Raw genomic sequence first — 143,826 nt, 5'->3', positions numbered from 1 at the left:
ACTAAGATATATTTAAATACTTAAATTTTTTCAAAGGAGATGAAGTTCTACTGTTTGGAACTTGCCATCATTGCATAATTATGACACTGATTTCTAAGACTTTCATCATCAAAAGAGTCTGGTGACATCACCAGTACTAGAAGACTCACAGGACAGCAAGGTGGTACAAAATATTACATTTGATCTTGTTTGTTGTTTGCAGACTTACAAATACAATGCTTAGAAGTCATCTGTTCTAGCACTCAACTGAATCATCAAAACAAGGTAAAGTTCCTCTTAGGAAGGCATTATATGAAGTTGAGATGATGTTAGCAAAAATCCTAAGTAGGGATTCAAATTTTTTTTACCTAAAAGTGCATCATATAAAATATTAGGTGATATGTCAACATATTTTAAGAATGTCATTGAAGGCACATTGCCAGAAAGTAATCTGGCTAAATGGATCAGTCTTACCTCATTCATACAGTATTCCAAATGATCTTGAATTTAAAAGGTAGTCATGCACATTGCTGGAACAGTTAAAATGTACCAAACTGACTCCCAGGATGACATTATCCATAGGAGAACTTTTTAACAGAAATACAAGCCACACCTTTTCACTTTAAATATTACAGGAACTAATAGTACAAAGAAGTAAGAAGAAACAGATTTAAAAATTTTATAGGGGGCTGGGAATATGGCCTAGGGGTAAAGTGCTAGACTCGTATACATGAAGCCCTGGGTTCTATTCCTCAGTACCACATATATAGAAAAAGCCAGAAGTGGCGCTATGGCTCAAGCGGCCAAGTGCTAGCCTTGAGCAAAAAGAAGCCAGGGGGGCTGGGAATATGGCCTAGTGGCAAGAGTGCTTGCCTCCTACACATGAAGGTCTCGGTTCGATTCCCCAGCACCACATATATGGAAAGCGGCCAGAAGGGGTGCTGTGGCTCAGGTGGCAGAGTGCTAGCCTTGAGCAGGAATTAGCCAGGGACGGTGCTCAGGCCCTGACTCCAAGGCCCAGGACTGGCCAAAAAAAAAAAAAGAAAAAAAGAAGCCAGGGACAGTGCTCAGGCTCTGAGTTCAGGCCCCAGGACTGGCAAAAAAAAAAAAAAAAAAATATATATATATATATATAAATAGATAGATAGATATAAATATATAGATATACTGCTTCATTTAACTTACTACATCAAAATTTCATGTCAAGTATTCAGTATAGAAAAATTACTAAGTACCTTTAGTTTATTTTTTCATATTAAGTAAGTCTTCAGGCCTGACTGGACTAGAAATGTTTCACATACGCTAACTGGATGTGGCTAATGGCCATTGTATTATAAGGTACAGAACTAAAACACCTTACTCTTGAAATGAGTGTCCAAAAGTTAAGTATTGGGGGCTGGGGATGTGACTTAGTGGTAAAGTGCTTGCCTAGCAATGCATGAGGCCCTGGGTTCGATTCCTTAGTACCACATAAACAGAAAAATCTGGAAGTGGTGCTGTGGCTCAAGTGGTAGAGCACTAGCCTTGAGCACAGAGGGGCTCAGAGACAGAGTCCAGGCCCTGAGTTCAAGCCCCAGGACTGGCAAAAAAAAAAAAAAGTTAAGTATTGGAAACCTTTGTTTTACTCCAATGCATAACCCCAAAGCAATACTTGCTCTTGAATGTTGCTCACCAAAACCAGTTTGTGCTTGTAGCTACAGAATATCTCTACCCTAAGCTCAAGCATCGACTGGGGCCAAGATTTCACTACAGAGCGTAATATCTTTAGACTTTAAATCATAACTATATACCTTTGAGAGAGTTCATATGTTTTGAATTTTTTAGTTCTGCTATCTTTGAATAAATTATTTGTATTATTGTCTTTGTTGAAAAAATATATCAATATTAAGGTAGAATAAGTCCAAGCACCTAATAACATCTTCATAGATAACTTAATTTTATTTTCACAAAAGCTCTAGTAAAATAGGACAGTCTTATCAAATATCTTCTATGAAATCAGGATATACTTTGATAATTTAATGAAAAAAGAACATGAGGGCTGGGAATGAGGCTTAGCAGTAGAATGCTTGTCTAGCATGCATGAAGCCCTGGGTTCGATTTCTCAGCACCACATAAACAGAAAAAGCCAGAAGTGGCGCTGTGGCTCAAGTGGTAGAGTGCTAGCCTTGAGCAAAAAGAAGCCAGGGACACTGCTCAGGCCCTGAGTTCAAGCCCCAGAGCTGGCAAAAAAAAAAAAAAAGAACATAGGTATTTTGCACCTAATCTAAAAAGATTCAGTTGGCATCCTAAGGGGGATTTCTGGTCACTTCAAACAGAAAGATGGTTTCCCTCACTCACCTTCATCCTAAAGCTGAGCAATCTAGAATCAGATATTGGAGTTGACAGTCAAACTTACATAAGTTCATTTGCTAAGATGGTAAAGAAGCAGCTATTTTTTTTAACCGACCTTTTTCTGCCTCCTTTTCTAGGAGGAAATGAATTATAAAAGAAAAATGCAGATGTTGATTTTACTTTCTTTATTGCTGATGTTGATTGAGCATCATTTCAGGTAAATACGCAGTCTGATGAATCATTATTTTTAATAATTGGCAGAGTTGACAGAAAATGCTGAGTTCTATCCAAAAAGAAATTAAACTAGTTCCTAAATTAGCCAGAAATCTTGTCTTCTTTGGTGATATAAGTATTAATTCTTTCAGTCTTTTTCAACATTTAGGAAATATTTATTTGTCACCTTCTTAGTGTAGGCCCTGTTCTAGACAGTAGAAAGCAAAAATGACTCTTAGGCCACCTCTCTCTCAAAGCTTTACATTCTAGGTGGAGGTCAATAAACACAACATAGCAGTATATCATATAATGTTAGGCGTGCAAGTTTTTTGTAATAAAATTATGGAGGAATAAATAAAGCAAGTTAAGAGAATAGCTTTGGCCTATTTTAGATAAAAATTTTAACTTACATCAAAGTTTCATCTCATATGAATGAGATTAAAAGCAACCTGCTAGGCAGATATGGCTAGGATAAAAATTTGTTATACTTGCCAAAATTTTCTCACACTAAAGATTCAAAATCATGGGGCTGGGGATATAGCCTAGTGGCAAGAATGCCTGCCTCGGATACACGAGGCCCTAGGTTCGATTCCCCAGCACCACATATACAGAAAACGGCCAGAAGCGGCGCTGTGGCTCAAGTGGTGGAGTGCTAGCCTTGAGCGGGAAGAAGCCAGGGACAGTGCTCAGGCCCTGAGTCCAAGGCCCAGGACTGGCCAAAAAAAACAAAACAAAACAAAACAAAGATTCAAAATCAAATATACATGTACGTACATATATGAATACATATATACATATATATGAACAATGAAAAGGGTGACATTGATCAAGATGCATTGTACTCAAAAATAGTTATGCCAAATTAAAACCCCTTCGTACAACTAAAGATAATGAGAATTCAAATTCTTACCTAATCCATGCCTTATTTTTATGATTGTTTTCCCTCCCTCCCTTCCTTCTTGCCTTCCTTCCTTCTTTCCTTTCTTTCGTTCTCCTGAAACAAGTTCTCACTATGAAGGTCAGGCTGGCCTCAACCTGTGAGTTTTCTATCTTAGCCTTTCACATGCTGGAATTACAGGTGTGAGTCACCATGCCCAGCTTCTTTTGCCCTTGGTAAGGAACACAATGTTATAGAATGCCATTTGAGAAGCAGCCATATTGTGGGAGCTAATATCTTTTCAAATTAACCTTATTGCTTTGATATAGTCTCTGTGGATTTTGTCCTCCAGGGGTATTGTATATTAATGAAAAAAGATTAATGGCTGGATCTAATAGTATTAAAATCATATTTTGAAGATAATAAAGGTCTAACTTATTTTTTTAAGTAATAGACTATAAACATAACAAGCATGGATTTTGTCATATATTCCATAACTGTAGCATTATTCCAGGCAAAATAGTGTTTAGTTTGATATGGCTAATAAATTGAATTTGAGTTCTAGATTTTTGTTAGCCTAACTGAAATAGACATATTTTCCAAATTTAAAACTAAAATAACTTTTTTCATTTATCCAAAGTATAAAGAGTCACCTACAGAAGATGTATGCCTGCTGGTAAGAGTCTGTTCTATAAATATTCTAAAAACTGTTAGAGGAAAAATGGCTGGAACCAATTGGGTTCTCATAGTGTTGATGTCAAATATTGTTCTGGAATTTGCTATGATTTAAGTATTCCTGTCCAGGATGTTTTTCTTTTGGTTATGATAGCTCCCGGTAGCCTACTAATTCATTTTGTGTAGGATCTCAAGATTCATGAAAGCAACCCTCAAAAGAATAATTTTTTTAAAATGTCAGCATTCATCACTATTTTTAAGTCAAGTTAGACATGGGAAGTTTGGATTCCCCAGTGCTTTCCTGAGGAATCTCATAATGAAATATCTTTGGTGAAGACCCATCTGAAAATATAAAAGAATGCACTTTTGATTTTTTTCCATGTTATTTCAAAAGAAAATTACAGATCACAGGAAACTGCAAAGAGCTCATGTATACCTTTTAACCAACTTTTGACCATTTCCCCTCCAATTTACATCTTACATGATTTTAATAGTGATAATCAAAACCAGGAAACTGACACTAAGTCAAGATTTTTTACATTTAGTCAAGCCCTGGCCTAGAAAGTATTAAGGCTCTGAGCCAAATCCACAGAACTGCCAAAAATAAAAATAAAGTACTTTTTCAGTTACATTATTCTTCTCTTCTTGAGAATTAAATAATTGTTCATTTTTTAAATAGTCTCACATGTCCTTGAAGCTGGCTTTTACAATTCATTTTCTTTTTCTCAAAATGATTTCTATCATCCTATCTCCAGGTTAACTGATCTTCCTCTGTCTTCTCCATTTTGCTGTTGAGCCTGTTCACTGAGTTATTTATTTATTTCAAATTTTATTTTCTAAAATTTTGTATCTTCTAAAACTATGGTCAGGTTTTCTGTTTCTTTGATGAGGTTTTCTATTTGTTTCATATGTTCCAAGAGTGTTTATAGTTACTCACTGAAAAATTTTTACAATGATTTCTTTAAAGTACTAGTGAGATCATCCTAATACATGTGTTATATTTTGCATGTGCACAATTTACCTTTCTTCATCTAAGTTGAGATGTTGCTGGTCATTAGTATGATAAATGATATTTTTGTTGAAACTTGGACATTGGGGTGTGAGGTTGTGCCATTATAGATTTTATTGAAATCCTGTGTTTTCTCAGGTACTTTCTGACACAGCTGCCGTCATGTGAAATCTCTATCCTGCCTCTATCAAAATCAAGAATGGAGGGGGATTTGGGAGATTTGGGATTTGTTACTGAAGAGTAGAGATCAGAAGTCAGAATCCCCACAGAGGACTGACCTAAATTTCTGAGTAGTGGTTAAAGTTCTAATTTCCTCTGGACAGAGGAGAGTGAAGGCCACAGTTTTTCTGTCATATTAGACTGCAGTGGAATGAATGGTTAGGGTCTAAAAGTCTTTTGCTTTGCCAGGTTGCATAGAAAAAGCCAGAAGTGGCACTGTGACTCAAGTGGTAGAGTGCTAGCCTTGAGAAAAAAGAAGACAGGGATAGTGCTCAGGCCCTGAGTCTAAGCCCCAGGACTGGAAAAAACAAAAACAAAATAAAGAGAAAGGAAGGAAGGAAGGAAAGGAAGAAAAAGGAAGAAATAAATCACCGTTGCAATAAAAAAAAAGAAATTGAAAAAAGAAGGAAAAGAAAAAATCTTAGGTAGAGTCTACCTTAAAATGAATATCAAAGACAAAAATCTGTATTTTTACTCCCACCGTATTATTTCAACACAAAAAAGAGTACCTCTCACATAGCAAGCCATTGATGACTAGTAGGAGTTAATGAAATCCTTACCTTGTCTGAATATAGAGCTTTCTGTCTGCTCTGTTACTTTAAAATTATATCTGCCCCACCATCACCCCTAAGAACCAACTTTTTCCTAGCTTCTGGCCTTTGGCCATGACCTCTTTATCATGTTGTCCTTTCTGGACTAGTTTTTATGCTCTCAAGTTTAGTTTAAATATTTCTTCTCTAAGAGGTTTCCTTGAACCTCAAATTTATGTTGGGTAACTCATGTATATGCTCCCACAAAACTCAATGTAGCATTTCACTCTATACTGCAATTGTCTCTTTTGTTTTTCCTGCTGTTCTACAAGCTTCTTGTTCATAGTAATAAAATCAGCATTTAACTGTTCCTGTTGTACTACAGAAGTTCAACAGATATTTATTTGAGTGAGTGGATTGTTCCTAATGGATTTTTCTCTTTGTACCTAGGAATGATGAAGTGGAAGAACCTCAGCTCTCAGCCTGGTTTAATTCTAAGTAAGAATAAAGAATTCTGTTCACAAATAATATAACTCTATTTGAAGAAGGTGTTTTTTTCTGTCACCAAATTTTAGATACATGAGATACCTAGGACTAAGAGGTTCCTAGGACTAATAGTTTTTATTTTTAAGGCTTTTACATATAGTCTTAGACTCTGCTCATTAAGACTCAGGCAGTTAAGAGTTGTGATAAGAAATCTCTCACACTCTATCTCGTTTAATAGTCTCATTATCATTAATCAGAAAAAAATGTCACTAGCAACAGCCTGAAGATACCATTGACTCCTGATTAAAAGAAAATTGTTGGGCTAGGAATATGGCCTAGTGGTATAGTGCTTGCCTTGCATACATGAAGCCCTGGGTTCAATTCCTCAGCACCACACATAGAAAAAGCCAGTAGTGGCGCTGTGGCTCAAGTGGTAGAGTGCTAGCCTTGAGCAAAAAAGAAGCCAGGTACAGTGCTCAGGCCCTGAGTTCCAGCCCCAGAACTGGCAAAAAAAATTGTTATAATGCATATTTTGATTGTACAAATAGATGAGTTTCATTGTGTCACTTCCATGAATGTATATCTGAAATATCCTCAATTAACAGCAACATTCAGGGGAGAAGTTTATTATTTTCAATGGCTATGTAATAATCCACATTATGTTTATGTACTAATTTATTTATTTAATTTTCTATTGTTTTATGTTATTAACAATTGGGGACTATTGTAAGTAGTGCTAAAACGAAAATCTCTGTATGTAGATTTCACATAAGTGTGCAGAATTACTGTAGGATTAATTCCTAGAATGGAATCATCAGTTAAAAAGGAAAATGTCTTTAGGCATGATGGCTCATGCTTGTAATCCTAGAGAGGGAGGGAGGGAGAGGGGGAGGGAAGGATTGAGGGAGGGAGGGGGGAAGAAATGGAAGCAAGAGAAGAGTATGAAAAAAATAATTTTTTTCAGATTATTCAATTGCCCTTAATTATACTACTTATTTTCTAATTTACTGTGGAAAATGTTAGCAATATTATATTTATTTTGTTATTTTACTCATTGCTATTAGTCCAGTAATTTCAAATTCTACAGTTGGCAAAACTACCGGTTAAAATATTTCAATTATTTTTTCATTCCCCAAACTGAGTTTGAGCATCATTTTATATTTATTATTCACCTATACGTAATCTCTGGATATTTCATCCAACTTAGGGGAGGATTTTTGGTGGTACTAGGGCTTGAATTCAGGTGAGCCACACCTTCAGCTATTTTTGTGCATATTTATTTGTTTGTTTGTTTGTTTATTGCTTGCCAGTCCTGGGGCCTGAACACAGAGCCTGAGCACTGTCCCTGGCTTCTTTTTGCTCAAGGCTAGCACTCTACCACCTGAGCCACAGCGCCACTTCTGGCTTTTTCTATATATGTGGTGCTGAGGAATCAAACCCAGGGCTTCATGTATACAAGGTGAGCACTTTTACCACTAGGCCATATTCCCAGCCCGCACTGTTATTTTTAAGATTACTTGCTTCCTGCCCAGGCATGTGTTTGAACTATAATCTGCCTATTTTTGGCTTCCATAACTGGAATGATAGGCATGTGACACCACACCCAGCTTCTTTTTATCAAATGCAGTCTTGTGGATTTTTCTGCTTGGACTGGCTTTAAACCACCATCCTCCCCATTCTGTCTTCTATATAGTTTAGGATGACAAGCATGCACCCAGTATACCCAACTACAGGTTGAGAAGGGGTCTCAAGAACTTTTCTGTCCAGGCTGATGTCAAACCACAAACCTCCAATTCTCAGCCTCCCTCATAGGTAGGATTATAGGTATGAACCACTGTTTCCTGGCTATATTTATGTTTTTAATGGACTTTGGGTATACGAGATTAGATAATCATCAACCTGTGTCTTTGCTTTCTTATATGAAAAACAAGATAATAGCAACACTTCCCTTATAAGACACTGCAAGGATTAAATGGATTATGTAAATGAACACTGAACCTGACACTTAGTAAGTTCTCTATAATCATTAGCTATTATCATTTGCACAATTTCTACTGCCATAATAAAACATCTACTCAATTTGTTTCTTCTTTGCTCAACAGAATACGTCCTGATGTTATAACAACAACTGACTGGCTTGCTCCAGTCATATGGGAAGGAACTTACAATAGACAAGTCCTAGAAAACTACTACAAGAAGCTGAACATTACAATAGGCTTGGTTGTATTTGCTTCTGGACAGTAGGTGCTTCTAATAATTGTCTTTTTAAATTTTGGTGAGAATTTATGGACTTTCTATACCAAAAGAATGATTCACAATTAACCCTAATAATGATTTTTAGCTATCATGGAGTGGCTATTCACTTCGGCCTTAGTTCAGTCCTTAACACTACCTAGAAATAATTTGATTAATATACATTTAGCTTTCATGCTTTACAACAAATGCTATGGCACTTTTCAGTTCCCCAGACATACTACATTCTCCTATACTAGCCAAAATAGTCATCTATAAACCCAGCTTTTCTATCCTCACTTTCTTTACCATCATTGACACATATATTAATCATCATGTTAATGACATATACTCTAATGATGAATTTTATCAAAGTATTTTTTCTGTTTTTTTCATATTTCAGATTTGTAGATCACATGAAAAAGTTTCTACAATCTGCTGATAAGCACTTTATGGTTGGATTTAATGTTATCTTTTACATCTTTTTTGATGGCAAAACCACGCTTCCTTATATAGAATTGAGTCCTCTTCGAACACTCAAGATATTTCCTCTAGTCAAAGAAAACATAGAGCAAGACATTAGTATCAGAACCATGAGGAACTTGGGTAAACATCTTGTGGACATAATTCAGCATGAAGTTGACTTTCTCTTCATTATGGATGTAAACCAGATCTTCAAGAATGACTTTGGAGTTGAAACCCTGGGCAGGTCTGTAGCTCAACTCCATGCATGGTGGTATTTTAGAACCATTATTGAATTTCCTTATGAGAGAAGACATAAATCAGCAGCTTTTATCCCCTTTGGACAGGGAGATTTCTATTACCATCGGGCCATTTTTGGTGGCACACCCAAAGAAATTTTAATCTTCATTAAACACTGTCTACGAGGAATAAAAAATGACACCACACATAAAATTAACAGCCTGTATGAAAGCCATCTAAACAAATACTTTTTTGTCAACAAACCCACTAAGCTGTTATCACCAGAATATAATTGGGACCCCAAATTTAAAACTCCTCCACAAATTAAACATATTAATATAGCATGGCAGTCAGAAATTATTTGATGATTATACCATTAGGCTTATGGGTTAACAAGTAAATTACAGTAATTTCTTGAATGCAAAAACATGGGAAACTTCTCAGTTTTTAGAAACTTACAAAAGTGTATAATCTTCTAAAATAAATTGTTTTATTGCAATCTGGGGCTATTTAATCTTACCTAGTTTGTATAAAAAAATAAATGAATGGGAAGTCTTTAACTTCCATTTCTTGCACAGGAAGCAGGAAATGTTTCTCTCTTATTTTTTATTCCTTCTGACTTTAATCCTGTTATAGTAAATAAATCCTTGCTAAATTTTAATAAATAAATAAATGTATAAAATTTAATGTGATGTTATTACTTGTATAATGTAATGACATGTGTATTTAAAATAATGTGGAGGTACTTCATAAAATAATTTTTTTGAAAAAATATGCACATACATACTAATGGAAAACACATGTGCACACACATATATAGATGTAACATTAGTACACATATATCATATGAAAGGGATATGTGAAAGGGAAAATAATATTCAGCAAACTGTTCATCAGATATTTATCATATTTTTAGTGTTGGGATATATATTACTTGTGATTAATTTCAATAATATTTAATCTCTCTGGTATGTAATTGAACTTAGATGAACTAAGACATTCCATCAAACATGTATCTTGTATGTTTACAAAGAGAGATATTGAGTTCATATTTTTAAGTGGTACATAGGAGTCATTTTTCAAACAAACATTTATTGAACTCTTGGAGGCTCTCTATGCTCTTCTGGGTGCAATCACAGGTAGGAAAGTGTTAAAACACTATTTTTCTCTCAAGGACATACAGTCTATCAAGGAAGATAAAACTATGTATAAATATTTATTTGGCAAATTTTAAAGTCCCCAGATTAAAAGGAGAAAAGACCTGGCTAAAGTGTTATAGTGATCCAGGAAGGAGAGAAATCACTTCTGTAAGAATGTGTGAGGCATTATAGCATAGTTATGAGAACTAAAGGTTCTAAAGCCAGAGAAAATTGTTTTTATTTACTTTTATGGGGGGAAATCTGAGATTTAGTAAGCATTCTTTAAAAGATGTTACTGGCAATTAAATCTAAAATTTTAAGGAATATTGATGATGACTATGGCAGGAAGATCTACAAGGACCTACACTGACCACCTCTCCTAGTATTCATGCTTTTGTATATTATGACTTTCTCACCCTCTCACCTTGAAAGTCAGCTCAAAATATTGATCTACTTCCAATCAAAAGCATGCCAGATGCCATTTAACTAGAATATGATCTTATATACAAGATCTATCTGAGCCATGTGCCAGTGGCTCATGCCTGTTATCCTAGCTAGTCAGTAGGCTGAGATCTGAGGATCACCACTGAATCACCACTGGGATCACCAGCCCAGGCAGGAAAGTCTGTGAGACTATTCAGAAAAAGCTGGAAGTGGCACTGTGGCTCAAATGGTAGAGCATTAGCCTTGAGCACAAAAAGACTCAGGGACAGCACCCAGGCCCTAAGTTGAAGTTCCATGACCAGCAAAACACAACACCAACAACAAAAACTATCTACCTCTTATATCCTATTTACGTATGATCTTATAAGATCCTATCCTAGTATAAAATGGCATCTGATATGCTTTTTTCTTACTACTAGACTTTCTTTCCCTCAGTAGCTGGTAGAGATTAGGTAAGATGCCATCAGCACCCCATAAGCAATTGCTTGGAAACACCCTCTATCCATATGCCCTCCCCTCCATCCCCCGCCCCCCCCCCCATCACCTAGCAGCCCTGGGAGCCCAAGAAGGCACTTCCCATCCCTACAAACAACACAAGCAGTAATCAACAGGAGGCCCACTGGCACTAGCCAGCCCAGATGGGAAGATCAGAGAAGCACTCACTGACACAAATACTAGCACCTCCCTCATTCCACCTAGCAGAAACCAGGCCTGAGGAAGCGAAATCCATCCCTACAAGCAGGATCAGCAAGATCAAGCAGGAATTTTAGTGGCACCAAATAGTTTTATATAGGCTCTGAAACCTATATGGAAACTTTATTGTCCACTCCCCCCAATTGCAAGGTACTAGTCAGTGTTTTCCAATGAAAGCCAAAGATGAACACACATATGCACAAGCACACACACACACACACACACCAAAAACTATTTGAAAACAAAAAGCTTAAGAATTTTTAAAAAATTAGCTCTTAGTTCACACAAAATATGCAGATTGCTGACTCTAGAGATTTGCCTACCTCTAGCCAAGGCAGTAAGATCCAACTCTTTTACTAATTGAAGAAACATCAGAGTAAACAAAATAATGTAGAATTAATTCCCAAGCCAGGATCCAAGCCTGCCAAGCCAGCCAGCAGCGAAAAGGGGATCCTGACTGAGGGGGCGAGGACTAAAGAAAAAGATAGATAGATGAGAGAAAAAAAGAAGACAAGAGACAAAAGATGGGGTTCAGGAGGTCTGCACCTTGAGATTGTAACTCAAGACTGCAGCCAAGTTTATTCTCAGCTCCCAGTTTATATGCAGTTTTGGAACCAGGGAATAGCATGGGGTTGTTAAAATTCCAGAACACAAAGAGGCTTAGAAGTTTGCAACATTTGATTACAGTAAACACAAGGTAACAAAGCAATTCCGGATAGTGGCAGTGGACACATATCTTTGCATTTAGCACGTCCTGGTGATAATAGCACAGCCAGAGGTGATAATGAACCTAGCTGCAAGTTTGGCTCCCAACATCTTGGCGACATCGGCACAGCCAGAGGTCAGGATGAGCTTAGCTGGGAGCTCGGCTCCCAACATCCAAGAAGATAGAAAGTCAGGGAACAAGTTTGTCTCATATTTACATCCTTACCTATAGTCCGTCCTGAATCCTCATTAAAATGATAAGGAAAAAAGTAAAAGTACCTTCAATACCAGTGATAACATTAAATATAAAAAGTCACAATTTTGGGGAAATATTCTAAGTAATATGTCTTAATGCTGAGGACTACAAAGCTAGGGAAAAGGGTTTTGTTGTTGTTTTGTGTGTGTGTGTGTGTGCTGGCTGATCCTGGGTTTGGACTCAAGGCCTGGGCACTCTCCTTGAGCTTTTTTTTTTTTTTTTTTTTTTTGGCCAGTTCTGGGCCTTGGACTCAGGGCCTGAGCACTGTCCCTGGCTTCTTCCCGCTCAAGGCTAGCACTCTGCCACTTGAGCCACAGCGCCGCTTCTGGCCGTTTTCTGTATATGTGGTGCTGGGGAATCGAACCTAGGGCCTCGTGTATCCGAGGCAGGCACTCTTGCCACTAGGCTATATCCCCAGCCCTCCTTGAGCTTTTTTGAAGAAGGTTAGCACTCAACCATTTGAGCCACAGTTTCACTTTTCCAGCTTTTTGATGGTTAATTAGAGATTAGAGTCTCATGGACTTCCCTGCCTGAGCTAGCTTTGAACCATGACCCTCAGATCTCAGCCTCCTGAGTATCTAGGGTTACAGGAGTGAGCCACCGACACCCACTGTGGGAAAGTATTTTTTTTTAATTTTCTTGATGACATCAGAGACCTATTATACAATTTCTCAACAGGAGGGTCCAGAAAGATAGAGGCTTAGGAGGATAAGTTTGATACTTAATTTTTTCTGTGGGTCATTTCCTATTCAAGAAAAGTTCATTAAAGAGATGATTTTTTTTTTTTTCTTGCCAGTCCTGGGGCTTGAGCTCAGGGCCTGAGCACTGTCACTGGCTTCTTTTTGCTCAAGGCTAGCACTCTGCCTCTTGAGCCACAGCGCCCCTTCTGGCTTTTTCTGTATATGTGGTGCTGAGGAATCAAACTTAGGGCTTTATGTATATGAGGCACGCATTCTACCACTAGGCCATATTCCCAGCCCAAGAGATGATGTTTAAAAAAGACAAAACCTTGAGTAGCTAAGTCTTGTAGAACAGATCATGGGAACCACACTGAGACCCTCAAGTGATAACAGTTATAACCACTTCCCTGGAATTCAAGAGAACCAGAACTGAGAACCAGTCAGTCCACACCTGTACAAGGCGAGCATTTTACCACTAGGCCATATTCCCAAACCAGTCTTGGGACTCCTAAACTATATATCCTTTGCTTCCTGCCCCTAATTCTTTATTTAAACTTACATTCATGTCTGTATTCAAAGATGGCTGAAGAGGAGCTGTAGTGCCATCTTCCGGAAGCATCATGCCACATAAAAATCTGTCTTGGGCTCAGTGTTGAGGATTTGTTGGTGATAGCCTTATGACTTCAAAAATGTACCCAGTCACCTACTCCACAATGCTTCAGGGTTGTAGTAAAGCACAACAAAAACTCAAGGCAGAGGGCAGACTGTTCTATTTCTTGGAGTGAGTATGGACTTAAAGAAATACCACTGGGTGTTGTTTCACATTCAGAGAAGTCTAAAATGTTTTTTGCACAAATAGGCCTCTTTCACAATCACTTACCTTAGTTTAATGATAACAGATATAATGGTAGAAGTTGAGGTTGGTTTTTTTCACTTTTTATTTTTTTTTATTCTTTTTTTAAAAATGCTTTTATTTATTTATTTATTTATTTTTATTGTCAAACTGATATACAGAGTGGTTACAGTTTCATACTTTAGGCATTGGATACAATTTTGTACTGTTTGTTACCTCCTCCCTCATTCCCCCCTCCCCCTCCCCCTTTACCTTTCCCCCCATGAGTTGTTCAGTAGATTTACACTAAACAGTTTTGCAAGTATTGCTTTTATAATTGTTTGTCTTTTTTACCCTGTGTCTTTTGATTTTGGTATTCCCTTACAGTTTCCTAGTTCTAATACCTGTATATACGGTTTCCAATGTACTCAGATAAGATACAGAGATAGTGAAGGTACGACCACAGGAAGGGCATACAAGAGGATTATCAATAATAGAAGCTACGGTTTCACATCGCATATTTAAAGTAGTTACAACAGTGATATAACAGTCATTTCCATAACATGGGAGTTCATTTTACTTAGCATCATTTTTTGTGTTCATAAGGGTATAGCTATTGGGCTCTTGTGATCCTCTGCTGTGACTAGCCTAAACCTGTGCTAATTATTCCCTATGAGGGAGACCATAGAGTCCATGTTTCTTTGGGTCTGGCTCACTTCACTTAGTATAATTTTTTCCAAGTCCTTCCATTTCCTTACAAATGGGGCAATGTCATTCTTTCTGATAGAGGCATAAAATTCCATTGTGTATATGTACCACATTTTCCTGATCCATTCGTCTACTGAGGGGCATCTGGGCTGGTTCCAAATTCTAGCTATGACAAATTGTGCTGCAATGAACATTGTTGTGCTGGTGCCTTTAGTGTGCTCTTGTTTGTGGTCTTTTGGGTAGATGCCCAAAACTGGGGCTGCTGGGTCATAGGGGGGCTCTATGTTTAGCCTTCTGAGGAATCTCCATACAGCTTTCCAGAGTGGCTGAACCAGTTTACATTCCCACCAACAATGAAGTAGGGTTCCCTTTTGGCCACATCCCCTCCAACATTTGTCATTGTTAGTTTTTTTTTTTGGCCAGTCCTGGGCCGTGGACTCAGGGCCTGAGCACTGTCCCTGGCTTCTTCCCGCTCAAGGCTAGCACTCTGCCACTTGAGCCACAGCGCCACTTCTGGCCGTTTTCTGTATATGTGGTGCTGGGGAATCGAACCTAGGGCCTCGTGTATCCGAGGCAGGCACTCTTGCCACTAGGCTATATCCCCAGCCCATTGTTAGTTTTCTTGATATAGGACATTCTTACTGGGGTGAGATGGAATCTCAATGTTTTGATTTGCATTTCTTTTATGGCCAGTGATGTAGAGCACTTTTCCATATGTCTCTTGGCCATTCTCATTTCCTCATCAGAGAAGTCTCTTTTTAAGTCTTTAGCCCACTTAATGAGGGGGCTATTGGTTCTTTGCGGTTTTGTTTTGGAGGAATGTAATTTTTTTAGTTCTGCATATATTTTAGATATGAGGCCTTTGTCTGTTGTATGGCCAGTAAAGATCTTTTCCCAATCTGTGGGCTTTCTGTTTATCTTGTGAGCTATGTCCTTTGCCCTGCAGAAGCTCTTCAGTTTGATGCAGTCCCATTTGTCCATCCTTTCTTTGATTTGTCGCATTTCTGGGTCTTTGTTAAGGAAGTTCCGTCCTGTGCCAAGGAGCCCAAGTGTTTCTCCTACTCCTTCCTTTAGTGTTTTCAGGGTATCTGTTTTAATTTTGAGGTCTTTGATCCATTTGGAATTGATTTTGGTGCAGGGTGATATATAAGGATCTAGTTTTAGTTTTTGCATGTGTTGAACCAGTTTTGCCAGCACCATTTGTTAAAGAGGCTGTCTGTCTTCCTTCCTATTTTTTTTAGCTCCTTTATCAAAGATTAAGTAGGCATAGTTCTGTGGGTTCATTTCTGGGTCTTCAATTCTGTTCCATTGGTCTTCAGGCCTGTTCTGGTGCCAATACCAAGCTGTTTTTGTTACTATAGCTTTATAATACAGCTTGAAGTTGGGTATTGTAATTCCTCCAACACTGTTCTTTCTGCTTAGGTTGTTTTTGCTGTTTTGGGTCTTTTATTATTCCATATAAATTTCTGGATTGCTTCCTCTATTTCATTAAAAAATTGTGTTGGGATATTAATGGGTATTGCATTGAATTTGTAGATAGCCTTTGGCAATATTGCCATTTTGATTCTATTAATCCTCCCAATCCAGGAGCATGGGAGGTTTTTCCATTTCCTTAGTTCTGCCTTAATTTCGTTTTTCATGGTGTGTTTTTTTTTTAAAGTTCTCATCATAGAGGCCTTTCACTTCTTTCATTAAAGTTATTCCAAGATATTTTATGTGTTTCGAGGCTATTGCAAAAGGAGTTGCTTTCCTGATTTCAGCCTTGGCATTCGGGTCATTAGCATATAGAAATGCCATTGATTTTTGAGGGTTTATTTTATATCCTGCAACTTTGCCAACGTTTTGGATCAGCTCTAGTAGCTTGGGAGTAGAGTCAATGGGGTTCTTTAGGTATAGGATCATGTCATCTGTGAAGAGAGAAAGTTTAACTTCATCTTTTCCTATTTGGATCCCCTTTATATTTTCTTCTTGCCTAATTGCTCTGGCTAGGAATTCTAGTACTATGTTGAAGAGAAGGGGAGAGAGTGGACATCCCTGTCTTGCTCCTGATTTTAAAGGGAATGGCTTTAGTTTTTCACCATTTAGAATTATACTTGCTGTTGGTTTGTCATAGGCTGCCTTTATTATATTCAGGAGTGTTCCCTGGAATCCCAGTTTTTCCAGGGATTTTAACATAAATGGGTGCTGGATTGAGGTTGTTTTTTTTTAAAAGATATTACACAGAATAACTCTAAACTTATGAGGATGCCAGCAGCCTGTAGTGGCCATGGCAATGTGCTATGAACATTTCACATTAGAAACCTCAACCATAGAATCAGAAAGCTGAATAATTATGAGCAGTTAAAAGTATGTACTAAGCCACATAAAAACTAATGTTCAATTTGCTTAGCACCACTTTCATCTCATTTAATAGCACAGAGAACTCTGATGCTCTATTTGTAAATTGTCTTTCCATGTTTTTTTCTTTTTCTCCCTTTAAAATTCCTTACCAAGTACTTTATGATATGTTACCAATGTGCTGAACAATGCTCTGTACAAATGTCAGCTTCTGGGGAAGAAGTAAATTTTTAGTGCTAGACAGATCTGAACAGACTTTAGTGCTAATTGGTGTATGTGAACAAAAGAGAGCTATCTACGGAGACATGCAAAGCATAGGAGAAGAAAAAGCAAGGAACTTCTGCTGTTTTTATTTTGTTAGGCAAAAAGTATTTATTATAGGGGGTGTATGTGCTTTCTTTGTCTTCATATTTCCTTTCAAAAATCTTTTGTGAATTACAAAACTGTCAAATGAATTGCAAAAAACTGTTATCCTTTGTTAGATGCCTGGAATAGGGTAAATTCTCTCTTGTACCCTATCACCATCTGCTCCTCTCCCACCCCTCAAGAGTGAGGATCCAATCCAATGATATAATAATCAGACTCTTGCACTAAAGAGCCTTCCAAACAAACAAACAAAAGAACTCTACCATATTTCTTTCGTAATAAATTTCCTATCACTTTTACTATGTGATACATCTTGCGTGAATCAATTTTTCTCTCACTAGACATAAGGCCCAATGTATAGATCTGTGCAAATTTTCCGATAACAAAAATCAACTGCATTTCCAAACTACCACTTGGTACAAATCATTGGCAAATATTTTTAAAGATGACTTTTTACAATACAATAGCATAAAAATCAAGTATCTACCAATGGATCTACAAGCATTTGTAAAACCTCAGTGTCCATTGAAAGGTATTAAAGAAAATTAGATTAGATGGTTAACTGGAAGACTCAAAAAGATAGAAATGTCAATCCATTAAAAATGATGGATAGTTTTTTTTGTGGTTTTTTTTTTTTTTTTGGCCAGTCCTGGGGCTTGGACTCAGGGCCTGAGCCCTGTCCCTGGCTTCTTTTTGCTCAAGGCTAGCACTCTGCCACTTGAGCCACAGCGCCCCTTCTGGCCATTTTCTGTATATGTGGTGCTGGGGAATCGAACCCAGGGCCTCATGTATAGGAGGCAAGCGCTCTTGCCACTAGGCCATATCCCAGCCCCAATGATGGATAGTTTTATCTCAGTTAAAATTTTCAGGATGCTTTTAAACATATATAAATAGATTGCTATCTATTTTATAATTGCTTTTAATCTCTATGCAATTTTTTTGTGCCAGTCCTGGGACTTAAACACAGGTACTAGAAGCTCTCCTGAGTTCTTTGCTTCAAGCTAGTGCTCTGCTACGTGTGCCACAGCTCTGCTTCTGGATTTTTTTTTTTTTTTTTTGGCCAGTCCCGGGCCTTGGACTCAGGGCCTGAGCACTGTCCCTGGCTTCTTCCCGCTCAAGGCTGGCTAGCACTCTGCCACTTGAGCCACAGCGCCGCTTCTAGCCGTTTTCTGTATATGTGGTGCTGGGGAATCGAACCTAGGGCCTCATGTATCCGAGGCAGGCACTCTTGCCACTAGGCTATATCCCCAGCCCTGCTTCTAGATTTTTGCTGGCTAACTGGAGATAAGATTCTCATGAACTTTCCTGCCTAGGCTAGCTTCAATCTTTATGGAATGTTTAAAGGCCAAAAATATTCAAAACAAGCTAAATGATAAAACAGGATAATGTGTGCATACAGTGTGTGCGCATATGCGCACATGTGTACTAATACTAGGACCTGAACTCAGGGCCTGGCACTCTTAGTTAGCTTTTTTTGGCTCAAGGCTAGTGTTTTAATGCTTCCACTTCTTGCTTTTTTTTTTTTTTTTCTAATTAATTGGAAATAAGATTCTCTCAGATTTGTCTGCCTGGGCTGGCTTCAAACATCATTCATCAGATCACAGCCTCCTGAGTAGCTAAGATTATAGGAGTGAACTACTAGTGCTCAACTAAGGCAAGAGTTCTTATTCCACAAAATATTAAGATTGATTATAAGGTAAGATAATACAATAAAATTATCATAGAAACTGGCAAATTGACATAACCAACATGTGCAATGACTCACATACAAATGGAGATATCATATATTACAATAATGGCACGGCAGAGTACTAAAGAAAACAAAGTCAAATTTTAGCAAATGGTACTGGGTTCATAGGAAAAATATGGAAAAAATAAAAATGTAGCTTTTTCTCATCAGGGTACCCTTCAATGACTTTTGAGTTTTTTGTTTTTTTAAAATTTGATCCCTGCTATAGTTCTAAAACCTGGGAAAGTAACTGGTGTAAAAGAAAGTTGTCATACTCAGTCATGTTTCAGACAAGTAAATAAAGGAAGGAATGAGTAAATGAATGACAAGTTAGGAAATAGGAAATGGTCCTCACATTCTTGATTCATCTGTTTTTGCTTAATCCTAACATGGGAACATGAAATGTATAAAAATTAACAGTAGAGGGCACAACATAATAAAAAGTAATAACATTTTTTCTGAAGAATTGCTTCAAGGAAAGCCTGCTAATGTCAATATTATTTTATATTTTACTTTTTTAATCTCCTTTCCTGGAACCTCAGACAGACTGGATCCATGGGTGTATGTGGGGTGTGTGTATGTGGGGGGGGGAGGGGGAGAGAAACGGGTAGTGGAATCTGAATGGCAGTACCATGTAACATTAAGAACTCAAAAGGTAGAGATAGAAGAATTACAGTCCAAGGCCAGCTGAGCAAAAGTGCAAGAGTCTTTAAGAAAAAAAAAAAACAATAAAAAAAAGGTCTGGGGAACATGGCGTAATGATAGAACATTTGCTTAGTAAGTATAAGACCTTGACTTCAAACCCCAATCCCCTCCCCACCCCCAACAAACACACAAAAACACAGATCCTACTATTTCCTTTTTATCACTAAACACTATCTTACTAGGTCATAATTATTTTATAGGCTTCTCCATGCTTATGGCAATAAACTCCTGTCACTAACCTGCCCATCAGTCATATTAGGAGAGAGAGATAATCTTGTCTCATCTTTGGTGCTAGAAATCTCAAATTTCAGGAAATCACTTTGGGGTGAGCAAAAACACTTGGTGGCTCTTCATCAGGCTCAGCAGGTCCAGATCTATTTGAACCTCATTCAAACCAAAACCAGAATAGTACCACATTAGCATAAATTTTTTTTTATCACATATATAAGTTCTTTCCTCTAAATCTATGTATAATCACTTACCACATCTTAATTCCATCTCATGTATATTTTCACCTCCATACTTGCAGTCTTTTTTCAGTCTTCATTACTTTACCTTAGCTTTCATAAATAATCTCAAATAATGACTTCCTGCAGTAATGCCCATCTCCAATCTTCTGTTCTCATTGTATGGAATATTTTTTATACCAACTGAAATGTACCATGACATTGTAGCAAACTCTCACTACCTTCTCTCAGGCCACAGGATGCTATCTACATTTTAGTATGGTACATAAATCTCATAGTTATAGCTCTATCCAAATCTTTACAGTTTTGTCTCTCATCTTTCCCAAATCTCTTCACCCAAAGTGCTACTTCTACTTATATTGAATAACTGCTTCTACTAGAACCTATAGGCCTATGGGCTCTTGCCTCTGTGGTACTCATTTTATATCTGGTAACTTCTACTCATCAGAACTACCTAAATTGGAAAGTAAAGTTTCCCTTAGAGCAAAGACTGCTATGTAGATGGAAGGAAGAAATGAGGGAAGGAGGAAGGAAGAAAGGACTGGTTCCCTGAATTCTACCCACTGCTGGCATATAACCTTCATAGCATAATAGAAGTTTTAAAAAGTTCCTATGTAACAAGCATAATGTGCTATTTCAAGTTCAATCTCATAGAAAAATAAAACAGCCAGTCACATCCTGTCATTATATCAATTTTTTTTTTTTTTTTTTTTTGCCAGTCCTGGGCCTTGGACTCAGGGCCTGAGCACTGTCCCTGGCTTCTTTTTGCTCAAGGCTAGCACTCTGTCACTTGAGTCACAGCGCCACTTCTGGCCATTTTCTGTATATGTGGTGCTGGGGAATTGAACCCAGGGCTTCATGTATACGAGGCAAGCGCTCTTGCCACTAGGCTATATCCCCAGCCCCTATATCAATATTTTTTATGTGCCATTCTGGGGCTTGAACTCAGAGTCTCACACTCCCAATCAACTTTCTTGCTCACAGATGGCACTCTACCCCTTGAGTCATACTTTCTGTCCATTTTTTTTTTGGTAGTTAACCAGAGATGAAGTCTTATAGACTTTTCTGCACAGACTGGCTTCTAACCTTGACGCTCCAGGTCTTAGCCTCCTGAGTATAGAACTCCCTAAATTGGGAGTTAGCAGTGTCCAGCTCAATAGGTAACAACGAAGTCCTTGCTTTCCAAGTTTGGGATCAATAGTGTGGCAGTCCTGATCCTCTTCTGATGATGTACACACACAAAATACTCTTGGATACACTGTTGACTCATTTTTACTGGGCATCTTATTATGTCAGCTGTTTCTGAGAAGTGCTTAGGGCAGGAAAAGGCTTGCATCAAGTCAGGCAGTAATGTGAGTCACACTACCCAATCATGTTCAAAGTGTCAGTGGATCCTTTTGTAAGCCCCAACAAGAAATTACAGATGAGATAGCTAGGGTTGGGGAACAGAATCATGCTCTTTTGCTGATAATTTTCTTCTTTAGTGAAGAAATTAAGTCATTAATATGGTATTCTAAATGATTATATGACTTTGCTACCCACTATGAACAAGAATTGTCTTGGAAAGACATTAAATACCAAAATCTAGGTATGTAAAGCAGTAATCATAAAATGGAGATTGTATGCAGATGTTCAAACTCAAACTAAGTCTTCAGTAAGACACAAGTCACAAGTTGTTGCATGAATATTTAGCTCAGACCCATAGAAAACCTACTTTTTTTTTTTTGCCAGTCATGGGGCTTGAACTCAGGGCCTGGACTCTGTCCCTGAGCTGGTCTGTGCTCAAGACTAGCGCTCTACCACTTGAGCCACAGGGCCACTTCCAGCTCTTTCTAAGTAGTTTATTGGAGACGAGTCTCACAGACTTTCCTGCCTGTTCTGGCTTTGAACTGTGATCTTCAGGTCTCACCCTCCTGACTAGTAGTAGGATTATAGGAGTGAGTCACCGGCAGCCAGTGAAAACCTCTACTTCTTATGCCCTACAGTCCCTTCTTCAGCCTACACTTAGGGTTTTTTAGGGAAGTCCCATATCAACTGTTCAAGGAGTAAGAAAAAACCCTACGTGTAGGCCAAATTTACAAAATTTGGGGCCAAATTTACAAAAAAAGGTAATATGCTAGTGCTGTAAGGCCGACCCCAGGGAGGGCTCCATGGAGATGCCCCCACCACCTGCGTTTTTGGCCAGTCTGTTCTCATTTCAGGGATGCCTGAATCAAGAATTTGACTCTACATCTTTGTGGACCCCTCCACCAGTCTACATCCTTGTGGACCCCCATCTATATTCTTATTGGACTCCTATGTCCTCACCAGACTACTCCATGAAGTCAAAACATCTCATAGTTAGTAAATCAGTCACAATGGCCCAACCTTTTGGATTATGCTGAGTGTGATGCAGGCTGGGTTCCAGAGATCCTCTTCTAGGTTCTGTCCCAAAGGCTAGCCATTGTTTGGTCTACTCCACAAGCCAAAGGAAAAAGCAGACAGTTTTAGAGAAATAACTATGACAGGCTGGGAATATGGCCCAGTGGCAAGAGTGCTTGCCTTGTATACATGAAGCCCTGGGTTCAATTCCCCAGTACCACATATACGGAAAAGGGCCAGAAGTGGCGCTGTAGCTCAAGTGGCAGAGTGCTAGCCTTGAGCAAAAAGGAAGCCAGGGACAGTGCTCAGGCCCTGAGCCCAAGGCCCAGGACTGGCAAAAAAAAAAAAAAAAAAAAAAAAAGAAAGAAAGAAAGAACTATGACAAGTATTTGTGGTCAATTCCGAATGAGCTACAGCCCCTGCCTCATTCAAGGACTGGCATCTATCACCAAGGGCCAGCTGCTGCTTGTCTTCTCCTGGAGGGGCCCTATCTCTGCCTTTTGCCCCTAATGTCGATGCTCCTTGCCATGGGGAAGTAGCCAGAGAGAGAGAGTGGGTGCCCTTTTTCATAATTATTAAAAGGCCAGGATGTAAGGCCCACCCCAGGGAGGGCTCCATGAAGATGCCCCCTACCTGTTTAAGTCTGTGCCCAGTACCTGAGTTACCTAGGTAACTGGCACACCTGGAGGCAGTTACCTCCTGCTTCTCTGAAGTCAGAGCCAATCCACTTGACCAAATCCCCCACCTTTCCCTATATAATCTGGCTCAACATGAGTTCCCATTCTTTCCTTTTCTCTCTTGCTCTTTTTCTGTTTTTCCCTTCTTCCTTTCTGGTGAACCTTACAAGTACCAGTGTACTTACTCGGGGATACCATAAAGGAGACCAGTGAAGGAAATCCTCTCAGAGAGCAGACATTTTGGTAGTATATCTTGTAGTCTCCTTGGCCAGGAGGAGAGGTAGCCTGTAATAGAAAATGACAAGCCTGAAAGACTGGAAGAAAAGTGAAAAAGAGATACATGTACAGGTCTTTCAGAAATGAGAACAAAATATAAAGGAATTAGTATATTTAGAAAAAGACCACTACTACAGAGGCTTCAACAATAAGGGTGAAAAAGATGACATGTCTGGTGTTGAGCAGTCAATATGTTTCCTCACTCTAGTATGCAAGGGACATATGCACAAAGTGACTATAGTGGCAGGGATGGAACCACAGACTCAACAATCTGTACTTTCCCTCACTGAGCTGATCTGTCTACTACCACTTTCAAGTGGTGGAATTTCTAAGAGCAGAATCTAAATGGAATACCCAATATCACACAGTTTCCTGAGCTAACCATTTCCATCACACATAGAAAAACCATTTGTTTGTACTAGAATAGACATATATTCCGGGTATGGGCATGCCTTTTCTATTGTGTTTTGTCTGTCTACAACATAATCCCTTGCACACTATCATGGTATCCTCCTTCACACAGCTTGAGACCAAGGAACATATCTGACAAGAGGTGTGTGAGTAACATTTACATTCTATGAATCACTAATCTTATCACATACTCTTTTGTCCAAGGACAGCTAGTCTGCCAGAGATATCACTCAACCTATCATTTCTGCAGGATCTGAAAAATCAATGGTCTTGTCTTTTGGTAGTTTTCCATTAACTTTTTTATTGTATCATCTTTTTAAAACTTACTTTATTGTTATTATGGAGTTTATACACAGAGGGATTACAATTATGTGACTCAGGTAATGAGTACATTTCCTTTTCTATAGTGTCATGTTTCCTCATTCTCTCTCAGTCCCTCCATCCCATCTCCATCCACAAGTTGTATAGTTCACTTTCATCAATGTCCAGTGAGCTCCACTGCTGTGCTTTTTCGCCCTTTTACTCTTGAGTTCTGTGCCTTCCTCCCATCTTCCTGAAGATATACACATGAATCCATCATATGTAAGGTAAAGAAGACAGAATCATCAAAAACTTAAAAAGAAAAAGGTCTTTTGTTTCCATATCTTGGATTTCATTTCAGTATGTATATTATTTTACATAAATATGAACAGGAACTTAGGCATTGTGCCTTTGTGACTCTCTCCTAAGAGTATCCTCTTTTGGTCTCACTGTATGTGAGGATCTACAATCCTGTACAATTTGTCATATCCCAGTGTGCTTTAGATCTTACTTCCACATATCAGAAACAACATGCACCACTTGTCTCCCTGAGCTTGGCTTACTTCACTTAACATGATTTGTTCTATTTCCATCCATTTCCCTGTTTTATTTTATTCTTTCTAATTGCTGTGTAAAATTCCTTTGTATATAGGCACAACATATTTTGGATCCACTCATCTATTGTGGGGCAGCTGGGCCATTTCTATATCTTGACTATTTTGGATAGTGCAGCAATGACCATGGATGTGCAGGTGTCTATCATATTCTGGTTCATGATGTTCAGGGTAGATGCCTCAGAGTAATATGACTGGGTCATAGGAAGGTCTATGTTTAGTTTTTTGAAGAATCTTCAGACTGCTTTCCAGAATGGTTCTATTAACTTATAATATCAAAAATGGAAATATTAAGAAGTGTCCCCTCAGATACTTGTTGTAGCAACAATCCAATTTGTCTTTAACAATTAGGATCAATAACCCCAGATAATACAGTAATCCCTTCTTTGCCCATTGGTCCAGTTGGATAGATACTTTTCTTTTCCTTTTCTATTGTAACTTCAAGAATTTCTGTTTACCTAAATGGAGGAATAATTAATACAACCCAGAGATTAATTTAATGACATTTGGAATCTTTTCTTTTAGGGGGAAGGGTTTGAGCATTTATTTCAATAAAGAGTAATTGTATCTTGTTGAAGAGACTTATTATTTGGGAAGTTTCAATATATGTAGAATTTGTATATGCATATCAAGTAGGCAAAGTAATGAGCTGTCTCAGTTGTAATGCTATTTTATCTCTGTCCAAACTCATGCTCCTATTATTTGGGATACCAGAGCCAGGAGAATTATATCTTTATTTTGCCAAATGGCAGCTGTAAAATTCAAGGGAGGCAAAAGAAGGGATGTATTCCTTCCTCACAAATGCCTATCAATAAGAATACCCATAGCTTTTGGGGACATTCCTAGCTCAAAGATGCAGCAGCAGTTAGGCAATGGCCTCTCCTCAGAGATCTAAGATGCTGCTCATCAAGCCTCATTTAATTCAAGCTTTTCTTTTTTTTTAACCTTCCCAGCACTAGGAGTGGTAGTTCTTCGTATGATTGCAATTTCCGTGTTAGTTCAGTATTCCTTTTATTTTTTTTTCACTTTCCAATTTTAACTAGATTATTATAATTAAATTCTTGCTGTTGAAATACCAAGTGATATTTCTGTTGTTTCAACTGCTTTCTGACAAATACAGTCACCTTACCAAGTGAAGAACCTTAACCTTTTGTGGTACCAGTGACTACAAAAACAAAGTGGACATAGAATAAGAAGATAGTGATAAAAAGTACCACTTCTGGGAGCTGGTGCCTCATGCCTGTAATCCTAGCTATTTAGGAGGCTGAGATCTGAGGACTACTCCATGAGATTCTATCTCCAATAAGCTAATCAAAAAAGCTGGAAGTGGTGCGGTGGCTCAAGTGGTAGAGTGCTAGCCTTGAGCAAAAGAAGCTCAGGGACAGTGCCCAAGCCCAGAGTTCAAGCCCCAGGCACAGCAAAAACAAACAAAAAACAAAACAAAACAAAAAAAAACACCAGTAGCCTGGTGACACCTTGTGACCTTGTCACACCTGATGACCTTTTACAAAAAATAAGAACACTGTGTGTGTGTGTGTGTGTGTGTGTGTGTGCCTATTTTTTTCTTCCTCTTCCCCTATAGTTTTTGTTTCTTTTGTTTGTTTGGTGGGCTCCACTTGAGTCATGTGGCAATGTACCAGCCTTGAGCAAAAAAGCCACATAATGGCTTAGAACCCCTGAACTCACATCCCAGTATCAGCATGTGTGTGCACACATGCACATACATGCGTGCGCACACATACACACACAAAGTAACCAAAAGGGCTGGAGGTGTAGCTCAGTGGAAGAATGCTTGCCTAATATCCAGAAGGCCCTAACTTCCATTCTCAGAGCTGAAAAATGTTAAAAATGAAAAGGATTAAAAATAAATATAAAGCAAGAAAATTTAAAAAAATTTAAGAAAAAAATCAAGAACATTTAATTTTTTTCTTTAGAAAGTACCAGGATGACCCTGACTGTTAAAACAGATTAGATAGCTAATCCCACTCTAGAAATATTACAATATTAAGTCAATATTCTACAACTTTCCTACTTCTGGAAATTTACATACAAATATACCTACATAGGCAAATAAAGTTTTTACAAGGTTTTTCATTACAATATTGTTTATAAATAAAAATGAGAAACATGCTGTTTTCTATAGAGAACAAGTTAAATAAATACTGATATACCACATAGCTATATAAAAAAAGAAAACATATTCTTCAATAAGGAAAGCATAAAGAAGGGTAATGGGTAGGAAGGGGAAAATAATAACATAAGTTCATATTTGCATAAAGAAATATCAAAAAATACACACAAAAAAAACAATATGGTTATACATGCAGGAAAGAGTAAGAGGGAAGAAGGCACAAAAGAATAGGAGGGAGAATTTTAATATATGCCTTTCATGTTTTTTTTTTTGCCAGTCCTGGGCCTTGGACTCAGGGCCTGAGCACTGTCCCTGGCTTCTTCCCGCTCAAGGCTAGCACTCTGCCACTTGAGCCACAGCGCCGCTTCTGGCCGTTTTCTGTATATGTGGTGCTGGGGAATCGAACCTAGGGCCTCGTGTATCCGAGGCAGGCACTCTTGCCACTAGGCTATATCCCCAGCCCATGTTTTGGTTTTTAACCACACAGACATATTACCTATTGAAAATATTTAACAATATATTAAAGGGGGAAAATCTAGAAATCTAGTCATTAAATGATAAAAAGAAATTACATCAAATAACCATAAACTATAGGAAACCTAAAGATGAAAGAGAAGGAAGGGAGACCATAGTGGGTAAAGAAACCATAGTGGATATTTTTTAACTGTCTCCTATACCCAATTAAAGTTTTAGTGGCTAGGATAAACTGGCTAGGTACGGTTCCTTTGCCTGGTGAGCTGAATAAGCACTGATTCTTGAGGTATCCAAACCTATCTTTTTAAAAAATTTAGATATCTGAGTGTGGTAGTTACAGGCAACACTCCAGACTCCTCACTGAAGTACCAGACTTTGAAGTCAGGCCCCACTTTACCACGTGAACCCCATTTTACCACGTGAGCCCCATTTTAGAATCGAACCCTGAGCCAATCAGATTTGTACCTGTGTCCTAATCTTGATTGCTTGAACACCTGATTGTTGTAACCTTGTTCTTTGCCTTTATAAGCCCTGTGTAATCACAGCTCGAGGCTCCCTCCTAACCTCCGCTGTGTCGGTGGGTAGGATGAGGCCCGAGTTGCAGCTCGCTTAAATAAAGCCTTGCCTTGCTTTTGCATTTCGGAATGTCTGGTGGTGGTCTTACGACTTGGCACAACACCCACAAACCCTACTTCATAGTAGTAACCATAATCCCTTAGAAAATCAGGACCCATCCATCAAGAAACAATAGAAGACTTGCTTTCTTAGCTGTGAATCCAGTTTCAGACACATCACAATGATCTATAAAATATAACAATGGTACAAAACAAAATCATGACGCACCTGTGGATTATACCCATGGCAGAATCATGAGATGAAGAATGAATGACAAATTCAAACATAGATTAAAAATCAACTGGGTGATTAAGAATGTTTTCCCTAGAATTTCCAGATAAAAATGGCAGATTGAAAATAATAGTACAATTTCATTCCCTCTGAAAGTCCACTAAAGCAATAATAGAGGGGTTTTGTTTAAACCCATATCCCTATAAATACAGCAACAAAATTTTAGAATCTGGACTGCAGAAAAAATGACTTAGGATACAGTAGAGGAAAAAGTCTAAACTGAAACATACCACAAAATCTTGTAAAGACTGAGAAGCAAGTGCTAGGCAAGCACTCTACTGCTAAGCTACATTCCCAGCCCTTAGTTCCATCTTTGAAATAAAGGTTTTAGATTTATAAGCATTGGGGCTGGGAATATGGCCTAGTAGTAGGGTGCTTGCCTTGTAAACATGAAGCCCTGGGTTTGATTCCTCAGCATCACATATATAGTAAAAGCCAGAAGTGGCGCTGTGGCTCAAGTAGTAGAGTGCTAGCCTTTAGCAAAAAGAAGCCAGGGACAGTGCTCAGGCCCTGAGTCCAAGCCCCAGGACTGGCAAAAAAAAAAAATTAAGATTTATAGGCAAGATAAAAGATTAGAAGTGTTCTCTGTTTTGACTGAGCAGAGATGTGTAACAGAAGAAATTATATTTTGGAGAGGGAGAAAGAGCATCATGAAAGAGGTGGCAGGACAAGTGCAAAGCACAGAGAAACAGAAAGGCAAAAGAGAAAGACAGGAAACAGTTTCCAGGCCCCATTCCCAGATCCCCAAGGGGGAATCTAGAGACACATTCTCAAGGCAAGTCAGATGACCTTGGCAACAAACCAATAATAATTTTTTTTTCAGCTGTGGGTATTGAACTCTGAACCTGGTCACTGTCCCTGAGCTCTTCAGCTCAAGGTTAGCACTCTACCACTTGAGCCACAGCACCATTTCCAATTTTCTGGTGGTTAATTGGAGATAAGAATCTCATGGACTTTCCCGCCTAAGCTGGCTTTGAACTGCAATTCTCAGATCTCAAGCTTCCTTAGTAGCTAGGATTACAGGTGTGAGCCAACAGTGCCTCAGCTCAAACTGGTAATTCTAGTTGAAGTATAATCATTTCCCTCAGGCCATAAACCAGGGTGGAATTTGGTAAGACAAATCTGATTACTCTTGATATAGAAGCCAGTAATCCCCAGGAACATCTCCAGTAGGAAGGAACATTTCCAACTCTAGAGGCCTTGTTTACATCACATCAAAATTTCAGTTCCATGTGTGTACCTACCCTCAAATCGCCATCTTGGTTCTGAGGATAACTTATTAAACTGCTCCCTATTCCCTGGTTCTTGGAAAGGCCCTCCCATTTCTTAGGAAACTTCACAACTATGAACATATCCTTAGCACAGTCTTTAAATCCTAGCCATAACAGTGCCTAAGTTAAGCTCAATCTACTAACTGCTCAGTCAACTCGCCTACCCTCAGTTTCCTTTTGGGGTGTACTTTGCAATCATTTCTGTTTCAATAAAATGAAGCTTATACTTAAATAAATCTTTCCAATTAAAAAATACAAAACCCTGTGTGTTAGACTATCAGTACACATCTATAAACCCAGCTACCCAGGAAACAGAGATAGGAGGATAGTGTTTTGAGGCTAGTCAGGGCTATATCTCAAAAACAGCATAGCAAGACACATATATACATACATATATATATATATATATTTTTTTTTTTTTTGGCCAGTCCTGGGCCTTGAACTCAGGGCCTGAGCACTGTCCCTGGCTTCTTTTTGCTCAAAGCTAGCACTCTGCCACTTGAACCACAACACCTCTTCTGGCCGTTTTTTATATATGTGGTGCTGAGGAATCGAACCCTGGGCTTCATGTAAACAAGGCGAGCACTCTTGCCACTAAGCCATATTCCTAGCCCCAAGACCATATCTTATAAGAAGCCTGGTGGCACACACCTGCAATTCCAACTACTCCGTAGGTTGATTACAAGGCTCAATTTGAGACCAACTGGGGCAAAAAAGAAACCTCCATCTCAACAAATAAACTGATGTGTGGTGGTACACATGTGTAATTCTAGCTATATAGGAGGCATAGGTAGAAGAATAGTGCCAGCCCCAAGCAAAAAGTCTGGGTGTGTATGTAGGGAGCCAACAGCAAAGTTCATCCTGACCTCTGGCTGTGTTGTTATCTCAAGGATTTTCAAAGACATGGTTTACTTGAAGGACAGCACTAATTGGAGGTGTTTTATTATGTCCACAAGAGTCTGTTTTATGTTAACCATTCAACCTAATCTTGTTTTACTGTCTTTTGTTATTTACCAACTTCAGGGCCTTCTTGTTTTCTTAAACTTTAGTTAATCCTATGCCATTCCCTGATTCCTAAACTGTATATAAGCTGGAAGTTAAGAATAAATGGGGCTGCAGTCTTGAGCTACAGTCTTGAGCTGCAGACCTCCTGAACCCCATCTTTTGTTTTTTGTCTCTTGTCTTATATCTTTCTTTTTCTTTAATCCTCGCCCCCTTACGCAGGATTCCCTTTCAGTGTTGGCTGGCTCCGGCATGTGTATACATGTATATTTTTGTGCATATATATATGTGTACATATATATATATATTTCACACACACACACCAAAAGGTCCCTAGAGGTATGACTTAAGTATGAGTATTTAGCAAGTAAGTATGAGGCCCTGAGTTCAAACCTCAATATCGCAAATAACCACACACACAAAAAATCCTCTGTGTGTCATCCCCTTTCATCAGCAATACCAAGAACCTGACACTTGTCTTCCCTGAAACTTAAGAGGAAATTTTGTCTTTTTTGCTCTTCATTGATGTATCTTAAACAGTATGACACCTGGGACATAATAAATGTTCAATAAATATGTGTGAGTGGACATATAAATCAAGCAAATTAATAATCTTCCCTTAGGTTTATAGTCAATATCACAGTAATGCTTTTTATTTTCATAAGATCTAAGCACCTGGACTTCCAGGGTCTTACTGGTAATGTACTAGTAGTGTACTGGTAGTGCTGCCACACACCCCCAATGTACTAAATGCTCTGCTGAAACTTATGATGACTCAACTCCTGAATAACTTCCTGAAGAAGAGATAAAACTTTACTGTAATTTAATAAAAGCAAACTAATCCATCTAGAAAAGGACATCTGATTTGTTAGTGCTCTCATGGACAAAATGGGATAAACATATATAATTTGATATTGCTATTCTCGCAAAGTATATGACTAGCTGACTTCATTAAAGGCAGCAAGAACAGCCCAGATTAAAATTTAAAGGAGGGCTGGGGATATGGCCTAGTGGCAAGAGTGCTTGCCTCGTATACATGAGGCCCTGGGTTCAATTCCCCAGCACTACATATACAGAAAATGGCCAGAAGTGGCGCTGTGGCTCAAGTGGCAGAGTGCTAGCCTTGAGCAAAAAGAAGCCAGGGACATTGCTCAGGCCCTGAGTCCAAGCCCCAGGACTGGACAAAAAAATAAAAAATAAAGGAAAATCGGCTGGGAATATGGCCTAGTGGTAGAGTGCTTTCCTTGTATACATGAAGCCCTGGATTCAATTCCCCAGCACCATATAAATAGAAAAAGCCAGAAGTGGTGCTGTGGCTCAAGTGGTAGAGTGCTAGCCTTGAGCAAAAAGAAGCCAGGGACAGTGCTCAGGCCCCCGCCACCAGGCAAAAAACAAAACAAATATAATTTAAGGGAAAAGAAAATAAGGACTTTCTTGTTCTTATTCAAGCATTTCTTGTGAGCACAGGAATAAGATTAATTAAATTTATTTCTGATTTATTCAATTATGGATTCATTTCAATTCAATTATGGTTTATCTTTTCAACCTCATTTCTCCATTTCAATGTCATCACTGTTGTCCTTAGTCTAATTTGGCAAATAACAGAAAAAATAAAACATGAAAGCAATAATAGAACATATATTCTAATTTTAACCACATACAAATATACTTTAAATAATATCTAGAAAGTTCACCAAAATTGTAATCATTTTGTTAGAGGTGATAAGATTATTAGCAATTTCCTTTCCAATTTATTCATAATTTTGTGTTTCCATTTTTAAAGCATGAAGTACTTTTAGAAAATTCTAACTTTTAATCATTACTAGGAAAGTTAGATATCTCCCAAAGGAATATATATGTTAATATTTAATTTAAAAGTACATTTGATCTATAAATTCATACAGAGTATGTGTGAGACAGCCAAAACATAGCAGTCTCATAGGCAAGTAAAAGTCAACATATTTAAATGTTGGAAACTCTCAGCTGTTCTGCAAGTAGTCTGAAGGTAAGTCAAAGCTTGTTCTTAGTTTAAGGCCAGGAATTATCTCTAGAACTGATGCAATCTAACACCAGAGCCAAGTGTTTACTGAAGTCTCCGTCCCAAAAGGGACACTTCTGCAGTGATGTTGTTGGGATTGCCTTGAGACTTGAGCTATCATAGCAGGTGGAAGTACAGACATTAAATACATTTTGAAATAGCATTTTCCCCTCCAGTAAAAGTTTAAGCTCAATACCTTTTCACCCTATGCAATTTGTAATCTAGTCTTCCTCCTTCATTTACTGGAAAAGGTCATTAGTTTCGTATGCTATTGCTTCTCTTTCCTAGGAACCACAGCATAAACAGGAAGTTCACGCCTCTGGAGCTTGTTCATGGCAGAATGGAAAAAATGAGGCTGTGGACTTCCTCAAGAATGACTTAAAGAGGAGGGATCCTTAAATAACTGTGCTCACCACCTTATCTTCTCCAGAAGTCTAATAATCATGCACATAAACTATATATAACACCCCTCCCAGGGATATATAAGGCTCCTTGCTTGCATTTGCTAGGAAGTCAGTTGAGAAATGCAAATCAGGCTTTCATCAGATTCAAGAGCCTTTGCACTAGAGAAAGGATCTCTGTAGCACCTCTCGGTTGATTCTATGAGTCAAGGTTCTAGAGCTATAAGATCAAAGAAAGTCTACCATGTCATGTGCCAGAAGCACAAGGTATCTGATGTTACATAGCTAACTTCAGATGCTAAGAGATAAAGGTGTTTCTCATGAAGGAGATATTTGTGCTAGTGAAATAGCTCTTATCTGCATCATCATGGTTATGGGAATCTACACCATAATGATAAAATGTATACATTGGTCAATTTCCTAGTTTTGAGATGTTAGAAAAGATGTAGATATAGGAGAAAACTAGGTAAGAGGATACATGTGACTTCTGTCTGTAATGTCTGAAAGGAAAATTATCCCAGAAGAACCACAGACCATAGGTGAAGTCATGTAAGCAAAGAGTTTATTGCCAGCAGGGCCAGCAAGGCCAAGTTCTCACAGAGGAAAGGAAAATGGCGCCTGAACTCTCTCTCTGGGGGGGTCTTTATACCTTCATGCAACTAAGCTGGGAGGTGCTCCGCCTGCCCCTCAGGTATCATCAGCCAAGGGCCGAGTCGCATTGCCAAGGGCAGACCTTATGTATGGGGGCAGGGGGTACATTCTATAAGCTTAATGCCATTGCAACTTCTTGTGACTGTATTTACTTTGAAATAAAATATTGTTTACAAAGTGTACCTTCTTATGTTTCTGAGTATGGTGGGAACAGTTTGCATTAGGATAAATTAGGGAGAATTAAAACACCACAGTTCTTTTTTTAAGGTGAAGTTTTTCAGCCACAACCCTCCAAGGAAGAAGGTTTGAGACTGGGAACACCCGGACATAACCTTTCCCCAGACCTGGATTCCCTTTGTCCTCCAGAACCACCAATGATATCCCAAGGTCACCTCCTTATATAAAGATGCCTTCCCTTATCCCCTCTCCCCTGCACTCCAACTCCTCCCCCCCCCCCCCAAGAGCGGGGGAAACCTCTTTTGTTTTCTTCCAAACACCATTTGGATGCTCAAAACATCCAAACGAAATTGTCAACTCAGACAGATGGGGGTGGAGAGGAAGTGGCCAAAGGGATGGACAGGTGTCTGTCCTGTCAGGTACCAAACGCCTTCACCCGCGGTGCCCTGGGCTACTCCCTTCTTCACCTGGGGTGCTCAAGGCTGCCTTCTCCGCGCTAGCGCACAACTGTCACCACGCCTATCCCCATCCAGAGCACCCTCAAGCGCACATCCCGCCGGCCACAGGCCGGGGGCTCCACAGGGATTCTGTGGGGACACAGCACAGGCACCTCCTCAACTGGAATTGGTTCGTTTCAGGTGTTAGGGTGGTCACCGCCGCCCCTTTCCCCGTCTCCTCTCCACACTGCGCCCCCGCCCTCTCCCCTAGGCCTCGGCGCCCTCCCCGGGGCCGTGTCTGTGCCACCCCGTCACGAGAGGGCGCCATTTTCTCCCCGCTAACTCCTCCGCCCCGAGGAAGAAGGGGAAGACGCCTTGCATTAATACTGCCACCCCGTAGGACGCCTTTCCCCCGTTCGCACCTTTTCCTCCTGCCATCCCGCCGGCTGCTACCCCCTAAAACCGGCTCCCGCCCCCCAGCTTCAAGTTCCGAGGAGGCCAACGGGGGTCTTTCTCCTGGCTGCCGCCTCAGTGGCGTCCTTCCCGCCCCGGACCCTCAGGCCACGCCCCTCCGCGCGGGAACCTAGGGCGTGGCTGGGCGGAGCGAAGGGGGCGTTGCCTCATAGATGCTGGGCGTCTATTGGCTGTCTTGCCGTGAGGGCGGGCCCCAGGAGAGCCGCTCTGGGGCAGCCGGGGTCTCCCGCCCATTCGATCACAACACTCGGCGAGACTCGAGCTTCTGTTGCGCGCTGCGAAGTGAGGCTCCAGCTCCCACGGCATGGCTGAGAAGCGGCACGGAGAGGACACCCAGGCCCGACGGCTCCCCGATTCCTTCAATGGTGAGTCTTGAGCCCGCTGTAAACGCCTGAAGGTGCGTCCTGGGTGGGTCCGTCCCACCCAGGGAACCTTCCGATTGGGGACTGACGGGGGCCCCCCCGCCTGCGGCTCCAGGTGTGCGGTAGGAACACTGTGTTCCGGACGCGGCGTCCTCGCGGCTTCGCGCTGCCCAGTCGTAGGTCGTCTTCTCGTTTACTCCCTGTTTCGCAGGCCGAGGGTTACGACTTCAGGGTGCTGGGGTGCGGTGGGCGCCAATGGCAGGGGCGTGTCCAATGCCCAGCATTCTGGCGGGGCTCGCGTGGTTCCGCGGTCCACAGGTCCCCGCAAGGGCCCGGTGCCAGCGCTTCCGTAGCTTGTGACATCCACGAGGACGCGGAAACGCAGCGGTAACTGGTGGGGTCGCCATGTCCGACGTCAGAACCCCGTCAGTTTCACCTAGTAAGAAGTTAGACTCCGACCCTGGACGCAGAGCAGACGGTATGTGTGGAAAAACAATCAATCAACAACAAAAACCGTAGAGCGTCACTGGCTGTCCTCCCTCCTTTCTTTCTGTCCGCTTCAGTCCCCATCCTTTGGGACTTTTTTTTTGTTTGGTTGTGCCAGCCCTTTGGGGCTTTGTTTTGTTTGGTTGTGCCAGCCCTAGGGCTTGAACTCTAGGCCTGGGCACGGACCCTGAGCTTTTGTGCGCAAAGCTAGCGCCCTACCACTTTGAGCCATAGCTCCATTTCCAGCGTTTTGGTTAGATTATTGGAGACAAGAGACTCACAGACTTTTCTGCCCAGACTGACTTTGAACCATGCTGTTTAGATCTCAGCCTCCTGATGAGTAGCGAGGTTTACAGGTGTAGCTGGCTCGTAGCTATTTCTATTACATACATGATGAAGAAACTGAGGTATTGAGAAGTTAATTAGCCCACCAGCTCCAGTTGAAAACTCTACATTCCCCTACCATCATCACCCCATGAGGGCCTTCCCAGCAGCCCTGGAGGCAGGAGCTGTGTGAGTAGTACCATCATATCCACTTTTGAAGAAACCCATGCCATCAAGAGAGCTGCCACTCTGAACCTTTTTTTTTTTTTTTTTTTTTTTTTTTTTTGCTAACTCCTTGTGGGAAGAGGGGAAAGAATGCCCAATAAAGAGGCCACAAATCAGGAATACTGAGGTCTTCTTAGGAGCCCTTACTAATCTTAAGGAATTATATCTAAAGATGGAATTTCAGAATGGACAACAGTGAAACAGAGGCAAGATGAGCTTTTCCTGTACCCCACAACAAACACTGCAGTTGAAAGAATCTATTCTGATCATTTGCTTTGGTTTGGAGAAAGTCTCAGTTTTGCCCAGGCTAGCCACTAATTCACTTATTCTTCCCCTCTCTCTTTCTCCCAATTGGCTGAGATTATAGGCACACTCCAGCAGAATTATCGATAAATAAATAACTTCCAAACATTTGTGAGCAGCCTATTTTTCACCCATCTGAATATAAGTTCCTCTGCCCAGAGATGCATGTCTTGAATTCCTTGCACCAAAATTTCTTGCACCAAACGAATTTTAGAGTGCTGAGACCGTAGCTCCGTGGTAGAGTGCAAGGCAGGAAAGCCCTGGATTCCATCCCTCCCACTAGCGCGCGCACACACACACACGAGAAAGAAAATGATTCTACTAAGGATCATAATGGAGAATTAGCTCCCCAAATTGGGTTAGTTTTTTTTTTTTTTTTGCCAGTCCTGGGCCTTGGACTCAGGGCCTGAGCACTGTCCCTGGCTTCTTTTTGCTCAAGGCTAGCACTCTGCCACTTGAGCCGCAGCACCACTTCTGGCCGTTTTCCATATATGTGGTACTGGGAAATTGAACCCAGGGCTTCATGTATATGAGGCAGGCTCTCTTGCCACTAGGCCATATTCCCAGCCCTAGCTCCCCAAATTGGGAATATAAAATGAGAGTCTAATAGCAAGACATTGATGGGCATAATGGCAAAAAAAGGAAAACCTTGAACAATAAATAGGAAAGATCCAGTGCCACGTATTATATCCATCTTACTGGATCTGCTGGATCCTCATGACTGGTGTGTTCCTGTCCCTATCCATGCTTTATACTTTAAGAAACTGATACTCACAGAGGTTAAATTCCTTAAAGCCACACAGTTAGGTTTACTGGAATCATATTTAATACCTGTATATAACTGATTCTAAAACTTGAACAAGGAAAAAAAAAGCCCACTACCGCCTCTTTAATAGTTGTCATTTCCTAGATAAAAAAAAAAAGGTGGGTTGAATAACCTTGACCCTGTTATTGGTACAGCTATTACCTTGTACATTTATGTACTTTTTGTTTCTGGACCTAGGGCTTGAACTCAGGACCAGGCCCTGAGCCTCTTTGTGCTCAAGGCTAACACTCTACCACTTGAGCCGCAGCACCACTTCCAGCTTTTCTGAGTAGTTTATTGGAGTCTCATGGATTTTCCTACCCAAGGTGGCTTCAAAATGTAATCCCCAGGTCTCAGCCTCCTGAATAGCTAGGATTACAGGTGTGAGCCATAGGTGCCCAGCTATTTACTTATTTTTGTTTAAATTAATTGCACAAAAGGTGTCATTGTGATATTTCCATATATGCATATAATGTAAATTCACCCCCCTCTGTTATATTTCCTTAGTTCACTTTCCTCTTGTACCCTGACCTAGGAGAAAACTACAGTAAGGATTTACTTTGGGAGAATTGTTTGGTAGTTAAGGGACATTTAGATTTTTTCATGGTCAAAGTCCAGCTGTTTTCTGTTGCATTGTTGTTTGAGGTAAAGTTACTATAAGTAGCCTAGACTGGCCTGGAACTCACTGTTATAGCCTCGGCTAGCCCCAAACCCCTTCAGCTTTTGTTTCCTAATTGCTAGGATTATAGACAAACACCACAGTGCTCAGCCACCAAACAACTTTTTACTTTAAGGTCTTTTAGTTGGTTCTACACTAAACCTCTTTCTTTTAAGAAACTAATAAAAATGAATGCATCCACTCCCCAGATACATTCATACAAATGAAATTCTGCTTGTTCCGTGTCTTTAAAAAAAAAAAAAAGGTAATCCTGAAAGATTTGACAGTGGGAGAAATTTTACTGCTGGAATGTCTTTGTTTATTTGTTTTGTTTTTGTTGCCAGTCCTGGAGCATGGACTCAGGGCCTGAGCACTGTCCCTGGCTTCTTTTTGCACAAGGCTAGCAACTCTACCTCTTGAGCCACAGTGCCACTTCCGGCTTTTTTCTATATATATGGTGTCGAGGAATTGAACCCAGGGCTTCATGGGCGAGCACTTTACCACTAGGCCATATTCCCAGCCCCACTGCTGGAATGTCTTAAATCGAATTTCTTAAATGCTTGGCATGTGCCAGAGACCACCTAAGTAGTAAACAAGCATTATCTCTTGGGTGCTTGTCATGTGACAAAAGCAACCTAAATGTTTACAGACATCTAATTGCAATTGTGCAACAAGTAAAGTACCATTTTCCATTTTACAGTAAGAAAACTGAGGGCCAGAGTGACACAAATCACATACGGTTCATAAGACTCAGAATCAGGTTTCACACTTAGGCTCTCTGGTTTTCCAAACTATTTTCTCTGTCGTATAGCTACCACCAACATGCACACCAAAGTGTAGGGATCTTAGCCAACTTCAGTACTTCATTGAAGGTGAGACAGTAAACAAGCAAAGCTTCTAAGGGAAGCAGTAGAATTACAAAAGCCCAACTCTGCCTCTTAGTGTATCTACTGAGGATTAATCCTAGAAGGTAAATATGACCCAAACTAAAACATGTCTACTTTGTCCTAAAGCCAGTGCTCTAGCTTTGTAATGAAATAATGCAGATGGATTGCAAAGAAATGTATCATTATAATTAAGAGCCATGTCAACAGGATAAATCCCTCTGGGAGAGTCTCAGAAAGTAAGCAGAATCTTGGGACTGATTTGTTTATTTCAGTTGTTACAGTGTCAGATTGGGGAGATTGTAACTTAATAATCAGTCTGAGTTAAACTATTCATGGTCATAAGTTAACTCAATTAACTTATAGATCAAGACTGCAGAAGCTGTTATGTATAGATACTTAAATAAATTTTTGTGCCATCTAAATAGTAAATTTTACACTGTAAAAGATACCACCATTGGCTGCTGAGTTAGCTTTGCAAAAGAGCTTTGTAAGATCTTAAAGAAAGTGTGGAGTCTAGAGGGGTGGCTTAAGCACTAAGAGCACCTGTCTAGCAAGAATGAAGCCTTGGATTCAACCTTGAAAAAGTGATACGGTTGAGATTCAAAATCAGCCAGGTGCTGGTGGCTCATGCCTGTAATCTTAACTACTCAGGAGACTACAACCTGAGGATCATAGTTTGAAGCCAAAGCCAGCCTGGGCAGAAAAGTCCATGAGACTCTTTTTATTTTTATTTTTTTGAAAAGGATGCACTGATCTTTCCTTAACATGCATAAGTCTCAAAAACACTGTTAAGCAAAGAAAGCAAATTTGAGAACAATTCCAAAGTAGCATTTAAATTATACACAATACTTCAGAGAAGTATTCTAGATTAAAGTACAATAAACAGGTGTTTAAAGTGAAAGAACAGGTGAGAATGGTAAGCAGTCAAATTATCTCCAATAAACTACTCCAAAATGCCAGGAGTGGCACTGTGGCTCAAGTAGTAGAGTACTAGCTTTGAGCACAAGGTGGCTCAGGGACAGCACTTAGGCCCTGAGTTCAAGCCCTAGGACGGGCAAAAAAAAAAAAAAAAAAAAAGTGTTTCAGAGGAAGGAAAAACAGTTTCCTGAAAACTATTTTTAATTAATTTATTTATTGTCAAAGTTCTGTATAGAGGGGTTACAGTTTCATATGTAAGGCAGTGAATATAGTTCTTACCAAGCTTCTTACCTCCTCCCCATTTTTCTCCCACACTGAAAACTATTGTAATGACAGAAAAGTGAACAAAGAAAGTGGATGTGGAGTAAATCACCTTATGAAATACTGACCGCTTACTTTATTTTTCATTGTAACACAAAATTGATTTTAGGGTGTGATCATCATGTTCTTTATCATGTATTCTTAGTATAGATAGGCTGCTTATCTGGGTTAATATTATAAATAAACGGTCTATAATTACCAAGATAATACGTTGTCCTAGTAAGGAGCCTCATTTGTGAAAAATTGGAAATAGAGAAGTTAGGCATCCCTGTTATAGAAAGAAGAAAGAAGGAAATGCGAATCAGTAGAGAATTGATTCCTCAGTCCTTTTTTCCATCTTTGTCCAAGTCCTGGGACCATTAGAGAAACTTACACCCCAAGCTTTGACTTTGCTATTAGTAGATTCTCCTTGAAAATACAACCAAGAAAATGCCTGTCTTAAAGGATTAGATAATAAAAATGATACAAATTTGTGGTTCACTAGAGTGAGTCCTTAGGGGAAGTTAACGTAGTGTCGAAAAAGAAAACAGACATTGGAATGGGAAGATCTGGGTTAAGATCTAAGTTCTCTCAACTTACTACTTGGTCATCTTATCATCGACATCAGTTTCTCCTGTATACTGTGGCTATAATTTTTCTGCCCTCTAGCTCAAGATTTCAAGTATGAGACATGGATATATATGTATATATATATGTATCCATCTACACACACACACACACACACATATATATATATATCCTCTTGAAACTTTAAAATGAAAACATTAATATATATTATTTAATGGAGAAAACAGTGAAAAACAAAGATTCACAAGGACTAGAACTTTTGAACAGGAAAGCTACATTTTCCTATGCTATGTCCAGAAAGCCTTCAGAAAGCCTAGACACGTCCCGGCAAGTTCAGGTTTAAAGGCTAACTTGGAAAGATGTATGAAGTTCCTCCTCCAGAGACAGAGTCCCCAAGCAGATTGTTAGTCTTCTTTTTTTCCCTCCATTGTGCGTAGGTCCCAGAAGGCAATTCACTTACTAAAAGGTTTATTCCTATAAACTGTGATCAATAATGACCTTAATGTTGAGAGCATAAAAATAATAATAGCTATTTTTATTGAACACTTCTAAGTGTCAAACACATTATATAGTTATTTTATCTTCATAAAGCTTTGAAGTAAGTAATGTTCCTTTCTTCCCTTTTACTGATAAGAAAATGCAATGGTGGATTTCAAATCAGTCAGGAAATACTCAGTTACACTTTAGCTATTTGGCCTCAAGAAAGAATTGGGAACGTAATGACAATTTCCTTATGCTCTCGTTTGGTTTTGTTTTTCCCTAAATTTTAGTTTACTGATGTTGCTCTCCTATTTCCTCTTCCCCCCCTCCTGTTTTATTATGGCTTTGAAACATATACATGAAGGAATACTTGGGGAATAAAATATATAGCTATTTAATTGCTCCATTCTTTTGGTACCAAGCAAAGGATTTTCTTGGTTTCAACTTTAGGATAATCTTTTTTTTTTTGGCCAGTCCTGGGCCTTGGACTCAGGGCCTGAGTACTGTCCCTGGCTTCTCTTTGCTCAAGGCTAGCACTCTGCCACTTGAGTCACAGCGCCACTTCTGGCCATTTTCTGTATATGTGGTGCTGGGGAATCGAACCCAGGGCTTCATGTATACGAGGCAAGCGCTCTTGCCACTAGACTATATCCCCAGGCCTAGGATAATCTTTAATAGAACCAGTCCCTCTCTTTCCCTGGAGATTGTGGGGTGAACGTATTTTAACATCTACCATACTCATCGGATAATACTTCATCAATATCAATTCCTTGGGTCTAGCTGCAGATGGTCATGAATGGGAGGAAAGGTGCAGTTTTCACCAAGGGTCATTTTTTCTTCCCATAGTACTAGGATTTGAACTCAGGGTCTGTGCTTGCTAGGTAGATGCTCTACTACCTGAACCATACCCCCTCCCCAGCCCAGTTAAGAAGAGTTCTTGTTTGGCCTGTAGTCACTCTAGCCCAGAGAATAATCACGTCCCTAGAGATTTTAGGATAAAGACATTTTAACTATAAACACTGCCTAATTAATCATCTGGAAGACTGGTTATAAAGTATATGCTTATTGGCTTTGAAATTCTTAGACTCAATGAACTGCAGGTTTTGATCTACAAGTAAATGCTATTTTCTCAAAGTATCTTGAGACTCAAGCAGTATGTTTTCTTTGTAGAATTCTGCTTTCATTTTTGTTTTTCTTTACTCCTTTGTTTCTTACATTTTATTTCCTATTGTTTTCTTTATCTCTTGTAAAATGCCATTTGAAAATGTCCCTTTTGCATATTTTACCTTAAGTTTTTGTTTACTAGGCCTTATAAAGACCTTGTTTCAGACAAGCAAAGGAAAGAGAAAATGGAAAACTAGAAATTATATCTATATGAGTATCTGGAAGAAAGTTCGAGTGCATTGTTAAATTCCTTACAAGTCTTTTTCCTCAAAGGTATATGATATAGAACAAAAACAGGCATTTATAGCACAGTCCATGGGCCAAATCTGGCTGACCTCTTGTTTTTGTATGGTCCACAAGTTCTGTATAGTTTTTAAATTTTTAAATCCCTACAATACTCCCTAGGCTAGCTTCGAACTATGATCCTAAGATCTTAGCCTCCTGAATTGCTAAGATTACAGGTGTGAGCCAACTGTGCCAGGCCCAATTTGTCTATTTTTAAGTGGCTAAAAAAAGTTGAGTATTTCCTTATATGTGAAAATTAGATGAAAGTCAGACTTCTGTGTCCATAAATTAACCCAGCCTGCTCATTTGTATATGTTATGAATGCATTTATTGGCATAGTAATGCAGAGATGTGCTTGTCACAGACTTTATGGCGTGCAAAGCCTGAAGTATTACCCTCTGACCCTTTAAAGGGAAGGTTTGCCAAATCCTGACAAAATCTGGTGTGGAATAATGAAAAAAAAAAACCAAAAACCCACCAAAAACCTATCTCACCACACACTGGGTAGCTTACATAGGAGGCTGAGATCTGAGGATCCTGGTTCAAAGCCAGTTCAGACAGGAAAGTGTGAGACTCTTATTTCCAATGAATTACTCAGAAAAAGCCACAAGTGGTGCTGTGGCTCAAGTGGTAGAGCACTAGCCTTGAGCACAAAGAGGCTCAGGGACAGTGGCCAAGCCCTGAGTTGAAGCCCTAGGACCAGGAAAAAAAAATGCTGTGAGAACTGATCATATGTATTTTTTTTTTGCCAGTCCTGGGGCTTGGACTCAGGGCCTGAGCACTGTCCCTGGATTCTTTTTTTTGCTCAAGGCTAACACTCTGCCACTTGAGCCGCAGCGCCACTTCTGGCCATTTTCTGTATATGTGGTGCTGGGGAATGGAATCCAGGGCTTCATATATAGGAGGCAAGCACTCTTGCCTCTAGGCCATATTCCCAGCCCTGATCATATGTATTCTTGAGATAAAATTCTCCGTCAACCTATCTTTCTCCACCCAGAAAACAGCATTTCTGGCAGTTAACACTATCAAATATTTTTACTATGGTTCTGTTAAAGGGGAAGGAAAAGATTCCTTTAACTGGTGCAACTTAGTTTATTTCAGTGACTCTTTAGCCTAACCTCCGTGTGCGTGTGCATGCGTGCATGCATGCGTGCACACGCGCAGACAAATCATATTTTTAGAAGACATGCTTCTGGCTTTTGTCAGCAGAGGAAAGCCATTATCTTTTGAACTTTAGAGTAATTAAGTTTCAGGGAAGAACAGATTTATGACTGCATATGACTTCCAGTCATGCCAAGTTCAATAGATCTTAAAGTAGACCAGATGCTGCGATGGGTATGTTGCTCTCAATGTGGCCAGGAGGTTATCGTCCTGGAAAGAATGTGGTACTGTTCTTTCTGAAACCAATCCATTGAAAATTGCTCTGTAACTTGCCTGTTTTCATGTTTTATGGTTTGATTTTCCTTTATTTCTTTCTTTTTTTTTTTTTTTTGCCAGTCCTGGGCCTTGGACTCAGGGCCTGAGCACTGTCCCTGGCTTCTTTTTGCTCAAGGCTAGCACTCTGCCACTTGAGCCACAGGGCCCCTTCTGGCCGTTTTCCGTATATGTGGTGCTGGGGAATTGAACCCAGGGCTTCATGTATGGGAGGCAAGCTCTCTTGCCACTAGGCCATATCCCCAGCCCCTCCTTTATTTCTTTTTAGAATGTGTTTTTCTTTATTACTCTGGATCTGCAGGAGGAATATTTTCCAGCTATATAAACTTTACAGATTTTTATAAACATTAGAAATGGTGTATGTAAGGAGCTTAACATGACTAGATGTGCAATAAGTAATAATGATTAGCAGTAATAAGAGATAACAGAATGACATTTAAAGTTCTATATTTTATCAGAATTAATTTTCAAGACATGTAAATGAGGATGACAAGTTATGCTAAAAGTACATTAAATGCAGCAGGTATTTTGTTTTGGTATGTCAGTACAGGGATTAAACTCAAGGCTTTATGTTCTTGCTTAGCTTTTGTACTCATGACTAGCACTCCACCACTTGAACCATGCCTGCAGCCTAGCTGTTTTTGCTGGTTAATTAGAGATAGAGTCTCTCAGACTTTCCTTCTCATTCTGGTTTCAAACAGATTTCAGTTTCCTGAGTAGCTGGAATTATAGGCATGAGCCACCAGTGCCTGCTCTTTCCTTTCCTTCCTTCCTTCCTTTCTTCCTTCCTTTCTCTCTCTCTCTCTCTTTTTCTTTTTTAATAACCTGTATATACCAGACTGGCCTTGCAATCAGGATCCTCCAGCCTCTATCAAGTGCTGGGATTATAGGCCTACACTACCATACCTTGTTTGCAGCAGAGTTTCTCATTGAAAAATTCAAACACAACCTAAATGTTCATTATATAACACAGCAATCTACCACCATTAGTCATAATATAGAACATATACTGACATGAAAGATGTTCATAATATGAAAGAAGGAAAAGATTTTAAATCATTTTGTATTCTATTATTTTACTTCTGAAAAAAACTAGAACACAAAGGATTTAATAGACATGTTACAAGGCAAAAAAATAATCATCCAGAGATAGAGACAACTTTTCTATTTGTTGAACTGTAATTTCCTAGATATTAGTGATTATGTTTCTTTTCTATAAAAATGATTTTTTTAATTTATATTAGTATTTGGCAGTAAGCTCAATTTGAATAGTTAATGCCAAAATTTAAATATATGGGCTCATATCCATTTTCAGACCTTGTCTTTGATTGCTTAAGAATGTATTCTAATGCAGTTTCCAGGAAAAAGTTCAGTGGTAAAAGAAGAAAATGAACTAAAACATGGCAAAGCAGTGTTTACACCGAATGTTGGGAATCCCTAATCTTCAGGAGAGAGAGTTTCTCCTACCCAGTAAAACATTGACAAGCTAATTCATCCCAGGAATTCTGTTTACCCATTATTTGTCATTTACCTTCTCTATTGGTAGAAAAGTAATGAATAGGAAATCTGAAAAAGTAATGAATGGGAAATATGAAGAAAATGAATTACATGAAATGTGAGTGAGTAGCTAAGATTGCTTATCTGCTTTTTCCCAGAAGTGGTAAATGACTGAAGTTTTATTTATAAGCCAAGTGGAGTCTAGGCCTCTTTTCCTTGAGGAATGTAGTTTATGTAGCTTTTCAAGCTGTGAAGTGTGAGGGTTGAGAATGGAATCTTATAATTGCAAAGTTATTAGGAAACTTAAGTGTGAACACAACCTTGATTATTTCTAGCTGAGCATTTGATGTAGTAAAGACTAAGCTGGATTTTTGAAGTATCTATTGAACTTCCTTGTTTCTCTTGACTTGCAGTCCCACTTACTTACAAGGGTTTGAAGATACACTGTTTGACAATGGAAAGTGAATGCAGACATGATCTGGGCAGAGCTTTCTGGCTTGTCCACATGTGCCTCTTTGTAAATATATTTCCTAAGAATCTCTGAATATCCAAGCCTTGACTGGCAGTTTATATGTATGAGGGGAAGAAGGAAGGTAACATCAAGGCCCTAACTAGGTCTTCTAAGAAACTTTTATCAGAAAGAGCAAATGTATGGATTTCTCTCATGGAAATTTGAATATTCAAGTAGAATAAAAGAGTTGCAGAAAACTATCATCTATATTTATAGAGCATTAATTCAACTCTATAAGCTGAATTAGTAATAATCCTTACTTTATACTGGTGAAGAAACTAAGGGCCATATATCCGTTCTATGTAGGATGCTATGCTAGACATTGGGAATATGAAACTGAGTAAGAGGGGCTGGAGGTGTAGCTCATTGGTATAGTGTTTGCCTAGCATATGTGAGGCCCTGGGTTTTATCCCTAGCACTACAAAAAAAAAAAAAAAAAAAAAAGGAAGGAAAGAAAGAGAGAAAAGTAAAAAGATGCCTCAACCCTTAGGGAGTTTATAGCGTAGTACAGAGCTGTGTGCTTTGGAGTATGAGAGTATGGGACAGTATTTTAGAAAGCACCAAATGCTGTCAGGTGTAAGTATCTGTAATCCATCTGTTCTTGTTTCGAATCTGTTGCATTCAAAATCCAGACCCTTAAGCCTGGCACAGAGCCCTGAAACTGTCTTTTGCTATAAATAGGCACAGCTGGAATTAAGGAGGCTTCCTTCCTCTGTAAGAATATCAGATTTCACTTTCAAAACTTCTGTGTGCTGTACTTTCCCAATATAGATATTGTCTCAAGAAAGTGCCCAAACATGAAAACAAATATTCTTAAATAGTTAAGGGGTCAAAGAGACTTAGAACAGGGGCTTTGGAGTAAGTGACTTGTATTTGGATCCCATTGTGACCATGGAAAAATTATGTCGCCTCAATTACCTCATTCTTAAAATGAGATTAAAAATACTTAGCTTTTAGATCTAAAATACACTGGGACATAATAAATTACACAGGACTCTAGGCACTTTCACACAGTGAGACCAAAGGAGGATACTCTTAGGAGAGGAACAGAAAAGCACAATGTGCATCTGATCACACAAAATAATATTTATTGAAATGAACTCCAGGAAATGTAAACAAGAGGTTTGTTTCTGTTTCACTCTTTTTGTTTTCTGTCCTGTTTGTTCTGTTTCTTCATTTATCTGTCATTGGAACTGTAAGGGGAGGCACAGAAATGGAGGGACAGAGGGTGAACAAATGCAGTAGTGATAATCACTGGACACTGTTGAAAATGAACTAGACAACTTGTGGATGATGGGGACAGGAAGGAAAAACTAGTGGAGAGTGAAGGAAGGGGTGACATTGTCCAAAAAGAAATGTACTCACCACCTGACTTACATAACTGTAATCCCTCTGCACATCACCTTTATAATAACAATAAAAATTACTTAATTAGTTTTTAAAAAGTACTTAGCTTTACTAGGCAAGATGACACATACCTCTAATCCGAACACTTGCTTGAGGCAGGACAGCCATGCACTTGGCTGCATAGTGAGTTTGAGGCTACCCTGGGCTATATACTGAGACGCTATCTCACAAATCAAATAAAAAATACTTAGACTCTCAGGACTGTTGTGAGAGTTCAGTAATACACCTGAGAATATGGCCTAGTGGCAAGAGTGCTTGCCTTGTATACGAAGCCCTGGGTTCGATTCCCCAGCACCACATATACAGAAAACAGCCAGCTGTTGACCACAGCTTGGGCCAGCTGTGGCCCAAGTTGGCAGAGTGCTAGCATTGAGCAAAAAGAAGCCAGGGGCAGTGCTCAGGCCCTGAGTCCAAGCACCAGGACTGGCAAAAAAAATAAAAGAAAAGAAAGAATAGTGTGTTGCATAGATTGGACAATAAAGTACCTACACTCCAGGGCTGTATGAGGATTAGATGGTTAAAGTAAATGCCTAGCACAAAGCTCTGAAGAACTAGTGGGGATATAAAAATGGGTATGATATAAGCAGTGGCCATGCTAATTCCAGTGATTCAAGCTATTTGGTTTTGTTTTCAACAGATAGCCCGAATAAAGGCCTTGGACCTTGTGGATGGATTTTAGTGGTTGCATCATTCTTATTCACACTTATAACTTTCCCAATATCGGTATGGATGTGCATAAAGGTAAAGACCATTTCATTCACATCTGGATGGGGTTTGTTTCAGCTTACGAAGCCTACTATTATATGTGTAAGAGATGTCAATGGTCTGGCCTATAATTTTTTTCCCTCTTTTGGAAAACTGATTCTATTCATCAATTATACTGGAATCGTAAAGGGTTTTTTTTTTCTTCTTTTAATTCCCCAATCAATCCTTTCCTTCTGTTTAAGAATCACCATCAAATATTTTCTAGGTCAGGGATATGAGAGGTCCTTTGACAGCAAGTTCTTAAGAATTAGAAATGATGAGGTTCAACTGCTGGCTCCATTGTTTACTATGTGACCTTTGTCGTGGGTCTTCACTTATAAAATGGAACTAAATAGTGACACCTCCATCTTCTGGGGACTGGTGACGGTGAAATGACTTGATGAGCCTGAGTGTATTTATTGCGGTGTCTGCCACATCGTAAAGGAAAAGGCCCTTTCTCCTACAAAATTATTAATATTTAGATAAGTGACTATCATTTACATATTCTTAGAAACCTAAAATAAGCTCCAAGTTTTTTTCAGACACATTTATTGTAAGAAAAAACCTTTGGGGACAGCATCCAGGACCTAAATTCAAGCCCCAGGACCAGCATAAAGACAGAAAAAGAAAAACCTTAAGCTTTCTTTTTTCTGAATAAATAATACACGAACAATTGATTAGAAATGGTAACAGGAATGAGATTATAGATGTATTTCTGTATGCTGTTCTATACTTTGCAAATTTATATAGCCGTATGAAAATAGCAAATATCGTGCTTGCAAAGGGTAAAGACTAGACATGTTGTTTGTAGATATTGTATAGATACAGAGAAAAAGGTAGGAGGTAGCTAACCAGTTAAGAACATAAGTATGTATTTAAGAATCTCTGTATGTAAATGTCTGCACTCCTTGTTAAATAATTATTTATGTTTTTTTTATTCTAGATTATAAAAGAATATGAAAGAGCCATCATCTTTAGATTGGGTCGCATTTTACAAGGAGGAGCCAAAGGACCTGGTCAGTACTGGGATGCTAGGAGGATTATCTGAAGAAGTACTTTAAAAAACAATTATAATAGGGGGCTGAGGATATGGCCTAGTGGCAAGAGTGCTTGCCTCGTATACATGAGGCCCTGGGTTTGATTCCCCAGCACCACATATACAGAAAATGGCCAGAAGTGGCACTTTGGCTCAAGTGGCAGAGTGCTAGCCTTGAGCAAAAGGAAGCCAAGGACAGTGCTCAGGCCCTGAGTCCAAGGCCCAGGACTGGCAAAAAAAACCACAAAACAACAACAAAAAAAACAATTATAATAATAATAAAGATCTTGCCTTTTTGCCTAGGGCCAGCCTCATACTACAGTCTTTCTAATTGTGGCTGCTCTTAACAGTTTGGACCACAGACTCATGCTACTATACCCTGCTTATTGATTGAGATGGGGCCTTGCAAACTTCTTCGCCCAAGCTGATCTTGAACCTCCTAAGTTTTGCTTTCCAAATAGCTGGAATTACAGGGTGTTGTTGTTGTTTTTTCCATTTGTTTTTGTTTTTGTGGAAGAGGGTGTTTCATTTTGGTTTTATGCTGGTACTAAAGCTGGAACTCAGGACCTAGCACTCTCACTTGGTTTGGTACTCTGCTACCTGAGACACAGCTCCACTTTTGTATTTTTTGGTAATTATTTAGAGATAAGAATCTCACAGGTGTTTTTTTTTCTGCCCAGAATTACTTTAAACTGTGATCCTCAGATCCAGCCTCCTGAGTAGCTAAGATTATTGGTGTGAGCCACCAGTGCCTGACTTGTTTAGTTTTTTGAGACAGAGTCCTCAATATATAGCATAGGCTGGCCTAATACTTGTTACATAGACTAAGTGGGCTTTGAACTCCTAATCCTTGTGCGTTGACCTCCCAAGTACTGGGATTGCAGACATAAGCCATCAATCACACCCTAGCTTGAGACAGGAGCACTCTGAAGAGATTTCCCTGTGAGGGCCTTGTGGGAGCAGACGTTGTAGAACAATAGCTGTGGTTCTAGCCATTCTCAGTATTCTCCATCCCTGTACACCCTTCTCTTCCCCTTCCCTTTGAGCCCAGAAGATTATCGCTGGACAAGAATAGTTATAGCTTTAGAAGTCAGGTCATGGGAATCCCTACTAAAGAAAGCCCTTTAGTTATTCATCTGGTACACTTCAGTGAAGTTCCTACTGTGTTCCCAAAGCCTGAGAATTCAAGGAAGACTAGAATACAGTCCCTTCCCTCAAGGCTCTGTCTATTGCCAGGACACTAACAAGGAAATAGCTACATCCCATGTGCTAAGTAGTACGAACAAGTGACTCCCAGAGCAGCGTACCTAACCTCAAATAGCAGTAGATGAGAAAGACAGGGTGTGTGTGTGTGTGTGTGTGTGTGTGTGTGTGTGTGTGTGTTTTATTGGGGCTTGAACTCAGGGCCTGTACACTGTTCCTTAGCTTTTACCCTTAAGGCTGACGCTCTACCATGTGAGCCACAGCTCTGCTTCAGGATTTTTGGTGCTTAACTGTAGATAAGAGTCTCACAGACTTTCTCCTACCCAGACTGGCTTCAAACCACAAACTTTAGACCTCAGTCTCCTGAGTAGCTAGAATTATAGGCATAAGCCACCATCATGCATCTTCCTGAGGGAGACATCCTGGCTAAGACTTGCGACAGGGGAAGGTGTTGACCATTGAGAAGGAAGGATTCCTAGCAGACAGAGCACCACATAGAAAGCAATGGAAGGGAGACTATTACAGGGAATATCTTCAGAATCACCAAAGGTCTGGTGAGCACAGGACGTGCAGACATGGCAGAAAAGGCAAGTTGCAGTGGTCATGCAGGATCACACCCAGGGCAGGCTTGGTATCTTAGGATAGGCAATAGATTGTCGAAGAAAAACTACCAGAAACAAAAAGATGGCTTGAGAAGAGGTTTGCATTGAAAGAAAAAGTAAGCGCGACAGTGGAGTAAGGAAATGAACCCCACAGGCCTTCGTGGGGAAAGTTCAGGGTGGGAAGTGAGCAAAGGGAATCGAGGACCACATTCTGGGCTTCTGGTTCTTCACAAAGAAAAAATGGTGACTTGTGTTGAGTAGGTCGAGTCCACCAGTGTCAATAGAGATTTGGGCTGCTCAGGTCCCTCTGTGCACTCTGATGCCGTGTGTGTCTTTGTTACAGGTTTGTTTTTCATCCTGCCCTGCACTGACAGCTTCATCAAGGTGGACATGAGGACCATCTCGTTTGACATTCCTCCTCAGGAGGTGAGCTCCTCCTTCACCTTGACTAACAGGAATTACTGGGTGTAAAAGTGGTCATGACAGACCATAGTGTAGCTAATGGGAGTGTAGAGTTACTACTGCCCTCATCCTCTGCAGAAACTCCTATGTAGCCCAATATTCTTTCCTTGTATGACAATTTCATTCTAGAGACATTGGTTAGAAGTCAAAGAATTAGAATTTCTCCTTTGGAAGTTTAGCTGTATTAGAAGTCACACTGCACTTTTTCAAGCTACTTCACAAAGTTGTCATGGGTGATACAGCCAAGTACCAGAAGAATACAGACAAAGGTTCATTCCTCAGACTACAGCGGCAAAACCAGGACTAAATCTAGCTCGTTGGAGTCCCTATTTAGGGCTTTTTCCTTAGCTCAGTATTAGTTGGCATTCTACATTAGTTCTGTCATGCCCTTTATGCAGTGGCCATCCTGGTACTGTGTCATAGGAATCATAATCATCATGGCAGATAGAAAACCTGCCAGGCAGGCTGATGGGGCCGGGGGCTGGGAGAATCCTGTCTTGTTTTCTGGCCTCTGGAACTCTGCACAATGTTGGAATCTGGCCATGTTGCCATTTCTAATCACAAAAATCCAGAAAGCAGCTTAGACATGACCTTGCTGATACTGATCTAAATAGTTGTTTACGGTCAGACGTTTTAGTCCACACAAGCATGGTAATACCAGAAATAATCAAAACCTCTATTTCGGGCTGGGAATATGGCCTAGTGAAAAGAGTGCTTGCCTCATATACATGAAGCCCTAGGTTCGATTCCTCAGTACCACATATATAGAAAAGGCCAGAAGTGGCACTGTGGCTTAAGTTGGCAGTGCTAGCCTTGAGCAAAAAGAAGCCAGGGACAGTGCTCAGGCCCTGAGTTTAAGCCCCAGGGCTGGCAAACAAACAAAAAACAAAACAAAACAAAAAAACAGCACCTCTATTTCATTCATAAAAACAAATCTAAAGCCAGGCACAGTGGCTCATGCCTGTAATCCTAGCTACTCAGGAGGCTAAGATATGAAGATCATGGTTCAAAGCCAACTGGGGCAGAAAAGTCGTTGAGACTCTTATCTCCAATAAACTACCTAGAAAAAAACAGAAATGGAGCTCTGGCTCAAGTGGCAGAGTCCTAGCCTTGAGCAAAAAAGCCTAAGGACAATGCCCAAGCCCTGAGTTCAAGTCTCAGGACTAGCGCCAATAAATAAAAGTCCCAGATCTTTCCTCTATCTCGTGTATGCTCTGTCTTTCAGAGGAGATAAACTCTCAGAAGACCCTCTTTCGGGGTTTCTCAGAATCCTGGCATCTTCCTCTGTAAACACTGTGGGCATCTGTCGGGGTTGCTGAGAGCTGCTGTCTTCCAGCTGCTCTCCCCTCCCTGCAAGCGGCTGAATACAGAGCTGATTGGACTTGGCAGGCAACACACACACACACACACACACACACACACACACACACACACACACACACACCCATGAACACTTTGCCTACAGTAAACACACCAGAGACACTGCAGCTCTGCAAGCAGCTGAAGAAGAGTCACAGTGGCAAGAATCTGTTTAGAAACGACGTTTGCTTTCCCATCACTTTATGGAAAAGAATTTTCACATAGAATAATAATCTATTGTGTCTTTATGTACAGATCCTCTTTGCTTCCAAGTTAGAGGTATTTTTAGAATACTCAGTGAGAGGAGGGGAAGAGGACTGCTTTGATGCCTGGCAAAGCTAAACAGCTACTTAGCAAGATGGTTGTTTTTACCTTCTATTTACGTAGCCTGTTATACTTTCCAAGGAACATCTTTTACGAGCATCCAGTTCCCTTGATCTTCACAGAATTGTGGGTAGACTTGGGAGATATTGTTAGCACTGTCTCACAAACGGGGGCTCACCAGGACACATGGTTTAAAGCCCTGCTAGATAGAGGGTGCCAAGGGCATGTTCAGAGCTGGAACTGTATTGACTCCTGTGCTCTTCATCATTCACTTCCTAGAACCATGATTCAGTCCAATTCATCCATCCCTTAGTGACCACCTGCCGTGTATTGAGCACTCTGCCAGTGCTAGAGATGTAAAGAATTGCCTCTAACAAATCCATAGTCTGAGCTGGGCATGGTGGATCAAGCCTTAAATCCTTGGGGGATTATGGCTCAAGGCCAGCCTGGGCCATAAAAGTTTTCAAGTCTTCATCTCAACCAATGGCTGGGCACAGTTGTGTTGTCCCAAGCTATGGGGGAAAGCACAGTGGCTTGGCTCAGTGGCATGCCCCTGTCATCCCAACAACAAGGGGAAGCACAAATAGGAGGGTTATAGCCCAGGCATAACTGCAAGACTCACTATTCCAAAAATAAGCAAGGCAAAAAGAGAGTGAAGGAGAAGCTCTAGTGATAGATTGCCTGCTTATCAAGTGGAAGGCCCTGAGTACAACGCCCAGTATCACCAAAAAGGAGGGAGGGAGGGAGAGAAAATATAGTCTAGTTGGGCATAATAGTGCATGCCTGTAATTCCAGCTACTCAGGACCTGAAGGAAAGAAGATCTCGACTTAGAGGCCAGCCCAGCGGAGTTAGTGAGAGACCCTATCTCAAAATAGAAAATAAAATAAAAACAAAGACCTGAGGGCATAGCTTAAGTGTAGAGCATTACCCATAATATGCAAGGTGGTTGCTTAGTTCATTCCCCAGTACCACAAAAAGAAAGAAATTCATAATCTAATACAGTAGCCATCGGTTCATAAAGTCACTCACTACAGTAAGGTGTGTGAGAGAAGAGAGTTTAATCAACTCTGCCATGTAAATAAGCCAGGGAAGTTCCATGCAGAAAACAGTACCCGCATGATGAATAGAAGCCAGTCTCATATTGGGAAGGGAAAGGAAGAGAGGACATCCCGGCAAGATCAGTACTGGGGACATGAGCACTGTACATAGGGCCCCACCTGTGGCCAGGTACAGAGGGCATGCAGGAATCAGGAGCAGTGAGGTCAGAGGTACCGCAAGGTCAGATGTCAAGGACTCTGTATTGAAGGTGGTAAGACGTCATTGAAGCATTTTAGCCAGGGGCAATAAATTAGGACTGTGGTTTTAAAAGCTAACTTGCATAAGTACAAGTGCTTCTTGACACAGGACAGAGTTATATCCCAGTAACCCCCCTATAAGTTGACAATATCATAAATGAAAAATATACTTAATATGTGTGCCCTAACGAAACATTATAATATAATGGCTCACAAGTATAGTTGGGTGCCCCATGATCTTGGGGTGACTAGGAGCTGAAGCTCACTTCCTTTGCCCAACTTCACAAGAGAATATCATCCTGCAGTGCACTAGAGCCAGAAAAAGGTGAAAATTCAAAATGCAAACAATAATTTGGTTGAATACACATCACTGAATTTCACATCATCACAAAGCTAAATGATCATAAGTTGACCCCTGCAAAGTCAGGGATCACATGTGCATGTATGAAGTATGAATTAGAAATAAAGTGAGAAGAAGCCTTTCCTCTTAGTGTCTAAATTAACTTACCACACTCAACAAGGTCAGTTTTTACTCAACAAAGTTCACACCATTATCTAAGATGAAAAACAAATCCTGGTGATGATAGCATTATCATGTGTCAGGCACTTTTTCTCACCACTTAAAAACTCATTAATTCTAACAACTAACTCGTGAAGTTATTAATTTCCACTTTACAAATGAGAAATCTGAGTCCCAGAGAGGTTAACTGCTAATTTGGATGACTGTTTTCCTGGAGCCTACCACTCAGATTGATCTTTTCGTCAAAACGAAATGATGTTACATGCAGCATACCACACGTTTGCTGTGTAAAAGCATCCCCTGTGAATGTTCCACAGACCTCGCCTCTCACGCCTCTGCTTTTTGACAGGAGATGCTCTCTTCCTGAATGCTCTCCACTCTACTCTCCCATCCTCACACTTTCTTCTTCCTTTCTTGGAGAGTCAAATCTCACCCTTCCACCCACAGCTACCTACCTACTTTCTCCCCCTTAAACTCCCCTTTGGCTCCCCCACCTCCTCTAAAGTAGGGCCCCAAACTGATCATGCTTTTGTCCCTAGCACAATGCCTTCTCTTGAGTAGCTTCTCATCATTTGTTGAATGATTGAATAGGTTTGTGGACTTGATGGATAAATGAGTGTATTTTATTAAATTTCTAAAGATAGAGTGAGCCTTCTGATGACTTCTTACAGAAAATGGGTTACTGCTTTAACCAAGTTAACTTAGCTACATTGTAGCCATTATAGGAAAGAAATGGGCTACAGGATTGCTTCCTTCCTCCTGTAGATCCTCACTAAGGATTCCGTGACTATCAGCGTGGATGGTGTGGTGTACTACCGCGTTCAGAATGCAACCCTGGCCGTGGCAAATATCACCAACGCAGACTCTGCCACCCGTCTGTTGGCCCAGACTACTCTCAGGAATGTTCTAGGCACCAAGAACCTTTCTCAGATCCTCTCTGACAGAGAAGAAATCGCCCACAACATGCAGGTGAGGAACACACCGACATGGCAGCCTGACAATGGAAGCAAAGAGTGTGTGGATGTGTGAGAATCCTTCACTAATTGAAGTTGAGGGTATCCCTGGCCTCTTTGTCTTTTAGTAAAGTTTTTCAGACTTGCTAGAAGGACACAGTTTTCACATGAACAGCTTCTGAGTCCCTAACATGCCAGTGCATGTTATTTTTATTTCTTTCCTGTCTGCGCTTTCTTTTTCAAGAAGCAGTGAAACTTTTTGGTTTAGCGTAAAGGCGTACGTGTTGTTAGAGCTCTGTACCATGGGTGAGGCCCACAGCTCCCCTTCTCTTGTGCCCAGTCTTACTTGCATGATAGGTGTCTAGTTAAACCTGGATTGTCCAAAAAGATAGTAGATATAATGGAGAAATGGGTGGCAGATTCACAGGCTGTAAATCTGAATTCCTATGTGATTTGTGTAGATCTCATTGTGATCTTATTCCACACCTCTACAACCTCATGAGATACCAAATGTGGGTTCATTCCTGCCCTTCTAAGGGAGGAAAACAGCTAGATGTCAGTGGCTCACACCTCTAGTCCTAGTTATTCAGGGGGATGAGCTCTGAGGATTGCAGTTCAAAGCCAGCCCTGGCAGGAATGTTCATAAGACTCTTATCTCCAATTAACCATAAAAAGCCAGAAGTGGAGCTGTGGCTGAAGTGGTAGAATGCTAGTCTTGAGCCTAAAAACTCAAAGACAGACTCAGATCCTGAGTTTAAGCCCTAGGACTGGCAATTTTTTTTAATGAAATAAAGGAAGAAAACAAAGCACCAGAATTAATATGGCTTATACAGAGTCACATTAGGTTAGGAGTTGGCAAGCCATAGTTCCCAAGTCAGCCACCTGTATTTGCAAAGTTTCATTGGCATACAGCCATAGGTATTCATCTATGGATTCATGATGGTTGCTTTTTACTTACAACAGTAGGGATGAATAATTGCAACACGAACTGAAAATAAACAGTTCCTACAGCTGGGTGTTGGTGGCTCATACCTATAATTCTAGCTACTTAGGAGACTGAAATCTGAAGACTATGGTTTGAAGCCAGCCAAGGCTGGAAAGTGTGAAACCCTCATCTCTAATAAACTACTCAGAAAAGACCAGAAGTGGCTCACGTGGTAGAGAACTAACCTTGAGCCAAAACAAACAAACAAAAAAGCTCAAGAATAGCACCCAGGCCCTAAGTTCAAAGCCCCAGGATCAGCACACGCACACACCCCAAAAGACAGTTCTCACATAGCCTTCTTAGAAGAAGTTGGCCAACCCCTGCCCCAGCTCAATTAGTAACAGAATGCAGATCAGTTCTCCAACAACCCAGCCCCTAATTAGGCATTCCTTCCACAAAGGATTAACTTTTCTGTGCCACTCTCCCAGTATCTTTTTTGTTCCACGGCCCGGTGTAAACAGCCACTCTTAGCATGTAGGCAAGGGACGATGACTTGATTGCTTGCTGTCTCTTCCCAACAGTCTACCTTGGATGATGCCACAGATGACTGGGGAATCAAGGTGGAGCGTGTGGAAATTAAGGACGTGAAGCTGCCCGTGCAGCTCCAGAGAGCTATGGCTGCAGAGGCAGAAGCAGCCCGGGAGGCCAGAGCCAAGGTAATGTTTTCTGTTTCTTTGGAGCTTCTACCCTTTCTTCCACACTTTGGGATTGTTTCAGGTTTTTAAAGCTATCCCCATCACCTCTCATTGTTCCCCCAAAGACCACCATTTGTAACATTTTTGTTCTTGGGTTTTGTTTTGTTTTCGGCCAGTCCTGAGGGCTTGGAACTCAGGGCCTGAGCACTGTCCCTGGCTTCTTTTTGTTCAAGACTAGCACTCTACCTCTTGAGCCATAGCACCACTTCTGTGTTTTTTTCTGTTTCTGTGGTGCTGAGGAATCGAACCCAGGCCTTCATGCATGCTAGGCAGGCACTCTACCATGAAGCCACATTCTTAGCCCTCTTCTTGGGTTTTATTTGATTAGATTGTTGCAGGACTGACTAAACAGAACGTCACATTGTGCACATTGTTCTGCACTTTGCCCCTTTCACTTTATGTCTCATGGGCCTCTCAGTCCATTAGAACCCTGCCATTGTATGAACCCTATATTGGATGTTGTGGCCCCTTGGGAAGCACTGAGGAAATAATTGTTGAGCTGGCCTGGAACATAGTATCATTTAAGATGAGAATGTATGAAAATACAGGCTGCCTGGCCAGAATTGAATGCGGGAACCAGAAAGCAGTCAAGGATAAAGGGAGCTAGTCACTCTTTTCTAGGCCATGTCCCACTGTAAGATAGCGCTGGTGGAGGACTTGTGGTTCCCAAGTTCAGGTGCATTCCCAGATGAGCAGTCAAAGAGATAGAGGACATTCACAGAAGAGAGCTTCTCTTTGGTCTAACTTTGGCCCAAGGGCATGGCTACATATAATACAGCCCCATAGCTTCACTCTGTGAGCAGCTAGAGGAGGAGGAGTTCTTGTAGGGGTGTTGCTACTAATGTGACAAATCAACTAAATGCAAAGAATGAATCAAGTTTTCATTAGAATATAGTAGTAGCTGGTGAAGATTGGCTCACCACAGAACCTTGCCCTTTAAGCCACAAATTGGCCACTATCATTTCCTAGCCACTCCCAGGCCGAGGAATAAACTGTTTGGGATACTGCTTCCAGAATTTTTTTTTTTTAGTTATTTATTTATTGTCAAAGTTGTGTACAGAGGGGTTACAGTTTCATATGTAAAGCAGTGGGTACATTTTTTGTATAACTTGCTACCTCCTCCCTCATTTCCCCCCTCCTCTCCCTTTCCCTCTCCCCCCATGAGTTGTTCAGTTGGTTTACACCAAATGGTTTTGTAAGTATTGCTTTTGGAGTCGTTTGCCTTTTTATCCTTTGTCTCTCGATTTTGATATTCCTTTTCCCTTCCCTAGTTCTAGTACCAGTATATACAGTATCCAGGGTACTCAGATGAGATACAGTGATAGCACGGGCACAACCACAGGAAGGGGATACAAGAGGAACAACAGCAAAAAAAAAAAAAAAAAAAGCTATGGTTTCACATGGGATGTTGATCATTGATGCTCAGGATAATAACCCAATGATACTATACAATCTTCAAGTGCCTTCTTTTAAACTCATAACTTTTTAAAGACTAAATTATATATATGATATGTGTGTGTATGATATAATATATATGATATATTTTGTTAATAAGTGTTCCCTAATATCAGCTAATTATTTTGAAATTGCTCTTAGCTAGTCATTATCTTACACCCCACTTCTAAACCATATTGGGTAATAAAATTTACCATACGTGGACTCAGAGTTCATCGTCCAAAGGTGCTGGTACTTTGCCCAGGCGCTGTACCCTCCTATTCCCTTGTCAGCAATTAACCACAGCACAGTTTCCACTGAGTGGAGAGTTGGCTCCAGAAGCCATCTGCAATACTCCAGGTAACGCACTTCGCCCCAAGAAGTGAAAGTCACTTGCCGTCCTTGGCAGTGAGAAACTGAAGCTCAGGAAAGCTAAGTGACTGAGCTCTTCATTGTCACGCAGTGGCAGCAGAAACCAGAAATTGCTTCTCTTCCTCCCGGCCTCCTCTGCCTTCCATTCCATTCTCAACAGCATGGAGAGTGCCTGTCCTCTCTTTATAGCGAGAAGAAAAAACTTCTCAGTTGGTATGCTTTTATTTGGATGTATCTGGAAGGTTCTCAGGAACCTGGGCTGCCTATCTTCAAGGTTAGGGTTTATACAATGAGCCTGGTCCTTCTGCAAAGCACAGTCATTCTGCAGCAACCATGCCTTATATTCAAGTTCTCATGAAAAATAAGGAACCTGCTTATTTTAACAAAACAGTTACAGAAAATGGAAAAAGCCGGTAGGGGAACTGATAGATTAAAAGACACTAGAGAACAATTCTTCCAGCTCATTAGCCATAGGGATTATGAGGAGGTGCCTCCCTTGATAAACAGCAGGGTGGCTTGAAAAACAAGGTAAGAACCAAATGTGGGTGAGGGACTGGAGTGCTCGCATTCTGTTAGTGGGAGTGTACACTGATAAAACCACTTTGCAACCAAGTCTGGCAGTATCTACCAAAGCTGAATGTTTTCTAAACCCTGTAAGCCATAGCTTGATTCCTAAGTATGTGGCTTACAGCAATCCACTGGTGGTCACCAAAAGCCATGACTGGGATGTTCATAGCAGCACTTTATAATTGCCCCCAAAATGGCAACTCCCACGCCCATTGCTAGTTGAATGAATAGCGTTTAGATTAATGTCCATGAAGGAATACTATCCAGCAAAGAGAAAGATTTATGAGACACAAAAGAAGACAGATTCCCTACACATTTTACAGTAGGCTAGCCAAACTTCTTGTTCAAAGGGTATAGACCAGATTTTAATGGCCTCAGATCAGAAACATGCCTGGCACATGTTTTCTAGCTTATAGTCCTGGGATGAGTGGTGTACTAATTGAGAAAGTATAGATGATTGCCATTCCATGCCCTTCTGATCTTCTGATTTCCAGAAGGGAACAGGCAGTACCAATCTCACCCGTGGGAAAAGGTCACATTTTAAAATGATGGTTGCAGGACTGGGGATGTAGCTTTGTGGTAGAGCTGTGTATCATGCACAGGGCCCCAGCTTCAATCTCCACCACAACAAAAGAATAACAAAATATAAGAATCAATTAGTAAAATGGTGGCTATAAAGGGTCAACTGACCTGGAATTACTACACATTTGGCAACCCCCCCCCCCCCAAAGGAGCTTGCTTTGTTCTCTAAGATGCTATCCAGCGTGCACTCAGCCTACCTCTAGACAAAGCCTGTAGTATTGTGTTCACAGTTTTGGCAGCTTGCTCAGCGAAGCTTTTCTACGAACAAAATGTGTCCCCATCCTGATGGGTCTGGCTTTGCTGCCAAGAGATTGTGTATTAATTGGTAGTGGGAAATGAGATAGCTCTGCAGTTGGTCCTTGCTCAGACAAAAAAAAAAAAGTGCCTAATTGGACACATGAGCTGACATGGAAACAAAACCAGAGTTCTGGTGGTCCCATGGTAGTGGTTCTTTCTGCATCCTCTGGTGCTCGTCCTGGAATACAGTTTCATGTGTCTCTCTGACCGTGTCTAGCACTTGCTTACCAAGGCAGGCCATAGTGGTTTGCTTTGATAAATTGAAGGTTTAATTCTGTTCTTCCTCTCCATAAGTCCCAGATCCTATATCAGTTAACGTCAATATCTATACAAGTAAAACACAGAAACTTGAGTCTTGGGCCCTCGGCCCTGCCCTTTCCATACCAAATCCATCTCCAAATACTGTTGATTTCCTCCCCAAATGTCCCCCTCCAACCTCACCACCAATGTATCACCAGCCCACACACCCCCCGGCCACTCCCCCAGTTTCTTCTCAGCTATCTCTACACATCCCTTTGTATTTTCTCAAATTAGGCAGCAAGAAGGAAGGGCAGAAAATGAATTAAACTCCTTTAAAAAGCTTTTTCCACACCAGGTGCTGGTGGCTCACGCCTGTAATCCTAACTCCTCAGGAGGCTGAGATCTGAGGGTGGTGGTTTGAAGCCAGCCCAGGCAGGAAAGTTGATGAAACTCTTTTCTCCAATTAACCACCAGAAAACCAGAAGTGGCTGTGTCCTAAGTGGCAGAGCACCAGCCTTGAGAAAAAAAGACAAGCTTAGAGACAACGTTCAGACCCTGAGTTCAAGCTCCAGTACCTGCACACACACACAAAATCATTTTTACTAGATATGCTTCTCAGTATCATAAATGAATTAACTCATAACCATGTACTTAATTATTGCTAGAACGAGACAGGATTCTATGTCAGTTTCATTCTTATTTTCATTTTGGTGGACCAAGATGCCTTAATTTACATACATAAATAGAAGTAGAAGTTTTTTCAAGTACTATTAAATCCTTACACCAACCTGTTATCAAAACATGTATTGAATAACCTGTCAATTTTTGCTTTAGTAAGATTCTCTTTCCTTTCCTTTTTTTTTTTTTTTTTTTTTTTTTGCCAGTCTTGGGGCTTAAACTCAGGGCCTGGGCACTGTTCCTGAGCTTTTTACTCAAGGCTAGTGCTCTACCACTTGAGTCACAGCGCCACTCCCAGCCTTTTCTGTTTATGGGGTACTGATGAATTGGACCCAGGGCTTTCCGCATGCTAGGCCAGCATTCTACCACTAAACCACCTTCCCAGCCCTCTTTCCTTTTTTTGAAATCAAAGAATTGCAAAAGGATTTGTAAACATTTGGTGATTGTGCCATGATGTTATGTGGCTTGCTCTGGTCTGACTCTCTTTTCCCATCCACAGGTGATTGCAGCTGAGGGAGAAATGAATGCATCCAGAGCTTTGAAAGAAGCCTCCATTGTCATCACCGAGTCTCCTGCAGCCCTTCAACTCCGGTACCTTCAGACTCTGACCACCATTGCTGCTGAGAAGAACTCCACCATCGTCTTCCCTCTGCCCATCGATATGTTGCAAGGCATCATGGGGGCAAAGCACTGAGTCAAGAGGTGCTAGGGGAGAGATTGGCTGTATGCTTCCAAGGATAAAGTGGGACCAAATTAGCTTTCAGCTCACAAGGAAAGAGAGTAGGGCAGGGAACCTTGCATATCCTCCCGCCCTTTCCTTTTCAATATGTTGAATGTGGAGCTTTTAGAATGTATAGTGGTCATAAAAACAGATGAAAGAATCGTTAGCTTTGGGGTTGGGGTTCTGCTCAGGGGTAGAGTACTTGCATAGCATTCCTGAATCCCTGAGTTTGATCTGAGGAAGGGATAGGTGGCAAAGAATTGTTAGTTTGTAAATACTGAAAGAGAAAGATTGATTATATATAATATACATATATATGACAATCTCCTAAATCTTCAAAATATTTTAAGAGTTTGTATTTTTAGATCATTTTGTAATAGATTCAGTTTCTCCTCTTTTGGATTTTCATTCAGCAGCCAGGCCAAGAGCAAGAACACAGAGTAAACTGCCATCCGACTCTCCTGGCTTGATTAGTGCTTTGCAGAAAATTATGACTTGGGCTATGGACAGCTTCTTTGGGCCATCTGTGCCTTATCTCCATGGTTTCTTAAGCATGATTTCATCTTTCTCATGTCCATTTCCTTGCTAAACCCAAACCATGTTTCAGATAATCCTCAGTGAATAGGCCCTTTCTTGCCAGGAACCTGTCAGAACTACGGGAAATGATAACAATCACCCCAACCTTTCAAAGACTTAAATTCACTGTTGTGGTGGGCCTTTTGAAAATAACAAGTACATTTTTTTCAGTTCTCTGAGCCTCCTTTTATGAGTAAACAACTCTCTATGATCTGCCTTTCAAGCCAGCTAAATACTTTTCATAAAAGTGCTTTTCTCACCTTGCCGATTTTTTTCATATGTCAGGTTTTGGATAGTTTTGACATTTTATTACAATGTTTTCCGAGTTCTCTGAGTTTTATAAACAATTGTTATATATCCCTCTGAATAGCTTAAGGACTAAAACACTTTAAAAAAAAAGTATCTTCAGAGGACCATTATATTTCAATCACCGCATGCTACAAACTATTACAGGCTCTGGGATATCTTGGTTACTTATTCCATTAATAAGGAGCATAAGCAACTCATAATACAGTGGACATGTAATGTGTGACAATCTTGGGAAGACACTGGTGAATTTAGGGTGTCTACAGAGATGTAGAAGCTGATGTGGAAAGAAGAAGTGGAGAGAGAGCTGGTGTAGACCACAGTTTCTTAGTCTGTAATACTAGGAAGCCTCTTCTGTTTTGCAAATACCTGTGAGTCTGTGTCACCTGGCCTCTTCCCTCCTAGCCTGGAGCGCTAGCTGCTGACATTTGCAGCACTTCCTCTTTGAGGCTCTCAGTTCACCCCAGGTCTAAATATAAGTCATCTATTCCCGGTAGCACTGTCTGTATCTGCCCTTAACCCTAAGCTGAATCACTGTCAATCCCAGCCTGTGTGTCCCTTCCTGTCTTGTCTACCCCATTTCTGAGCTCATTTTAGAAAAACCAGTTTGCTGGTGGAGATGACTAGCAGTTATGGCGCATTTCAACTAGGGACTCAAGTTACACTTATATTTTGAACTTGAATATATTTTCTTCAAGTCCTGTTTTTTTGTGCAGTAAAGTGGCTCACGCATGCTGACTAAGGATCAGGAAATGTCATATCCGGGTGAATAACAGTGCTCCAGGTTCCATGTGTCTTCCTCTTCAGGTATTGAATGCCCGCCTTTTTGCGTCTTGTGAATTCCTAGTTCAGTAGGCTGAAGTTCAGTGGCGGGAGGCAGCCCTCCAGGCTGGAGGTGTACTGGTGCGGGGTGCCACTTGCCTCCCCTTCCAACAACGCAGAATAAAGCATGTGCACTGGAATGCATTTTCTCTGGGTTTCATTTTTCAAAAGTGTTTCAATAGAGCCTCCATTACCAGGGTAGCCACCTTGATTCAAGAATTTTCCCCAGGGTATGTGAGACCACAGACCCACAAAGCCTTGAGTGGCTTCATTGCCCTTCATATGCTTAGGACCCCACTTCTTGCTGTCTAGCTATTCACACAGACCTATCTCGACCTGCCACAAACCTATGTCTACTTAAAAGAACAACAGGAAATCATTGCGTTTTACCTGCAATGTCCAACCTTTGAGGAACCACTTGAAATTAATGGCGGCCTACCACAATGTAGTTTTGGGTCATCTGATTTAGCTCAAGTTCAATACAAAAGTTAGAGGAGTTGCTGGTATGTTTGTAACTACTACAACATGTTATAACAACACTGGCTCTGGTGGAAGAAGCCAAAGTTCCATAGACTTTCCATTTTCATAGTTCTCTGAACTATGTATTGATCTTGTTATCTCAATAGCATATCTTCCCAAGGTCAGTCAGCTAGCTAATCCATACTGAACCCAGAACATTTTACTCAGGGATTTTGAACTTTGTTTTATAGCACCAAGCTCCTCTTCTCCCTTTACCACCGGCAAAAGAAACTGTACATGAGTAAACTATTTGAAGTGCCTTTCACTAGGACAAATTATGAAGCCCATATTTGTGACATACTATAAAGTAAACCATGAGAAATGAGTCTTTAAAAAATATTAGTTATAGAAGTGCTACAATTTAAAATCAGGCTCTGCCCCCAATTTCTTTTCTGCTTTTAAGTATCTGGTTTTTTATTATTGCTTTAAAAATGATATTTGAACCATCTATTTTTAAAATCCTGGAAGTATTTCCAGGATTCTGTAGAGTTCTATGAATCTTGGGTTACGTCTCCAGCTTCTGATGTGATCTTGAATAAGTCCTTTCCCTTCAACTTCTTTCCTCACCTATCAAATGAGATTGTAGTTCACCTGTTCAGGCCTTGGTTCTTTTGAGAATACATTGGAAGCTGTGCAGCTGTCTGATAAGTACAGACACATGCCACACAAATGTGCATACTTGGGGAGTGACACTGACCCCCCCCCACACACACACACAGGTGCACCTACTTCAGAACCACCGGACTAGATCCCCTTTAAGATCCTAACCTCAATGTTTTCCAGTTACCTATGACATTTTCCTCATGGAAACCAGGGAGAAGGCGAAAGCTGATCACCTTGCAAGATGGTGTATTATCTTTCATTTACACTCATAATCCCATTTGGTTGTGTTGACCAGGCTAGGGGAAATCCCTGAATTTATTGAGGTCATTTACCAATGCCAGTAATACCAAGTTTACAGCAGACTCAGGCTCAGATCAAGCTAGGTTGCAAAAAGAAGTGTTTCTTCCTTCCCAGAAGTGATCACTTTGTTCAGGTGGGGCCTCTTAAGAGCTTCCGGAAGCAGAGGCAAATTTAATTGAGCTGTGGGGAATGGCATTCTTCTGTCAGTAATGGTCTTGTGTCTCCATATGAACTTGAAATCTGAGGAAAGATCTCAAGATTTGGGAGCAGTTGTTTTTTGTTTTTTTTGTTTTTGTTTTTTTTTTTTGGCCAGTCCTGGGCCTTGAACTCAGGGCCTGAGCACTGTCCCTGGCTTCCTTTTGCTCAAGGCTAGCACTCTGCCACTTGAGCCACAGCGCCACTTCTGGCCGTTTTCTGTATATGTGGTGCTGGGGAATTGAGCCCAGGGCCTCATGTATACGAGGCAAGCTCTCTTGCCACTAGGCCATATCCCCAGCCCTTTGGGAGCAGTTGTTCCTAACCTCATCTAAGACATGTTCTCGAACAGTCGTCCACACATCTCTTGGCTATCAGACTGTGGAAAGCAAAGCCAATAGAATCAACAGGAATCCCAAATCCACTGGATTAAATCAACCATGAAGGCCCCGAAACTCTGGACTCATGTGGTGTGCTCATGCTTTCATTTGGATTGAGTTTGGTTCTCCATTACTTACAGTCAAATATCCAACCTGCTCCATAGCACATGTGTCTACCATCTGAATGTATATGACAAACTGGGTTCTTTGAATTTTCTCTTTCCAATTTTGAGCCCTTATGTCATACATTGAGTTAAAAAGAACCTTCTTGGGGCTGGGGATATGGCCTAGTGGCAAGAGTGCTTGCCTCGTATACATGAGGCCCTGGGTTCAATTCCCCAGCACCACATATACAGAAAATGGCCAGAAGGGGTGCTGTGGCTCAAGTGGCAGAGTGCTAGCCTTCAGCAAAAAGAAGCCAGGGACAGTGCTCAGGCCCTGAGTCCAAGCCCCAGGAAAAAAAAAAAAAAAAAAAAAAGAACCTTCTTATCGCTTCCCAGCCTTTTGATCAAGTGAAGAAGAACCTTTTTTAATTTTAAGCAAAAAACTTAAGAAAATGGCTTAAGCCATCAGCCATTTTTTATACTACCTTGGGGTTAGGTAATAAACATAATATTGCCCATTTGCAAGGGGAGAATTGGGAGCTTAGAGAAAACATTTTTTTAAGAAGGAGAACATTTTGGTGGTCCTAGGGCTTGAACTCAGGACTGGCACTCCACCACTTGAGCCTGCCTTGATTTTTATGGTAATTTTAGAGACAGAGTCTCATGGATTTTTCTGCCTAGGTTGACTTCGATCTTCTAGGTTCTAGCCTCCGGGGTAGCTAAGATTACCAGTATGAGCTACCTTTGCCTGAAGAAAATATTGTTGGTGCTGAGGACTGAATCTGTGGTAAGCATGTATTCTACCGCTGAGCTACATCCCCAACTCAGAAAAAAAAAATCACAATGGCTTGTTCAAAATAAGTACATCCGTTCTATTGCTTATGACACCTCCATATAGGACCCCAGGCCTGGCCAATCTTTAAGAGATGTCTCGGGCTGGGGATATAGCCTAGTGGCAAGAGTGCCTGCCTCGGATACACGAGGCCCTAGGTTCGATTCCCCAGCACCACATATACAGAAAACGGCCAGAAGCGGCGCTGTGGCTCAAGTGGCGGAGTGCTAGCCTTGAGCGGGAAGAAGCCAGGGACTCAGGCCCGGAGTCCAAGGCCCAGGACTGGCCAAAAAAAAAATTTAATTAAAAAAAAAAAAAAAAAAAAAGAGATGTCTCTGTGGCTTCTGTCTTGGTCTGTTGTCACAGTGACTTCTCCATTGTGCGACATCATGAGATCTAAAACTATGAGGAAGATAAAATGTGGTTGCAATGAAACTACTCCTGATTTGCTCTTCTGCCTTGAAGGTAATAATAATAATAAAAAAAATAATAAGGAAGTCAGGCAATTCAGTTGGCCCAGGCAATTTTCCCTTCTGAAGACATTGCAAAACTTTGCTGAGGACACAATTGCGCCCTAACATGCCAGCAGAGACGAAATAGAGAACTTATGGGCAAGTCCATTCATGTCACAAGGAAGTAAGCCGGTGTCGTCCTTACAACCCTCAAAATGCCTCCAATAAGGAAGATTCTAGAAGCCTCTGTTGCCAACTGCTACTTTTGTTCCAGCACATTATGCGTTAACGAAAGCGACCTTTGGTGGGTAGGCAAGAGCGAGTCGTGTAGGGTAAAATCTAAACCCCTGGGCATGGCGTTCAAGGCACCTGCCTATCGTTCAGCTTCCCAGCACTCCCCACCTTTTCCAGCCACAGGCTGGCTGTTCTTGGGGCACACCCTGGCACACCCTCTGCCTGACATGACCCTCCCTGCCTGTCCCCAAACTTCACTCGGAAAATTCCTTCCCCCACCCACCTACCCTCGTCATTCCTGTGATGAATCTCTCGAGGTAAGGCCTCTGGAGGGAATCCTGCTTTTAAAAAGATCTCTCGAGGATTTCAGGACTCAGCCAGCTTTGGAAACGGCAGTGTAAACACATACACACCACGCACAAGCACACGTGTGTGCATACACCACCACCACCACATAATCCCATACATCTCGCACTGCCTTCTGTTCTGTAGTTCTGTCCCCAGAAGCTTCCCTCCAAACCACGGGAGAGCATGGGCAAGCGGGGGAATGGGGCGAGGTCTAGAGGAAGGAGGGAGCGGATGGGCTCTGTCATCCAGCAGCCTCCATGGAGAAAAGGTTGTGAAGCAGTTCATGGAAAGCCCCAAGAGGTTCTTTTGATGCCATAAGCAATGACTCAGGCTCAGGGGACCATGTGGGGGCACCAAGGAGTCCCTCTCCAGTACCCCAAAGACTACAAACTTGGGCACATGTAGGGTAGCTCTTAGCTTGACAGCCACAAAAAGCAGATTTCTCCAGACAGCTTGGGCAGCAGATTGAGCTTCTGAGATTGAGCTTATAGTAGCAGAGGTATTGCTCAAGTGATAGAACACCAGCCATAAGCAAGAAAGCCAAACAAGAATCCAGTGCTCGAGTTCAAGCTCCAGTACTGGCACAAAACAGGAAGGGTCAGGGACTGGACTGTATAGCTCAGTGGAAGAATGCTTACCTACCAGGTACAAGGCCCTGGGTTCAACCCCTAGTGGTGTGAGGGTAAGAGAAGACACACAAGACAACACTACCATACCATTCAATTTTATTTTATTTATTCATTTATTTTGTCCATCATGGGGCTTGAACTCAGGGCCTGGGCATTGTCCCTGAGCTTCTTCACTCAGGGCTAGCTCTCTACCTCTTTGAGCCCCAGATACACTTCCGGTTTTCTGGTGGTTAACTGGAGATAGGAGTCTCACAGACTTTCCTGCCTGGGCTGGCTTTGAACCGTGATGCTCCAATCTTAGCCTCCTGAGTAGCTAGGATCACAGGCATGAGCCACCAGCACCTGGCTCATACCATTACATTTAAAAAAGAGCATTTTGCCTTTGGCTTGGGATTGCCTGTGAGTTGTGACCATCTTTCCTGGACACTTCTACCCAGGCTGTGGATGTCACCCAGCCATGGGCCCATGGGAGGTGACTCAGGTGTCTTCTGAATTTCCAGGGTCAGACACAGAACTGAGACTGATGGGTGCCCTTGGTGAGAGGGGCCATGGATCGAAGCAACGCGAGAACACACTTCAAAAGGCTTTTTATTGGATTTCATTTCCAAAGCACAGCAATTTCAAATAGTTTTACAAGAACCCTGAATGTCTGCAGGGCTATTTTTGGCTACTATTTTTTTTAAAAAAAACAACAAATCCACACACACAAACATCCCAGCGCTGCCCTGCTCACCATGAGGTCTCTTTGGGAGATGAACAGTTCCAAAAGGCACTGACTGGTGATATTCGGGGGGCTTCTGCCCCTCCTCAGGCAGCCAGCTCAGCCAGGGCTCTATCCAAGGGGTCTGTGGACCAGTACTGGTCATCCCAGCCCAGGAACCAGCCCACGAACGAGGGAGGCTCGAAGCCCTGTTTCACGACGGTGATGGGGGTTCTCCTGTCTCGATTCGCAGGGTCCGTCTCGATATACCGCTTAGCTGCAGACACACACAGAGAAAAGGACATTCTGGGATTCTCACTGTGTCTCTCACCAGGGAGAGGGGGCCTCAGGACAGGGGGCAACTTTGGTGTCGCTGTCCCCAGGGGTCAGTCCTGCCTTGGACACCAGCATCCTTTCCAGGCAATGACACCCCCATGATTTCTCTACCACTCTGCCAGGAAGACAGGAAGGGACAGGGCTGAGGGCATCACTTCCTGTTTTGCAAAGCTCTCAGTTCTTCACTGGAGTTCACTAGGTCTGTTCTCCTCAGCGCCCTCAGCTTGGCTGTCTAACACAGAACCCTTGGCAAGTTCCGGCCCTGTGCATCTTGGGAAGCCGGCACGGCTGTGCACTGTTCGTTTCCTTCCCCTGAGATATGCTGAAGGCTTTCTGAAGGAATGAATCTGTTCTTCAGCACCTGCTAAGGTTTGGGAAGTAGTGAAAACTTTGGGGGGATTGATAAGGAAGAGGTGGATCTTTGGGGAAGTCTTGTGGTCACTGAAGGAGACAGTGAGACCCCCACCCCTTCCTCTTGCTCTTTTTTCTAAGTCCTGGCTACCAGGCAAATTGATATATTTTTTTTTCCTACACAGATTGCCCACCATGACATTTTGCAGCAGAGTCTACTGACCATAGACTGAAACCTCTAAAGTGGTGAGCCAAAATAAACATTTTTGTTTATTTGTTGGGCCTGCGGCTTGAACTCTGGGCCTAGGTGCTATCCCTGAGCTTTTATGCTCAAGGCTAGCACTCTACCACTTGAGCCACCAATCCACTTCCAGATTTTTTTTGTTTGTAGCTTAGTGGAGATAGTAGTCTCGCACACTCTCCTGCCCAGGCTAGCTTCGAATCTCAATCCTCAGATCTCAGGCATGAGACATCGGTGCCCAGCTAAACCTTCTCTCGTTATGAGCTGATAGTTCCAAGGTATTTGTTATAGTAATGGAAAGCTGACTAGCACACCACTCCAGATAGGTCTAACTGTGGAGAAAGAAGTCCCCCTTCCACATTTACTAACTCACAGACTGATACCAGATGCTTCGCCCACCAACCCACAGCCAAAGCCCCACAGAGACGTCGGTCCTCACCAGAGGTCAAAGCTTCTGTCTTTTCCTCTTCTTGAGAATCCTTTCCAACCCACACATACACCTGGAGGTGAGATGAGAAACACTAAGTACACGAAGGCCACTGGCCAAATTCACAGCTGGTGGAGAAGGTTCGGGGTACCAGACAGGACAAAGCCCTGACCTCCATTTATAGAGACCACAGACAGTGACCAGAAGGATGTGGAACAGAGGTTACAAAGTGATAGCTGGTCTTGGGGCTTGAACTCAGGACCTGGGCACTGTCCCTGAGCTGCTTTTGCTCAAGACTGGCACTCTACCACTTTAGCCACAGCACCATTTCTAGATTTTTCTGAGTAGTTTATTGGAAATAGGAATCTCATAGACTTTTCTGCCCGGGCTGGCTTCCAATCATGATCTTCAGATCTCAGCCTTCTGAGTAGCTGGAATTATAGGCATGAGCCACCGGCAGCGCCCAGCTCACCAACATGTTAGATTCTAACTTGTCTTGAAAAACTGGAGGATCTGGCCATGCTGGACCCCTGCCTTCACTTGGATAAAGTGGAGCAGTCCATCTTAGAGGTCCCTTTGATGGGCAGTCCCGCTTTGCCCCAGACTCTACCACTCCACATATCCCCATCCCAGCTTTCTTTACTCATTACCATTGACAACATAGTGCCATAAGACACTGAGTTGGAAATCTCCTTCTAGAAGTTCACGAGCCATCCCTTTAAAGATGTTTAGTTGTTTGTCACATGGACGGCAAGCACATTCTCATTCATTTGTTCATTCATCAGTACACAGAGTGTATTGTGTGAAGGAAAGGTTGTTGACAGCCTAGGCTACTCTAACACACACACACACACACATACACACACACACACACACACACACACACACACACACACACGGACAGACTCTGTGGGGACCGGACATGGTGTCGGCTTCATTTTACTCCTCTATCTCCTTCATCCCGAACAAAAAAGCACTGGACACAATCAGGGGTTCTGTTACTACTCAATGAATGAGTGAATGAATGAATGCCCTTCCCCCACACTGAGTCCTCTTCAACAGCCTCCCCTAGGAGAGCAAGAGGAGAGCCCAGGGCCTTCTCAGCCAGGAGAGGCCCTGCCAAAGCTCCAGGTGACAGTCATGCCCATCTTATAACTGAGGAAATGGGAAGTGGGAGAGCGGAAGTGACTTGCCACAGGTCAAGGGCTTTTCTGGCAGCCCCTCATGCTGCCTCTTTTATTTGCCTCCTTCTGGCCCTCGGTGACCCAGGTGGAAGTCCAGCTTCCCCCATGGCCTGTGGCCCCCGCCTTCTTGCATTCACTCACCTGGTCCCAGGTGTCCAGAAGCATGACGTCATCAGTAGCCAGGTCTTCCTGCATGAGCTCACCAGGGACCTCCTCGATCTGGGAAGAACCCGTGGAAGTTAAGGCAGGGACTGCAGAACTGCTATACCACACTGGTCCCCCAACCCATCTCTGCCGCCCCTACTGCTCATCATCCCCCCCCGGCACCCCCGTCCCCCCCCCCCAGGAAGCAGAAGCCAGAGGAGGCAAGACCTCCACACACTTACCACGAAACGGCCGATCTTGTTGGAGCAGGCGAAGAGGCGAGGAGGATGGGCGTCCATCTTCTTGTCCTTCAGCCGCGGGGATGTGCGGTAGGCGGCCTTCCCGCCCAGAGCCTCCCAGAAACTGTCTGTGGAGGGGAGAGGGAGGGGAGGTCACAGCAGTTACGGGGCAGGGGGGTGGGGGGGGGCAGGGATGCCACTGCCCCCTAGCAGGCCTCTTCAGACCTGAAGATGAATCCCGCCCAAGCCAATGAACCCGTCATCCTTGGCTTCATCTTAAAACTCCCAGGGGCCCAAGAGAAAAGGGACCTGAGGGACTGTGAAGATGATGAAAGGAAGGCCCAGGGAGGGTAGACTTGGCAGGAGACACACAGCAAGGGACAGCAGGACTGCAGGATGGGGATCATTAGCCCCTCTCAACAAATGAGGTGCTCAGAGACGTTAAGCAGCTCACCTAAGGTCACACAGCTTGGAGGTAGTAAAAGCCAGAATGCAAAATCTTTTCTGACTCCAATTTCCCTGTGTTTTCTACTTGATCCACTCTGTCCATACCTGCCCAGGCGGTGTGCGGCTATTTACATTTAAATTCCTCATTAGCAAATACAATTAAATGTCTGACTCCTCATTCCACTAGTTGCATTTCTAGTGTCCAATCGCCACCAAAGTGGAGCTGGTTAAAATGGAACATTCTCAAAGAAGCTTCTACGGGAAGGACCTGCTACAGACCTAAATGCTTTTCATCCCTTCTGCCATCAAACACCACATAAGGGACAAAGGGCACAACGAAACAGCCAGAAAGACTAAGGGCTGACTCAAGAGAGAACTTCCAAGATTGATGCTCAAGAAACAAAGCAGATTTGAAAGAGGAAGAGGAGAGGGCTGCCACTCTGAGGCTATTACTCCTGCCCTGAGCCTCTCAAGGCTTTCTAGCAAATGCCCGCCTCTTCCAGCAAGCCTTCCTAGACTGCCTGGCCAATGCCAGGCTCTCTCCTTCCTTTAATTCTCCAGACCCACTTCTCCCTGCCCACAGGGACTCTAGTGAAGATATAGGCACCGGGAGGGCCAAGGAGATGGAAGGACAGCTGCGGGCTCCCTGCTAGCACCCACCTGGCTCGCTTCCTTCGGCCACCTGCACTGGCTGGGCCCGCAGCACCCTCAGGAGCTCCTGAGCCCCAGCCTTCTCCGCATCGCTGGCTCCTGTGCCCACCCAGAGGTAGGCCGCCGAGGGAGTCTTCAGCACAAAAGCATCATTGGAGTTCAGGGCACCGGCTTTGGGCATCACCTGAGAAGGGAGTGTCCCCAGTTCATCAGAAACCAGACAACAAAGCCCCAACCCCCTCCTCACAGCCCAGGAGAACCCAGAGCTGGGGTTGGCCTGGTCCCCATGGAGTCTAGAATCCACTGTGACTAACCAAGAGGATGTGGAATTCTGGGCTGGAGGGCCCGGGACTAAGGAAGTGCATTAGACCACCCTGGAGACCGCTGTGCAGGAAAGGGGAGAGGGGGGTCAGGATGGGTGTCCAGGGTGGAGCCATGACACTCCAGAAGGCAGTGCACTTCCTGTTATAGCCCCTCCACCCCACCTCTGGGGTCTGGAGCACTGCCCAAGGAGCCTGACAGGTTTCAGAAATGGTGGATTCCCCTGATAGTCCAGGTCTTGGTGTTACCTCAACGGCCCGGGTGGCTCCTGAGCTGCTGGCCCGAACTTGGAAGAGGCGGGTACTGGCAGGGGCTGTCTGCCCACCATCCCGGGAGGTGCCACCCTTGTAGATGATCATGGGCTTCCCGCCGAACAGGCTCATGAGGTGGGCGGGCTCCTTGCCCTGGACCACACGGCTCTAGTGGCGAGACAGGAGAGTGGATGAGGGGAGGGAGGACAGGGGCATTAGGCCTTTTGTATGGCACCGGGCCCATTTGCCAAACAAGGCCGTCACTGAGCCTGGCAGGCAGCACCGTGGGCCCAGAACACACAGGGCAGAGAAATAAGACTTGCAGGAAGGCTGGATGTGATGCCAGGGCCTGGGGTCCCCTGGGTGTTGCCTCGGCTGCTCTTCCATCTCTACCCACTCCCACCTCACTGGGGACTTCCGGTGCTGCCCCTGAGAGTCTGGCCCAAGAACCCAGAGAGCTCATGTTTGCATAGATTGCCTTAAATGGAAGCCCAGGGACTGTCTGTGGACATTCTTCCAGAATAGTCTCATCAGGCCCAGCGGTGAAGGCTGGTGGAGTCTCACAAAGAGCCTTCTGGAAGGTCTGTCTGGAGAGCCTCCTGCTCGGCCAGTGGTACAGTGGGGAAGGGAGGGGCGAGAGCCCTACCAAGGAGGGTCACCCTCATCTGCCTCTGGCTCAGTGTTCCTCACTCACACTGGAGGCCTGGCCCTGGCCAAGTGAACCCAGTGACCAGCCATCGCCGGGTGAGAGGTCAGATCCTAAGCCCACCCTGATGGTGAAAACTTGGTGCTGGCCTCAATCTCTCAGGGCCTTCCTCTTGCAACATGGAGCCCAAATTGCTAATTGCTCCTGCCAACTCTGCCATATGGTATCTCACTTAGTGCCTGGCACCCAGGCCAGCATGATGGTCAGTACACCAGCTCAGATCCAGGCCAGAGTCCTGCCCAGGCCAAGGGCTGGATAGAGCAACAGACTGCTTCCCCTACCACCTCTCTCCAGGCCACGCCCACTTCCAGGGCTCCTCCCAGCAGCCAGAACCATCTTCAAGACCAGAAACCCCCTGCTGAGCTCAGATTCACCAGTCAGCAAACTCCAATCATTTTCCAGGCCAAAGTCAACATCCTCACCATCACCCCCATGGGCTCTGTCCCCACGGAGCCTCCTAACATTGTAGTAGGGCTTATAAATCCTCACCGGCTTAGAGTTGACTCTTTGCTTCTGTGACTCCATTTTGCTTTTGTGACTCTGTCTTAAGAACGGACTGCACCCCACCTGTGAGACTAATTCCTTATGGTTGGACATTGAAAGATACGTGTATCCACTGTCCACTGTTCCATTTTTGTTCCTAGGTAGCGATCGTAGTAATGGGTCATAGAAACGATCATAGTAACAGGTCATGCTACCCTTGCTCAACCCTTGCTGACAGCCTTGTCTAAGCTTCTGTAACTTCACGCTTGGCTTACACTTGAAAGAACCATTAGGGACTTTCCACCCCTGAGCAAACAGGGATGTACATTTTTGCTTAAAAGAGACCTTAAAAGAAAACTCAGGACTACACTTTGGGGCATCTGACTGCCCAGTGCAGTCCCAGCCAGTAATGAAGACTTTCTTTTGGCTATACTCTGTGTCCGTGGGGGGTCTCTGCTGGCGGTCCTCCTCACAACATGGCCTCTCTCCCTTCTCTCTCCTTTCTCTCTCCTTTCTCCATCCCCACTCTGATATCCAATGTCCCTCCCACCTCAGGGCCATTACACAGGACTCTTCCTTCTGCCTGGTTTGTGCTTTCCTTCAATCAATGCCTGGCCAATTTCTACTCATCAGTTAGGCCCTACCTTCAGCGTCTCTTCGGGAAGGAGGGAGGTCTCCTAACCCAAATTAGATTCGACCTGGGATTTATGACTTTCTACTTCACATGCATTATATAAAGGAGGAGGCTTCTGTGTCAGGCATGGCTCCAAATGCTTTACATATCAATGTAATGGGTGCTCAGTCCTGTAAGGGGGGGTACAATTACTCCTATTTGAACAGCAAGGAAGTATCCAGAGGTGAAGGCAGGATTCAGACCCAAGCATGCTGTCTCCACATCCATTCTCTTAATCGCTGCTGCCTGTCCTGCTACCCCGTCCCAAAGGGTGTCATCATTTTGCTGGCTGTATACATCACAGTATGTGATCATGCATGCTTAAGCAATGTCTCACCATTCATTGGAAAGCCCATGTGGGTCTCCATGGCTGCAGACATGATGTGTAGCACATGGAAGTCCGGCATGTGCTTGGATGGATGGATGGACGGATGGATGGATGGATGGATGGATGGACGGATGGATAGGTGGATTGATGGGTGCCTGTATGTATGTATGGGTGGATGGATGAATGGTTGCATGGGTGGGTGGGTGGATGGGGTTGATGGGTGGGTGGATGGATGGATAGGTGGGTGGATAGGTGGGTAGATAGGTGGGTGGATTGGTGGACGGATGGATGGGTGGGTGGATGGATGAATGGGTGGATGGGTGGATGGATGGGTGGATGGGTGGATGGATGGGTGGATGGGTAGATGAATGGATGGATAGCTGGATGGATGGATGGAGGGACAGAAAAGCAAGCTGTCACTCAGAGTGGAGTGGACTGGCTCACCTGGACAGGGGTACCTCCCAGCTCCTGATCCAACTGCGCAGTCAAGATGGCAGATGCAGCAACCTCATCCTGGGTAGACTGGGCTCCTTGCCTGGAAGAGGGAATGAGACAAAGCACTGAGGTTTGTACAGAGCCCAGAGTCTGAGAAACCACCATCTCTGTGATGCAATGAAGATGGAGATGGAATTGGAGATGGAGATGGAGATGGAGAGCCAGAGCCAGAGCTAGGAGCCAAACCAATGATCTCAGCTTGACCTCCTGCCTTCCAACTTAGCTCCCAGAACAGCAAACAGATTTCCTTATCCTAAATGGGCCCCATAGGGGATTGGCTGGTCATGCAGGGCTGCCAGCCATGACAGATGCACAGACATCTAAATCTTGGCTGTACAATAGTAGCCAGGGCATTTTTCTGCACAGAAAGGCAGAGAATAAGCTGAGTGGCTGGGGCTCACACCTGTAATCCTAGCTACTCAGGAGGCTGAGAGCTGACGATTATGGTTCAAAGCCAACCAGGACAGGAAAGGCCATGAGGCTCTTATCTCCAATTAATCTCCAAAAAAGCTGGGCGTGAAGCTGTGGCTCACTTGAGTGAAAGTGCAAGCCTTGAGTGAAAAAAGGTGTAAGGGACAGCACCTAGGCCTTGAAGTCAAGCCCCAGCTGGTACGTGCACACACGCACACAGACACACACACACACACACACACACACACACACACACGAGCAAAAAGGAAGAAAGGATTTTATTATTTCAAAATCAAAGGTTTAATGGGCTGGGAATATGGCCTAGTGGCAAGAGTGCTTGCCTCATATACATGAAGCCCTGGGTTCGATTCCTCAGCACCACATATATAGAAAATGGCCAGAAGTGGCACTGTGGCTCAAGTGGCAGAGTGCTAGCCTTGAGCAAAAAGAAGCCAGGGACAGTGCTCAGGCCCTGAGTTCAGGACCCAGGACTGGCAAAAAAAAAAAAAAATCAAAGGTTTAAAAAAGAAAAAAATCCCACAGTTAATAGTCAGATGTGGAAGCTGCATAGTAAGAGAAATACAAGTTTCGTTTTGTTGTTGTTTTGTTTTCAGCTGGGGCTTGAACCCAAGCTCTCACATAAACTGGACAAGTGTCCTACCACTGAGCTATACATCCCCAGTCCCCAAACACAGATTGAAAGCATAGCAAGACACCATTGTATAAACTACAAGTTGATGAACATCCCAAAGCATGAGAACACACAGTCCACTGGTGAGGCTTTAGGAGAGACTCTCACGAAGAGAGGGTGACCATGTGAACTGCCACAAGTGCTCTCGAGGGAAATTAATGCTATCTATCAAAATGTCACGTTCCTGGACTCTGACCCAGCAACCCCTGGGAGTTGGGCCTGGAGGAACTTTCTCTAAACATTCAACATATTTATTTAAGGTTATTAATCTCAGTGATGCCTACAATAGCTCAAGACCAGCCTCAACCCAAGTATGTACCAGCTGGAAACTTGTTAAATAAAGCACAACAAAGGAATGTTATACAGCTGCTAACAAAAGCCAAAACAAGGAATCTGCCCATGCAATGGCCTAGACTGATCTCCAGGAAGAACTCAGCCAAAACATAAAGGAGCAACAGGGCACTGGCGGCTCTTGCCTGTAATCCTAGCTACTCAGAAGGACTCATGGAGACCTTTGAAGTCAGTGCAGGCAGAAAACTCCATGAGACTTTATCTTCAATTAGCCAGCAAAATGCCAGACTAGAGATGTGGTGCAAGTGACTGAGTACCAGCTGAACAGAGCTTGAAGTCTCTAGTTCCAGCCCCAGTACCAGCACAAGATAAATATATACAAACACACACACACACACACACACACACACACATACATGCATGCATACATACATACATTCAGGGGGAAAAGAGAGGGATAGAGGGGGAAGGAAAGAAGGAAGAAGAATGGAAGGAAAGAAGAAAGGAAGGGAGGGAGGGAAGGAAGAAAGGAGCAGGGTAATAATTATAGCAAATCATCTTCTGTACAATCACAGAAGATAATTAGGCACACTGACTCCCATTTGCTTACATTAGCATAAAGCATTGCTGGAAGGACAGGAAGTCTTGAAAGTGATAACCCATGTCGGAATGAGAAATATTTTTCTTTTTTTTCTTTCTTTTATCAATTGTGGGGCCCGCAGTGCCACTTCTAGTTTTCTGGTGTTTAAGTGAAGATAAGAATCTCGCGAACTTTCCTGGCCCAGCTGGCTTTGAACTGCGATCCTCATATCTCAGCCTCCTGAGTAGCTAGGGTTACAGGCCTGAGCTACCAGTGCCCACCTGGAATACGATTTTTCAATAACACCTTTTTATTCTGTTGTGATCTGAGAATATTTTTTGAATTATTTCCTGTTTATGAAAGAATTATATACATAAAACAATTGTATGTATTTGTGGGATAGAGAAAAATAATTTAATTAAAAAAAATCTATATAGGAAGTAGAGATGTGGCTCAAATGGTAGAGTACTTGCCTTCAGCCAAAAAAGGCTCAGGGATAGCACCCAAGTCCAGAGTTCAAACCCCAGGACTGGCACCAAATAAAAAGAAAGAAAGAAAACCTATCCAGGCATCAATAGCTCATGCCTATATTCCTAGTCACTCAGGTGGCTGATATCTGAGGATTGTGGTTTGAAGCCAGCCGGAGCAGAAAAGTTCGCATGAGATTCTTATCTCCAATTAACCACTCAAAACCTGGAAGTGGAGCTGTGGCTCAAAGTGGTAGACTGCTACCTTGGGCAAAAGATCTCAGAGACAGCACCCGGGCCCTGAGGTCAAGGCCCACAACTGACAACAACAACAAAGCTATAGAAAGGGGTAAACTTGTGCCGCGCTTGACATAGACTTTGTGGGAGATGTTCTGTTGGTTTGCTTATTTCTCTCTAACAGACCACCTCTCCCATAATGGACCAGCTGCATTTCCATATGAGGAAGTCAAAGAACTGTCTGGAAATAGGAGGTGGACATAGGAAAATGGGGGATGGAGGACTGAGGTTCAAGGCCAGGCCCAACAAAAAGTTAGTGACACCCTATCTCAAGAACAAGTTAGGCATGATGGTACATGTATGCCTGCAATTCTCCGTACTCAGGAGTCAGAAATAAGAAGATCATCCAGGGTTGGCCAGAGCAAAGTTATTGCAAGACCCTTACTGAAAAAGAACTAAAAGCGAGGAGCTGCCTAGAAAGCACCAAGTCCTGAGTTCAAATGCTGCCAGAGTACTGCCAGAGGAAGAGGAGGAGGAGCAAGAGGAGGACTAAGGCAAGGACAAGGAGAAAGAGCCTGGCTGTGCCGCCTCAGGCCCACACCCCAATGTCCTCCAGCTCCACGCCCTCTCCTCCCTGACTGCCATGCTTCAGTCCATCAAGAACCCCTGTGTTCCCCCAACGCACAGACGGGCCCGGGCCCTCACCAGTTGTAGATGATCTGCCCCTGGCGGCCTCCGTGGCGATAGTTGTACAGAATGATGTAGCTGTCGCCGCCGTAGAACTGCCCGTAGGTGGCGGGGTCCACGGCCACTTTGTCGGAACCTTCGATTCTCCAGATCTGCCAGGGCAGGGCTGGGGTCAAACACCTGTTCCCGCTCCCCACTTCAGCCACCCAGAGACCACAGCCTGGGGACTGGGGTTCGTCACCAGGGTAAGCTTTGCATACGTATGTGATTCCAAATGGGCTCAGGCAGAAGGGAAAGGGAAACTTCCCCAATGGCAGAGCCCCTCAGAGGCAGAGCTGGGACCCAGTCTCCGTGTGCCTGGGGAACTCCTGATGAATGCCGCCCAGTGAGGGTGAGGGGCTATACAGTCAGTCGGACTCACGCTCCATCCCCTTAGAGCTCAAGCGACCTGGGACTATGTGTGTATTCATGAGGCTCGGTTTAGTGAACCCTGCCGGCCATCTCTGTCTGCAGAGATCTGGAGACCACCTGACTTGTGTTACAAGTGGCCAGGAGGCTCTGTGGCGCCACCTGGTGGTTAAGTGGCGGCATTGCCCCCCCCAGATGTTACAACCTCCACATCTGGCAAAATTCTTGAACGTGATGGGGTGAGATTGAACCTCAGGTTTGGGTGAGAAAGTTAAGGCTTAGATTTGTTCAGTGGATTGCCCCGGCCACACAGTCAGGCTGCCAGGGCTCCACAGCCAATACCATGAGTATCCTGAATCCTCCCTTACCCATCGCAGGAATGAATGATGACACCAATGACAAAAACAGTAATACCGGGGCTGGAGGCCTGGCTCAAGTAGCAGAGCACCTGCTTAGTAAGCATGAGGCCCTGAGCGCAGGTAAATAAACAGCAGGTGAAAAATGAACACCACTGCTATTCTTCCCATCAGGAGTGCAGTCACACATACCTCCTAGCCCCATCCCTGGCCCTACACCTTCCCCATGACCTTCCTAGTGCCGAGAGCATTGTCTTCTCTCCCCTAAGCCATCATGGCAACCTCTGACTATCTTCATTTCCTCCCTCCAGCCCAGATTCACAGTGAGTTTCTAAAGCACACCTTGGAGCCTCTCATGTTACTAAGGGGCAAACCCTTAGTAGCACCCATTGGCTAAGAGATCAAGTCCCCCCACACTCTTGGGACATGGCCCATCCCTGAGGATTCTCACAACACCAGCTTCGGGGACACCACTGTCTTCAAATAGCAGTCCTGCTTAGAATGACCTCTCCTATTCTCCACTCCTTCTCCTTCATAGAAAACTCCTATTCCTATAGTGATACCCAACCCCAAGTGCCCTTGTCTCTATATAAGCCATCCTAATGCTTAACATAGGACCAGGAACATAGTAGGTATTCAAGATACATGGAGTGAAAAAAAAAAAAGTCACCCAGAATCTCATCTATCAAAGCAGCAGAGGAAGCATGAGAGGGAAACAGCCTCCAGGAGCAGAGACGGTGCAGGGACCAGGGGGCATCTGGGAGTGATGGAGGGTAGAAGTAGCCAGGACACAGCCCAGCCCCCTGCACCCCCAGGACTACCTGTTTCTGGCCTGTGCCGTCGTCATCCATGCCGTGCTGGGCGGCCATGGCGGTGGAGGTGTGCAAGGTGGCGACGTCGAAGGGCACGCGCTCCACGTTGGCGATGTGGCTGGAGAGGTAGGCCAAGCCAGGGCCATCCGTCTGATCCGGGTCCCTCCAGTTCTTAAAGAACTGCTTAAACAGCGGGGTCTCCCCGCCCTCAGGCAGGACTGAAACCTGGGAAGGCAAGTGATCAGGGTGATGTACCGAGATGACCCTGAAGGGGACGCCAGGGGAGCCCGAAGTGCCCGGTCCCAGCCCACCCTCCCTTGCCCTCCCTCCAAGGCGCACCTGTGTCTGCCGGGGGTAGTTCATCTTGGAGATGAAGTCGGACGCTGTTTTGAGGGCAGCCTTCCTCTCTTCCGTGTTAGCCTGCCTACCTGGAGGGGTGGTCAGACAGCATGGGGGGGGGGGGGGTGGCGGTTAGGAGCTGAGCTGAGCTGAGGGCTCCCGGCACCTGGCTGGGGTGGTGGCTGCCAATAACCATCACCATAACCAGTGGGGTTCCTTCACTGCGCATGCACTCTGTGCTCAGAACAGATGCGGATGTCATTTCAGCCACACCACACTCTTAGGGGACGAAGGCGAAGATAATGGAGCTCCTTTGTACATACAGGGAAACTAGGGTCCCAGGGAGCTGTGGGGCTTGCCCAAGGCCATGCTGCAGGTGGGAGGGAAGCCATGATTCAAACTTTGCCCCCGTGAACTCGGAAGCCGAGGGGCTCCTCCCCACTGCACAGGCAACTTCCTCCCAACCCTGGGAAGCTCCCAGCATAGGTGAGCTCCTGACACACCTGTCAATGCCCAGATGTCTCGTGACCCAGGTTTAGGAGCCCAGAGTACACAAACTGTCACCACTGTACTGCATGTGTTTGAAAGTGCTCTCCCCATCCCCCCATCCTCTTTCCAGAACTAGTCTCAGAGCATCCAAGGATCCTCTGAGAACATTGCTGGAACTAAACAACCTCTAGAAGCCTCCCATAGACATTCTGCAAGCACTAGGCATGGTGGCAGACACCTTTCGTCCCAGCTACTTGAATGGCAAAAGTAGGAGGATGGTAGGAGACCCCTGGCAAAAGTGTGAGGCCGGGGCTGGGGATATGGCCTAGTGGCAAGAGTGCTTGCCTCGTATACATGAGGCCCTGGGTTCAATTCCCCAGCACCACATATACAGAAAATGGCCAGAAGTGGCACTGTGGCTCAAGTGGCAGAGTGCTAGCCTTGAGCAAAAAGAAGCCAGGGACAGTGCTCAGGCCCTGAGTCCAAGCCCCAGGACTGGCAAAAAAAAAAAAAGTGTGAGGCCCTACCTGAACACACAGACATTGCAAAGCTAAAGGGCCGGAGGCATTGCTCCAACGATTCAGCGCTTGCCTAGCAACCGTGAGGCCCTGAGTTCAATCCCCTGTATGGGTGTTTTTGCTTTCTTAATCTGCAAAAAGTTCTGTACCGTTCTAGCATGAGCCTCCACAACAGAAACCAGATCACCTTCATGAATGGCTCCAGTGCACTGAGCACCAGCAAGTCCTACCACCGGTAACCAACAGCTCAGCATTTACACTAGCCAATCCAGGCCCAGAGAGGGTGCGCAGAGTACCCAGGATCACACAGCGAGTTGACTGCAATAGCTCGTGTGTGACTCAAGACTCCCTTATTTCCATGACACCCACCCACCCAGGTGCCTGCCACTCTCTTCCCCAGCACTGAGTGTACGAGCCATCGGGATTCCACCCAGGCTCTCTGTGCTTTGGCGGGACCTCTCCTCCACCCTCACTACCTTTCCAGACGAAGATCTTCCCGTCCCTGCCGTGGTCCAGGATGAAGCAGTCCTCGGACCTCAGGGCCCCCTGGGCGAAGGGGTTCTCATCGGCCACCAGGGACACAGACATGGCGCCTACACCATTGGAGACCTGAGAGGACGGCGAGAGGGAGCCCATGGGAGTGTTGGGAGCACTGGAGGAACTCCCAGGGGAGTGGGGAGCGGAGGGAAGGAGTGGGAGGGAAGGGAAGATGAGGGGAGGGGAGGGGAGTAGAGGGGAGGGGAGGGGAGAGCTCTGGGGACCCCATGTGTAAGCACAGCCTGCACGCTCACATTCTTCCTTCAGGAAGGCAATGGGAATCCAAGGCACCCACAGGACTTGGGGAAAGTGCAGCCCCTGACTCCACCCCCTTCCCGTGTCCCATGGAGGAGGCGGGGGGGGGGGGGGCAGGCCTGTCCTGACCCCATGCCCAGGACTCACCTTGTACAGTTTGGCCAGCTTGCGGTTGGCGGCGTCCTCCTTGGCTGTGTCCTCCGTGCCTTCGGGAAGAGCTGGCTTGGGGCCCAGAACCTGCAAGTCAGGGGGAGAGATGGGAGAGAAGGGGGTCATGGGCATGCAGGGTCCTCAAGGAGGCCAACAGCCACATGGAAAGACTCTCCGTGACCTTTGATGGGGAGGCTGACCCTCTGTGACAGCCTCAGTGCGTTCCCAGGCCTCCTGGTGCTCACCAGATCTGCCTGTCAGTCCTCCTCTCCCTGCCTCCATCTGCCAGTCCCAGTGTCTGGTCCAGGGACTTCCCTTCCCAAGGACCCCTGCCTTGTACCATGGCTGACAGTGGCTCTGGATGGCAGCACACTGCATCCTCGTACCCATGACTGGATCTACATTCACGCTGGGCCCAGGTCCTCTTCTCCATAAAATCACTCACACCACTGCTCTTTCCAAAACACCAGGTCTGGAAGCACGCACCCCTTCCTCCCGCAGGCAAATGGGAGGCTAGTGGGGGCAGAGTTTGGGTCTCCTCCTTTTCCCCTTCCTGGCCTGGCCCCTATGGACTCTTCCTCAGGACACAATGGCTGACATCACCCCACTGACTAATCTATCACCCATGGTCAGAAGAGGGGCTGGACCTCAGCGAGCCCCGGGGGATGCTGGGAGATGGTCTCTCCCAGCTCCTTCAGAGCTCACGCTCCCAGCATGCATCTGGGGCTCTCCCTGGGCTCTGGGGCAAGTCTGGGGGCCCTGCTGCTCTTCCTACAATGCCAGGCCCTGCGGGACCATTTCCTCATCTTCACTCTTCCCCTCGTTGTCATCGTCAGGCACCTGCAGCATCTCCTGAGGCTCGGCACCCTCCTCAGACACGTGGACCTGGGCACGGCCGCTCCGCTCATTGTCCCGAATACCCTTGGAGACCTGGGTGGCCTTCAGTCTCTCAAATCTGTTGCTGTTGGAACCGCACCACTGGTAGATGTTCTGTAAGACAGACACGGGGAAGTCATCCCTCAGACTGCCGCATGCCAAGGAGGAGACTGGTGGGGGGTGGGGGTGGGGGGGGAGGGAGACACTCACCATGGTCTGTGGCACACAGGCACTACCCAAGTACAGTGAGTGTGGCATACATATCAGGGTACAGGGCTGTACGTGTCTGGGGGTGTGCATTACCTACACACACACATTGTCACTTCATCTAGCTTGTGTCACCAAAAAGACATGGGAGTACTGCTATGTGTCTGTCCCCTCCAAAAGCCACATTCACAGGGTCCGGGCACTACCAGGACTGGGGCCTTGCTTGCGGGAGGGAGTGGAGCCTTTCCAAAGCAGGCTGTTGCAAGGCAAGGCCGCCCCTTGCGTTTGGTCACTTTTAAACATTTGTCTCTGCTCACCCTTTTGACTCTTGCCCTGTGATAAAGCGGCACAAAGCCCTCACCAGACACAGAAGCCAGATCCTGGATTTCCTAGACTCCAGAACTAGAAGTTAAATGAACTTCTTTGGTTTATAAATTGTCCACGTCTCAGGTATTCTGCTATGACAACGGAAAATGGATGGAGACAACCTGCCAGTGGGAAGGTAGCTTGGTACCCGCACTTTGGAAAGCCACCAGGCCAGAGGTACAAAAGCTCAATGGTCCTATACCCTCAGAGTCACTCTGAGAGATGGATCTGACAGAGTATGAGTCCATCTAGAGGCCCGTGGAGGGTTAGCCAGAGAAGCGCAACCACAGCCCACCCCAGTGCCCATCCGCAGCAAAAAAGGTAAATCAGGGGAAGATTAGGAAGCAGAGAGAACAGATGATCTGTGGATGAAGCTCAGGAGCGCACAGTGCCGGCAAAGGATGCAGACATAAGGGCAAGTGTTTGGGTATGCGAGGTTCAGAAGCAGGCAAAGCAAATCTGTGTTGTTGAGAGCCTTTTGGATAATGGTCTCCCTGGGGAGGCACGGGGGGGGGGGTGAGTAATCAGGACTGCTGATGTTTGTTGCTTTTCTTTTTTTCCTTGCTTCCCCCTGGGGAGGGGGAGGCGCTGCAATTCCAGGCAGATGCATGACGCAGATGGAACAAGCTTCTCTTCCATCTCCTAGTTTCAGATCTCTATTTCACATAGGGATTATGTGATATAATCATGTTTTAATATAGTTGAATTATATAATTTATATAGAATATGCAACTATTTACATAAATGTGTATCCATTTAAATATATTTATATAATATGAATATATATTCCTATACAATGCATATATAATTAAAATATATAATTATATATAATTATATATTAATATGTCCTCGGATGGAGGACAAATTTAGATATTCAACTGGTAAGAACAGATACTACACTTGATCTTAGCCAAAAGGCTGAGAAGGGGGAAATGATGGATGTTCTGTTTCTTGATCCAGTGTTGCCAGGGTTTGCGTTGTGAAATCAGTAGAGCTGCACACTTGAGATTATTCTAAAGCCAGGCCTAGAGATGTATGCCTGTAGTCCAGGACTGGGGAGGCTGACACAAGAAGACTGTGAGTTTGTGGGCCAGCTTGGGCTATACAGTGAGTTCAAAACAAGGTTGGGCTACATCAAGAATGAGATCTTGTCAGAAAGAAAGAAAGAAAGAAAGAAAGAAAGAAAGAAAAAAAGAAAGAAAGAAAGAAAGAAAGAAAGAAAGAAAGAAAGAAAGAAAGAAAGAAAGAAAGAAAGAAAGAAAGAAAGAAAGGAAGGAAGGAAGGAAGGAAGGAAGGAAGGAAGGAAGGAAGGAAGGAAGGAAGGAAGGAAAGAGGGAGGGAGGGAGGGAGGGAGAGAGAGAGAAAGAAAGAAAGAAAGAAAGAAAGAAAGAAAGAAAGAAAGAAAGAAAGAAAGAAAGAAAGGAAGGAAGTCAGACAGGCAGGCAGGAAGGAGAAAGAAAAGGAGAGAGAGAGCTCTTACACTAAATCAGTGTAATGAACATTATATATGGTCCTCTATGCACATGAGTTGGGGGTGCAGTTTCAGGCCATGGCCATTCGTAGGCTTGTGCTCACAGGGACATGTAAGGCATGTGTGTTACAAAGCATCAGTCACCTATGTCTCAGTAGTCAGGCCTTGGGTGTTATCATGTACCAGGTACATGATAATAGATGTACAACATACACATGTGGGTCTCTGCCTGTGTGGGTACTGATCACAGTACATAGTACACATGTTCATGCCTGTCAGGCCTACAGGGTTTGCCCACACCTCTGGTATTCGAAGGGTACCCAAGCTGTGCGCATAAGTAGAAGATGGAGGGGCGGGGTGGTTACATGCCCATCAAAGCCTCAGTGCACCATGCAGTGAGGCAGACTTGGTTTGTCCTACCCATATCTACACGTCTGTTCACCCGTGGGTTGGGCCTGGGCACTGGAGCCTTCCAGTGGCCCCTGGGAAAGGGCAGGCAGGACTTACATTGCCCATGTCCAGAATGAAGCAGTCGCCCTTGTTGAAGCTGTCCCAGGACACAGGCACTTCAGTGGCACGGACCACACGCCGCCCTTTGACCTGGAAGAGTCTCTGCACCACCACCTCATTGGGTACCACATGTTTGAACCCTGAAGCCACGCCTCCTTCCTGTTGAGTCAAGGAGACAGACAGCATTAGTCCAGCTACGGAGGAAGGGTTTGGATAGATCAATGGCCTTCCAGCAACACAGGGATAGATGGCAGTCACAGACCTGACCGTTCCTATTATTCAGTTTAAGGCTAGAACATCCTTATGGCCATTACAGGAAGGAAAACTGATCAGAAAAGGAACAATTTTTTTTTTTTTTTTTGCCAGTCCTGGGCCTTGGACTCAGGGCCTGAGCACTGTCCTTGACTTCTTTTTGCTCAAGGCTAGCACTCTGCCACTTGAGCCACAGCACTACTTCTGGCCATTTTCTATATATGTGGTTCTGGGGAATTGAACCCAGGTCTTCATGTATATGAGGCAAGCACTCTTGCCACTAGGCCATATTCCCAGCCCCAAAAGAACAATTTCTTTCCCAAGGGCATACAGTTAAGAGTATTAGATTCCCAACAGACTGAACCCCACTAAATCTCATAATTACTCAAAAGAGACCCAAGAAACACTTTCCTGAATCAAAGAACTACAAACATTTCTTTCAAAATCAGCATTCATCAAGGAATGTTCTGTGACTTCCTACACTCTATCTATTGTTTTTCCTCACGTTATTCCTCAGATCACAAAGGCTCAATAACTATGGACATATTATCATATAAAATGATGTTTATCAAAATGAACTCCAAGAAATGGAAACAAGAGGGTTATTTTAATTTTTTTCTTTTTTCTTTTTCTCCTCTGTCGCTTTTTTTTTTAAATTTCTGTACCTTTTGTTTTTTAAATCTTTCTGATTTGGGGGAGGGTAAGGGGAGCACCACAGTGTTCTGCAAATCCCACTTTTGCTAGAAGCTGAGCGCCCCCTGGTGTCCCTTATTGGTATGACCACAAAGCTTTTCAATAGTTCCCTTAGCTGAGCAAAGCAGCCAAGGCCAAGGCCACTGTGCCAGTGGCCCTTGGGTCACTTGGTATCAGGGATCTCAGTGTGCAGTAGGGATGCAGGCTTATGGCTACTACTCTTGACCTGACCACCCACAACCTACAGACCACCATTAACTTTCCCATCACTGGAAGAACTGAATTTGGGTGTAGGGCCAGGCGTCGAGGGGACTGGGTAGAGCAGATGCCTGCTATGTGGCAGAGGGAATGCAGAGGCAGAGAGTCCACTGGGAAGTGGGAAAGCAACAGCCAGCACTCATCTGCAGGACCTATGGGGATGCCACTGACTGAGCATCATCTGGGCATCATTAGCCTGTAAGGTGGGGACTCTCACTGCCCCACTTCTAAGCAAGGCACGGAGCTTCAGAAAGGTGAAGTACATGTAGGATCCCCATGATTTGCCACAGTGCTGAGTTCCACCCCAAGTGCTTTCTTCAGGGTCAGCTTTATCATCCATCAGCCTAAGCACGGACAGCCCCCCTGTCAGGGGCCTCCCTGACAGATTCTACTCTGTGGGCTCTCAAAACCTTTTCCTAAAGAGTGAATGCTTAAGGGACGCGCAGACCATTTCTACCAACTGTTTAGAGACAAGGAATGGGGCACTAGGATGGAACAAAGCTCATTCACTTGTTTTCACACAACCCTGAAATATCTGACTTGTTCCAAGATGCTTATTTTCTTATTTAGAAATGGACACTTACAAAATGGTTGCTTTGTGTCATTAATCTCTGCTCTCAAAATTCTTCCCTTAGAACTTTTTCTTATTCCCATACTTTAAAATAAAAGAACACTTAAGCCAGGCACCAATGGCCCACGCTTGTAATCCTAGCAACTCAGGAGGCTGAGATCTGAGAATCACAGTTTGAAGCAAGTCTGGGCAGCAACGTCCATGAGACTCTTATCTCCAATTAACCACCAAAAAGCTGGAAGTGGAGGTGTGGCTCAATTGGCAGAGCACCAGCCACGAGTGGAAAAGCTAAGAGACAGCACCTAAGCCCTGAGTTCAAGCCCCAGTATGGGAGGAGAGAGAGAGAGAGAGAGACAGAGACAGAGACAGAGACAGACAGAGAGACAGAGACAGAGACACAGAGAGAAAACAAACAAGGGAGAGAAGAAAAGAAAAAGAGAGACAGGAAAGAAGGAAGGAAGGAAGGAAGGAAGGAAGGAAGGAAGGAAGGAAGGAAGGAAGGAGGGAAGGAAGGAAAGAAGAAGAAAGAAAAAGAGAGAAAGAAAATGGGAGAAGTGGAAGGTTCCTATGACTAGGTTTCCAATTGTTCTTCAGGCCAGGGGCTCCTAGGACTATGCCAGGCCCAGATTCTATTTGAACAAAGGGTTTCAAATAACCCAGCCCCAGGGGGACCCCAGAGTCTGTGGGAAGATAGAGAGGAGGGGTTTCTAGAGGGATGGGAAGAAGATCAAGGGATTCTGAACCATCTCGGCAGGGCCTTAAGACCTGGGGTAGGGGTGGAGTCCCAGAAAAAGAGGTGTCAGACCCCAAACCAGAGGCTTCCTAGAGGCTCCTGACCCCTTCCTGCCCCTTCTCACACTCCAGGTCAGACGTGGCTCCCAGGAAGAGGCTTTCACAGGAACAAGTCTTGCATAACAAGCCCTGCTCCTCCGGATCTATAATTGATGAGGACACCGGGGCTGAGAGCCTTGGGTTGGGCTGCCAGCTGCGGGGGCGGCCAGAGGACTCGCAGAGGGTGGTAAACAGGACTGGCCTTGAACTTCACCTTTCCACCAGGATCCAGGACCTTTCAGAACTGAAGGCCCAAATCTGGGCCCTGGTGGAGATCCCACTCTAGGGCACTCCTCTCTTCCCCAATCATCCTCAAGAGCATCAACAAAAATCACCTCAGGACAGAGGAGGAAATGCTAGATGCCATCTGAACTAATTAATCAGCAAAAAGTCAGAAGTGGGGGTATGACTCAAGTGGTAGAATGCCAGCCTTGAGTGAAAAAGCCAAGCAAGAGCACAAGGCCCTAAGTTCAAGCCCCGGTACCGGCACACATAAGACAATTGCTCCAAAAAGTCCCTGACACAGTTAAAGCATCTTCGACTGGCTGGACTTAGAGAAAGGAGTTTACCCACTGAGCTTCAGCCTGTAATGAGAATTAATCAAGACCTAGTAGCAAGGGTTCCACGTGTGGCATCAAGACCTAGTAGCAAGGGCTCCACGTGTGGCCATGATTCTTACTGTCCTTATTTATTTTTAGAAGTCTGGGAACGAGCCTGTCACCTGCTCTTCAGTGCTCTTAGACTTGGGAAAATTGTCCTTCATACTTGAGAATGCTCACATTTGTGACCATATCAGACTCGTGCTGAGCTAGGCCCTAAGAAACAGGTGGCCAGACACAGATGAGTAAAACACCTTCTTCTAGTCCCTGAACCCCTCAGAGGCCTGGCCACACTCTCCACGGGACACCGCCTGTCACCTGCCTTGCTTCCGTGGACATCCCAGTGCTCTGCTCAGAGCCTAAGGAAGAGAGGGCAGCACAAGCCTGGGTTTGAAGCAATCTCCATCAACTACTGGCCTCAGGTCTCCTTAACTCTATAATGGAGATCCACTAGCCTACGATCTGGGGGCAACCAGAAGGTCTAAATGAGACCACGCACATCCTCAGCACAGACAACACAAAGCAGGCATCGCTGAGATGGCGCCTTGAAACTGAAATGACTAACAGATGGAGGAGAGGGAGTTCAGGTCTTGACTAAAGGCATCAGAATGAATGGCCTTAGCATGTGTCCTGATCTGGCTGGGACCTCTTCAAGCACTCTCCCATTTCCTGTCCCTGGAGTTGGGAGAAGATCCCGGTCCTTCTCCAGCTCTGGGGCCTGGCTCCCACCTCCCCACCTCAGGGCCCAGGAGTGGCTGAGGCTCGCAGACAATGCTGCTCTGCTCAGCAGCAGGGAGCTCAGGATGATAAGCTGGCAGACATTTCCTGGGTAGATGCCAGGGAAGTCAGGCCAGGTTGCCAAACCCAGGCCACACCCTGCATTTGCTATCAGAGTCTCATGAATACTCGCCCAGCATTCAGTCCCTGCTTCACCTGAGCAAGACAAAGTCACATAGACACAGAAGACCCTAGAGCCAAAGAGGGGCAGTAACTTCCCTCAGAGCACCCAGCATATGGGTAGCATACACAAGCTTTGAGCTCACTCTAGAACCCAGCCAGGAGTGGTTTCATGGGAAGAATGAAAAGAAAAAAAAAGAGGAAACTAGCTTTGTAAATCCAAGCTTTCCCTGAGCCCTTCAAGGAACTAAGCCCCACAGGAAGCATTTCTCTGCTGCCCCTTCAACAAATGCTCCCAGACCCTGCAGGTCAGGTTCAACGGGCTCTCCAGGAATGGGGTTGGGGGGCTTGGGGGGGGGGGGGAGTCAGACAGCACATTGGAGCACAGCTGCCTGGGGCTCCCAGCATGGCTTTGATCAGCCTCACCTGGCTGGGAGCTTAGGGAAAGAAGTCTGTCTTGGCACAACTCCTAAGAGTTCAAGTTCAAGAGGGATTCTATCAAGAGAAATGTGATTACGAATATCTTATCAACCAGGCACTGGTGGCTTATGCCTGTAATCCTAGCTACTCTTGAGGCTGAGATCTGAGGATGGTGGTTCAAAGCCAACCCAGGCAAGAAAGTCTGTGAGTGGCGCTGTGGCTCAAGTGATAGAGTGCTAGCCTTGAGCAAAAGAAGCTCAGGGACAGTGTCCTCCTGGCCCAGAGTTCAAGCCCCAAGGCTGGCAAAGAGAATATCCTAACCCAGGACCTCTTTTTGGCAAAACCCTAGGAACTACAGGGTAAAAGGGTTAGTTTCCATCAATGGCTGAGAAGATAACCCTAGGAAGTTACTGGAAACTTTCTTTTCCCCAGAAGCTTAGAGATGGAGGCTGATGTATCTAAGATCACACTGTTAGGAAGAGTTCAAAATTCAAACCCAGGACTGGTTGACTCCAAAGCCCGACCTCTGGACTGCCCATCCATCATCTCATGAAGCCAGAAGAGCAGTGGACCTGAGTGAGTCCTGCCCCAGGGGCATATGTCCTGTCCACCCAAGCAAGATGGAGCCCAACTCACCTTGTACTTCAGGCCAGACTTGAAGTAGCCAAGGAAGGTGGCCGACTCGAAGCCCTGGACCTCACGATGCTGCACCGCCCGGCCATTCAGATAGTCATCCAACTGCACAGTAAAGATGGCGGCTGCCCCGCTCTCATCCTGGCTGCACTTCTCACCTAGAGACATCAGAGAAGCATGAGCCTGGCTTCTGGAAGGTGCTCTCAAGTCCAGGGAGAAGAGGAGCACTGCCTGGACCTAGTCATAGAAGCTGGGCAAGCCACTGCCTGCAGTGTCCTCAATTAATCCAGCTGTATAGTGGAAACACAGAGGTGTTAGCAGTGCAGAGGAGAGCTACTGTACACAAGCGCCAAACCAGCGGTTGGAGGCTGGGGGTGGTGGGGGTGGGTAGGGTAACTGCAGCTGCGCCCTGGAAGCGATGGAGGGGATCCAGGGTCCTCAGAACTGACTTTAACCTCATCCTACTTCTCTATGGTTGAGTCTCATCCACAGAGGTGTGGTGACTTAGCTAAAGGCCAGGTGGAGGTCAGGGGCAGAGCTGGGGTCTCAAGTCAGCCAATCTGGGGTACAGTAGCTACTAGCCAAGGGCCTGGCATATCTTTAGGACACAGCAATCACCTCGCTTGCCGACATGCCTTTGGGGACTGTACCTCAGTGGTTCTTGCTGTATGGGGGCGGGAAGCCTGGCACTGAGGCAGGGGCTGGGCAGGACAGCCTCACCCAGCCAGTAGTGGAGGTCATACTGCAGATTCCCATTTCTCAGCTTCACTGTCTTCAAGATGACATAGGCGTCGCCTGTGAAGAAGTCTCCGTAGAGGTTGGGGGGCACAGGTACCAGGTCAAACTTCTCCACTCGCCAAATCTGCAGGCCGGGCTCCCTCCCTGCCTTGAGAAACTCAGGGTGTTCCACCACCATGCTGCTGGGCTGGGGAGAGAAGGAACAGAGGCTCAGCAGGCACAGACATCAGGGCAGGGAGAGACCCCAGGCATGAGGGAGGCCGAGTTCCAGCACCAAGAGCTTCTCACTTGGGCCTCCAGTTGTCCCTGTGGCCAAGGCAAGTCGACCCCTGTCTGAGAGTTAGCAGGCTGAGAGTTTATCCTCTAAATCCTCAGCCTTGACCAGCATGGGTGCCTTGGGCAAGACTCCTTCACCTGCTTTTTTGGATAACAGGGCAGACAGAGGGGAAGAGGTAGGCAGGGGGAATCTGTCTCCCTTCTCGCTTCCCTTTTTATTATCAGTTGATCATAACAACTGAGGCACAGAGAGGTAGACCAACTCTGCCAGGGAGGAAACAGCACTGAGGGGGCACACACTTCTCTGGACTATGGGAACTCCCCCACCTCCTGGCCCCCCAACCGTGGCAAATATAGGGAGCCCCAGGGATTCAGCTCATGCCTTTATGGCTCTTAGAGCTAAAGGGCCCTCAGAGAGTTCATCATTCAGCCCCACTGTGGGAAATCGAAGACCAAAGAACGTGAGGGCCCAGCCTAAGGTCTATTTGCTTCTGAGGATAGGACTATCACTCATGCCATCACTTGCCAAGAAGGGACTGGACTGTCAAGCCCAAGCGGCCTCCTGAACTGTCTGCCTCCCCCCTCCTGCCCCTCCCAGTGCCCCACCCCAGCCCGAATCCCATCTCTTGGGCAAGGTGGAGAGGATGCAGCCTTGCATCTGCAGGAGCCTGTTGGAGAGGCGGTGGTCAAGGATGGGGAAAGGTTGTTTGTTAGGCGTGCATGGCGGCTGGAGACGGGCAGGATGGTTAAGCTGGAGCCAGAGGGGGAGAAACCAGTAGATTCAAGTCACTCAGGCTGGAAGGGAGATCTGACCAGAGCAAAAAAAACCCTCAGATGGGAGAAATCAGAGAGAGAGAGAGAGAGAGAGAGAGAGAGAGAGAGAGAGAGAGAGAGAGAGAGAGAGGAGAGAGGAGAGAGAGAGGGGACAGGCAGGAAAGCTCAGGCAGCAAGAAGAAGAGTAGTATCACCAGAGGGAAAGAACAGAGAGGAGAAGACAGTGATGACACTATGCAGACAGGGATAAGATGCAGGAAAGGTCAGGAGCTAGGAGAGAGAGGAAGAGAGAGAGTATTAAATGAGAGGGAATCTGGACTACAAGAGATCAGAAGAGGAGAGGAGAGCGGGAGGTCACCGGGAGAAGTTAGACAAGAAAAAGGAGAAATCAGGCTGCAGGGATGAGGAAGAAACCAGAAGTGGGCGAGGAAGAAGTTCCTCCAAAGTGAGGTTAGCTTGAAGGGAGGGAAACAGCCATGTTCCCCCCAGGTCCCCCTCCACCCCCAGTCCCCTGGCCAGAGCCCAGAAGCAGCAAGAGATACTTACAAAGCAACAAAACAGTTTTTCCATTCTAGACCTGAATTACTCCCTTTTTCCTAGCGCTGTATCTGCAAGAACTTACAATAGAGAGTTACTCCGGGAGCCCCCTGGGGACCCCTCTGGGCACTCACCCGGGCCTGGGTCCCCCCTCCCCTGGGGTGCTGGCGCCGGGGCAGCCCCTCGCGACGCAGTGGCCGCCAGGGCGGGGTGGTGACAGCGCGCACAGAGCCAGGACCAGCGCGCCCAGCAGCGCGGAGCCGTGCAGAGCCATGGCCGCCGCAGTGCGAGGTCAGACCCGGTCCGCAGCCTCGCAGCCTCCCGTCCCAGACCTTAAGTAACCGCCCGCCCAGTCCGCCCAAACCCGGGACCGCCCCGCAGGGAGGGCGCGGGGCAGGGCTGCACCCCGATCCCTGAGGGGGAGGCGGGGATCTGTCCTGGATCTTGGAGACAGCTGAGTTGCCGGGGCGCGGTCTCGAACAGCCCCCCACCCCCACCCCCTCACCTCACCCCGCACCCTTGGGCAGAGACCCAGCACCGAGCTTGACATACTGCAGGTGCTAAGTCGGTGCGAGCAAAACGGATCCAAGAAAGAAGGGTGGGGAGCCCAGCTCCGTCTCCAACTTTGGGACCCAGTGTAGCCTCTGCGTCCTGCACCTAACATGGCCAGCAAACACACTTAAGGAGCACGACGCGTTCCTGAAGTTCTCTGCATAATATGTCAGAACATAGTTTTCTGGCCGAGTACTTAGGAAGAGCCCACGTGAACTCAAACGGCTTGAATCCACAGCAGCTTGGTAATGTCAGACATTACTGGATGTAGGCAGAACTCCTGCCCAGGCGGCTGGCATAGTCACCAAAAGGACTCAGGCGAGGAGGCAAGCCTCAGAGAGGACAGGTGGGTCAGAGACAGAAACAGGCACCACGGAGATCTGGGGATGACAGACCCAAAACCAGCCCAATTCTGCCCTCCAGCCCCTAACAGACTTTTTCTTTTTTTGCACCAGTACAGGCACTTGAACTCAGAGCCTGAGCACTGTCCTTCAGCTTTTTTTTCTTTCTAAAGGCTGATGCTATACCACTTGAACCACAGCTCTACTTTCAGCCTTTTTTTTTTTTTTAGTGGCTAATGGCTGCACGTAGATACTAAAGTTGGAACAACACAGAGATTAATGCGGTCCTTGCAAACGGCTGACATGCAAACTCATGAGGCATTCTCTGTTTTGATAAAATGGTATTTATTGAAATGAACTCCAAGAAATGGAAACAAGAGGTTTCTGTGTTCGTTTACTTTTTTCCCTTCTCCTTTGTCATTGCTTTTGATTTCTGTACCTTTTGTCTTGTAAGTGCTATGTAAGTTTATCTGTTTGGGAGCGTGTAAGGGGGAGCACAGAAATGGTGGGACAAAGTGTGAACAAACACAGCAATGACACTCTCTAGATACTATGTTGAAAAATGAACTATACAACTAGCAGGGTCGGGAGGGAAAAAGAGAGAAAAGGAGGGAAGAGGTGACACTATTGAAAAGTTACTCATTACTTGATTTACATAACTGCAACCCCTCTCTCTGTACATCACCTTTACAATAACGATTTTTTAAATGAATTTCATGGACTTTCCTTCCCCAGGCTAGCTTCAATCTACAAGCTTCCTGAGTAGCTAGGAGTATAGGTACAGGCCACTCATATCCAGCAACACTCATCTGTTTTAAAACAGTTTTATTTTGAACAAAAGTTAAAGTCACTTTCATGTCCAAAGTTGCTTGTTCTTGACACCCTTTATATTGTCCTGGGGGGAACACTTTCTCTTCAGCTAATGCCCAAGGGTTTGCTTTCATATCTTGTGGGTAAGAGGCCCTTGCTTCTTGAGCTGGTGGCCTGTTTTACCCTATTCCCATTTTTCTGGGTGAGAAGAGGGTCTGGGTCTTCTCCCACTCCCAGGCTCATTATGGGAAGTAGGAAGTTGAAGACCTGGGCTGGATTCTGGTACTTTACTTGCTTTATTCCGTACCTTAGTTTCCTTATCTACTGTATGCCATAGCCCTTGCTTAAGGTTCCATTATTCCTATAATAACAGCCTGGCCTGCAGCTGGGCAAAGAGTCATCCATCCCAACTCCTCCTGGAGCCCAGGTAAGATGGCTTCTTATCTAAGGGCTTGCTTGCTCTTTCCTATCCACACCTTCCTCCTCCTCAAGGGGGAGTGGGGCTCAGATTGAAGGTTAAGAGAACACAGAGAGGAGAGATGGCAAGTGCCACCCAAGGAAGAAGCTTCGTGGAGGAGGGGACTTGCAATCTGGGCTTTGAAGTGGGGGGGGGGGGCGCGGGGAACAGCCTGGGCAAAGGGCAGGCAAACAGAGAGCATGTCCAGGGAATAATGAGGGTCAGCTGATGCATGGGGGACAAGAGGAGGCGAGGCTGGCCAGGGAGGCAGGTGCCCCAGACACCTATGAGTCACACTGGGTGTCTGTGGAGAGCCTTAGAGGGATGTTGAGTTCTCAGTGTGCTCTCCCCTCCACCCAGCCATAACAAGGAGGAGTTAAGCCCACTCACTGCCCATGCGTTCTTAATGGATGCATAAGCCAGTGTCACCTCTCTGGGATAGCAAGTTGGTTGTTTCCATTGAAAACATACAATGCAACATTTCCTACAGAATTACTTACAGATGAACACCAAAATGTACGTGCAAGGATGTTCACTGACACATTGTTTGAAGGAAACTGGAAAGGACCCAAGTAGGCAGGCTTAAATAAATTATGGCGCTGCCATACAATGGACCACTATGCAGCTGTGAGTGGGGAAATAGAAGAGAAGGAGCTCGATTCGATGGTGCCTGGCACACAGTAGGCACTCAGTAAGCTCAGAGAGATCTCCAGGTGCAAACGGCAGAACAATCATTTCTCCTTTTCCTCTTTTCCCAGTGGTGCGGTTTTTGCATACCACTCCCACCCACAAGAAGTCAATAAATCCTAAACTGTTCAGGCAGTCTACTTGAAAGGACGAAAGAGATTTCACTCTAGGACATGGCTGTGGCTGTCTGAAGCTGGAGGAACGACCCAAATCGTTGAAATTAGCATGAAAGAACTTTCCAGAGTGATGGAGTATAGTGAGAATCATGTGACCAATCCAATCAAATAAAAACCATGAAACTGTACACTTACAGTGAATGAATTGTGTACGATATGCAAATTATACCTCAAATCATACACTTGCTGGAAAAAGCTTTAAGATGCATTATACACCTAAGTTGACATGCTGAACTGAAACTCATTTATACTACTACTTAAAGATGATATTTAAAACATTTTCTCCAATTCATTTGGAATTTATTTTTGTATTACATACAAGGTTTGTAACCTAATTAATATTTTATTCTAAATGGCTGTTCTTCTTTCCTCAACACAATAAACCATGTTTACTTTTAGTGAGTGTCAACCTTTTTAGAAGATCACAATAGCTCAAGAGCTATGTACATATGAGCACGTAAGATGACGCTAAGCGAAATGTACTCCAAGTTATGCAAATAAATGGCTTATCATTGTTGTTATTTTCAATGTACCATGTGAAATTATGACTTTCTCTTTTGTCTTTCTTCCCCATGGTTTTACCCCTGATATCACTGTAACTGACTTTAGTACCCTGGGTATTGTATATATGTTCATTGGAACTGGGGAAGGGAAGGGGAACATCAAAATGGAGAGACAAAGGGTAAAAGGTGAACCAATGCAACAGCAATACTGACAAGACAATATGCTATAAACCAACTGTACAACTCTGGTGGGGGGGAGGGAGGGAATAGGAAAGGGGGGAGAAAAACAAGGGAGAAGGTAACAAGTTTGATAAGAAAATGTACTCAGTGCCTTGCGTATGAAACTGTAACCCCTCTGTACATCACTTTGACAATAAATAGTAAAAAACAACTAGGCATTAAAAAATTTTTTTAAAGCATTGCCGTAGGTATTGAAATTCCGAAATCATATATCCAATATGGTTTTCTTTTTTATGGACACTAAGTGTGTGTGTCTGTGTGTACCAGTACTGGAGCTTGAACTCAGGGCATGAGCCACAGCTCCACTTCTGGCTTTTCTACTGGCTAGTTAAGAGACAGGAGTCTCACTTACTTTCCTGCCCCACCTGTGTTTGAACTATGGTCCTCAGATCTCATCTTCTTTTTTTTTTTTTTTTTTTGGCCAGTCCTGGGCCTTGGACTCAGGGCCTGAGCACTGTCCCTGGCTTCTTCCTGCTCAAGGCTAGCACTCTGCCACTTGAGCCACAGCGCCGCTTCTGGCCATTTTCTGTATATGTGGTGCTGGGGAAATCGAACCCAGGGCCTCGTGTATCCGAGGCAGGCACTCTTGCCACTAGGCCATATCCCCAGCCCAGATCTCATCTTCTTGATTAGCTAAGGGTTACAGGTGTGAGCCACTACTAGTACCCAGTATAGACTAGTACCAGTATAGAAACAACACTTTTTAAAAGGGACTTAAAGTGATACTTGCTCATTAGACAATTTGGAAAATCCAAGTGAACATCAAGAGGAAACGTTCTTATTCTCCCAACCCCCCCTATAGGGAACCTGAGGCCACAGCCAGCCTGGTTGGCTGAGCAGCTCCCCTTACAGAGCAGTGTGGCTGGGACTTGCCCAGTTGGTGATTAACAGGTTACAGTGGTTGGGCGTAGACCCCAGGGTCCGTGACCCCCAGTCCAGGATCCCTGGCCCCAAGTTAATGATCACATAGGTCCTGCAGCATGGCCTGCCATGTAGGTTTGGAACTTGGTCCCTGGTCCTAGCCCTCTGGGACCCCAGAGTGAGGAACCCTCATACAGGACATCAACAAGTAGGGAGCAGGGCAGGGCAATACTGACTGTGACTCAGTTCCTTGCCTGGAAGATGATATGTGGGTTCAAGAGAACTGAGTACAAGAGAGAGACCCCCTAGGAAAAGAAGCACCTCCCCTCCCCCACGTCTGGGCTGCTTTATCGCTGACTTCCTGGATTGCTGTGGACAATTCACTGTCCATCTCCTGGCCTCAGTGTCTCCATGTACAAAAAAAAAAAAAAGCAGGATGGCCCCCATGGTCTGACTCTACGTACATGTCCCTGAGCTGTGGGTCAGGGGAGAGGACTGTTTACCCCTATGGGTCCTTCTGAATCAGATAGCCCAGGACCCTTGATTTGAGCCAGTAAGAGCAGCATGCCAAGCCAGGGGAACTGAGTCTTGGGGAGGGACACTCACTTGGTCAGGGTTAGTCTGCTGGAATGAGGCATTATGAGATTTAAACATACATCTGGCCCACTGTAAAGCCGGTGGGATCCGGTGGGAGTCCTGGCACTGCCTGGCAGGAGCAGGACCACCCGATATAGGCTGAGGGTTACAGGTGCTAAACCAGTCAAGCCTATGCCAAGATGGCAGTCAGGAGTCTCGGACAGGAGTAGGCACCGAGAAAGCCCTCCAGAGACCTGTCATGAGTGTCCAGGACAAAGGCCCACCCCAGGGGGTCTTTGATGAGGGACAGCCAGCCTCCCCACCAATTTACTCCATCAGTCTATCTTGGTTCCTGCTCTTTGCTGCACCTCCATCTTGATCTTGGCTATTCCTGGGTCCTGCTCTGTGCCACACACACAGCAGCTACCCAGTGTCAGTGACAGGATGAAGTGGTACAGGCCACATTCTTCTACAGAGTGTGGCTGCACCCAAGATCCTCCCAGAACCAGCCCTAGGCCCTTGTTCTTTCTGTGACTGACCTCAGGCCAGTCTCTGTATTTCTGTGGGCCTTTCAGGATGCAAGGCCCACCCCCGGCCGTGGTGCACAAAGACCTTGGCTAGACCCAAAAGACACCACCCTGTTCTTTTCCTTCATCCCAAACACTGTTGTTCTGGATTTCCCAGGCAGCCAGCCATTCTTGGCCTTGTCTGGCAGCCTGTTTGCTTTTTGCTAACACTGTCTCTCTCTCTCTCTCTAGTCCTCCTGGGAGTACCCGCCCCTCTGGCCTAGGGCTCTGCCAGCATGGACAATGGTCAGTAAACAGAGAAGCCAGTTATGAAACCCAGTGAAACTGGACAGGGGCCTGGACAGGTTCTGGCGAGCCCTGCGGACTGCGAAGAACACAGCCTTTAGAATCTAGTGGCCTCTGCTCCTGTGATGAAGGCCTCAGTGTCCTCACCTATACAATGGGGGAGAATGAGACTAAGCCCAGGAAGCAATGAGGGGGCCCAAGGCCTGACACTCACAACCTCCCCAAATGTGAACACTGTCTCCCTGAACCGTCTGCTTGGTTTGCACTGAGGCTTACACTCAGGATGGACACATCCACCGAGGAAGAGCAGCAAGGAAGTGGGGGAGGAAGGCTATGGGTCTTGCAGTGGGACTTGTGTTCAAGACTGAGCTGTGTGACCAAGAGCGAGGTCTTTCCTTCTCTGAGTCTCAGGTGATTCATCTACAAACAGGGGCAGAGGTGTCCAGTTGCAGGATATGGTGGGCAGGGGTGGGGGGAAGGCGAGGAGCCTGCTAGAGTACACTGCCCAGAGCAGGGCTGGGGAGCTGGGGAGCAAAGTTAACAGGTATCAGTCTCTCCTTGTTGTCATGACAACACCAAGGAAAAGAGGGTGATGCCTCAAGACCACAAAGCCAGTGCCAGGTCTCTGGACAACCAGGCCAGAGCCAAGGACTAGGTCTCTACAGAACAGGGCTCCCGACAGGACCAGCTGGGCCTCTGCCTTGGCCAAGTCCATCCTGGGTGTGGACAGCAATTGGGAAGATGGCCAGTGAGTCTTGGCTGACACCACCTTTAAGAGGCCAACCATCCCAGGGACTGAAGCCAGCCATTGGCCCTCTCCCGGCTTCCGCAACCAACCCTGCCTCAAGCAGCAAGCCAGGGCAGGCCATGCAAAGGGGGTCCGGCCCCACCACTTCCTGACCCTGTGCCCTGGAAGCTGCAAGATCTGGCCATGATGTGAGCCCCAGGGGCCTTTGTGCCAAGACCCACAGCAGCAGCTGGCTTTCCCCTGCCTTAGGGGAGGAGCTTACCCTGGGAGACTTGGGGATACAAAGAATTGTATCCTAGCCCCTCTATCCTGTCCCTGCCCACACCCTCCAGGTTCCTGGACCCTGCCAAGGGAACCTAGGCACCAACACAAACAAGCAGCAAGTCAAAGAGGACCAGGCACAGACATGCGACTCTGGAAGGAGCAGAAGTCTTGGGGGACACAGTCTGTATGTAGGTCTGATGGCAAAGGAAGGCAGGGTTCGAGATACACCAGGCAGAGGCAGAACAAGCAGGAGAAGCCACGGGGCAGCTCCACAGAGGGAGAAAAACAAAGGGAGGGAACATACGGGTATGTTACAGAGGAGAGCTCCCACAGAAAGGTCTGGGGGAATCTGCACCTGGACTTAGTGGCGTGAAGCAAGTTGCCTTGGATCTCTGCACCTCAATTTCCTCATCTGTAAATGGGGATTCTAGTACCTTCTTCCTACAGTTGCTTTAAGAATGGAACCAGGGGGCTGGGAATATGGCCTAGTGGTAGAGTGCTTGCCTTGTATACATGAAGCCCTGGGTTTGGTTCCTCCGCACCACATATATAGAAAAAGCCGGAAGTGGCGCTGTGGCTCAAATGGTAGAGTGCTAGCCTTGAGCAAAAAAGAAGCCAGGGACAGTGCTCAGGCCCTGAGTCTAAGCCCCAGGACTGGCAAAAAAAAAAAAAAAAAAATGGAACCAGGTAAAATACACTGGGGTTTTAACATAGGGCTTAGTGTAGATTAAGCGTAAGTAAAGGAAGTTGCTATTAGGCAGGTGTGGTGATGCCAGGTGTGGTGGTGCAGGCCTGTAATTCCAGGGCTAGGGAAGCCAAGCCAGAAGGATCTCCAGTGTGAAGCCAGCTTGGGCTATGTGGTGAGCTCTGGGCCAGCCCGGAGTACATAGCAAGACCCTGCCTCTAATGAGAGCCAAGTGCCAGTGGCTCACACCTGTAATCCTAGCTACTCAGGAGGCTGAGATCTGAGGATCATGGTTCAAAGCCAGCTCAGGCAGGAAAGCCCAAGAGACTTGTCTCCAATTAACCACCAGAAAACCAGAAGTGGTGCTGTGGCTCAAAGTGGTAGAGCACTAGCCTTGAGTGAAAGGCTCAGGGACAGCACCCAGGCCTGAGATCAAGCCCCATGACGGGGCAGGGGGAGGGGAAGGGGAGAGAGCCTATTATTGTTATTTATGTATGAGTAAGTTCTACCTCAGAGTCTCCATTTCCTTGTGTGTAAAATAATGCTAATCAAAAGGATTAAATGAGGCCATGAATGTGAAAGTTCTGAGGAATCATGATTTTTTTTGTAAAATAGATATTAAAAAATACTAGGTTCCAAAAAATCAAGATCTCTCAAGAGAAAATCACATTTCCATGTTAATAGCAGTTTCTCATACTAGCCAAAACATGGAAACAACCCGAGTTCATCAGTGAATGATTGCTTAAGCAACACATATGTCCCTGCAATGGAAAGTTACTCAGCCTGAAAAATGAAGGACGTTCTGCCCATACAGATAAACCTTGAAGAAATAAAAATGAAATATACCAATCACACACACAAAAAAAGACAATTGATGTAGGCCTCCAACTACATGAGGGACCTAAAGTAGTCAAATTCATCAAGACAGAAAGTAGAATGACAAGCTGGGCACCAAGGATCATGGTTCAAAGCCAGTCCAGAGAGGGAAAATCCATGATATTCTTATCTCCAGTTAACCACCTGAAAACTAGAAGTGGAACTGTGGCTCGAGTGACGGAGAGCTAGCTTGAGCAAACAAGGCTCAGGGACAGCACCCATGCCCCATAACCATTCAAAGATACAAGTGGAATTGAAGGTTGTTATTAGTGAAGGAGTGAGGGGTAGGGAGTTTCTGGAGATACTGTTTAAAGGGGTGTTTGGTGTTTCAGTTCTGTGTGATTAAGAGTTCTGGAGAGGGATGGTGATGATAAATACAAAACATAGTAAGTGTATTTAATACCATATAACTATATGATTAAAATGGTTAAGATGGCAAGTTTCATGTTGTGTGTGTTTTACCCCCAATAAAAGCAATTGGTTATGTATGCTAATGGCTCACATCTATAATCCTAGCTACTCAAGAGGCCAAGATCTGAGGATCACTGTTCCAATCCAGCCCAGACAGAAAAGTCCATGAGACTTCTGTATCTCCAATTAAGCAGCAAAAAGCTGGAAGTGAAGCTATGGCTCAAGTGGTAGAGCACTTGCCAGTCTTGAATGGAAAAACTAAGTGAGAGCATGAGTACCTGAGTTCAAGCCCAACAACAACAACAACAACAACAACAACACACACACACACACACACACACACAGAGAGAGAGAGAAATTGGGGGAAGAACCCACTGGCTCTATTCCTTCTTCCTTCAAGAAATTCAGTAGGGACACAGCCAAGAGAACTGAGCTAGCAAGTGAACCAGCCCACTTCCAAGGCCTTTCCACTGCCTCCTCTCCTGAGTTCCCACGTGCTTCCTCAGCAGCTCTCAGCAACTTCAACCTCCGCTTCCACAGCCCCAACCACAAACAGGCTTGCTGTCCTCTAATGTCCATAATACCAACATGCCCACAGTCCACAGGGACTGCCAGGGAGGGGCGCACAGGGAGGGCCACGTGGAGGAAAATTACTGGGTTCTGTCGGTCCCAGCCCATGCTGGTGGGCTGGATCTAAAGGAGGGATCTGAGGGGTGTGGCAGGCCCTTCCTGCACCATGTCCTTGGCCCCAGGACTTGACCCCTGTCCAAGCTAATGGGGTCTTGGGGCACGCTCCAGGCCCCACCGCTCCTCTGGGACACTCCCACTCCTTGGCATCCAAAGACAGGAAGGAGGAAAAACAGGCAACCCTTTGTGAAGAGGGGGAAAAATGGTTCTGGCTGCTGCTTGCTGGAGCCCTACGCACTGCCATAACAGAGAGGATCCCATTGTGGCCTCAAAGCGGACCCACTGCCGTAGCTCAAATCCCCTGCTGGGACCATATGGCTAAGTATATACATTGCACCATGCTGGGTCACCTAGCCCATGACAGGAGGACACACATCTGGCCCTGGGCTCCTCACACCCTGCTCTGGGGGGGCTACCTGATAGCTGCATCCCACGTCACTTTTGCCTTGGATTATCTCTCATGTACGCTCCATCCACAGCACCTGTCTGGTCCTAGCCTTTAGCAGTAAGTATTATAAGCCTGAATCTCCATCCATCAACTGTGTCTCTGGCTCCAAGATGCATAGCCCAAGGGGTAGGAGGTAATTTGATAGGATGGCTAAAAAGAATGGGCTCCGTGTGACCCTGCCCAGAGCCTCAGCTTCTTCAGCTCTAAAATGAAATGGTATTAACCCATCAGACACATTCCTGGAGAATGAACACCAGTTATGTATTATGAGGTGCTCAGTCCCATGCTACTCAGGATTCTCAGATCCAAGGATTAAGGTTCAAAGCTAGCCCGGGCAAGAAATCCGTGAGTCTCTTATTTCCAATTAACTATCAAATAGCTGGAAGGAGAGATGTGGCTCAAGTGGTCAAGTGCCTACCTTAAGCAAAAGAGCCAAGCGAGGGTGGGAGGCGCCCAGTTCAAACCCTAGTACTGGTACACACACACACACACACACACACACACACACACACACACGTAGTAATAAAATAATAATAAATAATAATAACAAAAATGTTGACTAGGGCTGCTGGAATGTTCTGGGTGCTAGAACACATCCCGCCCTCCCACATCCCCAGCTTCTCTTGTGCACAGAACACTTTGTACACACTGGGAAAACTCAAACAACACCCTGCAATTGGGGGGGAAGGGGTATGATTTTTTCCCCCTTTTGTACTGAGGAGAAATCCAAAGTTCAGAACACAACAATCATTTGTGTGGGGTTGTAGGGCCATAAGTGTGAAGCTGGGAGGAGAACAAGGATCTGGGCATTCAGAGGCAAAATTGATGAGTGGACACTGGCTGCAAAAAAGTTTGGTTCTGAAGAGGAGTGCACAAGCAGAGCATGGTGACACATGCCTGTAATCTTAGCATTCAGGAGTATGAGGCAAGAGGATTGAGTTCACCACCAGCCTGGTCTACAGTGTGAGACCCCATGTCAAAACACAAAAACACACAAACAAACCCAAACTGGGTCACTGTGTGATCAACTGATTAAAAATCACTGAATTCACTTGGGTGCTGGTGGCTCATACCTGTAATCCTAGCTACTCAGGGGGCTGAGATCTGAGGATCACAGTTTAAAGCCAGCTCAAGCAGGAAAGTCTGTGAGACTCTTATCTCCAATTAACCAAAAAAATAGAAGTGTCTCTGTGACTCAAAGTGGTAGAGCACTAGCCTTGAGTGAGAAAGCTCAGGGACAGCACCCTGAGTTCAAGCCCCACAACAGACAAAAAAAAAAAAAAGCCACAAGTGGAGCTGTGGCTCAAGTGGTAGAAAGCTAGCTAGCCTTGAGCTACTAAAGCTCAGGGACAGTGCTCAGGCTCTGAGCTCAAGTCCAGGACCAGCACACATTCACACACACATTGAATTAGTGAAAATGAGTAAAATAGATGCTATGTAAATATTTGTGATTTGATTTCGATGAATTATGCAAACTGTATTTTTAGAATATTCTTTTATTTTTACTATTTTTAAACTACTTATTCTTCGTGTGTGTGTGTGTGTGTGTGTGTGTGTGTGTGTGTGTGTGTGTATTGGTACTAGGACTTGAACTTTTGGCCTGGGGGCTGTCTCTGAGCTTTTTGTGCTCAAGGCTAACAACACTCTACCACTTGAGCCACAGCTCCACTTACAGCTTTTTTGGTGGTTAACAGGACAAGTCTCACAAACTTTCCTACCTGGGCTGGCTTTGAACAGGGATCCTCAGATCTCAGCCTCCTCAGTAGCTAGAATTACAGATGTGAAGTACCAGCTGTTGTTGTTGGGTTTTTGTTTTGTTTGGGGTTTAAATGACTTTAATAGTAACAAGTAATGAGTGGCTGGGAATATGGCCTCGTGGCAAGAGTGCTTGCCTCATATACATGAAGCCCTGGGTTTGATTCCTCAACACCACATGTATAGAAAAGGCCAGAAGTGGCGCTGTGATTCAAGTGGCAGAGTGCTAGCCTTGAGCAAAAAGAAGCCAGGGACAGTGCTCAGGCCCTGAATCCAATCCCCAGGACTGGCAAAAACAAAACAAGTAATGAGATACATGTTTTCCCCAAGCAAAAATCCATTGACATTATTCTCTTTTCTCTTGGTCTGTTTTTGCTCTTGCTGTTGTTTTTTTACATTTATTGTTGTTGTTTTAAATTGTTTTTAAAAAGCCCTGTCCTTCCCACACATCACTCTCCAAAACATTCAGCAAGAGCTTTTCTCCATATTAACTTGCCCCAGCCTGGAATTACTAACCCCAGAAGATGGCTGGGGAACACCTCTGTAGCTCAGGTGTGCAGGAAACTCCCCTGGGGAGCTCAGGCCAAGGATAGATTCCCAGGCCACAACCCCTGTGCCCAACCTCGGAATCTGAAGATTCAAGTAAGGCTTGACTCTGAGGCTCAGCCACCAATGAGACCCACTCAGCAAAGCCTTCCTTTCACACTTGGGGAAACTGAGGCCAAACAGGAAAGAGGGTGCTCATCAAATCTGGTAGATTGAACAGTGGAAGAGCCAAGACTGGAAGTGGGGCCTCCTTCCTCTCCCTTCTCTCTTCTCCCTCCTCCTCCTCTCTTCCCACAACTCCCTGGCTCTCAATCTTCATGACTCAGACTCTGAGTCATTCCCTGGCACCAGAGGAAACTTCTTAAGAAAAACAATCCCCACACAAAGCTCTCCTGAGCTGGGGAACAGGATAGGCCCAGGGGACTGGGGGCAGGGAGGTGTAGGGGCAAGTGGGAGGCCAGGATTTTCCAGATCACATCTCTCCTCTTGGCCACTGGCTTGTGCAAGGCCCTGTATTAGAAGCTTTTCCATTTAGAGCTTCTCTAAATCCCTCCTGCTGATGAACCAGGCACTGTGACACACACTACTTGGTTGAATTCTCCCCCAAACCTATGGCTAGTATTACCCCATGTAATTAATGGGAAAACTGAGGCTTGGAAAGGTTTGATGGATGGCTACATAGTTAGGAAGTGCAGAACAAGGTTTGCACTCAGAACTATTATTCTCCTTCTCTCACATCTTTATTTTTGTGTGTATGTGCCGGTAGGAGGGCTTGAACTCAGGGCTTCATGCTCTGACTTAGATTTTTCCCACTCAAGGATGACGGTCTATCTCTTGAGTCATTATCTCCAGTTCTTCTTGGGTTTGTTTTGTTTTAAACTGGTTAATTGGAGATATGAGTCTCTTGAATTTGTCTGTCCTGGATGGTTTCAAAGCAGGATTCTCAGATCTCAACCTCCTGAGTTGCTAGGATTAAAGGCATGAGCCACAGGCACCCAGCCCTGATATCTTTAAAAAGTAGCTAAGGCCCAGAGGGGTGTGCCCATGGCTCTCATCAGATATGCAAGGTGAGTAGCCAGGACAGGTGCGACTGACTGCTTTCCTCCCTTCCTCCCTGGCCCTGCCATGGTACTTAAAGGTCCAGTGAGGAGCATACACAGGACCACGGTCAAGTTGCTGTGGGCAGCAGGAAGTCCACAGTCTAATGGAGCCACACAAGGTGAGCATTTGAGCAGAGCCTTGAAGGATGAACCCAGCTTTTTCCTTGCAGACACAGGAACTGGTAAGCCAGGTAGAGGGTGGCTGGGAGGCGTGGCCTGTGCGTGGAAGAGGCGTGGCTGGGTGAGCGGGCAGGTAGGTGAGGAGGAGGGCCCTGCTACCATTGCTGCAGTCCTAGCTCAGGGAGAAGTAAGCAAGAAGAGAACAAGGTGGGACTAGAACTCATCTCTTCATGCCCCCATACCCCTCTTCCTAGCAGTCTTCAGAGGACCCCAAGTCTCTTTTTGCTTACTCATGAGCCAACTGCCCCCAAGGGCTTCTTCCTCTGCTATGGCTGGGCTGAGCAGAGGCAAGGCCACCTCCTTAAGCCACCTCCTTAACAGGCCAACCTAATCACATCAGCCTATAAATAGGAGCCTGTGGCTTTGTCCAAAATAGCTGTGCCAAGCCCAACACCACAGGCATCAGGGGCACACATGGTTCTGGAAAAGATCCCCCCCAACACAATTAAAAACCAAAACTTCCTCAGGAAACCCAGTGTCACGCTCCACTCTATTGGGTGGGGTGGGTTTAGGGGGAAGAGCCCCACCTGCCTACTGTTGATGCCAGGACTGAGCCTGGACCCTCTGTGGACCATTGGCCAGCGATTCTCTCTCTCCTCTCTGGACCTCAGTTTCCCCAAATGTGAAGTAAGAAAGTCAGATGTGCACCCACAGGCAGAATGTTCCCTAGTGCTGAAGATAGCCCCTGCCACTTGAGGGCCAGTTTACTGTTCCTCTCCCCCAATTCAACTTGAGAATTCATTTCACTAAGGAATTCATCTATTTTATAACACCAGCGATCAAACCTAGAGCCTTGTGCATGGAGTATAAGCACTCTACCACTGAGCTATATCCCTGGTCCTTGACTTTTTGAGACAAAGTCAACTATGTAGTCCAGGCTGACTTTGAACTCAAGATTCTCCTGCTTCAGTCTCCCACATACAGGGATTACAGGTATACCTGACCACTCTGGGCAATGGGAATTGGTCATGTTTCTTAAACTACAATTAAATGAATGGGTCCACAGTGAGTAAGCCACTGTCCCTCCTAGGGACCAAGATTCCTTGATCATAAAATGAAGATGTTTGGTGGGGTGACGCTCAAAGATCTATGATAGTTCTTTAAATTCATTTTCTCATTTAGCATTTTTGAGAACCCAGTAAGCTGACGTGATACACTCATCTTATGCTGAGTGCTGGCAAGAGAGACATAAATAGGCCAGTCCCCAGTGCTTTGTCTGAGCCAGATACCAATGCTAAAGACATTTCCACCCTTGTCTATGTCCCCTAGAGGCCTCCATGATGGCTGCTGGAGATGTCCACAGATTTATGGTCCAAGAGAAGGGCTCCCCAAAAGGCAGCTGATGACATAGACTGAGCTGTAACCAGCCAACAAAGAAATTAAGATGAACTGGCTGTCCCATGACTAAGCATGGACTAAGGACTTCACTCCCCTGTCTTTTCACTCACCCCTACTTCATGGCTGAGAAACTGAGGCAGAGACAAATTAAGAGTCATGTTAAGGGGCACATAGGAATCCAGGTCAGAGCTGGCTACAGGCTCAGACCTACTGACCTAACCACACCCAACCCAGGCTGCAGTCTGGGCAACTCAGGCTTCTGGCCAGCAGGGGCAGAATGGAGCAAGGATAAGGGACTGAGAGGCACAAGAAAGATTTTTGTTTTGTTTTGTTTGCCAGTCCTGGGGCTTGAACTCAGGGCCTGAGCACTGTCCCTGGCTTCTTTTTGCTCAAGGCTAGAACTCTACCACTTGAGCCACTGCGCCATTTCCATTTTTTTCTATGTATGTGGGTGCTGAGGAATCGAACCCAGGGCTTCATGTATATGAGGTGAGCATTCTACCACTAGGCCATATTCCCAGCCCCACAAAAAAGATTTTGCTCTGTGAGTGTGAGGGGCGGGCAGGGAGAGTGACAAGGCTTTACCTGTGACATTCATTATCTCCAGCCAGCTTCCAGCATGGCCCACTTCTGCTCCACCCTTTCAGATTGAAATCCTATCATTCAGGTCATTCCTCAGCTCAAGACCCATTCATGGCTCCAAGGCACCCAGACAACGAAGGCCTGGCTTTCAAGTCTTCTCCCAACCTGATTCTCCCTGTCAACATCTCCCATCACTTCTCCTACAGCCCATCCACACTTTATTCACTGATTCCCAAGTACAGAGGGCTCCTTGGAGAGGCTGGGCCTTTGCACACACTCCCACCCTCTCTAGCCTAAGTGCCTGAGTTCCCATCCTCAGCCCAGTGTGTACTCGAGGATAAAGAGCTCTCAGTAGCTCCATGGATGCCTTGGCCCTTATCATAGTGTACTCTTGGCATCAGTTTACCTCCCCCTTCAGAGCAGAAGTCAGAGAGGGTTTGGCTGGTAATTGCAGAACTGGCACGGGCGGTGTACACCTGTAACCCCAGCTACTCTCTGGAGGCTGAGATCTGAGGATTGTGGTTCAAAGCCAGAGAATTCTTATCTCCAATAAACTACTAAAAAAATAAATAAATAAAGCCAGAAGTGGAACTATGGCTCAAGTGGTAGAGCAGTAACCCTGAACTCAGGAATAGCACCTAGGCCCTGAGTTCAAACCCTGGGATCAGCACACACACACACACACACACACACAGAGAGAGAGAGAGAGAGAGAAAGAGAGAGAGAACTGAAAGAACCCTGAGATTTCCATTTCCCAGGACTGGCATCACCAAGCCTTATACCAGGCAGTGTCAGGACGTCTGGGTGTAGAAAAACCTAACATAGCATCCTCAGGGTTCATCAGGCTGGTCCCCTGTGTCTGTCTTTTTCAAGGGTTCTACTAAGTAAGTCTCCCCATGGCTTCCAGTGGCCAGCCTAAAATGAAAATTCAAGGGCAGCATGATCCAGCAAGTCCTGTGTTCTCTGTGCTGAGGCAATCCTCCCTTCCTGCTTTATCCCTCCATCCCCTGCTCCCTCTCCAAGGCTCTGCCTTGAAAGGAGATTTCTCAGATCTGTCCAGACAAGACACCTATTCCAACATTGCTTCCACAACTCCTCATTCCCTTCACAGCTGAAGCCAGGATGAAGAATCTGTGCTGCCCGTAACTCTACTGTACCACTCAGGTAAGACAGAAAAGTTCCATGCTTTGCTGATTCTCCAGTATGCAGCTTTAGCCTAAGTATCAGCCAGATTAATCCATGAATGAATGGATGAGTGAATGAATGAACCTAATGCTATCACTCAACATAAATAAGAGAACCAGAATACTGAGAACATTTGGGGCAGAAAAACAGGACTCTGTCTAAGGTCAGAAAGATAGAAGATACTCAATATCTCTGGCCATAAAGGAAATGCAAATCAAAACAACACTGAGATTTTACCTTAACCCTGTTAGAATGGTCATTATCTAGACTACAAACAATAACAGGTGCTGGCAAGGATGCAGCCAAAAGGGAACTCTAGGCAAGCATTCTACCGCTAAGCCACATTCCCAGCCCCAGGGAACTCTAATATACTGTTGATGGGAATGTAAAATTGTTCAGCCACTCTAGAAAGTAGTGTGAAGGTCTCAAAAAACTAAACGTAGATCTACTCTATGACCCAGTAATTCCACTCTTTGACATTTATCTAAAAAATTACAAACTAGAATATAGTAAAGCCACCAGCACAACCATGTTCATTACAGCAATATTCACCATAAACCAAGGTATGGAATCATCTCAGGTGCCCCTCAATGGATCAAAATATGTGGTATGTATACACAATGGAATTTTACTCAGGCATTAGAAAGAATGATATTATATTATCTGCAAAAAAAAAAATGGAAGGACTTGGAAAAGGTCATGTGAACTCAGGTCCAGAGACACAAAGGATGAATTTTTTTCTCATAAATGAAATTAATTTATAAATATATAAATACACACTTCAGAGTGGTACTCTAGTGTATATACATGTATTAATCAAAATATGGTAGGTTCAACCAAGCAGTGATGGTTCACACCTATAATTTTAGGTACTCAGGAGGCTGAGATTTGAAGATTGTGGTTTGAAGCCAGCCTGGGCAGGAAAGTCTGTGAGACTCTTACCTCTAGTGAATACTCAGAAAAAGCTGGAAGTGGTGCTGTGGCTCAAGTAGTAGGGTGCTAGCCTTAATTAAGTACAGAGGGTCTCAAGGACAGTACCCAGACCCTAAGTTCAAGCCCCAGGACTGGCAAATGCACACACACACACACACACACACACACACACACACACACACACACGGTAGATTGAGGGGAGAATTCAAATGGTGTAATTCTTTAGAAAGGTTCACAATCCAACAAAATAAACACCAGGAAATGGGTACCCAAAAGGGGGGTGGTGGGATCAAGAGAGGGGGGTAGACAAATGAAGAGAAGGCAGGAGAATGCAGTCATAAAGTTCAATGCATATCTTACATAATTAAGAAAAGTGAGGGAAGAGGTGGAAGAGGAGATGGGAGAGAATAATGAAAGGGTGACAGTGATCAAGATGCATTGTATATGTAAGCTGTTTTGTTGAATGGCAACTCCTCTGTACAACTACTTAAAGATAATAGAAATATAATTAAAAGAAAGGTCAAAGAGACCCTCCAAAGCAGAGGGAGAGCGTCTAGGTTCCCATGCACCTAAGACAGGGCCAAGAAAACCTGAGGATTTGGCACTGGAGCTGCTTGGTTGAACCCAAGCCCATGAAGGCGGGTATGACGTAGAGATACAGAAGGGGGCAGAGGACCAATCACGCAGATCTCTCAAGTAATGGGGCCTCAGGCTGGCCTACAATCCTGCAGGGTCTGCAGAGATGGGACAGGCAGGAGACAAGGTCCGGGGTGCCACCATCAGCAAACGCATAGGCAGAGCGGGGCAGAGCCATGTGCTCCTTTTTGACAGACCAGACCAGAGTGAGGCCAAAGGAGAAAGATTAGGCAGATAAGGAGGAATGATGACCCCTCCCCCAAAATATAACATGCCCTCCTTTTCCTGGAGGACCTTGGAAAGCTGAGATAAACCCTGAGGCAAGCAATGCCCCTAACAACTCTGGAACAAACAAACTCTGTACTTTCCTCCTCCCTTGCCCTCTGTGCCCAGGTAGACAGGACTTACACCGCATGCGTGGCCCTCCCATACCAACCCAACCCACCAACAGCAGAGCCCATCTGAACCTTCTCTTGCTTTCACATACACTTCACCTCCATTCCTACTTTTCCTGCCTCATAATTCTTTATGTGGTAGAGAAAAGAAAAGGACTCAAGACTCCAGCAGTGACTACAGTTCCATGGGCCTTCTAGGGATCCCTGGCTAGGAGGACAAAGTTCCCTTGAAACCATCAGGGGGGTTTCCGTGTAAGCTTGGGGGAGGGACCTCCTACTCCACCAAGAAGCCAGTCATGGCTGATAAGGAAGCTCTGTATGAAGTCACTCCCTTTCCTTTTTGGTAGCTGGCAGCCATGCCCCGAGTTGGTGATAGGTGTTCTCCAGGCCCTTTCCACACTTGGAAATTCAACTTTGATCAAAAGAGGAAGAAATGCACCCATCTGACAGGTAGCGAAATTGAGGGCCCAGCTGGACCGAGAAAGAGAAGGGCTTGGCTTTCAGCCCAGGATTCCACAATGGGCCCCACCCACTTCAGCCCTCACCTGGGAATCAGATCTTCAGGTTGGCACCACCCTGCCACCAGCCAGGTAGAGGTGACTCATCCAGAGTCCCTGACTCACACTTTTCAGTCAACAAGCCAAAGGACCGGGTGGCCACACCCAGCTTTTCTCACCTTTCCACAATTTACAGAGAGCATTCCTGCCCTTCCTCCCCGGGAAGTATTTACAGAGAAGCCTGCAGAGGGAAAGTGACTTTCCGGAAGTCACAAAGCAAGCAAGCTGCACAGCCAGGGTGGGGGCCAGACATCAGGGCACCCAACCTAGTCCCTGTCTTCCCCCTCCAAGGCCAGCCCCCTGGCCTGGATTCCTCTCAGGGGTGGTAAGGAAGAAATGTGTTCAGGTACAGTGTGTGCCATAAGTAGGGGAAGGGGGAGGGGAGGCTCCTCTTGATTCCCCTGAGACCACCAGCAGCTGCTTCTACCCTGGTGGCCCTCTAGACTCCCCTGGGCATCCAGAGCTGAACAGAAGAGGATGATAACAGATGTCTGCCTTGCTCTACCTACCTCCCAGGGCTGGACAAAGAGAAGAGGTGCTCCGTGGGGGAGGGGCGGCAGCTGTGGCGGCAGTCCTTCACAACAGAAATCAGCAGTACCTAGAAAAGAACCCAAGAACCTCCGTGTCAGGGTGAAAGGGCAGCTAGCCAAATCCCCATTTGGTGGGGTGACCCCAAACTAGTCCATTCACCTGTTTCCTAAGGATTCCTCAGAGCCTTGAAGACAGTAAGACCTTCTTGAACGTTCTAAGTGTTCACAACCGTGTTCACAGCCCCTTTCCTCCAGCTCTTCCTAACACAAAGGTGCCATATTATCTCACCCTCTTCTGGCATGCGCTGGATGAACCCTGTCTCTACCATCAACAGAAGGCCCCGGATTAGACATTCAGACAAGTTCTATCTAGGGTGGGGCAAGAAGGACTCTCACCTTCTTCATTCAAGATACCATGCCTCAATTCCTCCAGCCTAGAATTTCCTTAGCACATTAAGGCAGCCATGAGGTAGGCTTGCATGGTTCGGGTAGGCTAGCTGTGGTTCAGGACTTGGGTTTTACAAACTAGCCCTTAACACCCTACTTGGATAACCTGAGCAAATTACTTCACTCGGTGTCCTTCTCTGTTCAAGGGAGAGAATCTTAGAATCTATTTCATAAGGTCATTTTGAAAAGTCATAGAGAGTTAAAAAAATTTTAAAAACAAACTTTAAAAAAAATGTCCAGGGGGCTTGGGGATATGGCCTAGTGGCAAGAGTGCTTGCCTTGTATACATGAGGCCCTGGGTTAGATTCCCCAGCACCACATATACAGAAAACGGCCAGAAGTGGCGCTGTGGCTCAAGTGGTAGAGTGCTAGCCTTGAGTGGGAAGAAGCCAGGGACAGTGCTCAGGCCCTGAGTCCAAGGCCCAGGACTGGCCAAAAAAATGTCCAGAGTTTTGCACAGTGCACATGTGGACTGTGATTATTAATGGCTTAAGTCCTAAGTTCTTTTTCCTATAAACTCATTGTCATCATGTATATATGCAGTTTGGGTACCCAGGCAAGTGCACTTGGAAGTGCACCTCACTTCTCTACCTAAGCATGGTTCTAGTATTATCTGGCTGTTCCATCAGTGAGCCAGGCAGTGGCCACACAGGTGTGTGCTCCCCCTCCACCAGGGGGCACGCTCTTTGGGCCAGAGGGGCACGTTCTATAAGCCACAGGACCAGTGAGTACCTGACAGTGACACAAGGCCCGCTTGTGGATGGAACAGCTCAGCCTTCCAGCTCTCACCTGTCACACACAACCCAGAGTTTCACCCACATCAACACCTGGAGTTCCAGTCACCTATCCATGGAGGAAGGTTCCTTTGCCCAAACCAGCATCTCTAAGCCAAAGGAAGAAGCTACCATCCCAAATGCAGGCGGCCCAGCCAGTCGCTGGCATTAAGACACAAATGAGCCCTGTTCTCAGGCTAGCAGTAGATGGCTCCAACATGACTGATGGTTTCTGCACGGTGGGTTACACAGGTAGAAAGTATTGAGCAATAACTAGAAAAGTCGGAGGGTAGGAGCTTATTTTGGCCCCATGTATCATCTGGAACCTTTCTCGAAACTCTGTGGAATCTTCCCACATCCCAAGAGTAGATCAAAGCAGAGCTGGGTTTTGTTATTCCTGTGAACAATGAATGAACTTTTACGCCCTGTTAACTCGGCATGAGGATGAACATGTCAAATCCAGCCCTCCTTGTGATAGATAGCTTGGCTTGTTTGCTCACAGTTGGTGCTCTACTATTTGAGCTGCACCTCCAAAATTTCACTGATAGCTTTTTACTGGTGAATTGCAGGTGGAGTGTCACAGATATTTCTACCCAGGCTGGCTTTGACCTTCGATCTTCCAGATCTCAGCCTCCTGATTAGCTAGGATTACAGATGTGAGCCACAGGTGCTCAATCACACTCTCTGTTCACTTGAGGGGCTTGCATGCACTCCCAACTCAATAAACCTCACCACTACCTACTACCTACACAAGGGATAAAGCCAGACACCAGGTGCCACCTCCTCAATCCTCCCCAAAACACACCTGTTTCACTCTCCTCTCCAACCTGCCACTTCAACCTCTGACCCTCTTCCTCCCACTCCAGCTCCTCCACAATGCAACTCCTCAGAGCAGGTCAGGACCACATCACTCTGTGGCTCAGACTCTGCCCCGGCTCCCCACAGACCCCAGACTATGTGCAATGTCTGCCCTTTGTCACTAACCCCCTGTGCTTCAGCTCCCACCAGTTCCTCTGCCACCCCGCAGGCCCCAGCCAGGCCCTGTGTCCATTGCATCCCGTGTATAATCACTGTACACTGTGTGTTCCCACAGTGTCCAGGTCTGGTCACTACAGTCAGCCTCTCTCACTAGATGGAGATCTGTGCCCCAGAGTTGGGCTTGGGGCCAGGCCCGCCACAAGTTCAGGTTCACTACAGGGAGAAACTAGTGAGTCAATCACAGACTTGCACACATGCATAACACGCATACTCAAGTGTTCACGCATGCGCATTCACACAGAGCCTCCTAACAGTACAGATGCTGCCATCTATGGGCCAGAAAAGCATTGCGCTCTTCCCAAGGCTGGGCCATCAGGATCCCAAACTGAGTGGGTTTGCAATGAGCCTCAGCTAAAACCAAGTTCATCTGTTTTCTAGTTCAGACTTCAAGGCCTGGAAGCCATGGCCTCAAGTTCACCGCCTACATGCTCCCAAGGGAGCCAGGAAGGGAGAGGTCTTGTTCCAGGTGTCACCATCCGGAGATGGCCACCCATAAAGGGCTAGCCTTTGGGTAGCCCTTTGCTGCTAGTGAAAGGGTGTAGGCCTCCTTGGGACCCCATCTGTCTAGGTGACTAAAGGGGAGCGTCTACCTTGCAGGTGATAGGGAAGTTGGAGCAGAGTCTTGTTTTTCATCCTTATAAGACCATTTCCAAACCAGCAGGAGGACTTTGAGTCTGGTAAATGCCATTGGTATTCAAATGCCCAAACTACCACTAGTTGGCTAAGTAGCAGACTCTAGACAGGCATCATGTCTCATGTCCACAATAACTCTGCCAGGCTAACATCGTTGTTCTCTTTTTACCAAGCAAGGAAAGAGGCTCAGAGAGGTAAAATAAGGGATTGAGGGTCATAGTTAAGACATCAGGGCAGTTTCTACCCAGCAAAGCTACCTTCCCCCCCCCCCCCCCCCACCATCTTGCTCTTCTTAAATTCTAAGCCAGAATGTGAGGCTTCTTGCTCACTGCAGGCAATTCAAGAAGTTGTGACTGCTTTAACTCAGACATTAGCAAAGTTCTGTTAAGGGCCAGACCGTACGTACATCATGTGTTTGAAGCTGCTACCTATCCTCTCTGTTCTTCCTTGCCTGCTTACATTTTTGTTTTGTTTTGTTCTATTAACAACCCTTTAAAAATGCAAAAAGAACTGGGCCCTGGTGGCTCACACCTCTAATCCTAATTACACAGGAGGCTGAGATCTGAGGATTGCAGTTTAAAGCCAGCCCAAGCAGGAAAGTCCATGAGACTCTTATCTCCACTTAACCACTAGAAAACTTGAAGTGGCGCTGTGGTTCAAGTGGTAGAGAGCTAGCCTTGAGCTGAAGAGCTCCGGGACAGTGCCCTGGCCCAGAGTTCAAGCCCCATAAACAACAACACACAAAAAAAATGCAGAAACATTCTTAGCTCAGAGCATATAAAACCAGACTAGGGCTGGCAGCCAGTGGCTCATGCTGTCATCCTAGCTACTCAGGAGGCTGAAAACTGAGGATCATATTTCAAAGCCAGCCCAAGCAGGAAAATCTGTGAGTCAGACTCATGTCAAATCACCAAAAAGCTGGAAGTAGAGCTGTGGCTCGAGTGGTAGAACTCTAGTCTTGAGCAACAAGCTCAAGGACAGCACTCAGGCTCTGAATTCAAGCCCCAGGAACAGCGTGCGCGCGCACACACACACACACACACACACACACACACACACACACACAATTTGGGGCCTTGCTGGGACTATCGTTTCCTTCTGTAGATTTGCAGAGAATAATGGTTTTGGTCTTAAATATAAAACCTCCTCATAGAGAGGTTTAGGTTTATCTAAACCACAAAAGAGGCCCCTTAGCCCTTCTCTCCTTCAGATGGCTTCTATTCAATCACTCTCTTCTGACAAGGGCCCTACATCACTCAGCAACTAGGCAGCACACAATTCCAAGGATTGCTCACATTCTAGAAACTTACAGTGGTAGGCTAAATAGATAGAGGCAAATAAGATGTTTAGAAAGAATCTCAAGAGTAAACCATTAAGAGATCTGGGCTCAAGGGGTATAGCTTAGATCTGGGGGTGTAGCCCAAGTTCCTGGGCTATATCCCTAACAGCACAAAGAGAAATGAAAACTCTGGGCTCTTTATTCTTCAGTAAGTTACTTAATTGTTAAATTCCTTATCTCCTAAGTATAGATTCTAGGGGTTTTGTTTTATTGTGCTGGTACTGGGGTTTGAATTTAGGAACTTGCACTTAAGTGGCTTTCTCACTCTAACCACTGAAGCCATGTCTCCAGTTCAACATTTTGAGATGGAATCTCATGGATTTTTCAGCCCAGGCTGGCTTCCAACTGTTGTTCTCTGTATCTCAGCCTCCTGAGTAGCTAGGATTACAGGCATGAAAGACCAGCTCCTGGTTAAGAATTGGCTTTAAATTGATAATTGGTTTTAAATCTTGCAATTCCAGGTGAGATTCCAGGACCAGCATCCATTGGGAGCTCATTAGAAATGTGAATCACAGACAGTACCCAAGCCAGCACCTGTATTTGAACCAAATCCCAGGTGATCTGTGTGTGCAGTAAGTTTGAGGATACCCAAGCATATCATTTTTGTTTGTTTGGTGTCAGTCTTAGGGCCTGGGTATTGTCCTTGGGCTATTTTTTGTTCAAGGCGAGCACTCCATCACTTGAGCCACTGCTTCACTTCTAGCTCTTTTTTTTTTTAATTAGTTAATTATAGATAAGATTCTCACAGACTTAGACTTTCCTGCCCAGGCTGGATTTGAACCTTGATCCTCAGATCTTAGCCTCAGAAGTACAAACCACAAACGGAACCACCCGCACCCAGCTAGCTCCTAGCATATCTTTTGCCTACAAGTGCAACACTGTTAACAAAACCTTCCCCAGAGGAGAGAAGATGTCTAAAGTAGTCTCTCATGATGTCATAGGGTTAAGTATCCAGTCACTGTAAACCCCATGCCAATGATGTCATCAAACATGCCACTCCAGATGTTGAAATCTGACCTGAGATACATGGAGAAGAAGACTTGGGGGGTGGGGGCGGGACAGAAGGTGACACTCCTAGTTCACAGAGTGAGGAAGACCAGGTCAGAGAATCAACTTAGAGTTGAAGATATGACCTACCCAAGACTACCCAGGTGGCAGCAGGCATGGGCCCAGGGCCAAGTTCCTCGTTCTTCTCAAGCCGTAAAAGTTCCTCATTCTTTTCAGCCCTAAGTTTAATAACAGCTAAAGTAACAGGTTTAGATCAGAACTTTTGAATTCTCCCAGTGGAAGACCAGCAGTGGGAGGACGAGGCCGGGGCTTCTAGAAATGCATTAGCTCCCTCAGGGAGTGAGAAGTGAAGGGGCAGGCAGGGCTAGGCAAACTTGGGAGGCAGTCAGGAGGGGTGGCTGACCCTGGGGGCTTGGACACCTCAAGTCTAGTCAGGCAGTCCCCAAGTGTAGAAGAAGAGGGTATCTGGCATGAGGACTTACAGGATGTGTGCCCATTTTACAGGTAAGGAAACTGAGGCCTCAAGAAAGGCCAAATCTCTTTACCAACATCAAGAATTTCTCCCCGGAGCTGACCACAGCTCAGCACTTGTGGGCCTAAGAATACGTGGGCATAAGAATATGCACTAGGGCTAAGAATATGGCCTAGTGGCAAGAGTGCTTGTCTCATATACATGAAGCCCTGGGTTCGATTCTCCAACACCACATATACAGAAAATGGCCAGAAGTGGCGCTGTGGATCAAGTGGCAGAGTGCTAGCCTTGAGCAAAAAGAAGCCAGGGACAGTGCTCAGGCCCTGAGTCCAAGGCCCAGGACTGGGCAAACAAACAAACAAAAGAATATGCAGCCATGCAAATGATCAATATGAGCACAATCCTTCTTCTCATTAACAGTGTGCTCTCTCTTACGCATGCATTCCTTTGGGAAAGCACCTCTGCTGGACTGAGAGAGCAAGGTCCCTGGTACAATGTCCCTCAGCTTGGATTTGTGTAAGAATCCCATGAGGATCCTGTGAAAATGCACATGGTTCCCTAAGCCCAGGTAAGTGGAGTTGCCAGATAAAATACTGATTCCCACTGATGGCTGAATTTCAGACACACAGTGAAATTTCAGGGGCACAAGTATGCCCTAACTAGTACATGGAGGATAGTAATACTAAACAATTATTCTTCTTTCGTAATCTGAAATTCTAATTTAACCACTATCCTGTTTTATTCTGTGCTAAATATGGCAGCCCTAAGGGCAGAGCCTGAGATTCCACATTCAAAAAAAAAAATGCTTCTAGTTGAAGCCCTTGTGCATTTAAATTTATGAAAATAGAATTCTATGCAACTATAACATTCTGGGCTATTTTTTTTAAAGGTTACTGAAGAAACGAGGTAGGCAGCTCCCACCTTCTTAGAATGTTATAATAAAGAAGTGTAGGGGGGCTGGGGATATGGCCTAGTGGCAAGAGTGCCTGCCTCGGATACACGAGGCCCTAGGTTCAATTCCCCAGCACCACATATACAGAAAACCGCCAGAAGCGGTGCTGTGGCTCAAGCGGCAGAGTGCTAGCCTTGAGCGAGAAGAAGCCAGGGACAGTGCTCAGGCCCTGAGTCCAAGGCCCAGGACTGGCAAAAAAAAAAAAAAAAAAAAAAAAAAAAAAGAAGTGTAGGAAATATAAGGCGGCACTGGTGTCTCACACCTGGAATCCTTGCTACTCAGGAAGCTGAGATCTGAAGATCACAGTTCAAAGCTAGCCCTCCCAGAAAAATCCACGAGACTCTTATCTCCAATTAACCACCAAAAAGCCAGAAGTTGTGCTGTAGCTCAAGTGGTAGAGCACAAACCTTGTGTGAACATGCTAAGGGACAATGCCTGTGTCCTAAGTTCAAATCCCAATAGTGGCATACACATGAGAGAGGAAGGAAGGAAGGAAGGAAGGAAGGAAGGAAGGAAGGAAGGAAGGAAGGAAAGAAGGAAGGAGAGGTTCTCAGAATGGGCAAGGCAATACAAACCTGTAATCCCAGCTACTCAGGAGAATTGCAATCCTAGACCCTCCAGGCAAAACCAAGACAGTATTTAAAAAACAAACTGACTTTCCTTCAGTAATCCAGCCATGCGTAACCAAGCTGAATCTATAGCCAACAAGCAAGTGTGAGGCCCTGGGTTCAAACCCAGATTAAAAAAAATAAAAAGCAAAAGGACTAAACTAAAAGGACTAGAAATGAACAAGTTGGAGGCCCTGAGTTCAAGAGAAACCCTGGGGAACAGAGGGGCATAGGGGCTGGGCCCTGGGTTAGCCACAAAAGCCAACCTCATCGGAGACATTGTTCAACTGTGCCACCACTTCCTCACCCTAAATCCAAGAAGCCAAGAACACACAGCCAGTCCTCTGTGTCACACAAGGAATGTGTACCCTTAGGGTAGTTCTGAAGCAGATGACAGAATAGAAGCACCCGAGTGACTGGCCCTTGCAAAAAACCCTGTTCGGCACTTTTCCAAAATCATATAAAGTCAGTGCTGAAGTCCTAATTTTACAGATGAGGAAACTGAAGCACAGAGGGGTGAGGTGCTCAAAGTTTTATTAAAGGTGTAAAGTATGCTGGGTTCATGCCTTTAATTCTAGCTAGTCAGGAGGCTAAGATTTGAGGATCACTGTTGGAAGTCACCCTGGACAAGAAAGTCCATGAAACTCTTATCTCCAATTAACCACCCAAAAGCCAGAAGTGGTAGAACACCAGCTTTGGAAAGAAAAAACAAAAATCAAAAAACAACCAAGACTATGAGGCCCTGATTTCATGCTCCAATACTGGCACAAAAACTAACAAAAAATTTTAAAATTAAAAGGAGTTTTTAGGGCTGGGGATATGGCCTAGTGGCAAGAGTGCTTGCCTTGTATACATGAAGCCCTGGGTTCGATTCCCCAGCACCACATATATAGAAAATGGCCAGAAGTGGCGCTGTGGCTCAAGTGGTAGAGTGCTAGCCTTGAGCAAAAAGAAGCCAGGGACGGTGCTCAGGCCCTGAGTTCAAGGCCCAGGACTGGCAAAAAATAAATAAATAAATAAATAAATAAATAAATAAAAGGAGTTTTTAATGACATGCAGAAATATTCAGGCTATAATAGTAAAAAGAAACAAAAAGTTGGAATAAAAAATGTTAACTGCAGATGGGGGAGAAGATGAAAGAACTGACATTGGCCAAGATGCATTGTACTTATAAACTGACATGTTAATTGGGCAACTACTTAAAAATAACTTTAAAAATAAATAAAATGTTAAATTTACTTATTTGCTGATCCTGGGGCTTGAACTCAGGGCCTGGGTGCGCTCTGTGAGCATCTTTCACTCAAGGCTAACACTCTACCACTTGAGCCACAGCTCCACTTCCAGCCTGTTTTGGTAACTGATTGTAGATAAGAGTCTCACAGACTTTCTTGCCCAGGCTGGGTTTGAACCATGATCCTCAGATCTCAGCCTCCTGAGTAGCTAGTATTATAGATGTGAGACACTGGTATTCAGCTTAGAGGTTAATAGTTTACTTAAAAATGTAACTATAGTGTGACCACAAACTATGTGGCCTATACACATTCACTGAAACTTCCAGCAAGAAAACATCCCCACCTCCCATAACGTTGGCAATGATAGTTTAGGGTTAGCAGAATTACAGATACTTCTTATGTTTTATTTTCCATCACAAGCATATATTATAATGGGTAAAAGGTGAGGAGACAAAAGCATACATGCCACTGCTACCATCAAGCCCCTCCCCCAAGTTTAACAAGTATTTACTGAGTGCCCACCAAGGACCCAACCCAGCCACAGTTCAAGCCCAGCCCTGAAGGCTCAAATATGAGGAATACAAACGCCTCGCCTGGCAAATAAGCCTGGCCCGGATGATATATTTGTTGAAGTTGGAGAGCAACAAGACTGTTTGCCTAACCAACTCAGCAGAGTAAAGGAATCCACTCCCACAAGATGGCTAACCTTCAGCACAATTTCATGGGTCAAACCCCTTCTAGATCCTTCTTGGGGAGAAAGAAAAGGACTTTGGGAATATTGTATAGTTAAAGTTCTCATTCCTTAAGCTAAGCCTTGAATTCAAGAGATGCAATGTCTGGCCTGTGGAAAAGAGCAAGCTAAGAAGGAGTGGGAGAATCTGGAAGGATCTGGGAGGAACCTGGCTGGCCAGGGGGCCCCTAGTGACCAATGGGCAAGGAAGCTCATGCTCCAGGCCTATAAAATCAAGTCAATACCTCTTCCCTCCTGGGACCAATAAATGATCAAACAAATCAGTGAAAACACACAGTGGCCATCATCATCATCACAATTAGGCTGCACGTCAGTCCACATTTACAAATGGCAGCTGGACTTCGGTGTAAGCCAGCTGTGGGCTCCCATTACACTCTCAGACACACAGGTGCTGGCTCCTATGCATGTCACAGAGCCTTCAGGTCCTGATGCCAGCGGAGATGACAAAGCCCTGCATCATGCTATCTACCCACGGTGTGGCAGAAACACTGGAGCCCAGAGAAAAGATCGGCACTGGGTTAAGCCAGCCATCACTATCAGTTGCAACACTGACCCAAGGCCAGGCCTTCGGCTGGGCAGCCGGGCTCACTACACCCACTGCTTTTCTCTGCCCTACCCTTCAATTGCAGATGTGGTCCAGGCCTCACAGGGCTGGGGGGGAGGGGGAAAGCTGGCTAACAGCAGGAACTGTCTGCTTGTGGTCTCCAACTTAACAAACCACATCAGACTGAAATTTGACACACTCTCATTCAGCTGCAGGGAGGCCATATTTTTACTTAACAATCCTCAGCTGCTTAAACACTGGGTTCTTTTTTTTTCCCCTCCCCTCTAAAATGCAGAACTCCTGGGACCTTCTTTTCTCTGCAGCAGCCAGCATTTTCTCAAGGTATAAAACAAGGGAATGGGGGGGGGGGGGGACTTTTCCTGGCTTCTCCAGATAGATTTCCAGAGGAGAAGCTCAAATGGTAGAAAAGGGGGGAGCCAGCCCTGGCTAGACTCCCATCTGCCCATGATTTTTGCCCATAAACTCTGTATCTATGAGCCTTGATTTCCTATAATGGATGGGAGGCCAACCTACCCACCCCCTCCTCTTCACTCTGGGGCCCAATGATGGTAAAGAAAAGTATGTGTTTATAAATAACTGTGGGCAGCCCCTCCTGGCCCCACTGTAGCAGCTGAGTTTGCACACAACTCTATGCCCTCCTGACAGCCATCACAGAATACCCCCATCTGTCCCTCTGCTGTTAGGTCTGGAGAGAATGTTTAGTGCAGTGATTAAGAGATATGGGGCTATAGTCAGATCACCAGGACCCACCATCATTTATAGCCACTCAATCAAAAACCTGTCTAACTCTTGGTTTCCTCATCTGTCAGAAAGAAGAATCCTATCTGCTTCACAGGACCAGTTACACTGAGTCAATGAAATAATCTCCAGTGCTTGTTATATTAAAATGTAGAATTTTTTGATTTGCATGCACCAAAATTCTTCCCTTTTACAAAAAAGGAAACTGAGGCCCCAGAGAGAAAGGACTTTTTCAAGAAGAACTGAGACTGCACTTCCACTCAGGTAAGCCTTCTAACTCCTCTCATGCCTATAGTCTAGCTAACAGGCAAACTGAGGCGATAGGTAGAAACTGAGACCCTGATATCAGCAAGTACTACAGACCAGCTGGCCTTTGTAGCACATACCTGCAATCCTAATTACTTGGGAGGCAGAGATGGAGAAGATTAACTCTTAAGGCAAGCCTGGACAGAAAGTTTATGAAATTCCATCTCAACCAATAAAAAAAAAAAGAAGAAGAAGAAAAAAAACTGGGTTCAGTGGAACCTACACGTCATTCTAGCAATGTTGGGAAACAGGAAGTGCAAATAGGAGGATCAAGGTCCTGGCCAGTCAAGGCATAACACAAGATCCTTTTTTTTTTTTTTTAATGAAAACAAAAGCCAGGGGTTGGTGATTCACCCATGATTCCTACCTACTCAGAAAGCTGAGATCTGAGGATTGAGGTTCCAAGCCAGACTCAGCAGGAAAGTCTAAGAGACTCTTATCTCCAGCTAGCCACCAGAAAGTCAGAAGTGGAGCTGTGGCTCAAGCCTTGAGCAGAAAAGCTCAGGGACAGTGCCTAGGCTCTGAGTTCAAGCTGCAGGACAAAAAAAAAAAAAAAAAAAACCAGAAAAGAAGAAAGGGGGGGGGTGACTAAACGTGTGGTTAAAGTAGTAAAGTGCCTGCCTAGCAAGTCCAAGGCCCTGAGTTCAAACCTCAGTAGGAGGAGGAAAAGTGAAATGCAGATCAACTAGAAATCATCTCAGTGACCAGGCTCCTAGGGAGTTGGGAGAAGTGACTCATGGAACCGAGTGGCCACACAAGCGAAAGAGGGTTTGGAGAGGGGAAGATACTGTACACTCTTCTCTAAATCAAAAAGGAACAAGAAAGAAGAAATAGTAATACTGAACATAACTCAGCAGCTGTATTCAGTGGTGAAAAGCCTGCTTTGAGATAAAACTACCTGTAGATAGAAGCAGGTTCTGAGATCTTCATCTGAATTTCCATGATGCCACTAAGATCCCATCCCTGTAGGCCCTGTTCTAGTTGGACCTGCCTTCTGACCATGCAATAGCCTCGTGTAGTCTCTTTACTTCTGGCTCAACTCTCCTAATACATCCTCTACATCAACCATCATATTAATGAGAATTGGTTTGGGTCGTAAGTCTTTCTCAGTGCCTTGTCTTTAGAATATAGTCCAAGCCCAACGTTTACAATCCAGTTCTATCTATCAACCCAACTGGATGACCCCACTGTGGCCCTGCCCTCTATTCTAGCTAAGGTGGATTGATCAGAAAACCTCAGTGCCTTTGCACAAACTGGCCCTGCCTCTCAGAATAGCTTTTCCACTGATTCCTTCTCTCCTGACAAACTGTTACTCATTTCTAAGACTTTGCTCACCCAGACAGAATTAGTCACCCCTCTCATGGTCAGTAACTCTCAGTAGGGCATGGTTGTGCCCATTGTTCCCCACAGGAAGAACCTTGAGAGCAAAGAAATTTATTCTCCTTGGATCTTTGGGGCTGCTGGGCCCCTCATAATTCTGGCCACAAAGCACAGCTCAGAAGAGGGATGTATCAAGGAAGGAGGGAGGGGAGGAAATGCCACAATAGTCAAATCTCCTGCTTCCTGGGGCTCATGTTAGTTCATCATAAAAAGACTATGGAAAATTCTGAAGCAAAGTTCCCTTCTCTGTGGGATTCACACAGAAACCTTTGCTGCTGTGCAATTCATCCAAATGCCAAACCAAGCTCCCCGGGGCTGTTTCCAATTTCTCTGGCACATATAAATAGGATGCCCAAGAAAGGAAAAGGAAGTTTCAAAGGAGTTAGAGGCCCACTGGTTCCCCTCCTTCCATCTTCTTCCCTTAATGACTCCTCAAAATATGAAACAGCACCCCCAAGTGTATGGGGGAGTCCTCTAGTGACTTCTGGTTCAAGGTAAAATGCCTGCCTACCAAGTGCAAGGCTCTGAGTTCAAACCCCAGTACTGGAAAGGAAAAGTACTCCCCGGCCAAGTCCCGTTGAAGGCTGGGAATCAGCAACAAAGCACATGGAAGTGCATCCCCAGCACTGCCTAGCTAAGAGCAGGTCACAAAATCGCTCAGCCCTTGGGGTGGGGGGTGGGGGGGGGATGAGCTGAGAATTCAGTTCAATATGAAGTGCCCCCGCAGGGTGTGGTCCTGGATGCCCTGGTCAGAAATGTGGCTCCGGGAGAACAGGACGCGCAGGAATAAATCTTAAAAAAAAAAAAAACTCCCCGAGGCCAAACAAAAGCCAGAAAGGCACCTCCCCACAGCCCAGCCTTCCACATAAACCGCTCTGCGGCTGGGACAGCCAGGCCAGAGCCCTGGATTTGTTCAAGATCCCTCTGGCTTCGGCAAGGGTATGAGGACAGAACCTGGGGGTGGATGGATGTCTGGGCAGAGGAGGAGCTCCAAAGAAAAGCAACTTCTCCTGCCTGCCCACACCCCAGACTTCCCAGGACTTCCTCCCCCACGACCCCCCTCCTCGCCCTCCGCTCGGCCCAGGGCAGCTGGCATGCCGAGGACCCAGGGAAATTGCTGTCCTCAGGTGAGGGGGAGAGTAGACCTGAGAAGTGATGGGAGCCCAGGGAAAGAGGAATCCAATCACGGTCTCAGCTCTAAAAGAAAGTCGCAGTCCCAACTCTGAAAGACTGTGGAGCCCGGAGGAGACGGTGACCTACAGATCACAGACGCATGCAGGTGTCAGGCCAATACAGGGAAGAACTTTCTATACAGAGAAGAACTTTCTAACCGTCCTGGGCCTAGAAAGAGGAAGGAGGCGCCCGGGAAGGGCAGGCAGAGGTATTACCCAGCTCCCCCCCTGCAGGGCCACCGCCCTCACCTGGAGCGGGGCAGTCAGTCACCTGCACGCCAGCCGGGGACACCCCAGGTGTCAGGGAGGGAGACCCGGGCCTGGCTCCCCCACGCGCGAGGGCGGGGTCGTGGTGGGTTCGGGTCTTTGCAGTATTGGGGGGTGGAGTGGGGAGGAGGAGGATGAGACTTGGAGGCCAGGACCCCTCCCCGTTCCTGCCCCAACCTCGACCCACCCTCCTTGGTCTTTCCCCCTGGATGACCCTGGAAGTCCTGCAGAGATGCCCAGAGGAGGGGCTGGGACCAGGAAGGAGAAAGAAAAGGGACGGAGGTCGGCCCGGGATCCCCTGATGCCCCCGGCTGGCGATCTCCCTCCGCCCTACCTGCGGCTGCGGCGGCGCTGGCGCTGGCGACGGCGGCCGCTGGGTCCAGCTGTGCTCAGCTGGTTCCGGGCAGGCGGGCGGGCGGGCGGGGTGGGGCGGGGACGCAGCGGGCCCCGGGGAGCGAGCGGGCCTGGGGGGGCGGGGCCTGCTCGGGGGGGGGCGTGGCCTGCGGGCAGGGCGGGGCGGGAGGAGCGGGCAGCCACCCAGACCAGCTCTGAGACCACCCTGGGTCATTTTAGGAACATCCTCACCACCGTGTCCCCCAAGACGGCAGACAGCTAGCTCCCTGCCTTACGCAGAAGTAAACTGAGGCCCAGAATTGGGGGAGGGGAGGTCTGAGGTTGCCTAGGATGCGGGAAGGAGACCCAAGGGTGCTCCGTAGCCCGGCTAGGGCACCTCAGAGCTCCTGGGGGGTGAGGGGCTGGGCAGCTGGGCAGCGAATGGAAGGCAGGTTCCAGGCCAGGACGAACTGAAAAAGGAAGCGGGCTCTGCTCCAAGAGGAGAGGAAACCCAACACAGGAGATTCATTCCCAACCTCATCCAGAATGGAGAAAGCAGAAATGTCAAGCGCATCCCCCCATCCTGAAACGAGAACAGTTGAAGTCCAGCTTTGGGGTCCGGAGACCCGTGTTGGAATTCTTCACATTTGCCATTGCGGCCATTCTGGGTAACTGAGTCAGAGTATCTGAGTCTCAGTTGACTCATTAGTGAAATGGACACAACTAAATCACCTCTCCAGGGGATGGTAGGGGAGCTTTCACGGGGAGAAAGCCTTAGAGAACAATGGCAAGGACAATGGGTTCTCCACATTATTAGTATTTATTGTTATAATATTATGTTGTTATTAGTCTGATGACAGTTATTGTCATAGGTGAGAGAGAAAATCCACACTGGTCAGAAATGGTCGCTTTTAAATGATTGTAAGATTTTAGTGGGGCTGGGAAATGGCCTAGTGGCAAGAGAGCTTGCCTCATATACCTGAAGCCCTGGGTTCGATTCCCCAGCACCACATATATAGAAAATGGCCAGAAGTGGCGCTGTGGCTCAAGTGGCAGAATGGTAGCCTTGAGCAAGAAGAAGCCAGGGACAGTGCCCAGGCCCTGAGTCTAAGGCCCAAGACTGTCAAAAAAAAAAAAAAAAAAAGATTTTAGTGATCTCAAATGTATCACACACACGCTTGAGAAGTAGCTGGTGCCGCAGGGTGCAAGACAGTCTCCCCACAGTCGTGGTAGATAGAAATATGGCTCCCCTGGCCTCAAGCAGTTACTCTATAAATCTAGTTTGGAAGAACTTCCTCCTGGACAGGGCACTGGATCAGATGACAAAGACACTCATTCCAGGCCCACGGGCTGGCATCAGCCCTGGGTTCATTCCCGAGTAAAGCTCCCTGGAAGACAAGATAAAGTGTACCAGAGACAGTAATTGCTGGGTGCTACGGATCCCAGCAGGAAAGGCTAGCATTTCAGTAGCAGAGAAAAAAGCAAGAACACAGAACTTGGCATCCTGCTTTTTTTTTTTTTTTTTTTCCATCGAGAAACAGCCAAGGAAACCACAGGGCCTGGGGAATCCCAGCCTGGCTCTTCCTTTCTTCCTTCTCCCACTTCTCTCTTCTCACACCAGTGACCACAAGAACCATTTCTCAATGTCTCCTGGCCTGTTCTCCGCTTTGGTGGTAGGTGTTAGTTATCATGTGCATTTTTTAGGAGTAGAGATCAAGCTTCTTTTGGTGTTCCATGTGTGAGTCCTCGTTCCCCACTGTTTTACTTACTGTCCTATGTCACAGCCTGTCATCCTTCCTGGTTTGGGAAACTGCCAAGTTCTACTTTCCCTGAGAACTGAAGCAAAGTGCCCCCCCCCTCCTGAGTTTCCAAAGGCTATTTGTGTCCCAATGGTGGAAAGAAAGAACAAAAACATAGGTTGTTGGCTTTGTACTCTTTGATTACAAACCCCAACATTCACATACGTTGAAATTACCCAATGTATCATTTCCAACCCCTCTCAGCAACTTCTCCCAGCAAAGGGGAGGTGGCTCTCTAAATCTGTGTCTCCACAGGGCTGGAGAACATCCTATCAGGATAGAGGGAATGTTAGACCACATCTGGCCTGTCCCCTCATTTTATTTTATCTTACTTTATTAATCATTAAAATTTTTATTGTAAAGATGATGTGCAGAGGGGTAATAGTTACATAATTTGGGTAATGAGTATGTTTCCTTTTGAACAGTGTCACCCACTTCCTCATTCTCTCTCAGTTTTTCCTGTCCTACCTTCCCTTCCCCAAAGTTATATAGTTTATTTCCAACATGGTGTCTAGTGAATATCACTGCTGAATTGGTTCATTCGTTGTCCCACTGTTTCTGTGCTTTCCCCTTTCCCTCCCCAAATCAGATAGATTCATATGCAAGACAAAGGGTACAGAAATCAAATACATCGACAAAAGTGAATTTACCAGAGAAAAATGGAAGAAAAAAAAGAACCGCAAACAGTACAATTTTTTTAAATTCCTCTTGTTTCCATTACTTGAAGTTCATTTTGATAAGCATTATTTTATACAGGTCATATGCACATAGCTATTGAGTCTTTGTGATCCTCTCCTTTGGTCTTACTGTGTGAATGTTTATAGTGCTGTTTAATTACTCATGTCCAACAGTAATTATTTGTCTTTTATTTTCCATTGGGTTTACTTGTAGATTTATAGGCAGATTCTAATTATTACAAATGAGGGAAAGCATGCAGTTTATGTTTCTTTGGGTCTGACTTACTGCCCTTCGTATAATTTTTCCCAAGGCTTTCCATTTCCTTATGAATGGGCCATGTCATTCTTTCTGATGGAAGCATAGAAGTCCGTTGTGTGTATATACCACATTTTCTTGATCCATTTATCCCTCCTTTTAGAATGGAGAAACTGAGGCTAAGAGAGCAAGAGGGACTTGCACCAGAACTCTAAGATTGCTCTCTTTAGTAGTGGGGCACATCATCACAGGCTATCATGGAAAGATTCAAACTGAGGACAAGGATGCTGATCAGGATGCTGATCAATACTTATAAAGGAGGGCCAAGCACATTTCAGGTGCTTTGCTCTATGTACTGACACATATATTGACAAGCTATATCCCAGCTCATTCTTCAAAGCTCAGGACTGCCTGGCAGAGGTGCCTAGAAGTCCTCTCCTCCTTGCTGTCCTATAGTCACTCTTTTCTGTACTCCTTGCATCTATCTAGGCCTCTCTAAGGCCTATTGGTCTTGGGTGGTCACCTCAGAGGAAATGCCTTGCTGACATGATACAGTCTTTTGTAGAAGACCTTTCCTCCCTAGAGTGAGGATGGAAGAAATGAAGGCCACACATAGGCCATGCACTAAGATAATCAGGTGCCTAACTAGGCCTGTGAGGTCATCTCTGCCATAATGAGTCAGCCATCTTCAATCAAGTTCACAGAGAAGCAGTGAGAGAGCCTTGGGAAATGACTCGTGGGCATGGCTGAGCTGGCCAGGAAAAGTTCTGGTTTTGTTTTTGTGCCAGAACTAAGGCTTAGGTGCTGTCCCTTAGGGTTACTTTGCTCAAGGCTGGGTGCTTAACCACTTCAGGCACAGCTCCACTTCTGACTTTTTAGTGGTTAATTGGAGATAAGAATCTCATGGGCTTTCCTGCCCAGGCTGGCTTCAAGCCAGAATCCTCAGATCTCAGCCTCCTGAGCATCTAGAATTACAGATATGAGCCAGCATGCTCAGCCTAGGGAAGATTTCTAGATCAGTGGGGCTCTTTGGTTTGCAGGTGTTACCTGGACATAGTGTCAGGAAGAAAAATTATTAAGGCAAGTGTGTGCTGAGTATACAGTAGATTCCCAGACACACAACACAAGATGGGAGCTTTGTGCAAGGGGTTAATGGAGAGCGTACTCTCAGAAGACCCTGGACTATGCAAAGGAATTTCTAGGCAGGGGTGCAGCTGGCCCTCAGTAGCAGATCACAAGCAGGACTTTCATATTAATAGGAGCCCAGAACATCCATTTACTTGGGCTCATCTCTACCCAGCACTTCATTCCTCTATCTCTTATCACAGAGCATCTCTGCTTTCCAGAAGGCAGCATTGACTAGCAAGTGGGCTAGTTAATTTTAATTTTAAAATTGTGGTTCACATCCTAACATGGGCCAGAAGCCTACCTTTTATTCAAAAACTCCAACTGGAGTGGAAGGGTCACACTGCCCAAACCCAACTTCTCCTAAGGTGGTTAGCCTAGAAAACAGCCTCACCAGGCCGAAAGCCTCTGGTGGCCCTGGAAGGATGGGAGGAGAAAGGTGAGGAAGGGGATGTGTCTACTGCTGGGGCTCAGAACCAGCCTAGGTGTGGAGGCTTCCGGACGGCTGGGAGGCGGGAAGGAACTCCCCTCTACTGTGGTCTCAGCCCCTTTCCATGAGATGCCAGAACCAGCTCACAATAGCTCACAGGAGCTAATTATTAAATTTCTAGGAACATTTTATAGCAGTAACACAGTAAGTAACAACTCGTATAAATTTATCATTAAGTTGTAATGGCAATATTTCCTAGTATCCATGTTTTGTTTTGTTTTGTTTTAGTTATTCTATGCTTCCCAGTCTGCCCTGGAACTCACCATGTATCCAGGGCTAGCACCCCATTCATGATCTTCCTGCCTTGGTCTCCCAAGTGCTGGGATTACAGGTGTAAATCACTTTGCCCCATGTATTTATGCTCTTAGGTTGTTTTAGGTATTTATTTATATGGCAAAATACAAAGCCAGGTGAAGCCCTGAGTTCAAGCTCTAGTACTGGCAAACACACACACACACACACACACACACACACACACACACACATCTCAACAACAGTAATAACAAAAGCCTAGATATGATAACATGGCCTATCTGGACAAGAAAAGCAAGAGTGTACCTGGAAAAAAAACTACTAAAAAACAAAAACCTAAAGCAGAAAGGAAGCAGACTCAGGAAAGGTAAGCTTGAGCTTGAGCTTCCATGGCTGGGTGACCCATAGAATGGGATTTGAACCCAGGTCTTTCTCCACAAGCACAAATTCTTTCTATAGTCAAAGAGAAAGAAGGCCACTGGCCACAAGAAGTCTCATAGGCCTGCTAAATATGATCAAGAATTCACTTTTTTTGCTGGGCTCTGGTGGCTCATGCCTGTTGTCCAAGCTACTCAGGCTAAGATCTGAGGATCCCAGTTCAAAGGCAGCCCAGGCAGACAAATCCAAAAGATATATATATCTAATTAACACACACACACACACACACACACACACACACACACACACACAATCATGGAGGCTATGCTATTTTTGGCCTCATCACTCATTCTGGATTCCTCCATCTGAGAATAGTGTTCACTCCAAAACTTGTAGGGAATTGAAATGAAATTATCCATACCTAGGCCTGCTGCATAGAAGGGCTCTGTAAAGAGCAGTTGGCATCCTTATGGGAAGCTGTGGGTAAGAGGCTGGAAGTGTTTAAGGCAAGTGAGCTTCTGCCAGTGTGTGTACCATGCAAGGTACTTGAACTCAGTTATGGACTTAGAGAGTTGTGTTAGACTTACAAGAAACAGGGTAACATAATTATGGGTGCCTGCTCTGAGCCTTACCTCCTCCAAATCTAGCTCAGATTGCTGCTACTCACACTTCATGGATGGAGAAACTGAGGCTGCAGGAGGTAAAGTCACTTATTTCTGCTGCACAGCTGGGAAGTGGCAAAGCTGGGATGAGAACCAGGTCCCTCCAAGACACTGTCTGTGGAGCTCCAGGGGGCATGTCTGCCTGAGGGAACAGGAAGCTCTTGATGGCAGGAAACTGATACCAACGGATCCTAGATCATGATTTCCTCATCAAGACTTGGGTTTGATTCCTAGTACATCAAAAAAAGTATGGGAAGAGGTAGAGGAAGGAGAGAAGAGAGGAAAAGAGAGGGAGAGAGATGAGAGAGATTTCCCACAGATGGGGCACAGGGGCCTGATGGCCTCACAGTCCATGCCTGCTAGGGATTTAGCAGGAAGAGCTGGCTTTTGTTCTAGCTGAATCAGGCCAGCTGTTGCTGAAAGGCCAGCCCTACTCTTCTGGGTGCAGCACACCAGAAGGCTTTCAGCTGTCCCCACAGGTCACCAGTGGGTGGGGGAGGAGTGGAGCTTTGGGCCCTGGACTGCACCATTTACAGAGTTATATTATCAGCACCAGGAACAATGGGCTTTTCAAATGTGATGCTGTGCTTCCAGCTGAAATACACACAACCCGACAGCAGTGCTTTACTTCACTTGGGATTTGGAGAAGAGGAAGAGGAGGAAAAAGAAGGGGAAAAAGGAGATAAGAAAGAGGAGAAGGAGAAAAAGAAGGAAGAGAACTAATATCATTGAGGGTTTGGTCAAAATTTCCTTTCTCTCTTCTTTCCTCATCCCCCATCACTTTCTCCTCCTTTCTCATTTCCTTTTCTTTCCTGTTTCTCTATTTCTTCTTCCTATTTTTTTCCTCTTCCGCCCTTTCTTTTTCCTCCTGTCCCACAACTACCTTCGGCACAAGCAGCATTTTGCTGAAGTTCAGGTAATCTTGCCAAGCTCCATCATGTGGCTCTACTTTGCAAATGACCCTGGGTAAGTTCTTCACTCCTCTGAGCCTCCCTGGTCTCATTTGCAAACAGGGACAATAGAAGTAACTAGCCCAGAGAGAGCTCATCTCTAGCCCCTAGGACCAGGAATACTCCGGTCCCTGATTGCCTATACTGGCCCAACCCCAGGGATGGCCACAGAGTGTTTGTCTCATAGGATCCAATAAATTGCCCTTCCACTTCTTAGCCCTTTGGGTGAATTAGCCTGGTTTATCCTATTTTACATATATAATTGGCAAGCATGTCTTTAAAAACTTACAATGCAAATGCAATCACTTCATTCTCTTCTCAGGTGAAAACCACTGACTGAGTTGAGAAACCCAATTAGCGAGCCATGTGGTTTTCCTGAGGGAGCTTTTCCCCACCTCCATGGGTTTCCCCAAACTCTGGAGCTAAAGCAGTTCCAGCACAGAGCGGGTGAACTGGCTACCACGCCAAGCAGGCAAACCGGACTGTTACTTTTGGTTTGCTGCTTTGACCTTGACTTGAGGGAGGTGACGCTGATCACTGAGCAGGTGGTGGGTGGGGTAGGGACTGTGCTGCTTAACTTCTGCTCTGCTAAGCCCACACCTGGGCTAGGTTCCTCACACACCCATTCTCTCAGGTCCCAGCTGCCCGGGCACGCTGAATCCACATCTCTATGTCCCTAAGGCACTCTGGTCACCCTCTGATTGCCTCTAGATGTCCTGCAATGTCCCCTTTTACGGATGAAAAAAAATCAGCCTTCAGGCAGTTAAAAGAGACACATCTCAAGAGAACTTTCAAGTCGATTTCCCCTGTATCTGAAGAGGAAAATCGATCAAATCTTCAACGGACAACCTGTGTGACACTCCTTTTTAAAGTATACAGCTTGATCGTGGCATAACATTCATTGGATGTATTGTGGCTTTGTGGGAACTCGTGAAAGGCTCTGAGACTCTCAAGTGCGCAGGGCTAGGAAGGCCGGTAAGCGCCCCATGTGGCCATTATCCAGACAAACTAACTCTGCATTGGAAGCAACAGCTGACCTGGCCTTGCTGTCTCCCTTCACCTTCATCTTTATTCCTTTCCACCTGAATCCTGTACCCCTATGTCACGGAATAACTTGCCAGTCCTCTGTTAAGTCATGCTTTCTGTCACCTTGATACCTCTAAACCTCTGCGCCTAGCGAGCTCTCTCTTCAGATTCAGTTGATGGGAGGTGGGGGGTGGGAAATTCCTTAGAATGCCTTTCCTTACTTGTCCTCCAATATATTACATTAGCTATCCCTCTATGTCCCCCTAGACATACTTCACACCCTCCACCATTCTGCAGAACTGGGCTCCCTCTGCCCTGTTATTCTTCACCCCAGAGTCACACTAAATTCCCTCACAAGTGATGGTTATTTGTAATGGCATGGTTACTGGTTCCATTAGGGTGTGACCTCACTGGGGTAGAGCCAGGTAGTATTTTCTCCACTACCTCAAAAATAACTCAGCATGGCACTCTAGACAGAGCTTCAACACACTCTTAAAATTCAATTGAATTATTACACTGTGTTCTAATTATGTGTTTATGTTCCAGCTCTACTAGTGAATAGCTTGAGGGCAGGAACCAATTCTTGTATGCTGTGAGTGTCCAGTACTGAGCATGGGACACAATAGAAGACTAGGAAGTATTGAAGGAACAGATCAGTGGATGGATGGGTGGGTAGCTGGATAGATGGATGGATGAAATTATGAGAGAAGAACTAATACAAAAGCAGGATTTTTTTTTAAATGACCCAATAAAAGAATTTTTAAAACTTTTGGGGACAACAAATTGATCATTTTCACTATTTGAATTAAATATATAAAGTTGCTTTTTTGATTTTGTTCACTTGTACTACTGAGGGAAAAATAAAACTTATAATGGAGTTTATTCAGGTTAACCTTTAAAAAAAACAATCACCACAGAAATCCAATGACTGGAGTAGCCTTTTCATGACTAGGCAAGACACAGATATCAATTTACATTAATTAGTAAGACTAAGATACCTTTTCCAAATGTCTGCTTCCTTAATCTCCTAGATTTGTATCAGATATCACTCCTTAGTTTTTCTCCAAGTTTCATATTTACAAAAATACAGCAATGACTGAAATGTCTTCATCTTTAATTTTAAGTAAATTAGTCATATATCTCCAAATTCCTTAAAGTCAGAGTGAAGCATCTGATATAGAATTGTCAACAAACAGGATCTTTAAGCCCAGGACTGCCCTAAAATATTTTAGATTGGTAGTCAGCACACCCACAGATATTTCTATTTTTACATACTTGTACTCAGCACATTTAAACAATTATGCACACAGCTTTTTTCCCCTTCTCCTTGTAACATTATTTAGCAAACATTTCTCCATGCTACAACATACCTTTAAATTGCTCAGAACAATTCACTTCAACTCAACCTCCATTTTTCTCACCTGTAATCATTTCCCACTCCACTCCAGGTCCTCTTCCTCCAACCAATTCCCACCAGACACCAGAGAGAGTGTTTGCTTGTTGTTGTTGTTTTCAACAGATGTCCTCACACATGTCAAAGGAGGTTATGTAACCATTGCTTATAGCAGCACAATGTGGAAATCACCTACAAGTCCATCAGTAGAGGGTGACAAATCATGATACATGCCTATACTAGAACACAATTATATTGTCAATAGAGAAAAATCAATGTGTATCTGTAATCTGTAAGTTAAATAGGGGCATTCCCAAGAGTTAGCTATAGTTTTAAATATAAAACAAGGCACAGATAATGTAGGTAGAAGTCCAAAATTTGTGTTAAAAAATAAAGAGAGAAGAAATGTGCATGCACACATGTGCACATGCAAACACACACACACACACACACACACACACACACACAGAGTGAGGGATGGCTCTTCAGGTGAAGAGGTCATTCCAATTGTAAATAATTTTCTACTTCTGGGATAGACCAAGACCCAGGAGTTTGAGTCTCTGAAAGTAGAGGGAAAGAAAAGGAACTTAGCCTTAGATAAGAATGGAACCCAGAGAGATGGCTCCCGACCTTCAGAGCAAGTGATAGTGTTCTACGGGGGAGCCAAGTCTTGCTGTTATGTGTGCAAAGGGCTGTGAAAGCTGACCGTGTTCCAGTACCAAAGCTTACTAGCTTTGCAGTGGCCTCTCTTGCCTACCCATACAAACAATTTAACCCAACTCTTAAAGAGAAGATCTCTTTTTTCTGGTTCACATAGGTTATTAAGATCTAATGTTTGTATTAAAACAAACAAACCAAACCCAAGAAGAATGGTGGAACTAGAAGAGAGAAAAGGAGAAGTAGTTTTGAATACTCCCAGCTATAAGATGTCTGAGGTTGGGCACCTGTGGCTCACACCTGTAATCCTAGTGGCTCAAGAAGCTGAGATCTGAGGTCTGCTGTTTGAAGCCGGCCCAGACTATAAAGCCTGTGCGACTCTTATCCCTAATTAAACACACACACACACACACACACACACACACACACACACAGAATAAAAGCCAGAAGTGGAATGGAGGCTCAAGTGGTAGAGCACTAGCCTTGAACACAAAAGCTCAGGAACAGTGCCCCCAGGCCCAGAGTTCAAGCTTCATGACCAGTATGGGGTGGGGTGGGGTGGGGCGGGTGTCTGAGGAGAGAGAGAAGGTGAGGGAGGTTTCCCCACCAGGGCCTGGCAACCAGGGAGCTGATGGGACAGTTGACCAACAACAGGAGGATGCAAAGTTCAGTTGAGACAGGTGAATAAAGTTATCAAGAAGGGCTTCGATGAATGCTGAGCACCAAGGAGAGTGAGACCTGATTTCTCATCATAGAACACTCAGCTATGGCCAGAACCTGGGCCCAGCACCAAATTCTTCAGTGCACCCGGATTGTTCCCTCTGTGGACAGCTGGGTTCCGAACCACTCCATCTACACCAGTAACTCACCAGAGGCCCGCCCAGCTCCACCAAACAACTTCACTCCCAACCTGTGTCTCATCCCAGGGGGCACACAACTCCTGATCACAGAATAACCACAGCTATAAACTCATATTCATCATTTCAAACCAAACCAAACATTTTCTACTGGCTTCTCCCTCAAATTTCAGGGTGGATTGAATTTGAAAAAATGCCCAAGGACCATTCGTGTATCTAACTGTAAAACACTTATCTACGTGCACAAAACCCAGGGTTCAACCCCCAGCACTGCCATGTCCTCTGCAAAAAGTGGAGCTTGAACTCCCCATTGCAATTGACAATGCTGTAAAGGTATTTCAGCTTGTGACTCCTTGTCTGCGCGGATGAGGGTTTTCACAGAAATACTGTGTAGCTTCTGCAACTAGAGGCAGAAGGAAAGGAGAGGTTGCACCGATAAGCATCCAGAACTGACATGAGGGGCCTGAATAAGACTCAAGGCATTGTGGGAAATGGAACTATGTGAAACAAATGCGAAACAGCCATGGACAAGAGCTTCCTTCTTGGAAGCAGGTGAACCCTTCAGTGCTGGCTGAGCCTTCCCCGGAGCACCAAGGCCTGAGCACCTTGAGCTTTACTTGTCACTGATAAACTGTTGTTGGCTCACGGTCCACAAAATCGGCCTCACTGCCATAAATACTAACTACATAAATTTGACCTGAATGCAACATGAGAGGCAAATAGAGGAAAGGCTCTTTTCTCCCCTGCCAATCTCCGACACACAGGTTATTTTTTCTCCTCTACTCCTGTTACCAGGGAAAAGAGACAGGATAAAAGGAAACCAACCCTCAACCTCCCAATATTTTTTTCTTTTTCTTTCTTTCTTTCCTGTGTGTGTGCCAGTCCTGGGTCTTGAACTTAGGGCCTGGGCATTGTCCTTGAACTTCTTTTTGCCCAAAGCTAGTGCTCTACCCCTTGAACCACATCTCTACTTCCAGTTGTTTTTTTGTTTTTTTTTTTTTTGATAGTTTATTGAAGATGGGAGTCTCACAGACTTCTCTGCCCAGCCTGACTTTGAACTGTGACCCTCAGATCGCAGCCTTCTGAGTAGCTAGGATTATAGATAGGAGCCACTAATGCCTGGCTCAGCCTCCCAATTTTCACATACATGATGGTAACTTGATGAAAAGCATTTTAAGTGGTCTCACAAAAGGAGGATCTCCCAAGGTAGAAGTTTGGCAAGGATTTCTTTTAGTAAAATAGAATAAATAGGAAGAAATAGGTATGTTAAGAAGAAACATTTGCTTGGAGTGCACGAGATGGGAATAGAAAAGATTCAAAATGGTGGCCCTTATCTGGGGGGTCTTCGTACTTTGTAAGCTGAGGACTCTATCTTGAATCCTCACAGTTGTGAGGTCATATCAACCACCAAACCATCTGCTGATATTTCAAACATGGACACAGGCATTTGGTAATATCTATCCTACCCAAAACATGGCTAGGATGGATACTATCAATACTCAAAACATGCAAACAAGTGCTCTAGGGTAAACTTGTTATTATTCAAAATATGGGGACTTCCATTTGTGAGAGACTTGTCCTTCCATTTTCTATCTCTCTACCTGTACTAAGAGTCTCTAGCTTCTCAGAATTACAAGGAAGAGGAAGAATGATGGGAGGAAAGCTTGCTCCTCTCAGTTTTCAACTTGACTTCCTATTCTGTTTTACTCTGAGTTTGGTTCTTGTAATACTTTTAATTGTGCGTGTGTGCGAACGTGTGTGTATGCACATGTTGGTGCTTGGGCTTGAACTCATATGCTCACTTGGCTTCTTCACTCAAGGCTGGTGCTCTACCATCTGAGCCACACTCTACTTCTAGTGTGTGTGTGTGTGTGTGTGTGCCGATCCTGGGGCTTGAACTCAGGGTCTGGGCACTGTCTCTGAGATTTTGTGCTCAAGGTTAGGATTCTACCACTTGAGCCACAGCTCCACTTGACTAGCTGTTTTGGTGCTTAATTGGAGATCACAGTCTCATGAACTGAGAGCCTCACATCTCAGCATGAGCCATTATAGGCATGAACCACCAATGCCTAGCAATTATATACATATATGTATACACATATATACATATGCACACATATATACATATATATATCTTTCCTATTACCTCATTTATCTATCCTAGACTTGAAGAATCTTCTCAACACTAGAGAAAATCTGCAAGTACACTTATGCCATTAGTTTGCTCTCATGAGAGAAAGGGATGGGAGGGGAGGGAGAGAGGAAGGATCCCTTAAGAATAAGGAACATTTTCCCTGGAGTCCTGGAGTACATGTCCCTTTATATTTCATTGACCAGAACTCTGTCACATGCCCATTCTGAAACAAACTACTGACAAGATTAAACAAGCTTCCTCCTACCCCTTGTAGATAGTTGGACCATTCTCTCTTGCGCCTCATAACCCCTGGATACTGGGACGGTAGCAGAACTGCTTCTCCACAGAGGAGAAAGACGATCAATAGTGGCACTTCAAAAGTTATTTTCAGGGGAGAAAGCTGCTCAGTTTACACAAATGGTGCCCAAGACCCTCAGGGGAACCAACAGCTGTTGCCACTCAGGCCAGGACTGTTCTCGGTCTAGCACGCATTAGCTCTGCCTCCTCTCTTTCTCTCTGCAAAGGAAACATGTCCCAGCTGAGCTTTTGCTGTGAATCATGGAGGTTAAATGAGGCCCTAGGAACACACATCTGCAAAAAGAAAAAAAAATCACTTACAAGTACTGACTCAAGCTCCATGAAGGAAACAAGTTTTGTTTTGTTTTAATTATTTTATATCTGTCATGAGACTTGAACTAAGGGTCTAGGCGCTATCTCTGAGCTTTTCTGCTCAAGGCTAGTGTTCTAGTGGTTAATCAGAGATAGGAGTCTCACAGACCTTCCTGCTCAGGCTGGAACTGTGATCCTCAGATCTCAGCCTCCTGAGTAGCTAGGATTACAGGCGTAAGCCACCAGTGCCTGGCTGGAAACAGGTTTTTTATTTCTTGGCTTGTTTTATCCTTTCTCTGACATATTATCCTACAATTTCAGAGCTCCAGAAGCTCTTAAAGTAAATAAGAATGATAAGGTCAACAGTGAATTATTTACAATGTTCATTTATTGAGCATTTACTAGGTTCTAGGCACTTTGCATATAGCATTGCATGTAATCCTCAAGCCATCTAGACAAGGTAGGTATGTATTATGGTGTCTGCCAAGTAGGCCTGAAAACTAGGTGAAGAGTGAGCTGTTCAAGGTAGATACTAACATCAGGATTTGAAATAAGGATATATAAAGATTCCAGAGTTTCTCCTCTCAAAATTCCTAGTGTCCAACAGCTTTCATTCTACTATGGCTTAAATGTGAATCCTGAAAGTTCAGGTATTGGAAACTGAATTCCTCAATTCAGTTTAATGGTACTGGCAGGGAGGGCTTTGAAGAGGTAAGGCGGATTACATGAGGTCTTAAGGGTCAGGCTCTCAGGTTGACATTAGTTGCTTTGTAAAAAAAAAAAAAAAAAAAAAAAAAAAAGCAAGAAGGACTGAAGCTGGCATGCATAACTTCACACATCACGAAGGCCTTGTCACCAAATGCCAAGTAAAAGCTGGCAGTGTGCTCTTGGGGCACTGTGAACTCAGTAACACCCTATTCTTGATAAATTACCCTGTCTCTAGTATGATGTTACAGTCACAAAAGACGGACTCATAGAAGGAATGACAGCAGCAGTGGAGGTGAAATGGCAAGGAAGCATAGAAGCATCTTAGTTCCATGACAAGAGTCAATTTACAGCCATTGGTTGCTGCTTCCCTGTGGTGAAGGAAATAACTCACATTTGCTTTTCTCTCTCCTTCACAGGAAGCGAATTGTTTCAAATTCCCTTGCAATGGTGCCAGAAAGGCATTTGTCATTTTTGCAGAATCACAGCAATGGATACTTCTCTCCTTGTGACTATTCCCAATGATTCCCCATCACTGGGGAAGAAAAATAAACAAACAAGAATAACAATTACAATATATACAGCACATTCATATACATCTTGCATGTGATTCTTGCAACAGCTCAAGGGAGATAGAAAAGGTAATCATTTCACATCACAGATGAGGAAACTAAGGCCCAAAGAAGGTTAGTTACATTCTGAGGTGTCAAAGGCCATAAAACACGAGAGAGAGAGAATTAAAACCTGAGGAAGAAGTTGTTGGTGATGAGGGTCTAACATCCAAGGACAGGGGTTATTCCTATGAATTTTAAGCTTCTATTTTCAACTGAAAGAAATCTAATATTTTTATGACCCACGGTTTTGTTTATTCAGCTGAAATTTCTTTACCGAGTCAATTTATTTATTTATGATATCTGATGAAGGTAATAAATCTCAAG

At 44.8% G+C, this 143,826-nt stretch overlaps 3 protein-coding genes, 1 long non-coding RNA gene and 1 pseudogene across 6 annotated transcripts; 2 read left to right on the top strand and 3 right to left on the bottom strand.

Annotated features, from left to right (window-relative positions):
- Positions 1-2,453: 2,453 nt before the first annotated feature.
- LOC125353034 (N-acetyllactosaminide alpha-1,3-galactosyltransferase-like 1) lies at positions 2,454-9,618 on the top strand. Its single transcript, XM_048348489.1, has 5 exons — positions 2,454-2,527; positions 4,041-4,076; positions 6,284-6,331; positions 8,422-8,559; positions 8,955-9,618. Exons 1-5 carry the CDS (start codon positions 2,454-2,456, stop codon positions 9,616-9,618), a joined length of 960 nt encoding a protein of 319 aa, XP_048204446.1.
- A 25,544-nt stretch (positions 9,619-35,162) lies between these two features.
- Positions 35,163-64,463, top strand: Stom (stomatin). Its single transcript, XM_048340900.1, has 7 exons — positions 35,163-35,280; positions 48,187-48,290; positions 49,237-49,309; positions 51,478-51,560; positions 55,861-56,064; positions 57,555-57,689; positions 62,398-64,463. The coding sequence occupies exons 1-7, from the start codon at positions 35,220-35,222 to the stop codon at positions 62,590-62,592; spliced, it is 855 nt and encodes a 284-aa protein (XP_048196857.1). The 5' UTR covers positions 35,163-35,219; the 3' UTR covers positions 62,593-64,463.
- On the bottom strand, positions 43,522-51,978 carry LOC125347971. The gene is made up of 3 exons (XR_007210284.1): positions 51,968-51,978; positions 45,215-45,226; positions 43,522-43,669 (listed from the first exon to the last, which is right to left on the bottom strand). It is a non-coding gene; the product is annotated as an uncharacterized LOC125347971 (long non-coding RNA).
- Positions 64,464-69,489: 5,026 nt separating the features above from the next.
- On the bottom strand, positions 69,490-129,007 carry Gsn (gelsolin). 3 transcript variants are annotated; one of them, XM_048340876.1, is made up of 19 exons: positions 128,920-129,007; positions 114,884-114,972; positions 95,043-95,113; positions 93,429-93,633; positions 92,712-92,866; positions 87,552-87,713; positions 84,965-85,114; positions 84,122-84,211; positions 83,659-83,791; positions 82,176-82,264; positions 81,846-82,061; positions 80,279-80,412; positions 76,846-76,936; positions 74,209-74,379; positions 73,649-73,823; positions 72,545-72,669; positions 72,300-72,377; positions 70,987-71,047; positions 69,490-69,896 (listed from the first exon to the last, which is right to left on the bottom strand). In XM_048340876.1, the coding sequence occupies exons 3-19, from the start codon at positions 95,064-95,066 to the stop codon at positions 69,727-69,729; spliced, it is 2,229 nt and encodes a 742-aa protein (XP_048196833.1). In that variant the 5' UTR covers positions 95,067-95,113; positions 114,884-114,972; positions 128,920-129,007; the 3' UTR covers positions 69,490-69,726. The 3 variants fall into 3 exon arrangements, with proteins under 3 accessions (XP_048196833.1, XP_048196837.1, XP_048196845.1); XM_048340880.1 differs by lacking the exon at positions 95,043-95,113; XM_048340888.1 differs by lacking the exons at positions 95,043-95,113; positions 114,884-114,972; positions 128,920-129,007 and adding an exon at positions 95,168-95,359.
- LOC125341872 lies at positions 86,384-86,503 on the bottom strand (annotated as a pseudogene).
- Positions 129,008-143,826: the final 14,819 nt, after the last annotated feature.

Source organism: Perognathus longimembris, chromosome 1, assembly GCF_023159225.1.
Source record: "Perognathus longimembris pacificus isolate PPM17 chromosome 1, ASM2315922v1, whole genome shotgun sequence".
Classification (NCBI taxonomy): Eukaryota; Metazoa; Chordata; class Mammalia; order Rodentia; family Heteromyidae; genus Perognathus; species Perognathus longimembris.
This window is presented reverse-complemented; position numbering and strand designations above follow the sequence as displayed.

Coding starts and splice junctions, on each gene's coding strand:
- LOC125353034 (XM_048348489.1), top strand. CDS start 2,454: ATGAATTATAAAAGAAAAATGCAGATGTTGATTTTACTTTCTTTATTG. Junction 6,332..8,421: donor TCAGCCTGGTTTAATTCTAA/GTAAGAATAAAG, acceptor TTTGCTCAACAG/AATACGTCCTGATGTTATAA. Junction 8,560..8,954: donor GTTGTATTTGCTTCTGGACA/GTAGGTGCTTCT, acceptor TTCATATTTCAG/ATTTGTAGATCACATGAAAA.
- Stom (XM_048340900.1), top strand. CDS start 35,220: ATGGCTGAGAAGCGGCACGGAGAGGACACCCAGGCCCGACGGCTCCCC. Junction 35,281..48,186: donor GCTCCCCGATTCCTTCAATG/GTGAGTCTTGAG, acceptor TGTTTTCAACAG/ATAGCCCGAATAAAGGCCTT. Junction 51,561..55,860: donor TTGACATTCCTCCTCAGGAG/GTGAGCTCCTCC, acceptor TTCCTCCTGTAG/ATCCTCACTAAGGATTCCGT.
- Gsn (XM_048340876.1), bottom strand. CDS start 95,066: ATGGAAAAACTGTTTTGTTGCTTT. Junction 73,824..74,208: donor GAGCCACCCGGGCCGTTGAG/GTAACACCAAGA, acceptor CTCCCTTCTCAG/GTGATGCCCAAAGCCGGTGC. Junction 72,670..73,648: donor GGCCGAAGGAAGCGAGCCAG/GTGGGTGCTAGC, acceptor TCCCCTCCACAG/ACAGTTTCTGGGAGGCTCTG.